The sequence below is a fragment of the Coregonus lavaretus genome (assembly GCF_964263955.1).
Source record: "Coregonus lavaretus genome assembly, chromosome: 11".
Taxonomy (NCBI): Eukaryota; Metazoa; Chordata; class Actinopteri; order Salmoniformes; family Salmonidae; genus Coregonus; species Coregonus lavaretus.
The window spans coordinates 24,350,418-24,494,596 of NC_139998.1; the positions used below are offsets into that span (position 1 = coordinate 24,350,418).

Sequence of the window (144,179 nt, forward strand, 5' to 3'; positions counted from 1 at the left end):
TATTACAGACAGAAACACTCCTCAGCACCGCCTCAGACGATCCCGCAGGTGAAGAAGCCGGATGTGGAGGTCCTGGGATGGCGTCGTTACACGTGGGCTGTGGTTGTGAGGCCGGTTGGACATACTGCCAAATTCTCTAAAACGACGTTGGAGGCAGCTTATGGTAGAGAAATGAAAATGACATTCTCTGGCAACAGCTCTGGTGGACAGTCCTGCAGTCAGCATGCCAAATGCACGCTCCCTCAAAACTTGAGACATCTGTGGCATTGTGTTGTGTGACAAAATGCACATTTTAGAGTGGCCTTTTATTATCCCCAGCACAAGGTGCACCTGTGTAATGATCGTGCTGTTTAATCAATTTCTTGATATGCCACACCTGTCAGGTGGGTGGATTATCTTGGCAAAGGAGACATTCTCACTAACAGTGATGTAAACAAAACATTTCAGAGAAATAAGCTTTTTGTGCGTTTTGAACATTTCTGGGATCTTTTATTTCAGCTCATGAAACATGGGACTAGCACTTTACATGTTGAGTTTATATTTTTGTTCAGTATACTTTAAAATGATTAAAACCAAATCGAAATGATAATGGACCTACAGTTTATTGACTGTGTCCAGTTCACTAATAATCACTGAAATGAAAGCTAGGCAATCAGCTAATTTCTTGGCACATTTTGGTGGCAAGGAAATAGAAAAAATGTTCAGTGCGGCCCTACGGACCTCATTCAAGAACGAATGCGGCCCCGGGCAAAATTAGTTTGACACCCCTATTGTACAGTAGCCTATAACTACGCCTAGAGGACAATGGAAGTGGAATAAATGCGTCTTTATTATTATTGACCTGATTTGAGAGAGATTGAAACACTGCAAGAGAGAGATAGAAAGTGAAAGGGAGAGACATTAACCCTAAAAGCGTAAACAGCCTAAAAAAAGGTCAATTCCAAAACATTTTTATTATTCATCCTTCCGAGATTTTAGGACTTTGTCAAGCAACTAGTTACCCAAAAAAACGGCATATTAATTTATTTTATTTTTTTACCATGAATTCTGTGGTAATATGGAAGAAAAATTATCTCTCGCGTCCAGTCAATGTCTCTATACCAAGTTGAGTGTCTTATCTTTACGATGCTATTGGAACTGAGTTTATAGCTCATAGCGATCTTAAATTGTACCGGTATGTCAGATTAGCTCAATCGCCAATTTCTCAGCCCATTTCTAAGCCTGAGTATCACAGAAACACAATACTTTGAATGAATAACAGAGTTTGGGAAACCCTGCTGTAACATATATTATCCCCAAGTCAACAGCCAACCCAACCTTATATTGACCCCACAGATTACATTTCTCTCCAAACAACGTGGTTCATGGGTCAAGAGAACATCTGGGATAATCTAATCAGGGTTTAGGGCTCCATCCGGATTTAGGAATTTATGCCTTTCCTACGCAAGCCTTTCCTATGCACTTCTCATTGTTTGGTATTCAGACGTATCTTTTTCAGTTGCGTAAAAGGCGCTGCATGGTCAATCCGTCATCTGCATTAGCAGTGCAGCATTTATGTTGATATGGGCTCTGCAGAAGTCAGGGCATTCATACTTCTTGTGCTTCACAGAGCAGCGTTGTGAAGGAAGTTCTCAAGGAAGTGAGTTTGTGTTTATACAGGACCTCCCGCCCCCACCTACCGTCAACCAATCATGTCAGTGCGGAGCTATATGGAGCCCTCCACACTGTTACAAAATCTGGGAGGCGCACGGCGATGCGGTACCGAGCTCAATTGGGCCTCTGCATGCCTCCGGAGGCTCCGCAATTGCATCACACCCTCCATACGGTGCCTCCAACCACATTTCGGACCAAGCATAAAGTGGCTTTTAATTGGCTTTAAGTCAAGGTCAGAATAAGGCATATCTGTAGACACACCTCCACCACACCTTCATTTATTCTAGCTCCACCTCAAACGAATAGTGGGTGAATAGCATGCTATTCTCATGCTTAAGTCAGAATAAGCATAGAGAAAAAGCACATAAAAAGGGAATTATGTTCAATATATGCATGCTTAACGCAGGTCGGAACTCCCCCCTTAGTGAGTAAGTTATGTGGTCTTGTCATATCTTGTCAATTAGAGCTCTTACTTACCCATCTGCATAGTTTCACTCTGAGGTGGGTCATTCCACGAAATGAGTACCTTTTGAATCCCTTTGGTATTTTAAGTAGACATTTTACACCAGTATTGGATTTTAAAAGCCTGTTATATTAAATTATGTGCCCTTTAATATAGACCACTTGAAAAATTATATAAATATTATTTTAATATGAATAAAGACTTTCTAAAGTGTCAAAATTCTGCATTTTGACATGTTCCTCAGTGCACTCTCTCTGACTTAGAAGATTTTATCCTACTTAAACCCAAACTTTCTCCAGGTTTTCACCATCATTGTTAAGCCCTAGTTATTTTGTTGCTTTGACAACATTATTCCTAATGATTGTTATTTATTTCATGTGTTTAGTGATTCTATTTAAGGGGGAACAAAACCTGTCCCTCATTTTAAGGTCAACACTGTAACGTGAACTGAACTCTCGTTTAATATGGTGAAATTATTCCTTTTTTCAAAAGAAACATTGAACATCTAATAGTCAATCATAGTGTAAAATCAGGTGAGCTGGTTCTACTCTTTTTGGACATTTTCTTTTGGAAAACTGAGTGGGTCAAGCATAACACAACACTGTTACCCATAGATAGACAGGCTAGAAATGTTTTAACAATTACATTTGTTTTTGTTTTTGTGAATCTTGCATTCAATTGCCCCTCCCTGTTGCACACTACAAGATTCAATTCCCCCTGTCACAAGGGGATTTATGACTGATGTAAGATTAAGTCATCAATCCTGTTACTTTATTTGGTACTTAAAAGGCACTTACTATACTGTAGTCTGTTTTTTATTTAACCTCTTGAGATGGGAAAACGTGATTTATTAAGTTGAATGTGCTGGTCTTGACAGAATTAAAATTAGGTGAACATTTTTGGGTCGCTCAGGTGGGTGTCTAGGATATAGGGTTGGGGATCGTTCCATCATGATAGGACAATACAAAAATAGATTAGATGTATACTTTATTTTAAAATGTATATCCCTCATCTGCACAAAATTGAAAGCTCTCTCTCACAACCCCTGCTCACAGACACACATTGGTTCTGGGATATGCAACCATTTCCTTTGTCACTCACTTAACGCCACACTTTTTCAAACACAAAAACGCACACCACACATTCCATCACAATACATCCACACATACCCACATACTGTGCCTTCTATGACTTCTGTTTGCTATGTTTTTATCTCCACAATGTTGATTGAGTACTTGTGTTCTAATTAGTTGTATTTGAAGATGTAGTATTTTGCTTGTTATCTTTTCTTGTAATACCGTGTTATCCCTTTATAAAATACTATAAATACTATAAATGTGCTTTATTATTACAATCCCTACCATGGCTAGTATTGTGTGTTCCATTATTCGACTCCTCTATTAGAACTTTCAGAATAGCCATGGAGTAGTCTTTGTGTCGCGGAACATTTGGTTGTCAATATACAGTTTATCAACAACGAGAGCAACACGCTTCCCTTTTAATCTATTTTCCTTGAAGATTGGGTACAGAAATTTGCGCCGTTCTGTAATCTCCCTCGGGAACTGATCATTCATGCCTATTTTCGTGCCAGCAAGTGTTTTACCTAGGCTTTTAACCATTACTTTATCCTTAAATAAAGCAAATTTGGCAACGATTGGACGCTCATATCTCTGTCCTCGTTGTCCGAAACGGTGTACACGTTCGAGTTGGGTTTTATCGACAGCCTTGCGTGGGATTTGAAGCACTGTAAGAAATTACATTTACATTTACATTTTAGTCATTTAGCAGACGCTCTTATCCAGAGCGACTTACATAGAAATAATATGCCATTTAGCAGATGCTTTTATCCAAAGCGACTTACAGTCATGTGTGCATGCATTTTTACGTATGGGTGGTCCCGGGGATCGAACCCACTACCCTGGCGTTACAAGCGCCATGCTCTACCAATTCAGCTACAGACGACCACCCAGAAAGAAGTCCTTCACAATATTTTCGGTAACCTCTCCTTCTTTTTCTTGGATACCCGTAAGTACTAGATTTTCTCTCATGAATCTAGTTTGTATGTCTAGTAAGGCTTCTATCAGAAAGTTGTTCTCCTTTTTAAGTTCCTTAACGTCCGTTTCTATCTTAGTGATTGTCCCTTTTAGTTTTTTTGTATCGTTCTCCATTATTGCAGCATTTTCGTCACTCATTTCAAGACTCGCCTTCAACTCTTTTACATCATTACTGACCAACTCTAGTATGCATAGTTTGTCATTTATCGACTTCAACAGATCGCTTTCCACACTTACCAGTCCCAGTGGTGAAAAGCATAAATCATCTGTATCAGTCCAGGAGTCGCGTTTTCTCTTGGAGATTGATTCTCCTCGTTTATCCTCCGTCATGTTTGAGTGTTGCTTGTTGTTGTAATATTTGTCGATACATTTCTCTAGCCTTATGATTTGTTTTGTGTTATTATCCAGATTGAATGTTACTACCCGCAAATATATTAAGTGCTAATATTTAGTCTAACTTACTGATATTGAATATTATGTTTTTATCTTGAGGTGAATCGTACCGCTGTCTATTCAATATGCCATCTTGTCTACCGGAAGTCCCCTGATTGCGCGCAAGCAGTTTGGATGAAATTATTTAATAAAATGTGTGTACATTTATTTTTGCAGCACTCGCTAACCCAACGTGGCCTGTTTAGTTAGTGTAAAATGTATTTATGTTTCACCATAGAGTAGCAGGCAGCACTCAAAACACCAAACACTGACCAAACACCAAAACACTGCTGCTTATGTGGAGCCTAGCTCAATAGCCTCTTAGCTCTCTCCCTCTCGCTAAGGAGAACAGTGGAAGAGTTTGTTTCCTCTCCCTCTCAAGCCTTCTAATCCTGCTCCATTGTCTGTGTTTGCTAGCGGGCTGCTCCCTCTGCCTTTGTTATGGGTGTCAAGACAGTTTCTCTCTCCCACCTCTGTGTGTCTCTCTTTCCGGCTGCCACTAAAGAACCAGGAAGTAAAGAGAGAAGGGGAGAGAAAATAAATACCCAGCAGTTGAGGAAAACAAGAAAGTGAATGCAGCCGGAGCTTGCGCTTCAGCTGTGAAGTGAAAGTAGAGCAGGCTAGAGCACAATAGACCAGGGCAGTTGTGATAAGGAAGTGCTAGCTAGCTAACATCAACATTGGCTCTGTTCTCCCCAGCAGAGAGAGAGAAACGAAGAGCGACAGAAAGAGAACGAGACTGCAGAGCCTGCCTCACAGAAATACCAGCAGTGAGTACACATTGGAACTGAGCTGCACACTGGTAGGCCCCACAGGGGAAAAGAGAGTGAGTGTGTGTGTGAATGAGTCAGAGAAATGGATATAGCAGAGGGGAGAAGAGAGGGGGATTTGTTTTTGTTTTTGCGAGGCCCGGTTTGGCTGGTTGTTTGTGTCAGAAAGGAGAGAGAATACCCAAGCAGTGCTCAGGAGGGGTAGGCCCCAACAGAGAGAAAGAGACAAAGAAAGAAAGAAGGAGAATGGAAGAGAGAGAAAGCAAAAGAGCGGGTTTGTATGAAGCTTAGGCCCTGCTGTGTGTAATATTAAAGATTACAACGGACCTACAGTATCAGCCTTTGTCTCATACACTATGACCATGTTCCAAAATGCATACTTGTGTTCTATCTAGAGCGTATAGCGAGTACGGCAGCAAACTGTCATTTTTCAAGTGCGACTCCAAACATAAGAACGCGAAAAGGCATGCATGTACTAAGTTTACCAGAAGTTCTATAAGCGTACTTGGGAGGTCTGGAAAACAAAGTATCATGTATCCAAGATGGCGTAGTAGTGCAGTTCTCTTTTTGTCGTGTGTCTGTAAATAGCCTGTAAATACCCTGTTTTCATACATATTTCCCTATCAGACTTTTCATCCTTCTACAAAATATACTTTCCTGCAACCCGCTTCACTCAATGTGGAACGGATTCTATTATTGACTTACCTTTTATCTAGAATCTCCAGTTGAAACTAGCTAGCCAGCTAACTAGCTACTTGCTATTAGCCACAGTTAGAGGTATTTCACCCAGAACATTGGATTTTTTTTCTGCGGGATTAATTTAATCACTGGACATTAATCACCGGATCGCAACTAGCTAGTCGCAACCGGATGGATGTTGCTGTCTGGCTAATCACCACTGCCCTCGATGCAAGCACCAGTTAGCCTCGAGCCAGGCTCATATCTACATCTAGGTCTACCGGACGGGAGTAGCCAGCTAACTAGCTACTTGCTATCAGCTACCGTTAGCGGTTTTTCACCATTGTCCGTGGCCTGCACCACTCACCAGCCAGCTCTAGTCTGGACTATTATTCGGCCAGTCTGCACAGCGCGTTATCGACCCAGAACATATCAGTTTTTCTGCCGGAATCACTGAATCACTGGACCTTTAACTCCAGATTCATCGCTACCAGCTAGCTGCAACAAAATGGACGCTGTGGTCTGGCTAATCATCCTGAGCTAGGCCCATCTCCCGGCTATCTACCTCTCTGTCAACCGGACGGGACCACCTAGTGTTGACACGGAGCCCCGCCAATCCTACACGACTGGTCTGCCGACGAAATCGTCTGATGTGGTTACGACGTCGACCACGAAGATTCCATCTGCTAGCCCCGGCCCGCTAGCACACGCTAGCCGTGGCCTCTTACTCGCTAGTGCTTTAGCAGCCTCCGAACTATCCTATTGCTGTTCACCGGACCTTATGATAACTCAGCTATACAGCTGATGTCTGCTGGACTGTTCCTTTTTACGGTACTACATCCTGTTTATGTTTAGCCTCAGCCCAAACATGGTTAGCTTATTGTTGTTTCGGTTATTTCTAATTGTACTATTTCACTGTAGATCCCCCAGCCCAACTAAACCTGCCTTAGATAGCTCCTTTGTCCCACCCCCCATACACGCGGAGACCGACTCAATTGGTGCCTCCAGTGATGCTATCTCTTTCATTGTTACCCAACGCTTAGGTTTACCTCCACTTTACTCATATCCTTCCATATCCTTGTCTGTACATAATGCCCTGAATGTTTTCTACAACACCCGGAAATCTGCCCCCTTTATTCTATGTACCCAACGTACTAGAAGACCAGTTCTTAAAGCCTTTAGCCGTATCCTTATTCTAGTCCTCCTCTGTTCCTCTGGTGATGTAGAGGCTAACCCAGGCCCTGCAGCCCTCAGTATCACTCCTACCCCCCAGGCGCTATCATTTGCTGACTTCTGTAATCGCAAAAGTCTTGGTTTCTTGCACGTAAATATCAGAAGTCTACTTCCTAAGTTTGAGTTATTCACTGCGTTAGCACACTCCGCCAACCCTGATGCTCTAGCAGTTTCTGAATCCTGGCTCAGGAAGGCCACCAAAAATTCTGAAATGTCCATCCCCAACTATAACATTTTCCGTCTAGATAGAACTGCCAAAGGGGGTGGAGTTGCAATCTACTGTAGAGATAGCCTGCAGAGCTCTATCATACTATCCAGGTCTGTGCCCAAACAGTTTGAGCTTCTACTTCTAAAAATCCACCTTTCCAGAAATAAGTCTCTCACTGTTGCCGCTTGCTACAGACCCCCCTCAGCCCCCAGCTGTGCCCTGGACACCATATGTGAATTGATTGCCCCCCATTTATCCTCAGAGTTCGTACTGCTTGGTGACCTAAATTGGGATATGCTTAATACCCCGGCCATCCTACAATCCAAACTAGATGCCCTCAATCTCACGCAAATTATCAACGAACCTACCAGGTACAACCCTAAATCCGTAAACATGGGTACCCTCATAGATATCATCCTGACTAACATACCCTCTAAATACACCTCAGCTGTCTTCAACCAGGATCTCAGCGATCACTGCCTTATTGCCTGCGTCCGTAACGGGTCCGCGGTCAAACGACCACCCCTCATCACTGTCAAACGCTCCCTAAAACACTTTAGCGAGCAGGCCTTCCTAATTGACCTGGCCCAGGTATCCTGGATGGATATAGATCTCATTCCGTCAGTAGAGGATGCCTGGTTGTTCCTTAAAAGTAATTTCCTCTCAATCTTAAATAAACATGCCCCATTCAAAAAATACAGAACTAAGAACCGATATAGCCCCTGGTTCTCCTCAGACTTGACTGCCCTTGACCAGCACAAAAACATCCTGTGGCGTACTGCATTAGCATCAAATAGCCCCCGCGATATGCAACTTTTCAGGGAAGTTAGGAACCAATATACACAAGCAGTCAGGAAAGCAAAGGCTAACTTTTTCAAACAGAAATTTGCATCCTGTAGCACTAACTCCAAAAAGTTTTGGGACACTGTAAAGTCCATGGAGAATAAGAGCACTTCCTCCCAGTTGCCCACTGCACTGAGGCTAGGAAACACTATCACCACCGATAAATCTACAATAATCGAGAATTTCAACAAGCATTTTGCTACGGCTGGCCATGCTTTCCATCTGGCTACCACTACCCCGGCCACCAACTCTGCACCCTCCGCTGCAACTTGCCCATGCCCCCCCCGCTTCTCCTTCACACAAATTCAGACAGCTGATGTTCTGAAAGAGCTGCAAAATCTGGACCCCTACAAATCAGCTGGGCTAGACAATCTGGACCCTTTCTTTCTAAAACTAGCCGCCGAAATTGTCGCAACCCCTATTACTAGTCTGTTCAACCTCTCTTTCATAACGTCTGAGATCCCCAGAGATTGGAAAGCTGCCGCGGTCATCCCCCTCTTCAAAGGGGGTGACACTCTAGATCCAAACTGCTACAGACCTATATCCATCCTGCCCTGCCTTTCGAAAGTATTTGAAAGCCAAGTTAACAAACAGATCACCGACCATTTCGAATACCACCGTACCTTCTCCGCTATGCAATCCGGTTTCCGAGCTGGTCATGGGTGCACTTCAGCCACGCTCAAGGTCCTAAACGATATTATAACCGCGATTGATAATGACAGTACTGTGCAGCCGTCTTCATCGACCTGGCCAAGGCTTTCGACTCTGTCAACCACCGCATTCTTATTGGCAGACTAAATAGCCTTGGTTTCTCAAATGACTGCCTCGCCTGGTTCACCAACTACTTCTCAGATAGAGTTCAGTGTGTCAAATCGGAGGGCCTGTTGTCTGGACCTATGGCAGTCTCTATGGGGGTGCCACAGGGTTCAATTCTTGGGCCGACACTTTTCTCCGTGTATATCAATGATGTCGCTCTTGCTGCTGGTGACTCTCAGATCCACCTCTACGCAGACAACACAATTTTTTATACATCTGGCCCTTCATTGGACACTGTGTTAACAAACCTCCAAACGAGCTTCAATGCCATACAACACTCCTTCAGTAGCCTCCAACTGCTCTTAAACACTAGTAAAACTAAATGCATGCTTTTCAATCGAACGCTGCTGGCACCCGCCCACCCGACTAGAATCACCACTCTCGACGGGTCTGACCTAGAGTATGTGGACAACTACAAATACCTAGGTGTCTGGTTAGACTGTAAACTCTCCTTCCAGACTCACATAAAGAATCTCCAATCCAAAGTTAAATCTAGAATCGGCTTCCTATTTCGCAACAAAGCCTCCTTCACTCATGCTGCCAAACATGCCCTCGTAAAACTGACTATCCTACCGATCCTTGACATCGGCGATGTCATTTACAAAATAGCCTCCAACACTCTACTCAGCAAATTGGATGTAGTCTATCACAGTGCCATCCGTTTTGTCTCCAAAGCCCCATACACTACCCAACACTGTGACCTGTACGCTCTTGTTGGCTGGTCCTCACTACATGTTCGTCGTCAAACCCACTGGCTCCAGGCCATCTATAAATCACTGCTAGGCAAATCCCCGCCTTATCTTAGCTCATTGGTCACCATAGCAGCACCCACCCGTAGTCTGCGCTCCAGCAGGTATATCTCACTGGTCATTCCCAAAGCCAACACCTCCTTTGGCCGCCATTCCTTCCAGTTCTCTGCTGCCAATGACTGGAACGAATTGCAAAAATCTCTGAAGCTGGAGACTCTTATCTCCCTCACTAACTTTAAGCATCAGTTGTCAGAGCACCTTACTGATCACTGCACCTGTACACAGCCCATCTGAAATTAGCCCACCCAACTACCTCATCCCTATATTGTTATTTATTTTGCTCTTTTGCACCCCAGTATCTCTATTTGCACATAATCTCTTGCACATCTAGCATTCCAGTGTTAATACTATTGTAATTATTTTGCACTATAGCCTATTTATTGCCTTACCTCCATAACTTGCTACATTTGCACACACTGTATATATATTTTCTGTTGTATTTTTGACTTTGTTTTTTTACCCCATATGTAACTCTGTGTTGTTTTTATCGCACTGCTTTGCTTTATCTTGGCCAGGTCGCAGTTGTAAATGAGAACTTGTTCTCAACTGGCTTACCTGGTTAAATAAAGGTGAAATAAAAAATTAAATAAAAAAAGCACGCATGGGATAATACTTTTTTGTTCCCTTTGCCGGGGAGGCTATCCAATAACACCTTGCGACACAGCGAAACTTCTGAATTAACAGCGGAAGGAGGTCCCTGCTTGGGAGAAAATGAACCAGAGGAATAAATAATATCTTTGTCAAATGTAAGTATTACGTTGATTTTATCACCAAATTTTGCTAAAATGTTGAACAAATTACTTTCATATGAACTTTGAATTCAAATCTTGAGTCACTGTGGTTTATCAGCCCACTAGCAAAGCTAAGTTAGTTTGTTGGACGCGATGGCTAGATATTAGGTAATCTATTCCTGGTTATCAGCTGTTTAGGGATGAACAACTAAAAAAACTAATCGTAAAATCAGCAGTGTCAATTGTGAAGACCGGGACAGTTTTTTAAAATCCTGAATTGATGAACATGCTAGCCAATTCAGGTAGCAACTGATGCGTTCATTTCACTCCATGGCATTGGCAGGACAAAATAGTAGCGCCCGACTGGTTTGGAAGCAAGACATTTTAACAACATCTGATTAAAAACGTAGCGGGAAATGCAGCTAACTGTGTTCTGTTCAATCTAGGCTTGCTAGCCAGCCAAGTATTTGTGCATTATTACATGATCAGTCAATACATGCATGCAGTGTCTGTTTATCTAACGTTAGCTAACTTTCTTCTTGTCACTTTCCCCTCCCCTCGTGTTTCACCATTGCATATAAAGAAAATGTTTTGAATAATGAAATGATAAATTAAAAGTAAATTGGTCAAGCCGATGAATATCCAAAACCATTGCACATTAGCAAAGGTAGTTGTGGTTCTCTCCAACTTGAACGAGCATTGAAATTTGAGCAATGAGGTTAATTTCTCCTCCCTTGGCCTTATGTTTCTGCTCTGTTTTCCTCAGGTTGAAGCACATCCCACCCCATCACCCAAACAGATGGAAAAAACTTGGGAACCTCCTGTCCACCAGGAACATCACCCTATCCAAGGAGTTTAGTCAGGAGTTTGTTCAGCAGTGTGCAACATCACTATGTTAGAAGTAGATCCAAAACGTTATTCTCTATCATGCAGAATTGTCAGCTCATTCTAAAATACAGACGTGGATGATTTCTGCCCCAGGGTACTGTACTGTGTGCACGTTTTTATTCCTGCCCAGCAAGCACCATGTTCAACTATTCGTCTACAATTTAGACCACAATTAGTTGAATGAGGTGTTGGTGAAAGGCTGGAACAAAAACCTGTAAACTCCTGTCCTGTCTCCTGTGTATAAAAAAACCTGTGGCTGTCATGACAAAATGTGCCCTTGTACTGAGCTTTTGAATGTTAACCTCCTTGATGTCCCTCACTTGGGGATGCTAAAATGTTTATTCTACTGAGCCATTTACTTTCTGTTTGTATTCTTATCTTTTATTATTTCTTATTATTGTTGCATTGTCAAGAAGGAACCTGCAAGTAAGCATTTCGTTGGACCATGTGTATCCTGTTGGATTCATACAGGATACATACAATAAAAGGGTTAATATTTATAAAAAATTACAAGTGTTGATGTCTCCCCACGATTCTGGTTTTGTGACTTGGGCATCTGGGGGCTGCAGTCCATCTGTCTAATCCCCTGCAAGGAGAGAGAAAGGCATTAATAATATTTCAATGGCGTATTCATTTAATCTAATATATATTCCTGTTTGATATGCATATAATGGAATTGGACATGTTCTCTTTTATAATATGGCAATGTTTGTTTTGTATCCAATGCATTTAGCTTACATTAGGATGAAGTAGTCTAGGCCTAATCTAGTTGTATTGCATCAAATTGCCTATCAATTAGTTATCAATGCATAAGGTGAATATAAAACGAAGCTATCTTGAACATCGGTGTCATTTAATAATATGCATGGGTGTTGTATGAATATATCAAAATGCAAGCATGCTCGTTGGAAATAAAACACCAGCAGTCCTAATGCAATGCAATATTAGCTTCACAGTGAAACACCACCATTCTGGCTATTAATCATTCTTAAACAGTAAGCAAAATAACTTATTTCGCTATTTCATTTTTTGTTGTTGCTTCAGCCGTGGTACAATGCATGAAAGCTTACCTGTCATACTTCAACAACGATGTAACAGCAGACCAAGCAATTCTGGTTGGTGTCATCTTAATTCAGTATCAGGTACTGAGAAAATCAATTCTGTTACTTGTTATTCGTGTTAAATATTTCCATTCTGCGATAGTTCTTCACTGAATTGGTAGCACTAGCGGCTAACACTGCTACATTGGCTATAATGTAAACAGACGTAGCTGTGATGTGATGCAAAATGTATAGCGCGTAGAATTAAAAAGGTATTGTCGGACATTATTCACTCTAACCAGACAGGTTTTTTACATGGACGATACATTGGAGATAATATAAGGCAAGTACTGGAAACAATAGAACATTATGAAAAATCTAGGAAACCAGGCCTGCTATTCATAGCAGACTTTGAAAAGGCATTTGATAAAGCACGACTGGAGTTTATATATAAATGTCTGGAGCATTTCAATTTTGGAGAATCTCTTATAAAATGGGTTAAAATCATGTATAGTAACCATAGGTGTAAAATAGTAAATAATGGCTAATCCCTCCATAGCCTCATAGAGGTTCTAGATATATTTTCTAACCTCTCTGGATTACAACCAAATTATGACAAATGTACTATATTACATACAGTGGGGAGAAAAAGTATTTAGTCAGCCACCAATTGTGCAAGTTCTCCCACTTAAAAAGATGAGAGAGGCCTGTAATTTTCATCATAGGTACACGTCAACTATGACAGACAAATTGAGATTTTTTTTCTCCAGAAAATCACATTGTAGGATTTTTAATGAATTTATTTGCAAATTATGATGGAAAATAAGTATTTGGTCACCTACAAACAAGCAAGATTTCTGGCTCTCACAGACCTGTAACTTTTTCTTTAAGAGGCTCCTCTGTCCTCCACTCGTTACCTGTATTAATGCCACCTGTTTGAACTTGTTATCAGTATAAAAGACACCTGTCCACAACCTCAAACAGTCACACTCCAAACTCCACTATGGCCAAGACCAAAGAGCTGTCAAAGGACACCAGAAACAAAATTGTAGACCTGCACCAGGCTGGGAAGACTGAATCTGCAATAGGTAAGCAGCTTGGTTTGAAGAAATCAACTGTGGGAGCAATTATTAGGAAATGGAAGACATACAAGACCACTGATAATCTTCCTCGATCAGGTGCTCCACGCAAGATCTCACCCCGTGGGGTCAAAATGATCACAAGAACGGTGAGCAAAAATCCCAGAACCACACGGGGGGACCTAGTGAATGACCTGCAGAGAGCTGGGACCAAAGTAACAAAGCCTACCATCAGTAACACACTACGCCGCCAGGGACTCAAATCCTGCAGTGCCAGACATGTCCCCCTGCTTAAGCCAGTACATGTCCAGGCCCGTCTGAAGTTTGCTAGAGTGCATTTGGATGATCCAGAAGAGGATTGGGAGAATGTCATATGGTCAGATGAAACCAAGATATAACTTTTTGGTAAACACTCAACTCGTCGTGTTTGGAGGACAAAGAATGCTGAGTTGCATCCAAAGAACACCATACCTACTGTGAATCATGGGGGTGGAAACATCATGCTTTGGGGCTGTTTTTCTGCAAAGGGACCAGGACGACTGATCCGTGTAAAGGAAAGAATGAATGGGGCCATGTATCGTGAGATTTTGAGTGAAAACCTCCTTCCATCAGCAAGGGCATTGAAGATGAAACGTGGCTGGGTCTTTCAGCATGACAATGATCCCAAACACACCGCCCAGGCAACGAAGGAGTGGCTTCGTAAGAAGCATTTCAAGGTCCTGGAGTGGCCTAGCCAGTGTCCAGATCTCAACCCCATAGAAAATATTTTGAGGGAGTTGAAAGTCCGTGTTGCCCAGCGACAGCCCCAAAACATCACTGCTCTAGAGGAGATCTGCATGGAGGAATGGGCCAAAATACCAGCAACAGTGTGTGAAAACCTTGTGAAGACTTACAGAAAACGTTTGACCTGTGTCACTGCCAACAAAGGGTATATAACAAAGTATTGAGAAACTTTTGTTATTGACCAAATACTTATTTTCCACCATAATTTGCAAATAAATTCAAAAAAAATCCTACAATGTGATTTTCTGGATATTTTTTTCTCATTTTGTCTGTCATAGTTGACGTGTACCTATGATGAAAATTACAGGCCTCTCATCTTTTTAAGTGGGAGAACATGCACAATTGGTGGCTGACTAAATATTTTTTTTCCCCACTGTACACCTTAGCCAAATACATTTAAACTCAGTTTTTCACAATTCCTGACATTTAATCCTAGTAAAAATTCCCTGTCTTAGGTCAGTTAGGATCACCACTTTATTTTAAGAATGTGAAATGTCAGAATAATCGTAGAGAGAATTATTTATTTCAGCTTTTATTTCTTTCATCACATTCCCAGTGGGTCAGACGTTTACATACACTCAATTAGTATTTCGTAGCATTACCTTTAAATTGTTTAACTTGGGTCAAACGTTTTGGGTAGCCTTCCACAAGCTTCCCACAATAAGTTGGGTGAATTTTGGTCCATTCCTCCTGACAGAGCTGGTGTAACTGAGTCAGGTTTGTAGGCCTCCTTGCTCGCACACGCTTTTTCAGTTCTGCCCACAAATTTTCTATAGGATTGCGGTCAGGGCTTTGTGATGGCCACTCCAATACCTTGACTTTGTTGTTCTTAAGCCATTTTGCCACAACTTTGGAAGAATGCTTGGGGTCATTGTCCATTTGGAAGACCCATTTGCGACAAAGCTTTAACTTCCTGACTGATGTCTTGAGATGTTGCTTCAATATATCCACATCATTTTCCTTCCTCATGCTGCCATCTATTTTGTGAAGTGCACCAGTCCCTCCTGCAGCAAAGCACCCCCACAGCATGATGCTGCCACCCCCGTGCTTCACGGTTGGGATGGTGTTCTTCAGCTTGCAAGCCTTCCCCTTTTTCCTCCAAACATAACGATGGTCATTATGGCCAAACAGGTCTATTTTTGTTTCATCAGACCAGAGGACATTTCTCCAAAAAGTACGATATTTGTCCCCATGTGCAGTTGCAAACCGTAGTCTGTCTTTTTCATGGCGGTTTTGGAGCAGTGGCTTCTTCCTTGCTGAGCGGCCTTTCAGGTTACGTCAATGCAGGACTCGTTTTACTGTGGATATAGATACTTTTGTACCTGTTTCCTCCAGCATCTTCAAAAGGTCCTGTGAAGGGATTGATTTGCACTTTTCGCACCAAAGTACGTTCATCTCTAGGAGACAGAACGCGTCTCCTTCCTGAGCGGTATGAAGGCTGCTTGGTCCCATGGTGTTTATTGTTTGTACAGATGAACGTGGTACCTTCAGGCATTTGGAAATTGCTCCCAAGGATGAACCAGACTTGTGGAGGTCTACCATTTTTTGTCTGAGGTCTTGGCTGATTTCTTTTGATTTTCCCATGATGTCAAGCAAAGAGGCACTGAGTTTGAAGGTAGACCTTGAAATACATCCACAGGTACACCTCCAATTGGCTCAAATGATGTCAATTAGCCTATCAGAAGCAATTTTAAAACAATGACATAATTTTCTGGAATTTTCCAAGCTGTTTGAAGGCACAGTCAACTTAGTGTATGTAAACTTCTGACCCACTGGCATTGTGATACAGTGAATTGTAAGTGAAATAATCTGTCTGTAAACAATTGTTGGAAAAATTACTTGTGTCATGCACAAAGTAGATGTCCTAACCGACTTGCCAAAACTATAGTTTGTTAACAAGAAATTTGTGGAGTGGTTGAAAAACAAGTTTTAATGACTCCAACCTAAGTGTATGTAAACTTCTGACTTCAACTGCATATATATTTGCAAGAAAAAAAAAACATATAGGAGATTGGAAGTGATGCAGACAATTACATTGATGGAAGTTACAATCTATCTGCAATATTATAGCTGATCTACCCCCCAAAAAATAAAATAAATAAAAATAAAACAGATGTTGCTAGCTACACAACATGACCAAAAGTATGTGGACACCTGCTCATCGAACATCTCATTCCAAAATCATGGGCATTAGTAAGGAGTTGGTCACACCTTTGCTGGTATAACAGCCTCCCCTCTTCTGGGATTTCTTTCCACTAGACTGTTGGAACATTGCTGCAGGGACTTGCTTCCATTCAGACACAAGAGCATTAGTGAGGTCGGGCACTGGTGTTAGGTGATTAGGCCTGGCTCGCAGTCGGCGGTCCAATTCATCCCAAAGGTGTTTGATGGGGTTGTCAGGGGTCTGTGCAGGCCAGTCAAGTTCTTCCATACCGATCTCAACAAACTATTTCTGTATGGACCTCACTTTGTGCATGGGGTCATTATCATGCTGAAACAGGAAAGGGCCTTCCCCAAACTGTTGCCACATAGTTGGAAGCACAGAATCGTCTAGAATGTCATTGTATGCTGTAGCGTTAAGATTTCCCTTCACTGGAACTAAGGGGCGTATCTCAAACCATGAAAAACAGCTCCAGACCATTATTCCTCCTCCACCAAACTTTACAGTTTGCACTATGGTAGCGTTCTCCCGGCATCCACCAAACTCAGATTCGTCTATCGGACTGTCAGATGGTGAAGCTTGATTCATCACTCCAGAGAATGCTTTTCCACTGCTCCAGAGTCCAATGGCGGCGAGCTTTACACCACTCCAGCCAACGCTTAGCATTGTGCTTGGTGATCTTAGGCTTGTGTGCGGCTGCTCGGCCATGGAAACCCATATCATGAAGATCCCGACGAACAGTTCTTGTGCTGACGTTGTTTCAAGAGACAATTTGGAACTCAGTAGTGAGTATTGCAACCAAGGACAGACTATTTTTACACCCTATGCACTTCAGCACTCGGCGGTCCCGTTCTGTGAGCTTGTGTGGCCTGAGTCTTCGCGGCTGTGCCTTTGTTGCTCCTAGACGTTTCCACTTCACAATAAGAGCACATACAGTTGACCGGGGCAGCTCTAGCAGGGCAGAAATTTGACAAAGTGACTTGTTGGAAAGGCGACATGCTATGACGCTCTTCAGTAAGACAGTGCTACTGCCAATGTTTGTGTATGGAGATTGCATGGCTGTGTGCTCGATTTTATACACCTGTCAGCAACGGGTGTGGCTGAAATAGCCAAATCCACTAATTTGAAGAGGGGTCCACATAGCTTTTATGCTACACAATATATACAAAGGTATCTTTGTTGACACCGACTGCGTGATGATGAAGTTTCCTGTTTAGGTTAGAGGTCACGTCGTGTCAATTTTTTAGGATTTTAAGCACTCTGCGTTCTTCCATACTAGACAGAATGCTCTCTCGGGTGTTCTTGGAAGATCACCCTTGAAAGAACGGGAGAACGCAGAACGCAAGTGGGCATTTTGGAACACATCCTATGTGAAGGAGGAGACGTGGAGTGTGAACTGTCTCACCGTGAAGGGGCAAGGCATTCTACCTCACGTTTATAGCTCATTTCTTGCTTTATACGTGTGGGTCGGCTGTAACTCAAGCCATGTTTACAGCTTATTTCTTGCTATATACGTGGGGGTTCAGGTTGGCAGGACTTAAGGGAAAGTGTGTTTATAATTGTGCTTAGTCCTGCAATGGTCACCTCTCGTTAAGCTAGCTACTTTGCGTAGCTTGTTCACCATGGAACACACAAGAGTCTAGGCAAGATGGCTGCACCCTGTGAGAGATATAAACATGTTGCGCCTCGCGACACCTAGCTTAGTCTCAGAGGAGAACTGCAAGTCCGCCGGAGCAAAACATATACAGTCTCCCGAGCTTGCGGGGTAGGCAGTCCCAGAACCAGAAACTAAAACTGTGAGGGTTCTGGTGGACAGACAAGTCACACAGACAACTAAGACAAACCGCCAGCGCCGCAATACTGGTCGACCAAACCGAGTATCGTTCAGGTTGGTACACTGTCACAAGTGATAAAAACAAGGTCAAAACCCAAACGAGATGGCACAAGCCAAACCGAGTGGGGGAACAGCAGAGCACCCAGATGGAGAGGTTAGCTAGCTGCTCCAAGCTATTGAATAGCTGCAGGTATACTTCTGCGCTTATACACTCTAACATAGAGCTCTTACCAAGCGAATCCTCTCTGGAATGAGCCGAGAAAAGGACGAGGTGGAAGTAGTGCAGCGGCAGCTATTTAAGAGGGTCAGCTGCAGCCTCAGCACTACCCGGTACATGGGACTAATCTGAAATCCTTACCCCGAATGTATCCTGCCGCGCAGAAGGATACCATATTGGAGTGATTCAATATAGTGCCACATAACGGGTTTGTATGAAGCTTAGGCCCTGCTGTGTGTGTCAGGCAGGCAGCGCGGGTAGCCTGCATTCTTATATGCTCTCCTGTAGAGTGAAATGAAAGCGAGAGGGAGAGGAGCAAAAGACAACAACGAGTGAAGCATTAAAAAAGGTCAAGGTCTGACGCTTGACAGAAGGAGGGAAGTGAAAGAGAGGGAGAGGAAAGAGCGGGCCAGTTCATTCTACATGGCCCGGTACCCCGGGTGGGCAGAGTTTGTACATTTTATACCATTCCATTGGTCCTTAAGTGAAATCTCCACCCACGCATGGCACCGGTCCATGGAAAACGAACTCACCCAGAGTGTGTGTATGTGTGTGTATGTATTTGCTAATGCTGTGGCTGGGTATGCATTCTCAGCAGTTTTGTGACTGTGTGTATGTATGTGGGGCAAAGTCTGAACAAAAAGAGTGTGTGTTTGCAGACCAAGGCAGTAAACTTTGGCAGGTACAGTCTCAGGGTTGGGGATTAACGGATTACAAAAAAACTGTAATCCGTTACGTTACCAGCAAAAATATTGTAATCAGATTACAGATACTTTAGAAAAACTAGATGATTACTTATAGGATTACTTTTAAATTAAGAAAATATGTTTGCGGAAAAAATCTTTGACATCTTTCTGTTTTCTCAATGACATTCAAATCAGCATTGAAAAAAGACGCAAGTTTAAATTTGTTCCACATGAGTCTGACCACAAGTCAGAGACCACTATGAGACACCAAATGCTTGATACATCACGGGAAAATAGTAGGAATAGGCTTTTATAGGCTATAGTCCAAGCTATGTCTTCCAATTGTGTGACTGCTGTCGGCATCCAAAGATTATCCAACTTGAATAAATGCTTGGAGGTAAGGACGACAGCAGTGGTGTAGCCTACGGGCAATACGGATATCACTTATTATTTATATAGATTTAGCTCATTGATGTGAATCACACTGCTGCTCTCTCATTCAGCCTCACAGATTGTGGTTGTTGTGGATGGCTGTTCACAAATGTATATGTGTATTTTAACCCAATAATGGTTGAATTGAAGATGTTTAAACTGCCTATCAATCAGCCAGTGAAAAGTTGCTCTTGCAACAGCTGCATAGTGCAGATCCAGGGCCTGATTAATACAGGGGCTGAAGCCCCTGGGCCCAAGCCATAAGGGGCCCTTGAGGCAGAATTTTTTTTATGTGTGTATGTATACTCCTGTGGTTGGCGGTTGCAGTACAAAAAACAAAAATAATAATACATTGTGTGTGTACAGTGGCTTGCGAAAGTATTCACCCCCCTTGGCATTTGTCCTATTTTGTTGCCTTACAGCCTGGAATTAAAATAGATTTTTGGGGGGTTTGGATCATTTGATTTACACAACATGCCTACCACTTTGAAGATGCAAAATCTTTTTTCTTGTGAAACAAACAAGAAATAAGACAAAAAAACAGAAAACGTAAGTGTGCATAACTAATCACCCCCCCCCTCCCCCAAAGTCAATACTTTGTAGAGCCACCTTTTGCAGCAATTACAGCTGCAAGTCTCTTGGGGTATGTCTCTATAAGCTTGGCACATCTAGCCACTGGGATTTTTGACCATTCTTCAAGGGAAAGCTGCTCCACCTCCTTCAAATTGGATTGGTTCCTCTGGTGTACAGCAATCTTTAAGTCATACCACAGATTCTCAATTGGATTGAGGTCTGGGATCTAGGCAAACACCAAACGTGTTAGCTTATTATTTTCTTTAAGCAATGGCTTTTTTCTGGCCACTCTTCCGTAAAGCCCAGCTCTGTGGTGTGTACGGCTTAAAGTGGTCCTATGGACAGATACTCCAATCTCCGCTGTGGAGGTTTGTTGCCTCTCTGATTAATGCCCTCCTTGCCTGGTCCGTGAGTTTTGGTGGGCGGCCTTCTCTTGGCAGGTTTGTTGTGGTGCCATTTTCTTTCCATTTTTTAATAATGGATTTAATGGTGCTCTGTTGGATTTTCAAAGTTTCTTGTTTTGAAACAAGTAATGTTTTTCATTCCACTTCCCCAATTTGGACTATTTTGTGTATGTCAATTACATGAAATGCTAATAAAAATCCATTTAAATTACAGGTTGTAATGCAACAAAATAGGAAAATCACCAAGAGGGATGAATACTTTTGCAAGGCACTGTATATATACAGTACCAGTCAAAAGTTTGGACACACCGTCTCATTCAAGGGTTTTTCTTTATTTTTACTATTTTCTACATTGTAGAATAATAGTGAAGACATCAACACTATGAAATAACACATATGGAATCATGTAGTAACCAGAAAAGTGTTAAACAAACCAAAATATATTTAAGCCACCCTTTGCATTCATGACAGCTTTGCAAATTCTTGGCATTCTCTCAACCAGCTTCATGAGGAATGCTTTTCCAACAGTCTTGAAGTACTTCCCACTTATGCTGAGCACTTCTTGGCTGCTTTTCCTTCACCCTGCAGTCCAACTCATCCCAAACCATCTCAATTGGGTTGAGGTCGGTGATTGTGGAGGCCAGGTCATCTGATGCAGCACCATCTCTCTCCTTCTTGGTTAAATAGCCCTTACACAGCCTGTAGGTGTGTTTTGGGTCATTGTACCTGTTGAAAAACCAATGACAGTCCCACTAAGCGCAAACCAGTTGGGATGGCGTATCGCTGCAGAATGCTGGTTAAGTGTGCCTTGAATTCTAAATAAATCACAGTGTCACCAGCAAAGCACCCCCACACCATCACACCTCCTCCTCCATGATTCATGGTGGGAACCACACATGCAGAATCATCCGTTCACCTACTCTGCGTCTCACAAAGACACGGCGGTTGAATCCCAAAATCTCAAATTTGAACTCATCAGACCAAAGGATAGATTTCCACCGGTCTTATGTCCATTGCTCATTTTTCTTGGCCCAAGCAAGTCTCTTCTTCTTATTGATGTCCTTTAGTAGTGGTTTCTTTGCAGCAATTCGACCACGAAGGCCTGATTCATGCGGTGTCCTCTGAATTGTTGATGTTGAGATGTGTCTGTTACTTGAATTCCGTGAAGCATTTATTTGGACTGCAATCTGAGGTGCAGTTAACTCTAATGAACTTATCTTCTGCAGCAAAGGTAACTCTGGGTATTCCTTTCCTGTGACGGTCCTCATGAGAGCCAGCTTCATCATAGCGCTTGTTGGTTTTTTCTACTACTCTTGAATAATTTTTCAAAGTTCTTGAAATGTTACAGATTGACTGACCTTCATGTCTTAAAGTAATGATGGACTGTCATTTTTCTTTGCTTATTTGAGCTGTTCTTGCCATAATATGGACTTATTATTTTACTAAATAAGGCTATCTTCTGTAGCTCAGTTGGTAGAGCATGGCGCTTGGCGCTTGCAACGCCAGGATTGTGGGTTCGTTTCCCACAGGGGGCCAGTATGAAAATGTATGCACTAACTGTATGTCGCTCTGGATAAGAGCGTCTGCTAAATGACTGTAATGTATACCACCCCTACCTTGTCACAACACAACTGATTGGCTCAAACGCATTAAGAAGGAAAGAAATTCCACAAATTTACTTTTAACAATGCACATTTGTTTATTGAAATGCATTCCAGGTGACTACCTCATGAAGCTGGCTGACAGAATGCCAAGAGTGTGCAAAGCTGTCATCAAGGCAAAGGGTGACTACTTTGAAGAATCTCAAATATAAAATATATTTTGATTGTTTAACACTTTTTTGGTTACTGCATGATTCCATATGTGTTATTTCATAGTTTTGATGTCTTCACTATTATTCTACAATGTAGAAAATAGTAAAAATAAAGAAAAACCCTTGAATGAGTTGGTGTGTCCACAGTTGTCCGCTCTGCTAATCATCAGATGGGAGGAGGAGAAGAGGTAGGGGGCCCACATTGGTAACTGGGGTGACCTGCCTTGGTTGGGTAAATGATTCAGGGCCGGCCCTAGCCTTTTGGAGGCCCTAAGCGAGCTTTGCATAGGGCCCCCCCACCTCTCGGGCAAAACACTTTAGTCACCACCCTGTTGACGGCAGAGAGAAAGTTCACTTGCTGCAATTCTACACATTTTGCCATGGGGCGTAGAGAAAATGTTGCAGTTTTAAAGCTAATTACCTGCAATTCTACACAATGATATTTGAGTGAGACTGACTAACAAAATCAATGGGGGCCCCCATTATATGTAACGATATAGCCTAATATTATTATCTGTAGAAAGCAATGAGTTAAATGAGGCCTACATAACCAACCCATAAAGTAACATGCAACATCGATTTATGGCCAGCTATGTAAATTATAACGTTGATTTATCCTGCAATAGATGTCATTCAATTGGTAATAAACATTTTTGTTGTCTTCTAAAGCCTCTTAAGGGGAAAGTAACTAAAAGTAATCAGATTTTGTTACTGAGTTTAGTTAATCCAAAAGTTACTTTGCTGATTACAATTTTGGACATGTAACGAGTAACTGTAACGGATTACATTTAGAAAGTAACCTATCCAACCCTGTACAGTACCTGTGGAAGAATTGTGTGGTGTTTTCCCTCTGACAGTAGTCCCTACAACTTGTTACTGTTTCTTAGGTAATGTACAGTAGGAAGATGTGTTTGTTAAAGATGTGGATTATTGTTGGATTCTTAGAGAGAGATTGTCTGTCCCTCCCAAAACCAATGTGATATGTTTAGAGGAGCTGACTGTGACATTCTGACTGCATAACCTTTCTGCTGAGCTTGGTGTGAGTATGTGTTCCCTCGTCACCACTATTTATATACCCTGTCCTGTACTACTGATCTCTCCTACAGGGTGTCCTGCTCTTACCCCCCCCTATTCAACCTACTCATAACCGCCACAATGACAGACCAAGGGGAACCCTGGAGAGGAAGTGGAGGACCTGAGGAGGAGGAGTTACCACAGATGGACGGGTCATGTGACGCATGCGAGCCTGACGAGGCCCAGCAGGCTACCCAGGTGTGTTACACCTGCAGCTTCGCCTTCTGCTCTACCCACGCTGAGAAACACGCCCACAGCACACGACACCCGCTGACGCCATACAGCCAGGAAGTGGTGCAGCCCCAGGCCCGGTCCCAACAGCCGGCCAGGGACAGAGACACAGGGGAGGGGGCAGGGGAGGAAAGGGTACGAGAGATTGGGCATAGGGCAGAGCAAGGGGTGGTGGAAAATGGGGCATGCGGTGGGACTGGGGTACAAGAGAACAAGACGTGTGGAGGAGAGAGAGTCCAGGGGGAGGGGAAAGTTGATGATGGTGATGAAGAGGCGAAGGCAGCCCCAGAGGGGGGTAGTAAGAGGGACACAGTGACAGTGGAGAGGCTGCGCTGTAAGGAGCATGGCCAGGAGGGTACTCTTTACTGCAAGACCAACGAGAAGGTCATTTGTGTGGTGTGTGCCGTGCAGGGGGAGCACCGCGAGCATGAGATCATCACCTTGCGCGAGGCCTACGTCTGGCAGAAGGTGAGTCACACTTATATGACATCATACCTGCAGGTGGACTCGAAATGTCTTCACATAAGAATGATCACTACCTGTCAACACATGTTTATTACATAGATATTACACTGTACCACCATTATTAACCTAGATATAAGCACAGTACCACATTTATAACATAGATATAAGCACAGTACCATGTTTTAACATAGATATAAGTACAGTCCCACCATTTTTAACAAACACTACATGACCAAAGGTATGTGGACACCTGAGTGCCGAGCATCTCATTCCAAAATCATGGGCATTAATATGGAGTTGGTCCCCCATTTGCTGCTGTAACAGTCTCCACTCTTCTGGGAAGGCTTTCCACTAGATGTCGGAACATTGCTGTGGGGACTTGCTTCCATTCAGCCACAAGAGAATCTACTAATTTGAAGGGGTGTCCATATACTTTTGTATATATAGTGTATAAAAACAGGCATGCAGACCCTTAACCAAGGGTAAGAAGAGTTCTAAACTTGCATTCCATTGTAAAGGGAGAAAGATATCCTTGCTACCTCTGTCCTTGATTAGATGACCTGCAAAGGTATTGTTCATGGAGAGAGAGCGTACAGCAGTGGCGTTCAGTGCCATTTTAAGATGAGGGAGGCCCATTTTTTTAAAGAGCATGGCCTTATTTATATTACAGCATATTGGATGACTGTCATTTATATTCCATTCACCCAGTTCAATGTAACAGCGATAGGTTTAGGCTACTACATGATACTCGAATTTAGGTGCAGACAGTTCAAGAGACAAATTTGAGGTGACAGACAGTGACACATGGACAGACAGTGACATTCAATACAGCCTTGCACACTCTTGCCTGCATCTAGCTGATATAGGGTGTAATCATTAGTCCAACAGTTGCAAACCAGAGTTTGCTTCCATTTAAGAAAAGTTTTTCATCAGAATCGGCGGAAGTTCACTTTCATAGCAGCCACGTTGTATTCCTTCTCGCATCTATGCACTCTCCTCCTCTCACCGATTCCCTTCACTTGTGGACTTCAATGCACAACACATCAGTTGTATTTGACCAGGCGAAAAATCCTTTCCAAGACAAAGCGCTACACACAGCCTACATTGTTGTCACCATATTAGCTAAAGTAACATCATAGTCAGCATAGCTAATAGAACTAACGTGTTAGTAAAATCATGCAGTAACGTTACAGTGTACAGTCAGTAAGCAGCTACACCGGCGGGCCCCGGTGGCAATACATTCGTAAAACCAAAAGCTTACCTTGACTTGGAAGAGTTCCAGTGTTGTGTTAGAAACTCATAGCCAGCTAGCTAACATAGCATCCCTCTGTTTGAGCAGAGTGTTTGAGTAGGCTAAACTAGCTAGATGCATTTGCTAGCTAAGTAAGTGAAACTGAAAGTGAAAAATAAATGTCTCTCTTGCTTTTCTTTCATTTTGGAAGAAATGAATATGTTCAAAACTGTTCAACTACTATCTTTCTCTCTCTTTGAGTCAACTACTCACCACATTTTATGCACTGCGGTGTTAGCTAGCTATAGCTTATGCTTTCAGTACTAGATTAATTCTCTGATCCTTTGATTGGGTGGACAACGTCACTTCATGCTGCAAGAGCTCTGATAGGTTGGAGGACGTCCTCCGGAAGTTCATAATTACGGTGTAAGTTTATGGAAGGGGGTGAGAACCATGAGCCTCCTAGGTTTTGTATTGAAGTCAATGTGTCCAGAGGAGGACGGAAGCTAGCTGTCCTCTGGCTACACCATGTTGCTACCCTACAGAGTGCTGTTGAGGCTACTGTAGACCTCCTTTGCAAAACAGTGTGTTTTAATAAATTATTTGGTGACGTGATTATATTTAGTATAGCTTTATCTAAAATGTATAACTTTTTTAATGTTTTACTATTTTTATTTTTATGAAATTCACTGAGGAGGATGCGCCTCCCCTTCCTCCTCTGAGGAGCCTCCACTGGCGTACAGTACAGTGACACAGCCTGTATGTAACTAATTCTATGCCCTCTACTGCACAATACATCCCCTATAGGAGAAACAATACTATCAATATTGTTTATGTAGTGTCTGCATCTGTAATATTATATGATATCAATGGACTAATAGCTCTCATGCACGGATACATTACCTCCAGTCAACACACTAGGGCTTTAGAAAAGTTGAGCAGAGTATCTCCATATGTTTAACACAATGATGTCATGTAAAAATAATACTAGTATGCATCATGTGACGGCTACAATGACCTCATGACAAATCCTCCCAGTTATCCAGCCCTATTAATAATCTGTATGGAAACAACATATATATTATTATTTTTTGAATTTGATTAACATATCCCAGTGTCTGTTTGACTAGGGATCAATTCCTTCCTGCATTGTGGCTTCACTTCCTTCCCATATGGCTTTTTACTGCAGGCGTTTTACAGCCCATCCCCTCCCGTCCCGTGACTCACTGACTAACTGACTAATATCATGGATAATGTGCAGGAGAGGGAATGACAACATCATCACTACGCAGGGAGGAGAGAGATTACATTATCACTGCCCCATTTACATTCAGTATCATTATAGTACCAATTAGTGATGAACCAAGTGGGATAATCATCATCATAATTTTGCCTCTGAGGAATATTTAGAATGATAAAAGATGAAGCCTAGGAGTAATGGAATTTTACAAACCAACTTCAAATTGTGTGACTGTCTCTGTCCTATGTCTTTGTTCTCCTCCAGAGCAGGGACGGTTATGACCTGCTGGGCTGCACACAGAACATGGCTGACCACATCAAGACCAAGTGGACCAATCCTGAGGTCAGTACAACCACACTATTACAACTAACATTCCAATATGGCCAACAGTGTTTCTATCTCGGAACACTACTTTGAACGAGAACGTCTGAAGATGATTCTCCTAATTCAAATTCTCTAAGAATAAAACCTAGCTGTGGAAGTATGACACACATCAGTCTAGTGTGAGCTAAAGATGGATTACACAGAGATTACATCCTAAATGAGACAGAGGAAGTATAAAAAGGAGCCAATTATTCCTATCTACTCACTGTGTTCCGTTCACTGTGAGGGCTTCCATTTGGCTTCTTGGAGCGACATACATGTCTAAAAATCAAGATATTTATGACATCACCATCTAAATCTGTCTTCATCTCCTCCCAGACAGACATCTATGACTCTGTTGAGCAGTACTGGAGTGACAGGGATAGTGTAAGTTGTTCATTTGGCAGTGGTCAGAGTGATATTAGCAGAGTTTCCCTCTGTGCTGTTGGTTCCTACAGTAGGCTATAGGATTGGCAGGTGGCTAAGTTGCTCTCCCTCTCACCAAGCTACCTCAGATACGCCCATTTTAAACACACAACAACTCAAATAGACTTTCTTTATCCCAGGTCAACCTTGGAAAGGATGGCTTTAATGCCAGCCTAAATAGCTTAGCGTGGGGACACATTCACTGGAAATAAAGCTGCGTGTGTTCGTGTGTGCGCACGTGTGTGTATGCGTGCACATCTGTGAGGTCAATGCTAATCAGCCAGGTATCAATTATTTAGCATAGAGAATGTTGAACCTGGCCCTCCAGCGAACCCTGCAGCCCTAACTCTGCTGTGTCGTTACATAACTCTGTCTCTCTCTGTGAGAGGAGCAGCGTAACGCCGCCCCCTCTGAGAGCTGATCCGCGGTCAAGCACCATAATGTAGCAGGTTAATTTGAACACCCTGTGAAAAGGTAATTCCCTTATTGGCAAGCAGTCACTGAGTACAGTTACATGCACACAATAATGTGATTATTGTGGATAGTCAGATTAGTATAATAGTTCAGTTAAAACGTTTACATGCTTTGCAAAAAAAATTACGATTTCCCTAATAGTTATATTTACATGGACACATCTGAAATCAGGCTACCTGATGGTAATCTTATAAAGACATATAACGTTTGTATGTGAAAACTATTTCTAAGACGCATACATTCAGTTGTTCCGAACTCACTTCACTTGTGCTAAAGAGGGACGCTAGCTCAGTTGGTGCTAGCACATGAGCAGATCAAATACACGGCTGGAACGCCAATTAAGGTATTTACATGTATTAATAATATGAAAGATTGCTCAGAAAACCAGGTGTTTTAATCGGCATATGCTTACTTCAATTTTGACCTTACACAGACTAAGATAAGCATAATAAGGTGTTTGCATGACTATTGCATAATCAGCCTACTGCCATAATCAGTTTAATATCGTACTCACTGGAATACCAGCCCCGGCACATTATCATACTGGAATACCAACGCTGCCCCCGGGCCTTCCTGGACCTTTTGTCTCCCGTCTTCCCACCAGAGAGGTGTGGCGTGTTCAGGAGAATCCACTTCCGTCCTCAATCACAGGCTAATGTGTCAGGAAAACATTAGGTGGATTTGTCGGTGTGTCCTCTCCATGCTCTCAAATGTCACAGCTTCTCATTATGCAAGACTGCTAGCTGCTACAGTTCAATGCTGGCAGACGGAAGGGTGTGTGTGAGAAGGGGAAGTTTGAAGAGATGAAACTTTAGCATGGTCCCAAGGGAGTGTATGTGTGTGCTATTCAGGGAGGTGAGTGGATAAAAAGGTTTAACCCATAGCTACTGTTTACTTATTAAATTCTCTCTACTTAATTATGTACTCTGCCTGAGGTATGGGGATTTTAATCTGCACGTCTCTTAACTCATATCTCCATGCTCTGCAGGGTGATGGAACACAAACACACACACACACACACACGCACACACACACACACACACACACACACACACACACACACACACACACACACACACACACACACACACACACACACACACACACACACACACACACACACACACACACACACTCTATACCTGCAGGGAGAATGGAATATTATACAAAAAGCACAGTAATGCTGTGACTCAGTCCATACATATTAATGGGTGACCAGGGGGTTAGGATAGCATGAGGGGTATGCCTGCCTGCTTACCTAACCACCTGCCTGCATGTCTTGCTGTCTGTGCGTCTCTCTGTGTGTGTCTATATGTCTGTCTCAGAGAGCAGGTAACATTGTGTGAAGCGGGGAGGTTCAGATCAAGGCAGCAGGTAGTCAGTAGTCTGTCTCTTATTTTATTTACTGTCTCCTCTGCATAATGCTGTCAGTGGTGCACTGCCTGCTGTGGTGCTGCTGGCTGCCTACTCAATCGCCTCAGACAAGGCCCATTGATTTGTGGGATGTCACAAAGTGTACTCAATAGAATAGTCTTTTGGAGGAAGAATTGTTGACATATATTTGACATTTTAATCTAAAACCATAATTGAGAAATAATTTATAAAAGTTGGCATATTTATTACATTTGGCCTTCCGCAGGCTTCCTTTAAGACTCCATAGTGTTTCATCTGTAGGTGCTACAAAGCGTACATTGGTGTCATATGAAGCTTTAATGTTTGCTCTGTAATATGAGCAGTGTTTTGATTTCACTATCTTTTAAAAAAACTTGATTTGGCTAATTTTTCAAGATATTGTTGAACATAATATACTTTATGGGCCTATCAAAGTTCCAAAGGGGGATCTCTGCTACTATTAGAGTTATGACCCAATTTGTAAGTATTACCAACAGCGTGAATGTGAAAATGGATTAAAAATGGTTGCCCTCTGCTGGTGATTTGCAGGATGTTTAATGATACAAGTAAAAGGAGGGCTGGGATTGGTTACATTGCCTACTATGCCAAATTCTCTGTATAAAATGGGCAATAACTTTAAAGGGGAACTTGCTCCTCAAGAAATGCTGGTGGCCATGACAGAAGCCAAGCGTGAGTTGGATTGGGGGTGTGGTTTGATGTGGTTGTTTCTTGGGTGTGTCCTTGCCAAACAACCTTTTACATAATACCACAGAAGCAGTGTTCTGCTGACATAACAATGTGCACCTTTCACCTTTCATTGTCATTCCCAGCCGATACAGATACTGTGCCTATCAACATTTTGTCTGGTGGTAATGGGGTAATTTCTGTTTTCAATTTTTTACAAATTTGCACACACAAAACAATTACGTTTTCACTTTGTCATTATGGGGTATTGTGTGTAGATTGATGAGGAAAAACATTTATTTTAACCATTTTAGATTAAGGCTGTAACGTAACAAAGTGGAAAAAGTCAAGGGGTCTGAATACTTTCCGAATACACTGTATAACCAACCCAATTATGGTCTCCCCATCAAACGACTGGGCTGGCGTCTGGTAAAAGCATCTACAGTCCATCTGTAGAAATAGGCAGAGTTCATCAGTGACATATGGAATGAAAAGGGTGTTGCAAATACTGGACATTTCTGCTGTACTGTATTATTAGAAATCACCTTCAGTCCCACACTGTTTATGTGTTGTGTGCCAGGTCTCTCTCCATTCATAGACGTTAGTATCAAGCCTGTCTGTCGGTAAGGATTCCATCACATCATCTTGCAAGTCTCCAAGTGCTGGCTCCATAGATGCATCTGTGAACACATACACAGTCACTGTTCTATTACCAAAGGAAGATAGGATAGGTGATACCTGACAAACAAACCTATACTATGTTGAAGTTTGAACAGGTCAGACTAAACCTACCCAATTCTGGTCTCCCCATTGATGACCGTTGGTGAGCAGGCAAGAGGTGAGGCTGGAGGTAAGGTCTTTGCCAGCGCCCCATTGATGGGCATGGCAGCATAAATCAGCTCAAAGATACAGGTCAGTCGGGCCTCTCGAGTGGTGCAGCGGTCTAAGGCAGTGCATCGCAGTGCTAAAGGCATCACTACAGACCCGAGTTCGATCCCAGGCTGTGTCGCAGCTGGCCGCGACCGGGAGACCCATGAGGCGGTGCACAATTGGCCCAGCGTCGTCCAGGTTAGGGGAGGATTTGGCCGGCCGGGATGTCCTTGTCTCAACGCGCTCTAGCGACTTCTTGTGGCGGGCCGGGCGCATGCATGCTGACTTCGGTCGCCAGCTGGACGGTGTTTCCTCAGACACATAGGTACGGCTGGCTCTAGGTTAAGCGAGCATTGTGTCAAGAAGCAGTGCGGCTTGGCAGGGTCATGTTTCAGAGGACGCATGGCTCTTGACCTTTGCCTCTCCCGAGTCCGTACGGGAGTTGTAGCGATGGGACAAGACTGTAACTACCAATTGGATATCACGAAAAAGGGGTAAAAAAATAATAAGATACAGGTCGGTCATACACAGAGCACTGATTACATCAGGGCTCTCCAACCCTATTCCTGGATAGCTACCGTCCTGTAGATTTTTGCTATGATATGTGAAGTGAAATAGAATGGTAAACGCCGCAATCTGGGTGGTTCCACCTGGCTAGGTTATGAAGGTGAATTGGGACCAAACTCGAAACTGTTTTGACCTTTCACCTGGTCAAATGTCACCAACCTGATTCAAGTGTCGTCCCTGTTCCATTTATAAGAATGTTCACAGCGAGGGCATGTCTGCGTGATTCTGAGGGTCCACTTGCTGGTCTTCTCTATGTTGCATCTTCGGCTGCAAACTGGAAATCTCTCAAACAACTGCAGCAGGCAATCCTCATAAACAATGCGCTTCCTTATCTTATGAGGTGGTGTTGATAGGGAGGGCTTGTGACATGGTGATACAATAGACAGCCAAGTGGTAAATTGCATTTTGTTATAACGAAAAGACAAAGCTTTTTGATAATGTACTTCACAACCAAAATAACTCTACTACTTGTATTTGCTTGGCTGGATAATTAAACTACTCGTTTATCAAACCAGGTATTTTTTAACACAGCTTTTCACATAACACACATTACCGTGGTTGACGAAGCCATCTGTGTCACCAGGTCAGTAACTCGGGTCACGCTAATTCTAGGTCGTCACTAGTTACCACAGCCACAGCCATGAATTTTTAAGCTATAGCCAATTTTGACTTTGTTGCTGTGGTAACTAGTGGAAACCCTCATTCTATGTTTTACATATGTAGACTGACTATAGCTCCAGATTGGATTAGATTCAGGCCGGTGATGCCATTACAGTTTATTGCGCCTAGTTCCCTGTATTAGTCAGACTCAGACATGAGTTAGCTACAACCATAGCTGAATCCATTATTTAGTTTTGCACTAGACAATACAGAATACACTTGTTTGAGCTACGAACTAACTTGCAAATCTGACTTGTAGGCTAACGCTAGCTAACATTAGCTAGCCTGTAGCTAGCTAGCTTGCCTCGCTAGCATTATCAAATTATAACGTTACATAACCAGCAGTATCTAGACAATACACAATAAAACTTGTATGAGCTACAACCTAACTAAGTTGAGGTAGCTAGCTAGCTACGCTAATGTTAGCTAAAACGTTAGCTAGCCTGCCTCACTAGCTAACATTAGCTAGCCTGCCTCACTTTATCAAAAGATAGCTACCTACATAACAAGCAATAACATAATCTAACGTCGTAAGCTAAGCTATACCAGAGAGTAAATTAGATTCCAGTATCTCTGGTTATACTCACAACCACCAGTCGTTGCACACCAAGCTAGTGTTACTGGTGCAGACTTGGGGGCCGGCGAACTTCAAGCACCTATTCCGCATACTAGGGTCCTTCGGCAGGGCATGCACACAATATAGGCATGATCAATCAGTATAGGGGTTTTCAGACTCAAATGGCAGTGATCCTTTGAACACGTTGGGGGAGATGAAACAATGGTGCCCCAATCATAAGGGAAGCAAAGTGGGTGGAGGGGTGATTTGCATGTGGAGCTTGGCAAAAGGGGGCATGATTTATTGTCATAATTGTTAATCCAAACCCAAACTTAATTTACTTGTTGTAACGCACTGAGGTTCCAACTCAGTTTTAGATGAGACCGACTTCATGACCAACATTTTGACACTAGAATAAATGTTTCTGACTCATATCGATGCCACATAGGCCATTTTCAAAGGGATTAGTTGCTTTTTAGGGGCAGTCACTCTTTAAAACTAGCAGAGATCCCACTTTGGAACTCTGATTTGCCCATAGAGCATAGTATGTTCAACAATATATTGAAAAATGTGCCTAATCAAAAATCTTACATCTTCAATATTCATGTTGATATTTTTCAATATCCATAACTTAATGTAACAATTATTTTATTTAAATAAAAATACTAATTGCATAGCAGGCGCTAAAGCTTCATATGACACCAATTTATGCTTTGTAGCATCTATAGATTAAACATTATAGACTCTTAAAGGAGGCCTGGGTAAGGCCAAAATGTCATAAATTTGCCACCTTTGATTAATTATTTCTCAATTATGCTTTTAGATACAAATGTCAAATATATGTCAACAATGCTTCCTCCAAATGACTATTCTATGGATTACGATTCGTGAAAATCCCCCAAATCATGTCTGTTTTTTTATCTGGGTTTTGTGAGGAATCACTCCATTTCAGGAGTGCCTAGTAACACATACAGTACATACACCATCTGACTCCATCTCTTTTCCCTGCTTCAGAAAATCTACAAGAGCAGTAGACATATTAAAGCTGTCACAGGGAGGCTATTTCCCTCTCTATCTGCCTCTCCCTCAATTTCTCCTTCTTTCTCTCCTTTCAAGCATTTTAATTAAATTACTGTTTGTATCATTAATCAGTAGCTCACTGTAGCTGACGTTCCTTCACAGCCAATGAAAGACGCAGGGCATTGAAACTCTTGCCATTTAAAATGTCACAGGCCCTCTCGCTACCTCTCTCTCTCTCTCTCTCTCTCTCTCTCTCTCTCTCACTCTCTCTCCCTCTCTTGCTTTCCCCATTTTACATTATTTTAGAGGGAAAAAAGGGAGAAAGTAAATATTTTTTTTAACTTCTCCTTTGTTGAGTTAGTGGGTAATTTGGAGAATCTGATTGCTTGCAGAGAAACGCCGATAACAGAGAGCGAGAGAGAAGAATGGGGCTTTGGATCTCCCTGGAAAGTGTTTGGAGCGGGGCCATTGTTGCCAGAGGGATGGACAGACAGTTCAAAGCCATTTACTCCTAATGTTCCATTAATGCTTTTTAGGCCTTTTAAAAACATTATGCAGAGCCTGGGACTGGGGATAAGCACCAGCAGGACCTACAGTATATAGGGAGAGAGGATCTGCACAGAAAGTTTTATAAGAAGTGTACAGGCCTTAGATCTTCATTGTCTACACCCATTCAGCATCGTTCACACCCTCTTAAGCCTTAGCCCCACCCATCTATTTAAGGATTCACATGTGTAGCCATGTGGTAAACACACACTACAGTGCCTTGCAAAAGTATTCATCCCCCTTGGCGTTTTTCATATTTTATTGCATTACTACCTGTCATTTAAATTGATTTTTATTTGGATTTCATGTCATGGACATACACAAAATAGTCCAAATTGGTGAAGTGAAATGAAAAAAATTACTTGTTTCAAAAAATTCGAAATAATAAATTACGGAAAAGTGGTGCGTGCATATGTATAAGATCTGGTGCAACCAATTACCTTCAGAAGTCACATAATTAGTTAAATAAAGTCCACCTGTGTGCAATCTAAGTGTTACATGATCTCAGTATATATACACCTGTTCTGAAAGGCCCCAGAGTCTAAGCAAGGGGCACCACCAAGCAAGCGGCACCATGAAGACCAAGGAGCTCTCCAAACAGGTCAGGGACAAAGGTGTGGAAGTACAGATCAGGGTTGGGTTATAAAAAAATATCCAAAACTTTGAACATCCCACGGAGTACCATTAAATCCATTATTAAAAAATTGAAAGAATATGGCACCACAACAAACCTGCCAAGAGAGGGCCGCCCACCAAAACTCACGGATCAGGCAAGGAGGGCATTAATCAGAGAGGCAACAAAAATACCAACGATAACCCTGAAGGAGCTGCAAAGCTCCACAGCGGAGATTGGAGTATCTGTCCATAGGATCACTTTAAGCCGTACACTCCACAGAGCCGGGCTTTATGCAAGAGTGGCCAGAAAAAAGCCATTGCTTGAAGAAAAAAATAGGCAAACATGTTTGGTGTTCACCAAAAGGCATGTGGGAGACTCCCCAAAAATATGGAAGAAGGTACTCTGGTCAGATGAGACTAAAATGGACCTTTTTGGCCATCAAGGAAAACGCTATGTCTGTCGCAAACCCAACACCACATCACCCCGAGAACACCATCCCCACAGTGAAGCATGGTGGTGGCAGCATTATTACATTTTAGCAGACGCTCTTATCCAGAGCGACTTAAAGTTAATGAGTGCAAACTTTTTTCATACTGGCCCACCGTGGGAATCGAACCCACAACCCTGGCGTTGCAAGCGCCATGCTCTACCAACTGAGCTACAGGAGGCCATCATGCGGTGGGGATGTTTTTCATCGGCAGGGACTGGGAAACTGGTCAGAATTGAAGGAATGATGAATTGGCATTAAATACAGGGAAATTCTTGAGGGAATCCTGTCTTCCAGAGATTTGAGACTGGGACGGAGGTTCACCTTCCAGCAGGACAATGACCCTAAGCATACTGCTAAAGCAACACTCAAGTGGTTTAAGGGGAAACATTTAAATGTCTTGGAATGGCCTAGTCAAAGCCCAGACCTCTATCCTATTGAGAATTGGCGGCAGGTAGCTTAGTGGTTAAGAGCGTTGTGCCAGTAACTGAAAGGTTGCTGGTTCTAATTCCTGAGCCGACTAGGTGAAAAATCTGTCGATGTGCCCTTGAGCAAGGCACTTAACCCTAATTGCTCCTGTAAGTCGCTCTGGATAAGAGCTTCTGCTAAATGACTAAAATGTAAACATGTAGAATCTGTGGTATGACTTAAAGATTACTGTACACCAGCGGAACCCATCCAACCTGAAGGAGCTGGAGCAGTTTTGCCTTGAAGAATGGGCAAAAATCCCAGTGCCAAGTTTATAGAGACATACCCTAAGAGACTTGCAGCTGTAATTGCTTCAAAAGGTGGCTGTACAAAGTATTGACTTTGGGGGGGGGGGGGGGGTGAATAGTAATGCACGCTCAAGTTTTCTGTTATTTTGCTTATTTCTTGTTTGTTTCACAAAAAAAAAAAATTCGCATCTTCAAAGTGGTAGGCATGTTGTGTAAATGAAATGATACAAACCCCAAAAAATCCATTTTATTTCCAGGTTGTAAGGCAACAAAATCAGAAAAATGCCAAGCGGGGTGAATACTTTTACAAGACACTATATATCAAATAAAATCTTTATTACGTTTATTGTCACATGCACAGGATACAGAAGGTGGAAACGGTACACTGAAATGGTGACTTGCATATCAAAAACAGAAAGTGTCCAGATAAAAATATTTTAGAAATATTTCATAATTATTAGATGACACCCAACACACTTGTCTAAATTGATGGGTCATGTGAAGGAAATGCTATAACCCCCTGCCCCCCCCCCCCCCACCATGTTTAGCTAAGTGGATGGGTCACTATTGTCTAGACATGTGCACATGTTCATGAAGTACAATAGATGGCCGTAATCACCCCCAGACACACCTGGCTAATTTGATGGGTCATGTAATAATCCGGCCAAAGGGAGTCTTTTGTTTAGATATGTAGCTAGCTAGGTAGGTAGCTAGCTAGCTAGCTAAACAATGAACCGGCATAATCCCAACTCATACTACTACCAATACAAACAATGTCATAGCTGTAGTATGAATCTGCAGTAAGCTAAAGCTAACCATCTAGGTTCAATGTTAGCTAGCTAATATTAGGCTAGAACTAGCAATGCAAATAGTTTCTGATTCAAATAATATTACTACACAGATCATACACGTAACATTAGCCAGTGAGCCAGCAAGCTAACGTTCGCTAGCTAACTAACAGTACGCTTTAATTTGCAATGGAAACGACTTTCTGACAAATTTTGAAACTTATATCTGAAAATGTATCTAGACTTTGACCCATATACATGGATGAATGCTTCACGGCAGAGTGGAATCATTCAACTCTGTTTTGTTTGTAGCTAGATCTTGTTTGGCCAGCGTTGTGTCAAGTCACTCCAGTTCACACTGACTGTGACGTGTTCAGAAAGTAGGCCATAACTTTTTCCAAATGATCTGTCGATAGCGCCTCCTAAATTCAGGGCATCAATGTTGTTGAGAAAAGTAGCAAAACTTTTGTAGTTCTCGATGGCTGACGTCATATCTTTCAAAATCAGCACATTCTGAACAGCTGACGTTACAGACAGAAGCATGCTACATGGCAGACTAATCCAAACTCATCTCCCGGCATGTCCAGCCCATCCATTATCTCAGGCAATCATGGCTAGTGGGAAGGTTCCTGTCTTTGTCCGTGGCTAAACCAACTAGGCTCGTAATTTAACCATTTTATTTGTATTTATGAATGGAATACAAGTTTGTTATAAAGGCACATGAAAGTTCACATGTTCCAGAAGGCATTTCTGCCAAAAAATGCATTTTGATAAAAATAAATGTTAACGTTCAAATGCCACTCCTGTGAAGTAGTGACGTGCGACATACGCCTAGTTTCCTGAAACGAGTCACACATTTGTTGCAGCAGGGGCAGGAAGGAATATAGGGGAAACACTGATGCTAAATATTTCTAAAGTCGTCAAGACTGAGTTCAAGTGATCGTTAAATACAATTGTAAACACATAAAGGGTTTAGCTGTCAGAGATGAGTATGTGATGTTTTGCTGGTCCCAAGAGTGTTGGCTCAATGTTAGCATTCTCTATCAGTACTATTTGGTAACACCTTCTGAATCTTTCATCCCAAAGGAGACACTGTCTGATTGTCATTTCATTTCATTGGAGTGTCTAGACTTCTGAAGTCATGTGCACAGCACTGAACTCTTCTCTGTAACATTTTGATACCTAACAGTCGTTCTCTGTCTTTGTGTAGCCTCGAATGCACAGTGGCCCAATGCCCACTCCCTTGCCAGTGTTTCTCTCTCTCTCTCTCTCTCTCTCTCTCTCTCTCTCTCTCTCTCTCTCTCTCTCTCTCTCTCTCTCTCTCTCTTCATTAAGTCCTGTACCCGCTCTCTCTGGTGGCTCCAGTTGGAGGTCTTTGTCTCTCTCTCCTTGTCTCTCTCTCCTTGTTTCGCTTTCTCTCTCTCTCTCTCTCTCTCTCTCTCTCTCTCTCTCTCTCTCTCTCTCTCTCTCTCTCTCTCTCTCTCTCTCTCTCTCTCTCTCTCTCTCTCTCTCCCCTCTCTCTCTCTCTCTCTCCCCCCCCTTTCCCTCTCTCTCTTCATTAAGTCCTGTACCCGCTCTCTCTGGTGGCTCCAGTTGGAGGCCTCGGTCTACTCCAGTGTAAATGAAGATTAGCACGGATGGCTGCCTCCCCTCTCACTATCAGGACAGACGCTCAGCTCCATCCCAGGGAGAGAGGTCCAAGGGCAGAGGGCCATGCTCCACAAACAGAGGGGCAGTGCTGGGAGCGTGTCCCCCATCTGGTGCAGGGGTCGTGGGGACCCAGCAGGAGAGGGTAGGGGGCTCAATCGAGGGCCTGGAGGATGGGAGAGGTGGTGAGAGAATGTGTCACTGTGACAGATGAATGACATGTTTTTGCATTGGGGACATGACCTAAGAACCTTGCTGCTTGCTATGCTGACTGAAATGCCCTTCCCTTTGAAATTCTTCTATGGATGATTTCATATCTCAGATTGATCTGTGTTAAAACTAATGGGATAGCTGGGACTGAAAAACCAACTTTTAAATTCGGTACACTGACCTCATGCCTACTAATTTGCTGTGATTCAATTTGCCTGGAATCTGAATGAGTTGTGGGCATGTTTCTATCCTCCCATACAAAAAAAAGTAAATTAAATGTTTTAAATCTCTCTGTTGAGTTAGGGGGTAATTTGGAGAATCTGATTTCTAGTGCAGAACTGCCAGTTACTGACAAGACTTTGGTCTCCAATGGCCTCAGCTATGCCAACTTCTGCTCCACTGCTCCACTGGAGCAGTTAGGGGGAGGGATGAAGGAACGGAGGTAAAGATAGGAGGCAATGTGAGGTGAGGGACGTTGAGGGCAGGTAACTTGACATGAGGCCATTCAGGGGCAGAGGGGGTGCCAGGAGACCTTGACAGGGGGCTGGGTGGCGCTCCTCGATGCATCACCGTCTATGTTGGCGTGTTGCGTTGGAGGTGGAGGCGTCCCAGCGAGATGCCTGCTAGTGAAGGTGTTGTATTCTAATGAGTCGTAGCTAAAGAGAGCCCGGCAGCCTGGGGAGCTGGGAAATTGATTAAAATGCAATCTCAGTTAGGAGTTAAATTGCGCTGAAAGCCAAACAGATGGCATGGCGGCGGTACAGAGGGGCTCTGAGGTCTCTATCTGCAGACTGGAGCCGTGGAGGAGGGCCTGGGGAGGAGATGCACCACTCAGAGAGATAGAGAGAAAGAAAGAAAGAAATAGAGAGAGACTGTTACTCACCCCATCCCTCTTTCATTCCTTTTCTTTATTTCGCTCTCTCTCTTTCATGGTCTTGATTTATTTTGCTATTTGTGTGTCGATCTCGCTCTCTCTCTCTCGCTCTATATATATACACTACTGTTCAAAAGTTTGGTGTCACTTAGAAATGTCCTTGTTTTCGAAAGAAAAGCAATTTTTTTGTCCATTAAAATAACATCAAATTTATCAGAAATACAGTGTAGACATTGTTAATGCTGTCAATGGCTATTGTAGCTGGAAACGACTGATCTTTAATGGAATATCAACATAGATGTACAGAGGCCCATTATCAGCAACCATCAGTCCTGTGTTCCAATGGCACGTTGTGTTTGCTAATCCAGAGTTGCAAAGAAAAAGCCATATCTCAGACTGGCCAATAAAAATAAAAGATTAAGATGGGCAGCCTGAGATATGGCTTTTTCTTTGCAACTCTGCCTAGAAGGTCAGCATCCCGGAGTCGCCTATTCACTGTTGACATTGAGACTGGTGTTTTGCGGGTACTATTTAATGAAGCTGCCAGTTGAGGACCTGTGAGGCGCCTGTTTCTCAAACTAGACACTCTAATGTATTTGTCCTCTTGCTCAGTTGTGCACCGGGGCCACACACTCCTCTTTCTATTCTGGTTAGAGTCAGTTTGCGCTGTTCTGTGAAGGGAGTAGTACACAGCGTTGTGCGAGATTTTCAGTTTCTTGGCAATTTCTCGCATGGAATAGCCTTCATTTCTCCGAATAAGAATAGACTGACGAGTTTCAAAAGAAAGTTATTTGTTTCTGGCCATTTTGAGCCTGTAATCCAACCCACAATTGCTGATGCTCCAGATACTGTCAGTGGCTGATGTGGATGTGGTGTAGGAGTGAGGCGCAGGACACAGAAGCTACTTCCAACAGACTTTACTAGAGGACACGACAATACAAAGAAAAGGGCCTCAACAAAACAAGGAGGCGAGCGATTACGCAACAGTGCGCAAAAATACTCCAATGCACAAGAATACGCAAAAGTGCGTCTGGACTCTAAACACAATAGAGCAAAATACCAGCACCTACGGACAGGCGGAACAATTACACACAACACACGACAAACAAAACGAGAAACTTATAGGGGACATAATGAACACTAAAAGGAAACAGGTGTACAAGGAAGACAAAACCAAACAAACATCGATAACATACAACGGTGGCAGCTAGTACTCCGGGGACGACGACCGCCGAAGCCTGCCCGAGCAAGGAGGAGGAGCAGCCTCGGCTGAAACCATGACAGTACCCCCCCCCTTGACCGGCCTCGGGGACGACCAGGAGGACGCGGAGCAGGGCGCGTGGGATGACCACGGTGGAACTCAGTCAGGAGAGATGGGTCTAAGATGTCCCTCCTCGGCACCCAGCACCGTTCCTCCGGGCCGTACCCCTCCCACTCCACGAGATACTGGAGACCCCCCATCCGACGTCTCGAATCCAAGATGGACCGAACTGTGTACGCCGGAGCCCCCTCGATGTCCAATGGGGGCGGAGGAGTCTCACTTATCTCACAGTCCTGGAGTGGACCAGCTACCACCGGCCTGAGAAGAGACACATGGAACGAGGGGTTAATGTGATAATCAATAGGCAGTTGTAACCTGTAACACACCTCGTTCAATCTCCTCAGGACTTTAAATGGCCCCACAAACCACCGACCCAGCTTCCGGCAGGGCAGGCGGAGGGGCAGGTTTCGAGTCGAGAGCCAGACTCGATCTCCAGGTGCGTACACCGGACCCTCACTGCGGTGGAGATCGGCGTTCGCCTTTTGTCGACGGATGGCCCGCTGCAGATGGACGTGTGCAGCATTCCACGTCTCCTCCGAGCGCCGCACCCACTCATCCACCGCAGGAGCCTCGATCTGGCTCTGATGCCATGGTGCCAGAACCGGCTGATACCCTAACACACATTGGAAAGGGGTTAGGTTGGTGGAGGAGTGGCGGAGAGAGTTCTGTGCCATCTCTGCCCAGGGGATATACCTCGCCCACTCCTCCGGCCGGCCCTGGCAATACGATCTCAGAAACCTACCCACATCCTGGTTCACTCTTTCTACCTGCCCATTGCTCTCTGGGTGGTACCCCGAGGTAAGGCTCACCGAGACCCCCAAGCGCTCCATGAACGCCCTCCAGACTCTGGAGGTGAACTGGGGACCTCGATCAGACACTATATCCTCGGGCACCCCGTAGTGCCGAAAGACGTGGGTGAACAGTGCCTCAGCGGTCTGTAGGGAAGTAGGGAGACCCGGCATTGGGAGGAGACGACAGGCCTTCGAGAACCGATCCACAACGATCAGTATAATGGTATTCCAGTGAGAGGGGGGAAGGTCTGTAACGAAATCCACCGAGAGGTGAGACCAGGGTCGTTGTGGAACGGGCAGGGGTTGTAACTTTCCCCTGGGCAGGTGTCTAGGCGCCTTACACTGGGCGCACACCGAGCAGGAGGAGACATAAACCCTCACATCCCTGGCTAACATTGGCCACCAGTACTTAGCGCTAAGGCAGTGCACTGTCCGGCCAATACCTGGATGTCCAGAGGAGGGGGATGTATGAGCCCAATAAATCAGACGATCCCGAACCTCGAGCATACGTACGTCCGACCCACAGGACACTTTGGGGGACTAGGGTCGGTACGCAACGCCCGCTCGATTTCCGCATCGACCTCCCACACTACCGGTGCCACCAGACAAGACTGCGGCAGGATGGGAGTGGGCTCAATGGACCTCTCCTCTGTGTGATACCGCCGGGACAGGGCATCTGGCTTACCGTTCTGGGACCCAGGGATGTACGTTATTTTAAACACGAACCGGGTTAGAAACATGTTCCACCGAGCCTGACGAGGGTTCAATCTCCTAGCTGCCCGGATGTACTCCAGGTTACGGTGGTCAGTCAAAATGAGAAAAGGGTGTTGAGCCCCCTCAAGCCAATGCCTCCACACCTTTAGGGCCTGTACAACGGCTAACAGCTCCCTGTCCCCTACGTCATAATTTCGCTCCGCTGGGCTGAGCTTCTTGGAATAAAAAGCACAGGGGCGGAGTTTAGGTGGCGTGCCGGACCGTTGCGATAGTACGGCCCCAATACCGGCCTCTGACGCGTCCACCTCTACCTGGAATGGTAAAGCGGGGTCCGGATGCGCCAGCACCGGAGCCGAAGTGAACAGGTCCTTCAGTCTCCCAAATGCCCTGTCCGCCTCAGCTGACCACTGCAAACGGACCGGGCCCCCCTTCAGCAGGGACGTTATGGGAGCTGCCACCTGTCCAAAACCCCAGATAAACCTCTGGTAGTAATTTGCAAAACCCAAGAACTGCTGCACCTCTTTAACCGTAGTTGGGGTTTGCCAATTACGCACGGCTGACACACGGTCAACCTCCATCCTCACCCCTGACGCGGACAACCGATAACCCAAAAAGGAGACCGACTCCTGGAAAAACAGACATTTCTCTGCCTTGACATACAAGTTGTGCTCCAACAGCCTCCCCAACACTCGGCGCACCAGGGCTACATGCTCGGCTCGGGTAGAAGAGTACACTAGAATGTCGTCAATGTACACGACCACACCTTGCCCCTGCATGTCCCGGAAGATCTCGTCCACAAAGGATTGGAAGACTGAAGGAGCATTCATCAACCCGTATGGCATGACGAGATACTCGTAATGACCCGAGGTGGTACTAAATGCTGTCTTCCATTCATCGCCCTCCCTAATGCGCACCAAGTTGTAGGCGCTCCTGAGATCTAGTTTTGTGATGAAACGCGCTCCGTGTAATGATTCCGTCATAGTCGCAATCAGAGGGAGTGGATAACTGTATTTCACAGTGATCTGATTGAGACTACGGTAATCAATACACGGGCGCAACCCTCCATCCTTCTTCTTCACAAAAAATAAGCTTGAGGACGCAGGGGAGGTGGAGGGCCGTATGTATCCCTGTCTCAGAGACTCGGCTATGTAAGTCTCCATAGCCCCCTTCTCCTCTTGAGACAGAGGATACACATGGCTCCGCGGAAGCGCTGCTCCTGCCTGGAGGTCTATCGCACAATCCCCCTGTCTATGAGGAGGCAACCGCGTCGCCCTCGTCTTGCTAAACACGAGTGCTACATCCTCATACTCAGGGGGAATGTGCATTGCGGGCACTTGGTTCGGACTCTCCACCGAGGTCGCCCCCACGGAAACACCTAGACATCGCCCTACACACTGGGCAGACCACTCCTTGAGGGCCCTCTGTTGCCACGAAATGGAGGGATTATGGGTAATCAACCAGGGAAGCCCCAGCACCACTGGATACGCAGGAGAGTCGATCAGATATAACTGAATAGTTTCCTCATGACCCCCCTGCGTACTCATCCTAAGTGGTGCTGTGACCTCTCTAATCAACCCCGATCCCAACGGGCGGCTATCTAGTGCATGGACAGGGAAGGGAGCATCAACAGGAAGGAGGGGAATCCCTAACTTTACACAAAAATTCCGATCAACAAAATTCCCAGCTGCGCCTGAATCTACTAGCGCCTTATGCTGGGAATGAGGTGCAACCTGTGGAAATCTTACAGGTATACATAAGTGAACAACAGAGAGCTCTGGGTAAGTGGGGCGCCTACTCACCTGGAAGGACTCCCCAGTGCGTGGCCTGTTGTCCCGTCCCCCTGGAGACCCTCCCCAGCACCTAGCCGCAATGTGCCCTCCACGGCCACAGTTGGTGCAGGGGACCGCCCCCCTCGGGCTCCTTCTCCTCCTCTCTCTAGCGCCAGCACCCCCGGGCTCGGAGGTGCTGGAGGATGGAATGGACGGCCCCCACTCGGGACGTCCGCGGGTGGCCAGCAGGGTGTCGAGACGGATGGACATGTCCACCAACTGGTCGAACGATAGGTTGGTGTCCCTGCAGGCCAGCTCTCTCCGAACGTCCTCCCGTAGACTGCATCGATAGTGGTTGATGAGGGCCCGCTCATTCCACCCCGCATCCGCCGCTAGAGTCCGGAATTCCAGGGCGAACTCCTGTGCGCTCCTCTTACCCTGTCGGAGGTGGAATAGACGCTCCCCCGCCGCTTTCCCCTCAGGTGGATGGTCGAACACTGCCCATAAGCGGCGGGAGAACTCCGCGTAGGTGATGGTGGCGGCGTCTATTCTCCACCATTCAGCGTTGGCCCACTCCAACGCCTTGCCGGAGAGACAGGAGATGAGGGCGGAAACGCTCTCGTATCCCGAGGGCGCCGGGTGTATGGTGGCCAGGTAGAGTTCCACCTGCAGGAGGAACCCCTGACACCCGGCTGTGGCGCCATCATACGCCCTCGGGAGCGAGAGCCGAATCCCACTGGATTCTGGAGCTTGGATGGGAGGACTGACCGATGGTGGTGGTAAGGTCGGAGGAGGTGTGGGCACTCCTCTGGTCTCCCATCGGTGCAGAGTGTTGATCACGTCCTGCAGGGCGGACCCGAGTTGAAGGATCCGGTCGTCTTGCCCGCTGACGCGCTCCTCCAGCGACTCGGGTGCTGCTGCTGCTCCTGCTGACTCCATGAGGGTGTGTAATTCTGTCAGTGGCTGATGTGGATGTGGTGTAGGAGTCAGGCGCAGGACACAGAAGCTACTTCCAACAGACTTTACTAGAGGACACGACAATACAAAGAAAAGGGCCTCAACAAAACAAGGAGGCAAGCGATTACGCAACAGTGCGCAAAAATACTCCAATGCACAAGAATACACAAAAGTGCGTCTGGACTCTAAACACAATAGAGCAAAATACCAGCACCTACAGACAGGCGGAACAATTACACACAACACACGACAAACAAAACGAGAAACTTATAGGGGACATAATGAACACTAAAAGGAAACAGGTGTACAAGGAAGACAAAACCAAACAAACATCGATAACATACAACGGTGGCAGCTAGTACTCCGGGGACGACGACCGCCGAAGCCTGCCCGAGCAATGAGGAGGAGCAGTCTCGGCTGAAACCGTGACAGATACTCAACTAGTCTCAAGAAGGCCAGTTTTATTGCTTCTTTAATCAGCACAAGAGTTTTCAGCTGTGCTAATCTAATGGCAAAAGGGTTTTCTAATGATCAATTAGCCTTTTAAAATGACAAACTTGGATTAGCAAACACAACGTGCCATTGGAACACAGGACTGATGGTTGCTGATAATGGGCCTCTGTACGCCTATGTAGATATTCCATTAAAAATCAGCCATTTCCAGCTACAATAGCCATTTAAAACATTAACAATGTCTACACTGTATTTCTGATCAAGTTTATGTTATTTTAATGGCCCGAAAAATTGCTTTTCTTTCAAAAACAAGGACATTTATGACCAAGCTTTAACTTCCTGACTGATGTCTTGAGATTCAATATATCCACATCATTTTCCTTCCTCGTGATGCCATCTATTTTGTGAAGTAAACCAGTCCCTCCTGTAGCAAAGCACCCCCACAGCATGATGCTGCCACCCTCGCGCTTCACAGTTGGGATGGTGTTCTTCGGCTTGCAAGCGTTCCCCTTTTTCCTCCAAACATAACGATGGTCATTATGGCAAAACAGTTCTATTTTTGTTTCATCAGACTAGAGGACATTTCTCCAAAAGTACGATCTTTGTCCCCATGTGCAGTTGCAAACCGTAGTCTAGCTTTTTTATGGCGGTTTTGGAGCAGTGGCTTCTTCCTTGCTGAGCGGCCTTTCAGGTTATGTCGATATAGGACTCGTTTCACTGTGGATATAGATACTTTTGTACCTGTTTCCTCCAGCATCTTCACAAGGTCCTTTGCTGTTGTTCTGGAATTGATTTGCACTTTTCGCACCAAAGTACGTTCATCTCTAGGAGACAGAACGCGTCTCCTTCCTGAGCGGTATGACAGCTGCGTGGTCCCATGGTGTTTATACTTGTGTACTACTGTTTGTACAGATGAACGTGGTACCTTTAGGCATTTGGAAATTGTTCCCAAGGGTGAACCAGGCTTGTGGAGGTGTACAAAAAAAAATCTGAGATCTTGGCTGATTTCTTTTGATTTTCCCATGATATGCACTGAGTTTGAAGGTAGGCCTTGAAATACATCCACAGGTACACCTCCAATTGACTCAAATTATGTCAATTAGCCTATCAGAAGCTTCTAAAGCCATGACATCATTTTCTGGAATTTTCCAAGCTGTTTAAAGGCACCGTCAACTTAGTGTATGTAAACTTCTGACCCACTGGAATTGTGATACAGTGAATTATAAGTGAAATAATCTGTCTGTAAACAATTGTTGGAAAAATTAGTTTGTTAACAATACATTTGTGGAGTGGGGCGGCAGGTAGCTTAGTGGTTAAGAGCGTTGTGCCAGTAACTGAAAGGTCGCTGGTTCTAATCCCTGAGACAACTAGGTGAAAAATCTGTCGATGTGCCCTTGAGCAAGGCACTTAACCCTAATTGCTCCTGTAAGTCGCTCTGGATAAGAGTGTCTGCTAAATGAGTGGTTGAAAAACGACCTAAGTGTGTCAACTGTGTATTGAAAAAATTATCAGACCCTTTACTTTGTTGAAGCACCTTTGGCAGCAATTACAGCCTCGATTCTTCTTGGGTATGAAGCTCCAAGCTTGGCACACCTGTATTTTGGGAGTTTCTCCCATTCTTCTCTGCAGATACTCTGAAGCGCTGTCAGGTTGGATGGGGAGCATGTCCGCACAGCAATTTTCAGGTCTCTCCAGAGATGTTCGATCGGGTTCAAGTCTGGGTCTGGCTGGGCCACTCAAGGACATTCATAGACTTGTCCCGAAGCCACTCCTGCGTTGTCTTGGCTCTGTGCTTAGGGTCGTTGTCCTGTTGGAAGGTGAACCTTCACCCCAGTCTGAGGTCCTGAGTGCTCTGGAGCAGGTTTTCATCAAGGATCTCTGTGTACTTAGCTCCGTTTATCTTTCCCTCGATCCTGACTTGTCTCCCAGTCCCTGCCACTGAAAAACATCCCCACAGCATTATGCTGCCACCACCATGCTTCTCTGTAGGGATGGCACCAGGTTTTCCCCAGACGTGACGCTTGGCATTCAGGCCAAATAGTTCAATCTTGGTTTCATCAGACCAGAGAACCTTGTTTCTCATGGTCTGAGAGTCCTTTGGGTGTCTTTTGGCAAACTCCAAGCGGGCTGTCATGTGCCTTCTACTGAGGAGTGGCTTTCGTCTGGCCACTCTACCATAAAGGCCAGATTGGTGGAGTGCTGCAGAGATGGCCTTCTGGAAGGTTCTCTCATCTCCACAGAGGAACTCTGGAGCTCTGTCAGAGTGACCATCGGGTTCTTCGTCCCCTCCCTGACGAAGGCCCTTCTCCCCCGAATGATCAGTTTGGCCGGCGGCCAGCTCTAGGAAGATTCTTGGTGGTTCCAAACTTCTTCCATTTAAGAATGATGGAGGCCACTGTGTTCTTGGGGACCTTCAATGCTGCAGACATTTTTTGGTACCCTTCCCCAGATCTGTGCCCACACAATATTGTCTCTGAGCTCTACGGACAATTCCTTCGATCTCATGGCTTGGTTTTTGATCTGACATGCACTGTCAACTGTGGGACTTTATCTGTGGACTGTGTCCAATCAATTGAATTTACAACAAGTGAACTCCAATCAAGTTGTAGAACTATTGTGAGGTCACTTCTGGTGGACATTCTACTCCAAAATCTATGAAAATTCAACTATGTTGACACCATCCAAAGTATAATTTTCCCTTTAAAAGCCTTAGAACCTGTAGCCCAACTAATGCAGCATTGCGGCTTTAAATAAATAGGCTTCCCATATGCATTCACCTAATTGAAACCCCCCAAAAGACACTGAATGCATCAGATGTTACAAATATACTTTTATACTTGCCACTTCAGGGGTTTTTCTGGATCAAAATGGGGCTAAGGTGGTGGGTGTGGTAGTGGGCGTGGTCAATGATGCAGTCTCCGACCTAAAATTGTGGAGGCCCTCCTCTTGGCCGCAGAGACAACATTCTACTCTTTTAAAGATCATTTCCTGCTATTCTACACGTTTGCCATGGGGCGGAAATAACATTTTACAGATTTAAAGCTCATTTCCTGCAATTTTATACATTTTGTCATGGGACTGAGATAATTATTTTTTACTTTTAAAGCTAATTTCCTGCAATTCTACACATTTTGCCATGGCTTGTGCCGTGTTCTTAAGCTATCTGAATAAATTAAACATTATAACAAAATCAATGGGGATTGCCATGACATTTTTTTGTTTATTATTCTGCCTGACTGTCTAGTTTTTATTTTGGTGATCATTAGTTCTCAAACGTGATCTTATTTAAAGGGACAGTGCAGTCAAAACCTGATTTACCTGTTTTTTTAAAACAATATTTCCACTCTGAGGTCAAAATAACACTGAAATTGAGAAAAGTCATGTTTTTCATGAAATTTGATTATATTTGGATGAAACCAGATCAAAGTATGATGACCAAAGTATGAAAAATGACGGTTGCTTCTACATTGATAAAGTTTGATCATAAAGTTACTTGTCCCCTCCCCCGTGTCAAACACTTGGATTCAGGAGGCAGGATTATTAAAGGGATAGGGTGACATCACACTAACTCTCTCATTTTAATACACCAATGGTAATATGATATTATTTTACCTCATTTAAATAAGTACCGCCTTGTAACCAACATCAGAGGAGTGTTTGCAGAGGGACGTGGTTTAAATAGCTAGATAGCTACTCTTCTGGTGCCAACATTTGACTGTAGGGTGTCAGTAAATATAAATACAAGTTTACCATATTCATCTATGGCAAAGATACTCATGTTTCCCCTTTCATCTGTGTCTGGTGTTAGCTAGTTACTGGCTAGCTAGGTCTTCAGCCAGCATGGAACAAAAGGGGGGGAAGGGTCGTTCAAAACACTGACACAGTTGTCATGTCAACACACCCGTTAGTGCTGCTGTGAACCACATCGCAAGAGACAGTTCTGGTTGTTTAAGTTTACACAGATTTTTTTTAAACATCAATTTTTTACAGATTTTTTTTATATTAAAAAAAACATTGGCCCACTGCTGCAAAATTAAAATAGCGGAAACACTGACTCAGGCCGTCTGTCTGTAGGTCGTCAATGCGACTGTCACACTTTTTCATACTAATCCTCTTCCTCACATCTCTTCAACTTCTCTCAAATCCTTCCTTCGTTCCATCTCTCTCTCTCTCTCTCTCGCTCTCTCTCTATCTCTCTCTCTCTCTCTCTCTCTCTCTCTCTCTCTCTCTCTCTCTCTCTCTCTCTCTCTCTCTCTTCTCTCTCTCTCTCTCTATCCTCTCTAGATGTCTACAGAGCAGTTGGAGGCGTATGTCAACTGTCAGTTTGATGAGCTCCACCGGCTGGTTCGTCTGGAGGAGAAGAGGACCCTCCACCTGGTGGACCTGAAGGAAGCCTTCCTGACCGCCGCCGCCGCCGAGAAGATCGCTGAGATCACCGTCCACACCGAGCGGCTCCAGGAGGAGATGGCCTGCATCACGCAGCAGCTGGGCCAGCTAGACCAGGCCGAGGCACAGCCTGGGACCGGAGTAGCTGCCCTAGCCCAGGGAGGACCCAGCCCCAGCCCCAGACCAGCGGTGAGGCACCTCTCCCTTATACACCACCATTGTCAGGGTAGATGTTACCACTGTAGGCACTGATCTTGGATCAGTGCATCATTGGGTGGGTAACGCAGCAATGACCCTATATAAATGTCTAGGGGTAATTTCATCCTAACTCACCATCACACTAGGATATCTGAAAAGGCATAGCAGGCATCTGCATGTTGATTGGTATGAAGTGTAAAGGGATAAAATCAGTTTATACAACCTTTTTTATTCAGCCTGGTCTCAGAGACTAGACATACCATAGTAAATGTAAATCCGGGTCACTCAAATTAGTATGATATGTTACGTTTGGTATGGTTACATAAGACAGATGGTTACTTACGGCAAAAAACGTAAGTAGGGTGGTTGCTCTTGGTGGATGGGTAGGCTTATAACGCGAATGTCTAGCAACCCAAAGGTTTCAATTTCAGATCTCATCATGGACAACTTTAGCATTTTAGCTAATTAGCAACTACTTAGCATGTTAGCTAACCCTTCCCCTTTCCCTAACCTTAACCATTTTAGCAAACCCTTCCCCTAATCCTAACCTTAACCCTTCTCCTGACCCTAACCTTAACCCTTTAGCCTAATCCTAGTTAACGTTAGCCAGCTAGCTAAAGTTAGCCACCTAGCTAGATTTTGCAACATATCATACGTTTTTCCAATTCGTAACATATCAAATTTGTATAATATTCTATGTTTTGGAAATACGTAACATATAATACGAATTGTAATTCATAACATATCATATGAAATGGGTGATGGTTATCCACAAATTAAAACAAACTACACGAAAAGTAACATATCATACTAAATGGATTTCCCGGATTTACGTACAGAATAATATGAAATGCTCTGAGACCAGGTTGTTTTATTAGGAAGCTGCTTGTGTAATACTATGGTGGGTTCTTAGATGTAAACATGTTTAGCACTGCATAGCTGGGGGCTTAAGTGTAACTATGTATGTCCTCTGGCTGCATGTAAGGTACACACACACACACAGAGACACACACACACACACAGAGACGCCAGCTGAATATACTGCACCTCCTCTTCTACATACCAATCCCTGCCAAGGTTACTTTCTCATACACCCACACCATTATTCGCTCACTCATACAATGACACATTGACATTTACATAAACATTTACACACATATACACAGATATGTATTCTCACTCACTAACTCACTCACATGTACACACACCCTCCCCTTTCTGACCAGTTTCCCAGTCCCTGCTGATGAGAAACATCCCCACAGCATGATGCTGCCACCACCATGCTTCACTGTGGGGATGGTGTTCTCGGGGTGATGAGAGGTGTTGGGTTTGCACCAGACATAGCGTTTTCCTTGATGGCCAAAAAGATGACCAGAGTACCTTCTTCCATATGTTTGGGGAGTCTCCCACATGCCTTTTGGCAAACACCAAACATGTTTGCTTATTTTTTTCTTTAAGTAATGGCTTTTTTCTGCCCACTCTTCCGTAAAGCCCAGCTCTGTGGAGTATATGGCTCAAAGTGGTCCTATGGACAGATACTCCAATCTCCGCTGTGGAGCTTTGCAGTTTCTTCAGGGTTATCTTTGGTATCTTTGTTGTCTCTATCTGATTAATGCCCTCCTTGCCTGGTCCATGAGTTTTGGTGGGCGGCCCTCTCTTGGCAGGTTTGTTGTGGTGCCAATTTCTTTCCATTTTTTAAATAATGGATTTAATGGTGCTCCGTGGGATGTTCAAAGTTTCTGATAAAACATTTTTATAACCCAACCTTGATCTGTACTTCTCAACAACTTTGTCCCTGACCTATTTGGAGAGCTCCTTGGTCTTCATGGTGCCGCTTGCTTGGTGGTGCCCCTTGCTTAGTGGTGTTGCAGACTCTGGGGCCTTTCAGAACAGGTGTATATATACTGAGATCATGTGACAAATCATGTGACACTTAGATTGCACACAGGTGGACTTTATTTAACTAATTATGTGACTTCTGAAGATAATTGGTTGCACCAGATCTTATTTAGGGGCTTCATAGCAAAGGGGGTGAATACATATGCACGCACCAGTTTTCCGTTATTTATTTTTATTTTTTAGAAGTTCTTTTTTTCCATTACATGAAATCCAAATAAAAATCTATTTAAATTACAGGTTGTAATGCAACAAAATAGGAAAAACACCAAGGGGGATGAAATACTTTTGCAAGGCACTGTAAATTAGAAGATCCTCCTGGCCCATTACTCAACTGCTATAGTTTAACTGCTGCAGACTGGACTGTTCTCTCCCCTGGTGGAGCCTCCCAGGCAGGAGCCAGGCAGGGGGGCTGGCAGTCAGGGAGAGACGGAGGGCTGTAGTAATGGCTGTGGCCAGCCTGCAGATTGCTTGCCTGGGTGAAAAATCAGCTTATGGTGGGCCGAGTTCATTAAGGGCCTAATTGAATGGTGATGGTTGCCCTGTTTGTTCTCTCCTGTAAGTCATTGCTGGCATTGAGTAATGCCTGCTGTGACTTAGAGACGTCTATGAGAGGAGAGAGGAGAGAGAGAGAGAGAGAGGAGAGAGAGAGAGAGAGAGAGAGAGAGAGAGAGAGAGAGAGAGAGAGAGAGAGAGAGAGAGAGAGAGAGAGAGATGAGAGAGAGAGAGAGAGAGAGGAGAGAGAGAGAGAGAGAGAGGAGAGAGAGAGAGAGAGAGAGAGGAGAGAGAGAGAGGAGAGAGAGAGAGAGAGAGAGAGAGAGAGAGAGAGAGAGAGAGAGAGAGAGAGAGAGAGAGAGAGAGAGAGAGAGAGAGAGAGAGAGAGAGAGAGAGAGAGAGAGAGAGAGAGAGAGAGAGAGAGAGAGAGAGAGAGAGAGAGAGAGAGAGGGGTACAGTGTCTGAGGTGCCTTAGGGATGTCTGTGTGTATGATGAGGTACAAATAGAAACATTTGCGTGTGTGCGTGCATTTGTGTCTGTGTGTGTGTGCAAGAGATACAAGATAGCGAACGAGTTAGAGAGAAGCCCCTAATACCAATTGATACACACAATCTAATCACATTCCCGAGCGCGTTTCAGTTCTAGCCATTTGTACTCTGATGTAGTGGCCCCACTATCTACTTACAAGATGGAAAAGATGCAAACTGCAGATCTGAGAGAGGAAAGCAACAGAAACACACAGTATGAATACCAACAGTCCAGCAACCACAAACCACATCTGAAAGATGGAAATAATTTAGGATGGAATTATCTCATCCCTATCATTAGCCTTCCTCAAACCCCTCTCTAAAGCATACATCTCATAATTGAGGTGAGTCCGCTTGCTTTAGGTCAGGCAAACATAGGGTTGCAAAGGTAGGTTATATTACTGGAAACATTCAAAGTATTTTATGTAATCTATCAGACATCTACTGGCCCTTTTGGGTCATTCAGATTATCACAGGTGTCTGTAATTATCTGTGGCCCTCTGTTTGGCCTTATCACATGTAAAATATATAAAATAAGATGATTTTAAAATAAAAAATTGAATGACAAAGCTGTAAAACATTATCCTAAATATATACCATCAATTTAGTGACTGCCATTGGTGTTTAATATGAGGGTTTCAGCATGAATTGTACTATGTCAATGTGACTTTGTTGTTAATGTTTTGTCGCCAAACTGGTGGCAGTTGTGAAAAAAGTTAATAGTTGGAAAAGTTGCAGAGTTAATAAAAAATAATGCCATTGTTTATTAGATGCTTTTTTCATTAGTTAGGCTATTTTCTCTTGAACCATACAGCAGAACGTTCTCCACGGCGTCTCCAGACTCTGTCACGTCTGTCACGTGCTCAGTGTGAACCTGCTTTCATCTGTGAAGAGCACAGGGCGCCAGTGGCGAATTTGCCAATCTTGGTGTTCTCTGGCAAATGCCAAACGTCCTGCACGGTGTTGGGCTGTAAGCACAACCCCCACCTGTGGACGTCAGGCCCTCACACCACCCTCATGGAGTCTGTTTCTGACCGTTTGAGCAGACACATGCACATTTGTGGCCTGCTGGAGGTCATTTTGCAGGGCTCTGGCAGTGCTCCTCCTGCTCCTCCTTGCACAAAGGCGGAGGTAGCGGTCCTGCTGCTGGGTTGTTGCCCTCCTACGGCCTCCTCCACGTCTCCTGATGTACTGGCCTGTATCCTGGTAGCGCCTCCATGCTCTGGACACTACGCTGACAGACACAGCAAACCTTCTTGCCACAGCTCGCATTGATGTGCCATCCTAGATGAGCTGCACTACCTGAGCCACTTGTGTGGGTTGTAGACTCCATCTCATGCTACCACTAGAGTGAAAGCACCGCCAGCATTCAAAAGTGACCAAAACATCAGTCAGGAAGCATAGGAACTGAGAAGTGGTCTGTGGTCACCACCTGCAGAACCACTTCTTTATTGGGGGTGTCTTGCTAATTGCCTATAATTTCCACCTGTAGTCTATACCATTTGCACAACAGCATGTGACATTTATTGTCAATCAGTGTTGCTTCCTAAGTGGACAGTTTGATTTCACAGAAGTGTGATTGACTTGGAGTTACATTGTGTTGTTTAAGTGTTCCCTTTATTTTTTTGAGCAGTGTATTTCAAGGCCTACCTTCAAACTCAGTGCCTCTTTGCTTGACATCATGGGAAAATCAAAAGAAATCAGCCAAGACCTCAGAAAAAAATGTGTAGACCTTCACAAGTCTGGTTCATCCTTGGGAACAATTTCCAAACGCCTGAAGGTACCACGTTCATCTGTACAAACAATAGTACACAAGTATAAACACCATGGGACCACGCAGCCGTCATACCGCTCAGGAAGGAGACACGTTCTGTCTCCTAGAGACTAACGTACTTTGGTGCGAAAAGTGCAAATCAATCCCAGAACAACAGCAAAGGACCTTGTGAAGATGGTGGAGTAAACAGGGACAAAAGTATCTACAGTAAAATGAGTCCTATATCGACATTACCTGAAAGGCCACTCAGCAAGGAAGAAGCCACTGCTCCAAAACTGCCATAAAAAAGCCAGACTACGGTTTGTAACTGCACATGGGGACAAAGATCGTACTTTTTGGAGAAATGTCCTCTGGTCTGATGAAACAAAAATAGAACTCTTTGACCATAATGACCATCGTTATGTTTGGAGGAAAAAGGGGAAGGCTTGCAAGCCAAAGAACACCATCCCAACCGTGAAGCACGGGGGTGGCAGCATCATGCTGTGGGGGTGCTTTGCTGCAGGAGGGACTGGTGCACTTCACAAAATAGATGGCATCATGAGGAAGGAAAATGATGTGGATATATTGAAGCAACATCTCAAGACATCAGTCAGGAAGTTAAAGCTTGGTCTCAAATGGGTCTTCCAAATGGACAATGACCCCAAGCATACTTCCAAAGTTGTGGCAAAATGGCTTAAGGACAACAAAGTCAAGGTATTGGAGTTGCCATCACAAAGCCCTGACCTCAATCCTATAGAAAATGTGTGGGCAGAACTGAAAAAGCGTGTGCGAGCAAGGAGGCCTACACACTTGACTCAGTTACACCAGCTCTGTCAGGAGGAATGGGCCAAAATTCACCCAACTTATTGTGGGAAGCTTGTGGAAGGCTACCCAAAACGTTTGACCCAAGTTAAAGAATTTAAAGGCAATGCTACCAAATACTAATTGAGTGTATGTAAACTTCTGACAAACTGGGAATGTGATGAAAGAAATAAAAGCTGAAATAAAAAATTCTCTCTACTATTATTCTGAGATTTCACATTCTTAAAATAAAGTGGTGATCCTAATTGACCTAAGACAGGGAAGTTTTACTACGATTAAATGTCAGGAATTGTGAAAAACTGAGTTTAAATGTATTTGGCTAAGGTGTATGTAAACTTCCGACTTCAGCTGTATACAAAAATGAATACTATACACAAATTAATTTTCGAAAAGTTATTAATGTATAAATTACCAAAGTTACCATAGATTGCCATACATTACTTGTTAATTACCAAAATTACCTGTAGTTTTGCAACCTTAGGCAAATACTCCTATAAGACACATACTAAGTTTGAGAAGTCCAGTGCTTAAATGGAGAATGATGCGTGTGTGCTTGTGCCTGTGTGTGTTTGTGTGTGCATGTGTTCATGCTCGCTAAGCAGTTAGTCTAAATGGAGGCAAAGCTGATAAAGAATGGGCCAGCTGTTATGGCAGTTGCTGTGTCCATTTATTACAGAATTAATGGGCTCCTGTTTTGCAGTGTAATCTACAGATCTGTCATTAAATCAATAGAGAGCGGTGCGGGCGGTAGGTAGGTAGGTAAGCAGCTCTGCAGACATATGCCTGCTGTGTTTACCCTCCAATCACCACCCACCATGATTGCTGAGCACTGATCTGTCACCCCGGAGGAAATCATCCCTCAACCTGTCTCACAGAACACACACACAACGTCTCACATAGCATACACACACAACCACACACACACACATAGTCAGAGAACGCACACACACACACACTACAGAACACACACACACACAACTAAGCATACAGACAAATACACACTGCAGAGCATAAACACACACACACACAGCAGAGTGCACATGAACAGTGACACAGACCGGATTGATACCCATACAGATAGGCAATCATGCACACTGACCCTCTCACATGCCGCAGTGCACCAATACACAGAGTCACATGTTCCAATGAATTGTGTGAGGTGTGTTTGCAACCGTATGCATCTGTGTTAGTGTGCATACTAGAATGAGTGTGGCTGTTTGTGCGAGCAAGTTACAGTAGTTTCCTCATTTGTACATGCATGCCTGTGTGTGAGCAAGTGTGTGTTTGACAGTGGAGAGTAGAGGCACTGGGTTCAATCATGTGTAAGGCCTCCTGGCCTCAGAATGGCCTCAGACAGGGTCCAATCAGCCTTTAGCTAGTCATTAGATGCCCAGTGTGCTGACCGAGTTGACCCAGGCCTCAACCTGACCTGCTCCTGAACCAGAACAATCACATCAGATCTTTTCACATCAGATCTTTTTCAGAGTTGATGTGATTGGTCAAAAGTAAAAAAAGATCAGAATTGAATCAAATGTATTTATAAAGCCTTTTTTACATCAGCAGATGTCACAAAGTGCTTATACAGAAACGCAGCCTAAAACCCCAAAGCAATGCAGATGTAGAAGCACGGGAATTGGGCTGCCTGTCTAAACGCAGCCATAGAGACAGAATAATTACTGCCATCACTGTAGACATAACTCATTCGACATTTCACCACTCAATCAGACCTGGGTTACTATAGTAAACTAGACCCCACCCATCTGGCCCACCCTGCCTCACAATATGTTCCTATTTTTACCTTCACCTTTTCAATTCATTTTAATTCTACACCTATTCAAATTAGATTTTAATATCCAATCGTCTACTCTTAACTAAGTGGGAAGAAAGAGGGTAGTTCTCTCTTCAATGTGTCTTGTTTTAATGAAAAGGAGCAGAGAGATGGAGTTAGCAGGGCCCTCCAGGGGAAGCTACAGTATAGTACTGTATTGTTAGTCTCTGTGGTTCTCCTCTATAGCTGGTGGCTGCATTGTGACTGAGGTGGTGGCGTGTGGCTGCTAATTAAAGTGTGAACAGTGTATACAGATCCACCACTGGGCTCATTTACTCTCCTCTCATGTGACACACTGATGTCTTTTGAGAATAGCTTTTGATATGTGAAATGTGATGTTGTTAGCTTTGTGAAGTCTTGCCATCTGTATAGATGTGTGTTGATGTGTCATTGTGTCAGTGTCAACCACAGCACTGTGTTATGGTCTCCTGTATTAAAACTGCTGTTTCTCTTGTCTTTTTCAGCAGCGTGACATTGAGGCCAGCCCAAGGTAAGACTGATCATAACAACCTCTTTTATAGCATCTGGCAGAATTGGGAGAAAAAATACCCTTTTAAATTCCCACACTCAGGCGGTTTTACAGTGGGCTAACAGGGAGAGGGGATCAGTATGCGACACACACCTCCATGCTCACACGCACACATACAGTAAACTCACACATGCACACACTCTCTCCCTCTCTCACACTCACACACTCACACACTCTCTCTCACACACACACACGTTTGTTTTACTATCCTTGTGGGGATCAAACAATTGATTCCTATTCAAAATCCTATTTTCCCTAACCTTAACTCCTAACCTTAATAATAACCCAAATTGTAACCCTAAACCTAATGGACGTTTCTTTTACTATCCTTGTGAGGACCAGAAGTCCTCACAAGGATAGTAAAACAAAGAAAGTGGGGATATTTCGCTGGTCCCCACAAGGAAAAAGGCAATAGCCGAAATATCCCCACTTTCCTTGTTTTACAGTCGTTGTTAGGACTTCTGGTCCCCAAAAGCATAGTGAAACCAAAAACACACACACACTTCTCTCTCCAGCCCTTGCACAGTGTGTCCCCACTCCTCTCCTCTCCTCCTCCCCTGTAGTACTGTATGTGTGTCACGTCCGTGGCCCAGCCAGGCAATTAGCTGCTCTAATCTCTGTGCCCGCTGGAATTAAACGCTCGGAAAGGTGACGACTTGCCCTCTCTAATCACATGGCCACACAGAGTGACCTGCCCCTGTTCGCTTCATTGGACACTGGGCCGAACCGGGCCGGGCTGGGTGCTGGAGAGACACACTGTCCACTAGTGTGTGGTCAAGCTGTAGTCTGATTATTGGGGTCAACTCAAGCCTTCAGGTGGATCAACCCTGCTTAGGCAGCATGGTCTGTGTTGTAGTAAGCTTGTCTGGTAGGTAGTTGTGTAGGGAGTGTGTGTGTGTCTTGTTTGTCTGCCTGCCTACCTGCCTGCCTATTTGTCTGTATCTCTGTCTATCTGTAAGTCTGTCTGTTCATCCTCTCGTCCATCTGTCCACCTGTCTCTCTCTGTCTGTCTGACTTGTAAAGGTGTGTAGGTTAGTGTGGGAGACAGTGTTTGTAGGTTAGTGTGTGAGACAGTGTGTATAGGTTAGTGTGTGAGACAGTGTGTGTAGGTTAGTGTGTGAGACAGTAGGTGTAACAGATAGCCTTTACCCAGTCACACACGTATTGATTCCCTGACACTGACATGGCTCTCAGAGAGGAGCTGCTCGCTCGGAGCAGCTGCCTTCCCATCACCCCCTGCTGTGTCCTGTCCCTTTGGTGTGTGTCTCTCCAGGCCTTGATGTCAGACTGCCTCCCCACCTCTCTCTCTCACACATACACACACACACACACACACACACACACACACACACACACACACACATACACACACTCACGCTCACTCAGTAAAGGTCTGAGACACAGACAGTGCCTCCATGTCTGCCTGTCTGAAATGTGCAAATGTCAGCCTCAGTATATCCGGTGGGAAATAAATGCTTTATCTGAAAGGGACTATGTGGTTGAATAAAGGTTAAAGACGACAGTGTCTTCTAAGACTGACACCAACAAGCTTTGAACTAAAAGCTTTGGAGAAAGACAGACAGCTCTGTGTTTTATCTTTGGAATGTTGTTGGATTTTCAGAACAGATAAGTGATAACACAAATAACCAAATAGCAGGGAAACTGAATAAACACATCAATCAGCATTGCCTTGTTTTGTCACACACCTGCAGAATATGGAGCAAGTACACAGAGGAGTTTGAGTATTTGTTTTGGCGAAATGTACAGTATTTGTAGATATTTTCATATTGTAGTGTTTTGTTTTTAATGGCCCTGACCCAGCCATGGAGAGGCCCAGTATAACTGCCAGCTCAGGGGCTGTAACTGATGGGCCTGCCAATGGCAATGCTCAGACCCAAGCACAATCCACTACTCTCTATCCAGACCAGATGGCTGCGAGTTGGGACCCCAGGGTGAGATAACGCTTCTGCAATGCCCTTGGACAAGGTTAACACACATATATACACACACACATACATACACATATAAGTATGCACACATGAACACACTACTCTTTTCCATCTTCATAAAATGCTGTGGGTGCAGAATTTAGCCCAGCTCCCTGCCTGGATAAAGGCATCAGATACCAACACGTATAAAACATAATGAAGTCATAATGCAAGAAGGACTGGGACTAAAGGGACAAGAGAGGGAGAGAGGGAGGAATGTGACTGGGAAAGAGGAGAGAATACATGTATTTATATTTTCTGTAGGGTTATAGCTTACAAGCTCGGGGAGATGGGGAAAGAGAGGCGGGGGAGAGGAAAAAAATGAATTGAAGGAATGGACGAGGGAAAGAGAGAGAAGGAGAGGCATGATTTAGAAAAGTGTGGGTGATGAATGGGGTGAAGGAGAGCGAGACAAAGAGGGAAAGACAAATAGGGAGAGAGAGAGAATGATTATAGTACAATTATAGTAATGCCTATCCCCACCCTGTTTTCCTGATATGGTCCCCCCTCTCCCCCTCTCCCCAAATCACCAAAATCCTCCTTTCCCCCTCAACATCTCTCAGCATGTACTCTTCTCTCCCTAGCTTCCTCTCCCCTGTGTTAGTGAGGAGCCTCTCTCGCTAGCCCCTTCTCCCCAGTGTTAGTGAGGAGACTCTCCCTAGCCCCCTCTCCCCAGTGTTAGTGAGGAGCCTCTCGCCCTAGCCCCCTCTCCCCAGTGTTAGTGAGGAGCCTCTCGCCCTAGCCCACTCTCCCCAATGTTAGTGAGGAGCCTCTATCCCTAGACCCCTCTACCAAGTGTTAGTGAGGAGCTTCTCTCCCTAGCCCCCTCTCCCCAGTGTTAGTGAGGAGCCTCTCTCCCTAGCCACCTCTCCCCAGTGTTAGTGAGGAGCCTCTCTCCCTAGTCCCCTCTCCCCAGTGTTAGTGAGGAGCCTCTCTCCCTAGTCACCTCTCCCCAGTGTTAGTGAGGAGCCTCTCTCCCTAGTCACCTCTCCCCAGTGTTAGTGAGGAGCCTCTCTCCCTTTCCCCCTCTCCCCAGTGTTAGTGAGGAGCCTCTCTCCCTAGTCCCCTCTCCCCAGTGTTAGTGAGGAGCCTCTCTCCCTAGTCCCCTCTCCCCAGTGTTAGTGAGTAGCCTCTCTATCTAGCCCCCTTTCCCAAGTGTTAGTGAGGAGCTCTACATAAACACAGCTCATGACCATACTTATCATCTGGATCTAATCACACAATTTCAGCCTCTCTGTGTGTGTGTGTTAATGATGTAATATGAGATTCAGTCTTTTATTGCATCAAATTATATCCTACCCAGAGGTCCCCTTGCCCCCCTTGCACATCTCTCACATAATACACACACACACAAACATTGATTTGGTTAATTGTTTCTCATCAACCTCCCTGAGCCCCCTTGAAATGACTCTTCCCTGATCAGAGAGCGGTGTTGGTTTGGGAGATGGTAGGGCCACTGATCAATAGTTTGTGTGTGTGTGCATGGGTGTGTGTTAGTTTGTTCTGATTGATGGAGGAGGATTTGAGAGAAAGAGTAGAGGGGGTCAGGGGAGAGGGACAGCAAGAGAGGGAGATGGAGGGGGGAGTGCATGAGAGGGAGAGCTATACAGAAGTCAGAGAGAGCGAGAGAGAGATATATTGTGCAACTTTGCAAGAGAGAAGGGTGAGTTTTACTAAAGAAAGCAAATGAAACATCCCAATCGATGGAGTCTTTCTATGTCTCTAAAAGTTGATAATTGCTTGCATTCTTAGATTATTTTTCACCCTGTGTGAGTTGCTAGTGATGCTAGACAGGTGGTCCTTAAGGGATGAAGATTAGGAGGGTTTCTGTTAGTTTTCTGATAAAGAGAGAGGTGGGACATTCACTGAGGCCTATGCCACTTGGAACTCTCTGTTTCTTTGGATGACTCTATCGAGAAGTTGAGACTAGGGTTGTAAAGCTACCGGTAACTTACCAAAGTTACCGGAATCTTCAGTAATTTTGGTAATTAACAGAAAATCTATGGCAGTCTATCATACCTTTGGTAATTTTATACTTGAATAACTTTTTAAAAATGCATTCATATATAATATTCATTTTTTATATCTGTGTACAAATTGTCCATTAGTTTCCAGGAGATAGACCATATGGTTTAAGAGAAAATAGCCTAATTAATTAAAAAAGCATCTAATCAACAATGGCATTATTTTCAATTGCCTCTGCAACTCGTCCAAGTATTGATTTTTTTTCACAACTGCCACCAGTTTGACGCCAAAACATTGGCAACAAATAGATATTGACATAGTCAAATAAATGTGTGTAAATTTCATACGGAAACCCTCATATTAAACACCAATGGTATTTACTAAGTTGATGGTTTATATTTAGAATAATGTTTTACATCTTTGTTATTCTAGTTTGTATTTTAAAATCATCTTATTTAATAATTTCATATGTTTTTTTGATAAGGTCACACAGAGGGCCAGGGATAATTACAGACACCTGTGATAATCTGAAGTACCCAAAAGGGCCACTTACATGTCTTGTGATAAATTACATAAAATCCTTGAAAGATACCAAAATTCTGGTAGTTTACTGGTAAACTTCAAAAGCTTCCTGTAATATACCATCACTTTACAACCCCAGTTGAGACTAAAATATGTGTGTCAGAAAGAGTTACGGGACTGTGATGTGCAGAAAGTCTGCTTAGCAAGGGAGGCTTGGCAAGCATATAAATCATGCAGTGTAATCACACTAATATGATAAGACACTCTGGGGAGTCTGGCACTTATAAGGATGATAGGAGGTCACTCCACTTATTCCTCCACTCTGTCACATCGCTCTGCTCTGTCTCTTGAGCCATGCAACGCACCCTGACTTCCAGTCCTGCTTTATCATGCATGGGACCTGTGCGCACACACACACACACACTTCCTCTGTTTTATCATGAATAGGACCTGAGCAGAAGTAACGTTACCTCAGAGACAAGCGAATGCAGGGCTTAAGGCTAGTGCTCTCACCAGAGCCTTTATGTAAACACACACACTCTTCTCTCTCTCACTCCTTTTCTCCATCTCTTGCTCTCTCTCCCCCCGGCTATCTCCCTCGCCCCCCACCCGCTCTCTCTTTCTTTTTCTCTCTCTTGTTCTTACTCGCTCTCTTGTTTTCACTCGCTCTCACACACACACTAACACCAAGAGATGTATGTAAAAACACAGTCTGAGCTCACACACAGTCTAAAATCAGTTGCCTATTTTGTTGTTGTTGTGATCTTTCTCTCCTTGAATGGATGGCTAGTTAGTAGTGTTCTGGTTGTGCTGTTAAGGCTGTACAGGAAGAGGAAGTGGGAGCTCTCTGGCGTTGCCCTCCTGATGTTCAGTTCAGTCAACATGTCCAGGATTAGGAGAGGGAAGGGCGTGGTGTTGAGATGATTTGGCTCAGCTTTAGCCACTATGTTGAGCCCTTTGCCCTTCAGAGGGTCAACAGATGGGCGGAGGAAAGGAGGAAAGAGAGGAGTTAAGTGGTAGAGGTCAGGGGAAAGACCCCTGAGATGGAAACACAGAGCTGGGTTTCCGCTAATGAAATATTTACAATCCCCAGAGAGAACAAAGGCACTGCAGCCCCCCCCCCCCCACATTATCCCTCCATTCCCCCATCTCGTCGTGTCTGTGTGTGTGTCTGTGTGCGTGCGTGCGTGTGTGTGTGCGAGCGCGCGCAGGCAGGCACTTGCACGCATGCGTGTGTGTCTTACTGTGTGTAACTGTATGCCACGGTTTAATCAACATGCCCTCACTTAATAATTTAAGTGGCTATAGTTGGAAACTTCAGCTAGCAGGGTTCAAGTGACTGCTGCTGCTGGTGTGTGTGTGTGTGTGTGTGTGTGTGTGTGTGTGTGTGTGTGTGTGTGTGTGTGCGCATGCCTGCTGCCTGGATGAGTAACAAGGCCCAGCTGGCTGCTGTGGATGATGATGGAGGATCCCACTCTTCTCCTCTCACATTCACACTCCAATGGGACTGTGGATCTCACATTTCATTTCATCCCATACTTCACCCTCTGCACTATCTTGCTACACACGCACTGGCATGTGTGCACTAACACACACACTGGCATTGTTCTCTGTGCAAGCACCAATATACACACCACTCACTGAATGTCACACCACAAATAAATATGCATTATTAATTGAAAGAGTCACAGACTTCTTTAGGTTCATGTCAATGGTACTCACTTTGAGGTCCACCATCGAATGACATCGACAACCACAGCAGCACTAATCTTATACCCGTGTGTGTGTGTGTGTGTGTGTGTGTGTGTGTGTGTGTGTGTGATCTTTCATGTGCTCCTCTACATGACTTATGGTCTTTTTTTTATTTATCTCAGGGTTAACTGGAATACAAAAAAGGTAATTTTACCATAACAAAGCTTCTGATAACCATCACAATTTAACGTTGGGAGTTGCCATAGCAACTCGTACATTATGGTTTTGTATTTCGTTCCCCTCTTCAGCCATTCTGAAGAGATGTGGACCTAAATGGAAAGGCTAGTGCTGCTTAAAGTGGATTGGAAAATAGCTTTTTAGATTAATAGAGTTTCTGAAATGGCAGAATCTGAATCATAAGATTGTGTTCTCGCACATCAAGAAAATGGTGCAGTCGACAATAATGTATTTTCATAAAGGATGTGACTGAAAGTGTCTGGTTTTATAATGGATGTGGCTGTGGAGGAGCAGCCTGATAACACATATTTTGTTGAGTTGTAGAGAGGTAGACTTTAAACAACCTTAGCTAGACGTAACCCGTGGAGTTAAGTTTTGAATCCTGGAGTAAATACTGGACACTGGTCATGTGTGTTGTCCTGTGTTCTGTGTTTACCATCATCCCCAGTAAGAAGAAGGAAGGTGTAAAATACCAATCTCAGACTAGTATAGTGCCTGGACTTTGATCCCAGAACTCCTAAGAAAACAGTGGCAAGTGTTACTGAGTGGACTATCCTGGCTCAATAAAATTACATGAAATAATGTTAGAATTAAGGGATACCTTGGGATTTTGGCAATTAAATAGTTAAAGTGCATTCTCTTCTGGCTCCTTTTAAATGTCAGCAGAAAACTCTGAGCATAACTGCTTTGAAATGAATGAGTAGGCAAACACGCTGTTTAGATATACTTAACTGACAAACCGACACACACGCACTAACACACACAGAAATACTGTAGACAATCCATTCTTTACAGGCACTATAGGCTTGAAACGTTAAAGGGATACTTCGAAATGTTGGCAATGAAGGCCTTTATCTACTTCCCCAGAGTCAGATGAACTCGTGGATACCATTTCTATGTCTCTGCGTCGAGTATGAAGGAAGTTAGAGGTAGGTTTACAAGCCAATGCTAACTAGCATTAGCGCAATGACTGGAAGTCTATGGGAACAGCTAGCATTCTAGCTGTTCCTGTAGACTTCCAGTCATTGCGCTAACACTAGTTAGCAATTGTGCTAAAGCTAGTTAGCAACTTCCTTTAAAACTGCACACAGAGACATAAAAATGGTATTCACGAGTTCATCTGTCTCAGGGTTAAAAGGCTTCATTGCCAAAATCCTGAAGTATCCCTTTAATGTTTCAAGCCTATAGTGCTTATAAATAATGGATTGTCTACAGTATTTCTGTGTGTGTTAGTGCGTGTTTGTCGGTTCGTCAGTTAAGTATATCTAAACAGTGTGTTTGCATACTAATTCATTTGAAGCAGTTATCCTCAGAGTTTTCTGCTGACAAAAGGAGCCAGAAGAGGAGGCACTATTTAACAAGGGAATCAAGAGGGTAACTTAAAATATGAATATATACCCCCCAGTTACCACTTTAAGTATTCAAGAAAGGAGAGATCATGTTTAACTCAGAATAGAGAAGGGAAAGAGGGGAGATGGTAAAATGGGGGGAAGTAAGATTTCTGGGCACGGGGTAATATAAATGGACAGGGCATGAAAAATGGGAGCAAGCCTGGTGAATCATATCTCATAGGGCTCCAGTGCACAAGACAACAACAATAAGTTAGTCTGACAGCCAACTTCGCCATGTGCGGTGGTATAAACAGTTTGCTATCTTCTCCTGTGTTGCACATTGAGTTATATCTGCCTCCAGTGATACCCTTGCTGATAAGCTTGTGGTATCCAATATGTTTTCCAAGTATTACACTTCCTACCAAGTCCATGTACTGTTTATGAATACCACATGAGCTAAGTACCACTGTTTGACCCTATCAAACTCAAAATGTATTACCGGATTGTTTATGTGTTTTGTCATTTGCATGTATAGATTTATATCAAATATCCAATATGTTTAAACCAATCATTTTGATTTCATGGACCGTTAGTCCTTACATTCGTAGCTCTATCAATTAAATTGAGTGGTTGTATGTTTAGCTTGTTCTGTTCCGAACCAAGTGCCGGGCTGCTTTTGGCCTGAAACACAGACTCCAGATTGTGGCTTCAATACAGTATATCTGAATATTTATTTGTTTGGTTGCTTGTTAATCACAACGTTGATGGTTTGTTTTTGTGAAACACTCCTCCTCTCTTCATCCTTTCTCATTTGTTTGTTCTTTGTCTCTTTCTCTCTGCACCTGCTCATTAAAAGAGTCTGCTCTCCTCTTTTACTCAGCTCTCCTTTCCTGGGAAGTAATCACGCCGCTCGTTGTCAGCACTAGCTTGAAAGACTGGGCTATTGAAGAGGGAGGGAGGAAGGGAGGGAGAGAAATAAAGAGTGAGCTTAAGACAGACTGAAGAAGGAGAGTGCGTGTCAGAGAGAGAGACTATATGAGAGATGTAGACAGCAGGAGAAGGTGGGAGCAGTGTATAGTAGAACACAGATGTGTTGTGTTTCTGTGTCTATAGTGTGACTCCATCAAACACTAGTCATCATCTGTAGGGAAGCATTCTGATACAGCGTGACGAGACCAGGCAGCGTCGCCATCGGTAAGGAGCTGACGCAGGAGCAATGGAGAACATTTAATGGTTCGTAATGGGCTATGATGGCTAACTGAACACTGGCCACATATGGCAACCACTCCAACTAGCAGATGCCTGTCAGTCTTTGGCTTCCCCAAAGCAGACCGTCACCCTGTATCTCTGTTAAGGGTAATCCCACACGCACCATGCTAGAAGTTACAGAACACACAAACATTATTCATGCAAAAAAATCCCAAGTACTAAATACAACACGCACACATACTTCTTGAGCCTGATGTAAAATATTCCTTCCTTCAGCCACATGAAGACTGTACTCACTGTGCCCCTCTCTCTCTCTCACATACAAACACACACACAGCCCGACACCCCGGGGTAGTGTTCCAGGTCTGGTGTCAGCTCAGTGGAGATGTTGGCGGGGTGATAGTGGTGAGCTGAACAAAGGCTGATGAATCCTGCCCCTCGCCATGACCTGTCAACACGGCAGCAGCAGAGCCACATCACACCGCCTCTTCTCCCAGCCCCGCTCCCGGCCCACTACACGACCAATATAATGTTAACACTGTTACATGCAGGCAGGGGCCCGCCGAATCGTGTGACATCACAACACACGGTTCACGGCCCCCAGGCTCAGCAGGGTGGAAAGGCCGAAGATGTCTGTCCCTTCTCTCCTTCTCTACTCCTTTCCTGCCTCCATCCCTCTGCCGGAGAGAGAGCAAAGAGAGAGCGGGAGAGCATGAAGGTTGTCATGGCCATGTTTAATTCAGCAGCCTCTCGACAGGCGCTGTCACTGTGGCGATTTATGTGTTGCCGTGGTGTTAAGTTGCCTCCCACATCAGTATCAGTATTCGGCGGCGGCAGGAGAAGGCAACCTTGAGTGGAATGTAGAGGAAGGGAGGAGTGGAGGAGTGTGAAGGGAGCCAGTTCTTAATTACCCTGCTATAGAGGAGTGTTAGTATGCACACCACATAGCACACCTCTTCTCACTAGTCACATGTCAAGACAGCTTTTTTTTCTCTTTTACTATTTGCACTTCGTTTTTTTCTCTTTTGCTTTGGATGGTGCGGGGGGTGTTGAGGGAGATTGCTTATCGGATTTTCTTTGTTTGAATGACATTTTAGAGTTTTTTCTTCATTTTTCTGGTGGTAGTAGGTGAGAAAGAGGTTATCTTTTTTAAATATATATATATATATATGTGAAGGTTTGGTGGTTGCTGCGGGCTTGGTCCTGATTTAAATGACAGTGTATAGTGTTGTTTCCCTCCTAGCCTTCACTGAAGGTGTTTATGTGGGTGTGTCTGGGGAGGAGGGTTGTATTTTAACTAACAGGCATGGATGGACAGGCCACTGGATTTCCCAAAACACTGAAATTGCCTTCTGTCTTGTGCTATGATAAAATATCATGGGGGGAATATTAGCTCCAGGAGCTGTCAGGCTTTTATGACAGATGTTTTACAAGATGCATTAGCACCCATAAAAGTGTATTAGTCATCCACCTAGCACTGTGGAGCTGTCAGGGCCCAGTGAAATTCTCTCTGCCTGTTTCTCTTTCTGTTCCTGTCCCAGCTCAGTGTCTAGTCTACTGCTGCTACTACAGGAACAGACAGCCACAGGGCCCTGTCAACACAGCTCTATTCTATTGTATTTACTTCTATTCTCTTCTTTCTATCTTGTTCATCATGAGGGCAGGATTGTATGCTCAAACATTAAACGTTTTGTTATGAATGATATCCCCAGTGGTAAGTATTCTGGGCAAATGTTCTAATACTGTGTTTGTATTTATGAGAGGACATGTGGAACAGGGAACTTTTATCAGGAGAAAATAGTTGTGACAGCAGCACGCAGGCAGGCAGCAGGCAGAGAGGATGCTATAGGATTCCTGTGTGTCCTTCAGACTTGGGCTATGTACGTGTGGATGACAGGACTTGGATGGGGGAGCGTTCACATGACAGAAGGCTTAGCCTAATAGCCAGGCTGTCTCTTCTCCGCCACACTCTCTTTTTCTCTCTCTTTTAATCTCTCCCTCTCCTCCTCCTCTGCTCCCATCTCTGATGAAGGGAGAGAAGGGGAGAAAGTGATTTCCATAAAGTCGCTCCGAGAAACAGCACACACAGACACAGCATTCTGAAGCATTCCCGGACAGCTTGCCTCAGTATCTGGGCGATTTTCCCATGGTGGCGGCGACAGTAGTCCACCATAATGGAAGGGAAATGAGGGAGGGAAGCAGCTGTGCCAGTCTGCCAAGTGTGTGCGCGTGAGAGCGTGGGCGCCATGACCAGTCACTATTCATAATGGCCTGGAACGACGCCCATACATCACATCACATGTATCACATGGGACAGATATGCAAATGATACCAGGGGGAGTACACATCTAGCAGAGCCCTCTTCTAGTAGAGCAGGATTGATGGCTCCGGGAGGAGGGGAGGGAGGGAGAGAGGGGAGAGGGAGGGAGGGAGGGGTGGGGGAAGAGTGTGGGGATAGGGGAGGGTTTCACTGTTATTTATCCCCTGTTAGCTATTGATATGGCTTCTCAGCACAATGGAGGTGTTGTTCAATAGAGGGATAGATCAAAGTTTATCTCCCTCTAAATTGTTTTTCTCTCTGCTGGCCTTGACTCTCCAACTTTTCGGAGGGAAGTTTAAGATATATTTAGAGCAGTGGTGAAGAAAGAGGCTTTGTAAACTGAGAGGAGGAAAATAAACTGTGTTTAAAGTTCCTTGTCAAAAAGCTGGAGAGAAATGACAAAGGTTCCTCCAAGCTCTGCTCTCCTCTGTAGAAATGTCAGAGTATACCGCAGAAAGATCAAAATACCTTATTTTACTTCCCGATTGGGATAACACTTTTTGCCACCCATTTCAGGAGTGCGGCCCACACAAACTCAAATTCAGGGGTGGCCAACCCTCCTCCTGGAGCACTACTGGGTACAAAGGATCAAGGTCCATCCCTGCTCTAATTCAATGGTTAATGTTGTGATCAAATTATATGGTTACACTCTACCACCCCCTCGTCACTCCAAAGGACTTTTTCTCCATTCAACCACATGCTAGAGCTTATCATTTTACCAATGTTCCGGAACGCAGTGTGACCGCAGTGTGACCTCTCAGCAGCTCCATATGAGAGGCTTGTCCAAGATGATTAGAGCCTCTGCTCTGTTACCCTCTGACACATGGTGGGACTCCACAATCTACAGTCACCAACTGCGCCCCAAATGTCACCCTATTCCCTACATAGTGCACCACTTTTGACCAGAGCCCTTTCAAAAGTAGTGCACTATATAGGGAATAGGCTGCAATTTGGGACACAGCCTATACCGTCATCATCTGGGATCTAGTTAGTGGTACAGTACCATACCGCTCCAGGCCTTGTTCTTATATGCAGTCCCAATGAAACCCAGGACCAAATGGCATTGCAGCACTCTAAGAACAGTTTTTATAGTGCATCGTAAACAGAGAGGGCTTCAGCACCAAGACCTTGGTTGTTATGGATCCTTCCTTCACTTCCCCATTTCCGGCCTGTCTGGTTTGTTCTGCAGGTTGCTTGCTGGGGGGATCCCGGCACATTGTCCTACATTATACTACAGCATTACTGGAGGCAGTGATATGCTCCATTTCTCCATCTGGCCCCAAATAGAATGATGGTGGAGAATGAAACGAATCTCATCTGCCTTTCAGGCCTGATCCATCACTTCCAATAGAGATCACTTCCAACTGTTCTCTCTATCTCTCTCTCTCTCTCTCTCTCTCTCTCTCTCTCGCGACAAGGAAAGGCAATCGGCAAGTTCGGCATGGTGGCAGCACTTTTACTTTACTCTATATGAAAGAACGGTAAATTCTTAGAAACTTCTCAGTCATGCCAACACTTCTGATGGCATCCAGCACTTCGTATTTGGAAGGAATGTTATATAGCTCTGGTATGTTTGGAATGCGCACAGTGGATTCATCTAAAATGCAGTGATCCTAGCTTTGGGGTTAATTAAACTTACCTTTGCTGTCAGTGTGCTGTACCCACCAGGGTATGTGAAACAGTGCAAAGTACAATTTACTTAATATTGGTGTCTGATAAATCCAAAATATCACATAGTGGAGTAATAGTCAATGGAATCAGTGATCATTTAATTACATTTTGCACAAGGAGGGTTTTTTAAGTTATCTTTAAGTGTCACAAAACTGTTTGAATCAGAGGACTCAAAAAGTACTGTATTGAAATGTTTAGGGCGCAAGTGGGTAAAATTGATTGGTCATCTGTGCTGGATAGTGTAGGGGTAGACAGTGCCTGGGAAGCCTTTAAATGTAGATTCCTTGAGGTGGTGAATGTGATGGCTCCCATTAGACGGGTCAGAGTAATGCAGAGATCTAGCTCTTGGTTTAATCATGAGATTCTAGAATATATTAAAGCAAGGAATAAGGCCTTTAAGACATTTTAGAACTCTCAAGAGCATCCTGATTTTCTCGTATATAAACGTAAGAGAAATTAAGCACAGATTAGGATGGATGAAGCTAAGAGGGGTTACTTTGCTGATAAAATAATTGAGAACAAAAATTACCCTAAAAAGTTTTGGAAATCATTTAAAGAACTAGGCTGTAGTAGTACTACCAAAAACAAGCTAAACAGTATTGGACTGGACATCAGGAGGGAGATGGTATATGAAAAAGCAGTTGCCAATGAATTCAACTCTTTCTTTACTTCTGTTGCCAGCAAGTTGGTTAGCAAGCTGCCCACCAATTCTGGTTTCTATGGAAACAACCAAGTCAAGAAGTATTCTGCCGAGTTAGGGGTTCAGCTAAACTATTTTTCTTTTGCAAAGGTAGGAACAGCCAAAGTAGCCAGTATGCTAGCAGAGCTAAAATACACCAAAGCCACAGGCCTGGATAATATTCCTGCAAGGATTCTTAGAGATTCTGCTGAGCAAATTGCCCCTTGTATTACGCATATCGTTAACCTCTCTCTTGAACAAGGCATCTTTCCCAGGGACATGAAACAAGCTAAAGTTATACCTCTGTATAAGAAGGGGATCAAATCTGACCCTGGGAATTATAGGCCTGTATCTATTCTCAGTGTAACATGAAAGATCCTGGAGAGAGTTGTACATGAGCAAATGTATGAATATGTCAACAAACAAAGTCTAATGTATGATTTTCAGTCTGGGTTTATAAAAACCTACTCCACTGATTAATAAAAAAAAAAACATTTTAGTCATTTAGCAGACGCTCTTATCCAGAGCGACTTACAGTTAGTGAGTGCATACATTTTTCATACTGGCCCCCCGTGGGAAACGAACCCACAACCCTGGAGTTGCAAGCGCCATGCTCTAACAACTGAGCTACAGGGGACCTTATTCATGTCTACTTTACTTGACTGACTTCATCAGCAAAGAGACTGATGAGGGAAAACTCTGTGGAATGGTACTGCTTGACCTACAGAAGGCCTTTGATGTAGTTAACCACTGTCTACTAATTTCCAAACTGGAGGCACTGGGGTTAAGCAGTATCCCTCTAGGCTGGGTAAAGTCCTAGTTGTCAGGTAGCGAGCAAGTGGTAGAGGTTAATGGTTCACTGTCTCAGGCAAAACCAATGAGTTGTGGCGTTCCGCAGGGGAGCGTGCTTGGGCCTCTACTGTTTTTACTGTATATAAACGATTTGAAAGATGCTTGTTCTTGCCGTCTTTTCCTTTATGCGGATGACTCCACACTTCTGGTGTCTCATAAAAGTAAAACTTTGTTGGAGAGCATACTAAGCACAGAGCTTACTAACATTAGCAAATGGCTTGGAGATAATAAGCTATGTCTGCACTTAGGTAAAACTGAGACCCAATTCTTTTTGGGTCCAGACCTAAATTGTGCAGGTCCTCTGAAATCAGAGTGGAGATAGGGGGTGAGGTGCTGACTACTAAAACCTATGTTAGCTACCTGGGATGCATCCTTGATGGAAACTTGGGAGGTGAAAGCATTGCCACTAAATTGGTTGGGAATGTTAATGCCTGGACTAAGTTTGTGGCTAGAAAGTCCAAGCTGCTTGATAAGGACTCCGTGAGAGTGCTATCCACTGCCCTCATTCAATGCCATGTTGACTACGCTAGTACTTCCTGGTTTGGGGGCTTATCTAAGCTTCTGAAGGGGAAGCTCCAGATTGCCCAGAATAAGCTGATCATGGTAGTATTCAAGTTGAGTCCACATACTCACATACAGTGGGGGGAAAAAGTATTTAGTCAGCCACCAATTGTGCAAGTTCTCCCACTTAAAAAGATGAGAGAGGCCTGTAATTTTCATCATAGGTACACGTCAACTATGACAGACAAAATGAGAATGTTTTTCTCCAGAAAATCACATTGTAGGATTTTTAATGAATTTATCTGCAAATTATGGTGGAAAATAAGTATCTGGTCAATAACAAAAGTTTCTCAATACTTTGTTATATACCATTTGTTGGCAATGACACAGGTCAAACATTTTCTGTAAGTCTTCACAAGGTTTTCACACACTGTTGCTGGTATTTTGGCCCATTCCTCCATGCAGATCTCCTCTAGAGCAGTGATGTTTTGGAACTGTCGCTGGGCAACACAGACTTTCAACTCCCTCCAAAGATTTCCTATGGGGTTGAGATCTGGAGACTGGCTAGGCCACTCCAGGACCTTGAATTGCTTCTTACGAAGCCACTCCTTCGTTGCCCGGGCGGTGTGTTTGGGATCATTGTCATGCTGAAAGACCCAGCCACGTTTCATCTTCAATGCCCTTGCTGATGGAAGGAGGTTTTCACTCAAAATCTCACGATACATGGCCCCATTCATTCTTTCCTTTACACGGATCAGTCGTCCTGGTCCCTTTGCAGAAAAACAGCCCCAAAGCATGATGTTTCCACCCCCATGCTTCACAGTAGGTATGGTGTTCTTTGGATGCAACTCAGCATTCTTTGTCCTCCAAACACGACGAGTTGAGTTTTTACCAAAAAGTTATATCTTGGTTTCATCTGACCATATGACATTCTCCCAATCCTCTTCTGGATCATCCAAATGCACTCTAGCAAACTTCAGACGGGCCTGGACATGTACTGGCTTAAGCAGGGGGACACGTCTGGCACTGCAGGATTTGAGTCCCTGGCGGCGTAGTGTGTTACTGATGGTAGGCTTTGTTACTTTGGTCCCAGCTCTCTGCAGGTCATTCACTAGGTCCCCCCGTGTGGTTCTGGGATTTTTGCTCACCGTTCTTGTGATCATTTTGACCCCACGGGGTGAGATCTTGCGTGGAGCCCCAGATTGAGGGAGATTATCAGTGGTCTTGTATGTCTTCCATTTCCTAATAATTGCTCCCACAGTTGATTTCTTCAAACCAAGCTGCTTACCTATTGCAGATTCAGTCTTCCTAGCCTGGTGCAGGTCTACAATTTTGTTTCTGGTGTCCTTTGACAGCTCTTTGGTCTTGGCCATAGTGGAGTTTGGAGTGTGACTGTTTGAGGTTGTGGACAGGTGTCTTTTATACTGATAACACATTCAAACAGGTGCCATTAATACAGGTAACGAGTGGAGGACAGAGGAGCCTCTTAAAGAAGAAGTTACAGGTCTGTGAGAGCCAGAAATCTTGGTTGTTTGTAGGTGACCAAATACTTATTTTCCACCATAATTTGCAAATAAATTCATAAAAAATCCTACAATGTGATTTTCTGGATTTTTTTTCTCAATTTGTCTGTCATAGTTGACGTGTACATATGATGAAAATTACAGGCCTCTCTCATCTTTTTAAGTGGGAGAACTTGCACAATTGGTGGCTGACCAAATACTTTTTTTCCCCACTGTAGGCAGGAGCTGTTTTCAGGAACTCAACTAGCTGTCTTTTGAGGCTAGGGTGTCCCAGATTGCGTTTGGTTTATTTATGGTTCTGCGCCCAGATATGTAACTGATTATTTTCCCCATGTTAGGGATGCACACAGCACCAGATCAGATGTTGCAAATGTGTGCTTATACAGGTTCAGGAGTAATGCTGGGAAAGGTACTTTCTTGTATACCGGAGCCTCAGAGTGGAATGTGTTGCTTCTGCCCATAAAAATGACGTCCTCTCTGGGCAAAACTTACGATGCAACTGCAATGATGAGATAGATGTTCTTCTACTTTGTTTTTATGTTTTATTATCTCGCTGTCATACTGTGCGCAACTGTGTTGGATCTTGCCTAGCCATCTTGTCTCAAGAGGACCACAATGGAAATAAGTCCCAGACTGTGTTATCCTCGATGATTTTACTCATGTGCATGTATGGCTTATCAAGTTTTCTGTGTGCTTGTTTTTTTTAAATGGTAGAATTAATAAACTAAACTAAACTAAAACTCTCTCTCTCTCTCTTTCTCTCTCTCTCTCCCTCCTCCTCCTCTTTCTATACCTGCCCTCCACTTTTAAATTAGTTATTTTCTCTCCTCCTCTCTTCTATAGGATGCTCTTTAAGAAATTAATAAGGCTGACTAATAGGACTTTAACGACTCTGAAGGAGGTATAGGAGGCAGGAGCAGGCTGATCCAGGATGTGCTGAATGCACTCTAATTGTTTATCAATCTATTTACATCTCTGTGAAAATTGGCTTTATGGGGGAATTATCAGCCACGTGACGCCGTGCTACACAAACAGCGCTCCCCGGAGCACAGAGCCGCCAAATTTAATTTCACACTAGTAATTAATGAGAGATTTTATTTCTGCGGCCTACACAGGCGGCGGAGACGGAGTTACTCAATGCAACTCCCCTCAATTAGGCTAATTCCCCAATTTTCCCTGTGGCAACAGCGATTGTAAAAGCACAAAATGAGCCTGTGTCAGATTGACTCTTTACAATAGTTAATGCTCTTATCAGAATGGCTCTTTGTTAATTCCTGTAAACGATTAAGGCAGGTCCGTACGTTGTCGGACACGCACAGGAAATTGGCTCTGGGTGGATAACAGTGTTCATACCGGCTGCAACACTGCTACTAACACACATAACTTATCTCCTCAATGATTATTCAGATTGGATGAACATCACCAACACTTGTTTTAATTCCACATCACTGACCTTGTGTGTTCCAGAGTTGTGGTTCAGAGCCAGTAAGACACAGAGGCATTTGCAGGCTACACTTCACATGGTGGGTGGATTGCATGGATTTCTTCTGGCGAGTGAGTGGTAGTATTCAGTGAATTTTATAATGTACATTTTTACATAATGGCATATATATGAAGATGAGCTGGAATCAGAGTGGCTGGAAGCTATGGATCAGTAAGCAAATGAGATGGATTCATATCCTACTGTACTGAGCAGCATTTTGCTCACATCAATCACATACAATGTAAACTAAAGGTCATATCATATGCTCCTCTGCCGGTAGCATCACACATCTCCCATTGGTGTACACTATCGCTGTACCCTTGACAGTACAGTACTGTATAAATATATGTATGGATACGGATGAGAGGGAATGCAGTTCCTATCTGGCTGTGGGCTGAGATTACAGAATGGCTAGTAAATAGAATGGTATATGTGTGCATCACATGACAGGCTTCCCTGTAGACTCAGGACATGATTGGTGGCTAGACAGCTTTTGTGTTTTCTCTTTCTCTCTACTGCAACTTAGGTTTGAGGTAGCTCTATCAAAGGAATTGTTTTCAAGAATGTTCTAGGAATTCTGTCATGCAACGCTCTGAATAGTTTGCGATGCTATCTCTTTTCTCATGGAAAAGTAGTCCCTCAACTCTTGTCATTTTTCTCCCGGCGGCTTTGTTTCACAGCTTTATTAGCCCGTCTGTTCTCTCTTTGTCTCTTGCGTGCTTGTGTGCGTGCGTGCGTGCGTGCTTGTGTGTGGTCTGGTGTGAAGTGAAGAGGAGTGAGATGATGAGTGGTTGAATGGGCGTGAAGGCGTTCACTCCCTCTCAGGCCGGGGTAGGTTGCATCACCAAGCCGCTACAGTTTATAATAGACACTCCAAAATCAATAACAGCTGTTTATAGAAAGAATATCTACTCTCATCCAGCGTACTGAACAGCTATTGACAGCTCTTATCTAGAGACGCTGTGGTGAAAGCATACATTTACAAAATCCTCTCTTCCATTTCAACCTATGAAACACTATGCGCTGACACACACACACAATCTCCAATTTACATAATAGCAGTTCCTCCTGCTTCCTCTGAATCACTCTGACAGAGAATCAATTTCCTCCTCGGGCTTCATGTGAAGCACTGATACAGTATGTCTTTCTCTTCCTCCTTGCCTTTCCATCTCTCTCTTTCCCTCATTCCCTACCCTCCCTCCAACCCCTCCTTCCACTCTGTATTTCCCCTCATCACACTCCATCCCCAGCTCAGGTTCTCTGTGGCAGGATGATTGCAGTACAAAGTGCTGGGGGATGGCACAGGGTCTCCCAGGGACAGGTGGATGAGCAGGGGCCATTTCTAAATTACACATTTCACACAGAGCAGATGTCAGATAAAAGGGAGGAGGACAGATCTACTGACATTAGGCCTCCTGTAGCTCAATTGGTAAAGCATGGCGCTTGCAACGCCAGGCTTGTGAGTTTGATTCCCACGGAGGGCCAGTATGAAAAATGTATGCACTCACTAACTGTAAGTCGCTCTGGATAAGAGCGTCTGCTAAATTACTAAAATGTAAAATTAACCTCTACGGGATCAGTGTCCCGTATACGGGACGGTGGAACTAATGTGATTAGCATGACTGTTGTAAGTAACAGCAAACTTTCCAGGATGTAGACATGTCTTATATGGCCAGAAAGCTTACATTCTTGTTAATCTAACTGCACTGTCCAATTTACAGTAGCTATTACAGTGAAAAAATACCATGCTATTGTTTGAGGAAAGTGCACATCAACAAATAACTTATCACGGCAACTGGTTTGATACATTCAACTCTGAAGGTAAATAATGTACTTACATTTAGTAATCTTACCCTAATTTGACATCCTAAGGGTCCCAGAGATAAAATGTAGCATCATTTTATTTGATAAAATCAATTTTTATATTCAAATGTAGGAACTGGGTTCTACAGTTTGAACCGCTGCTGTCTCTGGCTCCACACCCACCCCGCCCGGCCATCTAGGCCATTTAGGTTAAACTTAGTGTATAAGCTAATGATCCATCATGTATGACATTCCTGGGAGTGTGTAAACTTACATTTTGTATTACCATATACTTTTTTATATGTTCTCTATAGTTATGTACTTGAAAATGTATCAATTGACCAATTCGGCACATTTGGGCAGACATGATACAAAATAGTCCAGTATTGCAATGCTTCACTGGATCAATCTGAAACTTTGAACACACACTGCTAAATTTCCCCTAAACTACAATATTATATTGTGGTCTTTCTCTTGTATTTCAAAGATGATGTTTGTATTATCTTTTACCAGATCTAATGTGTTATATTCTCCTACATTAATTTCACATTTCCACAAACTTCAAAGTGTTTCCTTTCAAATGGTATCAATAATATATGCATATCCTTGCTTCAGGTCCTGAGCTACAGGCAGTTAGATTTGGGTATGTCATTTTAGGCGAAAATTGAAAAAAAGGGTCCGATCCTTAAGAGGTTAACCATGAGACAGAGAGAGTGGGATGGAGAGATGGGGATAGAGAGAGGGGGCTGGGGAGAGAGAGAGCGAGCGAGGCAGACAGAGAGACGGAGAGAGGATGGAGAGAGGTTAAGGGAGAGAGGGAAAGATTGAGAGAGGAAGAGAGCTAAAGAAAGAGGATGAGGAAGAGAGAGGAAGAGAGAGTAGGAAAGGGGTGCAGTGCCTCGCAGGACAATGGCCAATTAGGCCCAGTGGAGTGTTCGCTCTGCTATGTCAAATTACCATCATACCCCTGGTTCCGTTTTCCACAACGGACCACCATCTGGACTATCTCTCTATCACTTTCTCTTTTGTTCTCTCGCTCACTAACTTTCTCTCTATTTTTTCTCTCGTTCTCTTGCTAATAACCCTCAACTCAATCTTCATCACTCATACTCCCTCTCATCCTCTCTTTCTCTCTCCTTCCCTCTATCACTCCCCGTCTACTTCTCGATCGGCCCATGTCTCAGAGCTGTGTGCGATGTTAAATCATCCCGGAGAAGATTCAAGTTTTACTTCATTAAGTAGCGGCAGAGTGCAGTGCTTACTGGAGAGCCAGGGTAAGAGGCTGTCCTGGAGGCCCTATCGATAACCATTAAGGATCCTCTCTCATTACAGCCCCCTTCCCTCGCAGGCCCCTGGGGGTCATGAGAAATGGGCCTCTCTCTCCCTAGCTAATGTGATTGAGTAGTAGGTCCAGGCGGCGTTACCGCTGTTTGGAAATGCAAATGGGGGATATTTATTTACCACTGGCATGAGTGTCTCTACTCTGGTGCTCTGGTGAAGTGTTCCCTCCGACAACCTCTATGCTTAACCAGGAAAGACCTTAGTTACTTCCCTGGCCCCTCCTCGTCTGCCTCTCCTCTTCATCTCTCCATTCCTCCCGCTTTTCCCCAGTCGCCTTCAGCACTAAAGTACTGCTAAATCAGTAGGGACCTCACCCCCCCACCCCCCCTCCCCCTGCCACCCCTGTTTCCCCCCCTCACATTGAGCCCATCCAGAGTACCGCAGTCTGATTATGCACGGAGCAGTAAGGCTAGATTGACGGGCGAGGCAGGAGCGTGATGACCAAATTTTATGGATGATGACTTAGAAGCCCTGTGATTTCTCTGCCAAAAGCAGGGAATTAAACTCAATCAGGCCACAGCTCGCTCCCCTCCTCCCTCTCTCCATATCTCCTTCCCTCTCTGTCTGTCTCGATAGGCCTCAGCAACGAGGCCCCCAAAAAAAGAAAGAACAAAGTCAGCAACACCGTGCTTGATCCTACCCTGTGTTCTTCGCGGGAAGACCAACGTTTTCCAAAATGAGCGATAGGTTAATTTTAAGGGGGACTGGTGAGACATTTCCAGTTTACCCAGTCAGCGGACATTAGTAAGATTCTGAGACTTTTTCAAAACTTTCAGCACCTTTTTCCCCCAGAGCATGCTCTTTTTCTCACACACACACTTTTCTCTCGCACACATACACATCCGATCCCATCCACTGAGACCCCACCTATCCATCCATCACCCAGGGGTCTCAGAACTCTCCCAACCCCAGACAGTGAGCCCCGCAGTGGGCTTTTCAGCTCAGCGTGCCCCCTATCCATGGGCCACGATCACAGGCAAAGGGAGGAGAAACGTATTGGTGCTAATCAATAATGCATGGACTACATTAGTCCTCAGTAAGACAGCACTTCTCCACAACCCCACTGGTCTAACCAGGGCAGAGCGTAGGGAGAGGGAGGTGGTGGTGAAAGGAAAGATAGAAAGAGAGAGATAAAGAGAGGTGACGGGGAAGAGGTGTTGGAGGAGAGGTATGTACAAGCTTGTGCGCGTGCGCGTTTACAGAAAGAGAGAGAGGTTAAAGCAGAGAGAGGGATTCTAACCTTGTAGGGAATATTTCTCCCCTCATCCTGACATTTGTTCCGTGCTAACGTTATCCCTGCTCTCTCTCTAGACGTACTGGCCTGTCTCCTGTGGGTGAAATAAATAGGTTATTACGTCCAAGGGCTGAGCCAGGACTATTGCAATAGAAATAGTTAATTTCCCATCGTAGGGGAGCCATGTGAATATATGTATAATTACATTTTCATATCAAATAGCAGGGAGACTTTTTGGTTGACTGGAGATTAAAGATGAAATTGCCTTACACAAATAAGACTTTCTGAGTTACTCCCAAAACACGGCTTCTCCCCCTCATGTCAGGCATGGGGGAACAGTATCAGTGTGTGCATTCGCAAACCTCTCTCTCCTCTCTCTCTCTCTCACTCTCTCTCTCTCACTCTCTCTCTGAGACAGGGCGTTTACGGTATAACAGCCATCAGAGGTGTGTACTTTCTCACTGACTTTGTTGAAGAAAAAGAAAAAGAGAACAGCCTGGCCTCAAAGACGTAACATAGTAAACGGTTACATTAGACAGAAGGTTACTCAAGCAAAAACGAAAGGAAGGAGGCTGGTTGGGGAGGATGGGTGGACGTATAACACGAACGTCTAGCAACCCAAAGGTTGAATGTTCGAATCACATTAACGACAACATTAGCATTCTGGCTAATTAGCTACTTTGCAATTATTTAGCATGTTAGCTAACCCTAACCTTAACCCCTAACACTTACTCCTAACCTTTAACTTAACCCTAACCTTAACACCTAACCCCTAGCCTAGCTAATGTTAGCCATCTAGCTAACGTTAGCCACAACAAATTGCAAATTTGTAACATATTGTATGAATTGCAATTCGTAACATATCATACGAAATGAGTGATGGACATCCAAAAATTTGGTTGAAGAGCTGTATACTTTGGTGGGTGAGTGTATTGGGTGTTTGCAGGTGTGTCTGACCTTTGAGGTGCCCTGATAGCTGCCTGCCTGCTTCCGATTAATGGATGTGCTGCTCTGCTGCCTGAGACCGCACCACAGTCTGAGGCTGGGGGGGAGCAGGAGAGGGAGGAGGAGAGGGAGAAAGGCCAAAGATATGGGTTGTTGGGGTTGTTAAAGGAGGAGAGAACAGAGTAATAGCCTCTGAGGAGGTCCTAGAGGCAGGAGAGGGATGTTGGGATTCAGACAGAGTGAGATCCAGCAGAGATGTGGTCTTTGGGAGGGGATCAGGGGGTGAGTAGAGAGAGAGGGGAGAGGGAAGAATGGTTAGAAGTACAGAGAAAGTTCAGTTTGCATAGTGGGGAGTTTGAGGAGTGAGAGTAGGAAGTGGGGAGAAGGATGAGAGGGAACGATGTAGAGGGAAAAAGAGGAGGATGAGTGTGCAGACATGAGGAGGAAGAAATGAGGAGACAGTCTGTTTCTTGGCTTCGCTCTCTCTGTGAAGACAAGGAGAGGAAAGAGGAGGAATGAGAGGAGGAGGATGAGAGGAGGAGGGAGGAGAAGTCTGTCTTTTTCCTCTGCCTTCCTTTCTCTCTCTGGGAGGAGGGCTGGTCTGTCATTCTGTCACCCTCAGAAGGTTGTCCAATTAGGGGATATGATTAGTGCAGCCTGTCCCCAGTGGAATGGAATCTATCATACTGCCTATGATTGCTACAGGCTCCACCAATTTGGCAATCACTTTATCTGCGTCACTCGACAGCCACTAAGTACAATAAAGCATTTCTACTTATAATCTCAAAATGATACAAGCTAAGACTTTTGATTGGTGACATGTACTGTAGTGTTTCTGCGTGCGCCTGCACATGTGTGTATTTTCGGTTTCACTATCCTTGTGGGGACCAGAATTCCTCACAAGGATAGTAAAACAAGACAAATTCAGACAAGTGGGGACATTTTGCTGGTCCCCACAAGGAAAAAGGCTATTTTAGGCTTAATGGTTAGGGTTACAATTATACTTAAGGTTAGGGTTAGAGGTTAAGGGTTAGGGGTTAGGGAAAATAGGATTTTGAATGGGAGTCAGTTGTTTGGTCCCCACAAGGATAGTAAAACAAACGTGTGTGTACGTGTCTAGTGTGCGTGTCTAGTGTACGTGTCGTTTGTGTGTGTGTGTGTGTGTGTATGTGTGTGTGTGTGTGTGTGTGTGTGGCAGAGAGAGTGAGAGAAAGAAAGAAAGACAGAAAGAAAGAAAGAAAGAAAGAAAGAAAGAAAGAAAGAAAGAAAGAAAGAAAGAAAGAAAGAAAGAAAGAGATGTTCCTCTCACCAGATCTTCTTGTGTTTCTCGTTCCTTCAGACTCCCAGAGCCGAGACAAGACCCTCAGGACCCCAGGGACTATGGAGAGGGTGGGTCCAGATCCTCAATGGGACACACCCCCTGACACCAGCTGCCCAATCACAGATCACTTCCCACTCCTCTCTCTCCTCCTACCTCTGTCCAGGAGACCAACAACACCAGAGAGATTCTCCTCTCCTCTCCTCTCCATGTCTGACGACAATGGAGTGAGCTTGAAGAAGACTGCTGGTGGTGTAACAAAATGGATGCCTCTGTCTTTCTACTTTCAGAACTTTTAAAACTCTACTAAGTCTCTTTTTTAATTGAGGTTCATGAGTGCAATCTATTACCGTCAGGTTAAATTTTCACACCCAATCATATCCTTGTCTGGTGAGCTGGGCTCAGTTAGGTGTGTGGGTAGAAAAGCTGAGAGCCTGCTAAAACCCAGCAGATGTCAGGAATGGAACATGAAATCCTGAATGTGACACGCTGTGCTTTACATTAATTTCTTCTGTATATTTGGTTTTGACAAGCAGCCTTGACCAAAAAAAAGAAAAGCAAGATAAGTTGACAGGTGACAGAACACCTTAGATCAGAGGAGGAATATAGAATGCACAGGACAAGGTGGGTGTTCCTGTTTTATACTCTAAGGGGAAATGTATGTGTCTTGAAAATCTGCCTTGACGTATAAACACAACCTAGCACTTACAACTGCTCTCCTCCCCTCTTCTCTTCTTATTTTTCCTCACCTTCAAATTCTCCCCCCTCCTTCCTCTTGTGTGTGTGTTTGTCAGATCCATCATCAGATGATGCGTTGACAGATATTGATTTGTGAGAGCTGCAGAGTACATGTTACGGGAAATTGAAGTGTATTTTGTCTGTATGTAATAGCTCTCTGTGCAGTGTCAGCGTTCTCTGTAATACTACGCCTAATTACCAGAGGCAATCTGCAGTGTACAACAGACAGTACAGTCCTCACTCCTAACGACTGACTGCACACAGTACTTTGTCTTATCCATCATGTCTTTTAATTATCACATACAGAAGGTATGTTTTTGTTTTTGATGTGATCTATTTTATTGTCTTAAAGTAAAAAGGAGAACGTGACCTTTAACCTAATCAATATGATTTGAGTTGTGACCAGGACCAAGCCCTACCCAATGGATCATGTTATTTTGTAGCAGTCATGAAATGATTAATAGAAAGATATATACACTACATGACCAAAAGTATGTGGACAACTGCTCGTCAAACATCTCATTCCAAAATCATGGGTATTAAAATGGAGTTGGTCCCCCCTTTGCTGCTATAACAGCCTCCACTCTTCTGGGAAGGCTTTCCACTAGATGTTGGAGCATTGATGCGGGGACTTGCTTCCATTCAGCCACAAGAGCATTAGTGAGGTTCGGTGCTGATGTAGGGTGATTAGACCAGGCTCGCAGTCGGCGTTCCAATTCATCCCAAAGGTGTTCGATGGGGTTGAGGTCAGGGCTCTGTGCAGGCCAGTCAAGTTCTTCCACACCAATCTCGTCAAACCATTTCTGTATGGACCTCGCTTTGTGCATGGGGGCATTGTCATGCTGAAACAGGAAAGGGCCTTCCCCAAACTGTTGCCACAAAGTTGGAAGCACAGAATCGTCTAGAATGTCATTGTATGCTGTAGCGTTAAGATTTCCCTTCCCTGGAACTAAGGGGCCTAGCCCGAACCATGGAAAAACAGCCCCAGACCATGATTCCTCCTCCACCAAACTTTACAGTTGGCACTATGCAATGGGGCAGGTAGCGTTCTCCTGGTATCCGCCAAACGCAGATTCATCCGTCGGACCGCCAGATGGTGAAGAGTGATTCATCACTCCAGAGAACGCGTTTCCACTGCTCCAGAGTCCAATGGCGGCGACCTTTACACCACTCCAGCCGACGCTTGGCATTGTGCATGGTGATCTTAGGCTTATGTGCGGCTGCTTGGCAATGGAAACCCATTTCATGAAGCTCCCGACAAACAGTTATTGTGCTGACATTGCTTCCAGGGGCAGTTTGGTACTCAGTAGTGACTGTTGCAACCGAGGACAGACAATTTTTTACACGCTACGCGCTTCAGCACTCGGCTGTCCCGTTCTATAAGCTTGTGTGGCCTATCACTTCGCGGTTGAGCCGTTGTTGCTCCTAGACGTTTCCAATTCACAATAACAGCACTTACAGTTGACCGGGGCAGCTCTATGAGGGCAGAAATTTGACCAACTGACTTGTTGGAAAGGTTGCATCCTATGACAGTGCCACGTTGAAAGTCACTGAGCTCTTCAGTAAGGCCATTCTACTGCCAATGTTTGTCTATGGAGATTGCATGGCTGTGTCCTTGATTTTATACACCTGTCAGCAATGGGTGTCGCTGCATGAGCCGAATCCACTAATTTGAAGCGGTGTCCACATACTTTTGTATATATAGTGTATATATATTGATTTGTTTTGATTCAGCAATCATGGTAAGAGTAAAGAGGGTAAAAGGTAAATAGTCAGGACATGATGTTGTTTATTTTTGCTGTTGCCTATAATAAATTAATAAATGAAATGGCAGATAATGGTTTCACAAGCATATTGTCTCCGTTAGTAATAATTTATTAGACAAGCTGAGTTCTGTGGTGTTTTCCACCTCCATCTGTGAGGGCCATTTCTCAAACCATCTGCCATCACCCGTCCTTCTCGGCACCTCAACAGCACTTCTTTGTAGGGGAGGCAGGGAGGGGTAGATGAGCTGGGTAAGCAGTGGTGTAAAGTACTTTAAGTAAAAATACTTTAAAGTAAAACTTAAGTAGTTTTTTCTGTACTTTACTTTACTATTTATATTTTTGACAACTTTTACTTTAACTTCACTACATTCCTAAAGAAAATAATGGACTTTTTACTCCATACAGTTTCCCTGACACCCAAAAGTACTCAAATCAAATTTGCGCCGAATACAACAGGTGTAGACCTTACAGTGAAATGCTTACTTACAAGCCCTTAACCAACAATGCAGTTTTAAGAAAGAATACCAAAAACAATCACAAAAAATACAATATAAAATAATACGAAATAAAAGTAACAAATAATTAAAGAGCAGCAGTAAAAAGCGAGGCTATATACAGGGGGTACCGGTACCGAGTCAATGTGCGGGGGCACCGGTTAGTCAAGGTAATTGAGGTAATATGTACATGTAGGTAGAGTTATTAAAGTGACTATGCATAGATAGGGGGGGTTGGGCAATGCAAATAGTCTGGGTAGCCATTTGATTAGATGTTCAGGAGTCTTATGGCTTGGGGGTAGAAGCTGTTTAGAAGCCTCTTGGACCTAGACTTGGCTCTCCAGTACCGCTTGCCATGCGGTGGCAGAGAGAACAGTCTTAGGGCCTTGCTCTGACACCGCCTGGTATAGAGGTCCTGGATGGCAGGAAGCTTGGACCCAGTGATGTACTGGGCCGTACGCACTACCCTCTGTAGTGCCTTGTGGTCGGAGGCCGAGCAGTTGATATACCAGGCAGTGATGCAACCAGTCAGGATGCTCTCGATGGTGCAGCTGTAGAACCTTTTGAGGATCTGAGGACCCATGCCAAATCTTTTCAGTCTCCTTAGGGGGAATAGGTTTTATCGTGCCCTCTTCACGACTGTCTTGGTGTGCTTGGACCATGTTAGTTTGTTGGTGATGTGGACACCAAGGAACTTGAAGCTCTCAACCTGCTCCACTACAGCCCCATCGATGAGAATGGGGGTGTGCTCGGTCCTCTTCTTTTTCCTGTAGTCCACAATTATCTCCTTTGTCTTGATCACATTGAGGGAGAGGTTGTTGTCCTGGCACCACACGGCCAGGTCTCTGAGCTCCTCCCTATAGGCTGTCTCGTCGTTGTCGGTGATCAGGCCTACCACTGTTGTGTCATCGGCAAACTTAATGATGGTGTTGGAGTCGTAACTGGCCATGCAGTCATGAGTGAACAGGGAGTACAGGAGGGGACTGAGCACGCACCCCTGAGGGGCCCCTGTGTTGAGGATCAGCGTGGCGGATGTGTTGTTACCTACCCTTACCACCTGGGGGCGGCCTGTCAGGAAGTCCAGGATCCAGTTGCAGAGGGAGTTGTTTAGTCCTAGGGTCCGTAGGTTAGTGATGAGCTTTGAGGGCACTATGGTGTTGAGCGCAGAGCTGTAGTCAATGAATAGTATTCTCACATAGGTGTTCCTTTTCTCCAGGTGTGAAAGGGCAGTGTGGAGCGCAATAGAGATTGCATCATCTGTGGATCTGTTGGGGCGGAATGCAAATTGGAGTGTGTCAAGGGTTTCTGGGATAATGGTGTTGATGTGAGCCATGACCAGCCTTTCAAAGCACTTCGTGGCTACAGATGTGAGTGCTACGGGTTGGTAGTCATTTAGGCAGGTTACCTTAATGTTCTTGGGCACAGGGACTATGATGGTCTGCTTGAAACATGTTGGTATTACAGACTCAGACAGGGAGAGGTTGAAAATGTCAGTGAAGACACTTGCCAGTTGGACAGCGCATGCTCGGAGTACACGTCGTGGTAATCCGGCCTTGTGAATGTTGACCTGTTTTAAAGGTCTTACTCACATCGGCTACGAAGAGCATGATCACACAGTCGTCCGGAACAGCTGATGCTCTCATGCATGTTTCAGTGTTACTTGCCTCGAAGCGAGCATAGAAGTAATTTTGCTCGTCTGGTAGGCTCGTGTCACTGGGCAGCTTGCGGTTGTGCTTCCCTTTATAGTCTGCAATAGTTTGTAAGCCCTGCCACATCCGACGAGCGTTGGAGCCGGTGTAGTACGATTTGATCTTAGTTCTGTATTGACGTTTTGCCTGTTTGATGGTTTGTTGGAGGGCATAGCGAGATTTCTTATAGGCTTCCGGGTTAGAGTCCCGCTCCTTGAAAGCGGCAGCTCTACCCTTTAGCTCAGTGCAGATGTTTCCTGTAATCCATGGCTTCTGGTTGGTGTGTGTACGTACAGTCACTGTGGGGAAGACGTCATCAATGCACTTATTGATGAAGCCAGTGACTGATGTGGTGTACTCCTCAATGCCATCGGAAGAATCCCGGAACATATTCCAGTCTGTGCTAGCAAAACTGTCCTGTAGCTTAGCATCTGCTTCATCTGACCACTTATTTATTGACCGAGTCACTGGTGCTTCCTGGTTTAGTGCCAGCATTGGTTTGTGGTGGTAAATAGACAGCTACGAAGAATATAGATGAAAACTCTCTTGGTAGATAGTGTGGTCTACAGCTTATCATGAGATACTCTACCTCAGGCGAGCAAAACCTTGAGACTTCCTTAGATATCGTGCACCAGCTGTTGTTTACAAATATACATAGACTGCCACCCCTTATCTTACCAGAGGCTGTCGTTCTATCCTGCCGATACAGTGTATAACCCGCCAGCTGTATGTTATTCATGTCTTCATTCAGCCACGACTCGGTGAAACATAAGATATTACAGTTTTTAATGTCCCGTTGGTAGGATATTCGTGCCTGTAGTTTGTCCACTTTATTATCAAGCGATTGTAAATGGGCCAATAGTATCGATGGTGAAGGCAGATTAGCCACTTGTCACCGGCTCCTTACCAAGCACCCCTATCTCCAACCGCAATATCTCCTTTTATTTCTACTGCGAATGACGGGGATGGAGGGCCCTGTCAGGTGTCTGGAGCAAATCACTCTCGTCCGACTCATTAAAGAAAAATTATTCGTCCAGTTCAAGGTGAGTAATCACTCTTCTGATGTCCAGAAGCTATTTTAGGTCATTAGAGATGGTAGCAGCAACATTATGTACAAAATAAGTTACAAACAATGCAAAAAAACACACAAAATAGCACGGTTGGTTAAGAGTCCATAAAACGGCAGCCATCCCTACCGGCGCCATCTTTACAGTCCGTTACATTTTGAATGCTCAGCAGGACATAAAATGGTTCAATTCACACACTTACAGTTGAAGTCGGAAGTTTACATACACTTAGTTTGGAGTCATTAAAACTTGTTTTTCAAGCACTCCACACATTTCTTGTTAACAAACTATAGTTTTGGCAAGTTCGTTAGGACATCTACTTTGTGCATGACACAAGAAGTTTTTCCAACAATTGTTTACAGACAGATTATTTCACATATAATTCACTGTATCACAATTCCAGTGGGTCAGAAGTTTACACACACTAAGTTGACTGTGCCTTTAAACAGCTTGGAAAATTCCAGAAAATTATGTCATGGCTTTAGAAGCTTCTGATAGGCTAATTGACATCATTTGAGTCAATTGGAGGTGTACCTGTGGATGTATTTCAAGGCCTATCTTCAAACTCAGTGCCTCTTTGCTTGACATCTTGGGAAAATCAAAAGAAATCAGCCAAGACCTCAGGAAAAAAAATTGTAGACCTCCACAAGTCTGGTTCATCCTTGGGAGCAATTTCCAAATGCCTGAAGGTACCACGTTTATCTGTACAAACAATAGTACGCAAGTATAAACACCATGGGACCACGCAGCCGTCATACCGCTCAGGAAGGAGACACGTTCTGTCTCCTAGAGATGAATGTACCTTGGTGCGAAAAGTGCAAATCAATCCCAGAACAACAGCAAAGGACCTTGTGAAGATGCTGGAGGAAACAGGTACAAAAGTATCTATATCCACAGTAAAACGAGTCCTATATCGACATAACCTGAAAGGCCGCTCAGCAAGGAAGAAGCCACAGCTCCAAAACCGCCATAAAAAAGCCAGACTACGGTTTGCAATTGCACATGGGGACAAAGATCGTACTTTTTGGAGAAATGTCCTCTGGTCTGATGAAACAAAAAAATAACTATTTGGCCATAATGACCATCGTTATGTTTGGAGGAAGAAGGGGGTGCTTGCAAGCCGAAGAACACCATCCCAACCGTGAAGCACGGGGGTGGCAGCATCATGCTGTGGGGGTGCTTTGCTGCAGGAGGTACTGGTGCACTTCACAAAACGGATGGCATCATCAGTCAGGATGTCAAAGCTTGGTCAAAATTGGGTCTTCCAAATGGACAATGACTCCAAGCATGCTTTCAAAGTTGTGGCAAAATGGCTTAAGGACAACAAAGTCAAGGTATTGGAGTGGCCATCACAAAGCCCTGACCTCAATCCTATAGAACATTTGTGGGCAGAACTAAAAAAGCGTGTGTGAGCAAGGAGGCCTACAAACCTGACTCAGTTACACCAGCTTTGTCAGGAGGAATGGGCCAAAATACACCCAACTTATTGTGGCAAACGTGTGGAAGGCTACCCAAAACGTTTGACCCAAGTTAAACAATTTAAAGGCAATGCTACCAAATTCTAATTGAGTGTATGTAAACGTCTGACCCACTGGGAATATGATGAAAGAAATAAAAGCTGAAATAAACCATTCTCTCTACTATTATTCTGACATTTCACATTCTTAAAATAAAGTGGTGATCCTAACTGACCTAAGACAGGTAGTTTTTACTAGGATTAAATGTCAGGAATTGTGAAAAACTGAGTTTAAATGTATTTGGCTAAGGTGTATGTAAACTTCCGACTTCAACTGTATCAAGAGAACATCCCTGGTCATCCCTACTGCCTCTGATCTGGCGGACTCACTAAACACAAATACTTTGTTTGTAAATTATGTCTGAGTATTGGAGTGTGCCCCTGGCTATCCGTAAATTTAAAAAAAACAGAAAATTGTGATCTCTGGTTTTCTTAATATAAGGAATTTTTTGTTATTCGTACTTTCACTTTTGATATTTTGATATTTAAAGCCAAATACTTTTACACTTTTACTGAAGTAGCATTTTACTGGGTGACTTTCACTTTTACTTGAGTCATTTTCTATTAAGGTATCTTTACTTTTACTCAAGTATGACAATTGGGTACTTTTTTCACCACTGTGGGTAAGGGAGGGAGGAAGGGAGTATTTTTCTGTCTTTCCTTTATCAAGATTCATGGCACCCTTTCATTCAGACAGGACTGGGGGTTGGGGAAGTAGAGGAATGGAGGGAAAGGGGAGAAGGAGAGCTGCTCTTAAATGATATATTCTAACAGCTAGCACCATTTAATTGCAGTCAACAGCCAGCGAGAGATTCCCCGTACACCCCGCCAAGCTAGAACAACTTTCTCTCTCTCTCTCAGCCACAGTCGAAAACTCTTTGTCTCATCTTCCACTCCCCCACTTCCCTTTTTACGTATTTAACAGAATCCTGACGCAGCGCACACTGTGGCTTCACACCTGCTTTCAAATGTATATGGAACGCTCCGTCAAGTGTGGAGCTGCAGTCTCAGCAGACCTGCCAATGTCTTTGCATTGAGATCTCAACGGCTATAAACGACTGGCCATGGTCAGCTGAAGCCTAGTATGCAGTTCTTCATTTTCCCTTTATAGACATGGGTCTTAATGACTTACTATAGGAGGCATTGATCCCCATGCAGGCCTGGCTAAGCCACTGCTTAGTGTCAGCGGACTAAAGCACTCAAACCCTTTTAGTGGGGCATTGTTTTCCTCTTTGTGCGGCTAAATGTATTTTGTCCAGAGAATACGTATAGAGGGAGAGGGGCTTTTATGCTATCAAAGGAGGGCTGGTTTCAACATGTTATCATTAGCCTGTCATCTATGTCACCTCGATCGTTGATTCCAACGTCATCAAAGCAATAATAACAGACCTGAGGGGGAACAATGCACCCCGTTGTCTGCGGAGGAAATGGAGAGGAGAAGATTGTTTGATCTAATTGAGCGAGAGAGACCACAAGGTTCCCTTTTTTCCACATCCAATTACACCTGTTCTCCGAGGCTGAGTTCACCTCGCTGAGCATGCACGCCTGCACACACACACATCTGTTAGACCTCCGTCTTCCCGATGGGCAAAAGAGACAATATGTTTGTTTGTATTGACAGGAATTAATTGCTTTGTGGGTTGTGAGATGAAATTAGTTACGTGATAGGGATGCTAGTGGCGGTGGCTTTGATTAGTGTGTTTTAATAATTTTTCTCCCTCCGTCATTTAAAACACGTCTGTAGGCTGTGGTTTCAGAGTAGCAGAGCAGCTCAGACGCCCACCTTCCCACTATGACATGCTTTAATTATTCTGCTTATTGGCATGCAAGTCTGGAGTAGCAGGGAGAAATTGTACCACACACTGCAAGGGGCTCAAACCTGGTTGTACGGCTGCCCTTTTCAATATGTGGCTATACTTTCTTGTGTGTGTGCGTGGACGTGTTTAATTATTCTTGTGGGGACAAAAAGAATAGTAAACAAACAAAGATTTGACCAACTGGGGACATTTTGTTGGTCCTCACAAGGTCAAATGCTATTTCTAGGGGGTTAAGGTTAGGGTTAGGAGCTAGGGTTAGTTTTAGGGTTAGGGTTAGGTTAGGTTTAGGGTTAAGGTTAGGTTTTTGGGTTAGGGTTAAGGTTAAGGTTAGGGTTAGGGTAAGAGTACGGGTTAGGGTTAGGTTTAGGGTTAGGGAAAATTGTGTGTCCCCAAAACGTTAGCTGTACAAGACTGTGTATAGGTGCGTGTTGGTGTGTACGTGAGTCGGTGTGTGCGTGCATGATAGCCTTTCTAAGATGGCATCCAATTATTTGAAGAGACCCACCCCTCCCTAGGGCTGTTAGGGTGACCGTATCACCGTCACACCGGCTGTCATGAGTCATGACAGCAGTCAAATTCCAAGGGCTTCTCCAAGCTCTAATTCTGCTGATGGTCATTAGTAGCCTACCAAACTTGCTAACTGCCTGGTACTCAGCACTCTATTCTCCCACTAATCACTCTGACATCAATGAAAATCTAATCGAAAATCTAATCAAACACTTTGTGAGAGCCAATGAGCTCATGTTGCGCAACATTTCTATAGGCTATGCAATTGCATGAGAAAACAGAGTGATGGCCTCTATTAAAAAGAGGAGGATCCCATCAGCTTTTATTATTTCTCAACTTTCCTAATATTAAGCACATTACTTCTCTTTACAACAGAATTATAGCCTACCTGGCTGGCATGAAAATGAACCACGGAAAAAACTTCCTCCATTCGTTATTTAAGTGCATAGATGACATGTATTTGGTTCCCCTGCCCCTCTTTCGAGACAGGTGCATGATAATTGTCGATTCTTAATCAAAACAAATTTCACACATACAGTGCATTTGGAAAGTATTTAGACCCCTTCCCCTTTTCCACATTTTGTTACGCTACAGCCTTATTCTAAAATTGATTAAATAAAAAACATTCCTCATCAATACACACACAATACCTCATAATGACAAAGCGAAAACAGGTTTTTAGACATTTTTGCAAATGTATTAAAAATAAAAAACAGAAATACCTTAAGTATTCAGACCCAATGCTATGAGACTCGAAATTGAGCTCAGGTGCATCCTGTTTCCATTGATCATCCTTGAGATGTTTCTACAACTTGATTGGAGTCCACCTGTGGTAAATTAAGTTGATTGGACATGATTTGGAAAGGCACACACCTGTCTATATAAGGTCCCACAGTTGATAGTGCATGTCAGAGCAAAAACCAAGCCATGAGGTCAAAGGAATTGTCTTTAGAGCTATGAGACAGGATTGTGTCGAGGCACATATCTGGGGAAGGGTACTAAAACATGTCTGCAGCATTGAAGGTCCCCAAGAACACAGTGGCCTCTATCATTCTTCAATGGAAGAAGTTTGGAACCAACAAGACTCTTCCTAGAGCTGGCCGCCCGGCCAAACTGAGCAATCGGGGGAGAAGGGCCTTGGTCAGGGAGGTGACCAAGAACGCGGTGGTCACTCTGACAGAGTTCCAGAGTTCTTCTGTGGAGATGGGAGAACCTTCCAGAAGGACAACTATCTCTGCAACACTCCACCAATCAGGCCTTTATGGTAGAGTGGCCAGATGGAAGCCACTCCTCAGTAAAAGGCACATGATAGCCCGCTTGGAGTTTGCAAAAAAGCACCTAAAGGACTCTCAGACCATGAGAAACAAAATTCTCTGGTCTGATGAAACCAAGAATGAACTCCCTGGCCTTAATTCAAAGCGTCATGTCTGGAGGAAACCTGGCACCATCCCTACGATGAAGCATGGTGGTGGCAGCATCATGTTGTGGGGATGTTTTTCAGCGGCAGGGACTGGGAGACTAGTCAGGATAGAGGGAAAGATGAACGGAGCAAAATACAGAGAGATCCTTGATGAAAACCTGCTCAGGACCTCAGACTGGGGCGAAGGTTTACCTTCCAACAGGACAATGACCCTAAGCACACAGCCAAGACAACGCAGGAGTTGCTTCGGGACAAGTCTCTGAATGTCCTTGAATGGCCCAGCCAGAGCCCGGACTTGAACCCGATCAAACATCTCTGGAGAGACCTGAAAATAGCTGGGCAGCAATGCTCCCCATCCAACCTGACAGAGCTTGAGAGGATCTACAGAGAAGGATGGGAGAAACTCCCCAAATACAGGTGTGCCAAGTTTGTAGCTTCAAACCCAAGAAGACTGGAGGCTGTGATTGCTGCCAAAGGTGCTTCAAGAAATTACTGAGCAAATGGTCTGAAAACTTACAGTGAATTCGGAAAGTATTCAGACCCCTCAACTTTTTCCACATTTTGTTACGTTACAGCCTTATTCTAACATTTTCCCATAATCAATCTACACACAATACCACATAATTACAAAGCAAAAACAGGTTTTTAGATTTTTTTGCAAAAACATAATAAATATTGAAATATCACATTTACATGTATTAAGACCCTTTACTCAGTACTCTGTTGAAGCACCTTTGGCAGTGATTACAGCCTCGAGTCTTCTTGGGTATGACGCTACATGCTTGGCACACCTGTATATCCTGTCTTGATTTTTGCTCTGACATGCACTGTCAACTGTGGGACCTTATATAGACAGGTGTGTGCCTTTTCCAAATCATGTCCAATCAATTGAATTTACGACAGGTGGACTCCAATCAAGTCGTAGAAGCATCTCAAGGCTGATCAATGGAAACAGGATGCACCTGAGCTTAATTTCGAGTCTCATGGCAAAGGTTCTGAATACTTCTGTAAATAAGGTATTTATTTTTATACATTTGCTAAAATTTCAAAAAACCTGTTTTCGCTTTGTCATTATGGGGTATTGTGTGTAGATTGATGAGAAACATTTTATTGAATCTATTTTAGAATAAGGGTGTAACGTATCAAAATGTGGAAAAAGTCAAGGGGTCTGAATACTTTCTGAATGCACTGTATGTAAACATGATATTTCAATTTGTTTATTTTTTATACATTTAAACCTGTTTTTGGCTTGTCATTATGGGGTATTGTGTGTAGATTTATGAGGGGGAAAAAAACGATTTAATCAATTTTAGAATAAGGCTGTAATGTAACAAAATGTGGAAAAAGTCAAGGGGTCTTAATTCTTTCCGAATGCACTGTTTACAGTATATGCAGCGTATGAGTTTCAAGTTTGGGGAAGATATTTGTCACCATAAAAATGCACCTTGATAATAAAAGCATTACATGCATAATCGCATTTGCGGGCACTTTTGAGAATGGTGTTTTCCCGATAATTGATTGCATTTTGGAACATTCGCTCTTATCGTCTACTGCCATGTGCACATTAATGCGCTTATGATGTGAAGAAATTGCCTAATAGTTTATCAACATTTAAAGCTAAACGTTCTGATCTGTTGTGTCAGTTTCATTGCTTAAAGTAATTGTTCATGCCAGGAGATGCTAAATGTGTTTATGTTAATTAACGGTCAATTACCGTGAGACGGCAATTATTTGCTTGACAATCACCGGCTGACAAAATTTCATGACCACCACAGCCATACCCCTGCCTAGATTGCATGTTGCCTCAGAGGTAAAGAAAATGTATTGCCAGTCTCAGGGAAAATGCACTTTCCGATTCATCTTCCTCATCACCCTCGAGCAGACACACACACTTCTCGGAAGATAAGCATCTTGACTGGCTGCATCATCGTTTGGTACAGCAACTACAAGGCACCCGACCGCAAGGCGCTACAGAGGGTGTTGAGTATGACTTAGTACATCACTGGGGCCAAGCTCCCTGCATCAAGGACCTCTATATCAGGCGGTGGCAGAGGAAGGCCCCAAAAAATGGCAAAGACTCCAGCCACCCAAGCCATAGACTTTTCTCTCTGCTACCGCATGGCAAGCGGTACCAGGGCACCATGTTTGGAACCAAGAGGACCCTGAACAGCTTCTACCCCCAAGCCATAAGACTTCTAAACAAGACTGCTAAATACTGTAGCTAATCAAATGGGTACCCGGACTACCTGCATTGACCACATATGGGCGGCAGGTAGCTTAGTGGTTAAGAGCATTGTGCCAGTAACCGAAAGGTCGCTGGTTCTAATCCCCGAGCCGACTAGGTGAAAAATCTGTCGATGTGCCCTTGAGCAAGGCACTTAACCCTAATTGCTCCTGTAAGTCGCTCTGGATAAGAACGTCTGCTAAATGACAAAAATGTAAATGAATTTCATTTTTTTTAAATGGTAAAACATAGAAAAAGTTATCAATTTTAGATAGAACTACACTAAATATATTCACGTCACCAAATAATTGATTAAAACACACTGTTTTGCAATGAAATTAATTTCTTCAAAAATGAAGGAGAAGCAATAGAGAGAGAGATTTCGTCATTTATTTTCACTTTCAGTTTCACTTACTTACATTTACATTTAAGTCATTTAGCAGAAGCTCTTATCCAGAGCGACTTACAAATTGGTGCATTTAACTTAGGATAGCCAGTGGGACAACCACTTTTTTATTTATTTATTTTTTATGGGGGGGGGGGGGGGGGGGGGGGGGGGGGAAGGATTACTGTTATACTATTCCAGGTATTCCTTAAAGAGGTGGGGTTTCAAGTGTCTCCGGAAGGTGGTCAGTGACTCCGCTGTCCTGGCGTCGTGGGGGAGCTTGTTCCACCATTGGGGTTCCAGAGCAGCGAATAGCTTTGACTGGGCTGAGCGGGAACTGTGCTTCCATAGAGGTAGTGGGGCTAGCAGGCCAGAGGTGGATGAACGTAGTGCCCTCGTTTTGGTGTAGGGTCTGATCAGAGCCTGAAGGTAAGGAGGTGCCGTTCCCCTCACAGCTCTGTAGGCAAGCACCATGGTTTTGTAGTAGATGCGAGCTTCAACTGGAAGCCAGTGGATTTTGTGGAGGAGCGGAGTGACATGAGAGAACTTGGGAAGGTTGAACACCAGACTGGCTGCAGCGTTCTGGATAAGTGTTAGGGGTTTAATGGTACAGGCAGGAAGCCCAGCTAACAGCGAGTTGCAGTAATCCAGACGGGAGATGACAAGTGCCTGGATTAGGACCTGTGCCGTCTTCTGTGTAAGGTAGGGTCGTACTCTGCGAATGTTGTAGAGCATGAACCCGCAGGATCGGGTCACCGCTTTGATGTTAGCGGAGAACGACAGGGTGTTGTCCAGGGTCACGCCAAGGTTCTTTGCACTCTGGGAGGAGGACACAATGGATTTGTCAACAGTGATGGCGAGATCATGGAGCAGGCAGTCCTTCCCCGGGAGGAAGAGCAGCTCCGTCTTGCCGAGGTTCAGCTTGAGGTGGTGATCCGACATACACACTGATATGTCTGCCAGACATGCAGAGATGCGATTTGCCACCTGGTTATCAGAAGGGGGAAAGGAGAAAATGAATTGTGTGTCGTCTGCGTAGCAATGATAGGAGAGACCATGTGAGGATATGACAGAGCCAAGTGACTTGGTGTATAGAGAGAATAGGAGAGGGCCTAGGACTGAGCCCTGGGGGACACCAGTGGTGAGAGCACGTGGTGCGGAGACAGATTCTCGCCACGCCACCTGGTAGGAGCGACCTGTCAGGTAGGACGCAATCCAAGAGTGAGCAGGGCCGGAGATGCCCATCTTGGAGAGGGTGGAGAGGAGGATCTGATGGTTCACAGTATCAAAGACAGCAGATAGGTCTAGAAGGATAAGAGCAGAGGAGAGAGAGTTTGCTTTAGCAATGCGGAGAGCCTCCGTGACACAGAGAAGAGCAGTCTCAGTTGAATGACCAGTCTTGAAACCTGACTGGTTTGGATCAAGAAGGTCATTCTGAGAGTGATAGCAGGAGAGTTGGCTAGAGACGGCACACTCAAGAGTTTTGGAGAGAAAATAAAAAAGGGATACTGGTCTGTAGTTGTTGACATCGGAGGGATCGAGTGTAGGTTTTTTGAGGAGGGGTGCAAGTCTCGCTCTCTTGAAGACGGAAGGGACATAGCCAGCGGTCAAGGAAGAGTTGATGAGCGAGGTGAGGTAAGGGAGAAGGTCTCCGGAAATGGTCTGGAGAAGATAGGGTCAAGCAGGCAGGTTGTTGGGCGGCCGGCGTCACAAGTCGCAAGATTTCATCTGGAGAGAGAGGGGAGAAAGAAGTCAAAGCATAGGGTAGGGCAGTGTGAGCAGGACCAGCGGTGTCATTTTACTTAATAAATGAGGATCGGATCAATACACCCAGTCACTACAAAGATACAGGCGTCTCAGTTGCCGGAGAGGAAGGAAACCGCTCTCAATTGTGACTTTAAAACAGTTACAGAGTTTAATGGCTGTGATAGGAGAAAACTTGAGGATGGATCAATAACATTGTAGTTACTCCACAATACTAACCTAATTGACAGAGTGAAAAGAAGGAAGACTGTACAGAATATAAATATTCCAAAACATGCATCCTGTTTGGAACAAGGCACTAAAGTAATACTGAAAGAAAATGTGGCAAAGCAATTAGCACTTTGTATTCAGGACAAAAAGTTATGTTTGGGGCAAATCCAATACAACACATTACTGAGTACCACTCTCCAAATTTTCAAGAAGGGTGGTTGCTGCGGTATTCTTGTAATCGTTAAGGACTGGGGAGTTTTTCAGGATAAAAAATTAACTACCGGAGAGCTCTTCTTTATCTACACCCATTCAGCATCCTTCACACCCTCTTAAGCCTTAGCCCCACCCATCTCTGTAACCTCTTCATCACTAGGCACCTGGCTAAAGCGCCTGCCTCGAAAATGCATGCCCAAATTGAATAGAGTATATCTCCAAAACGACAAGGGCTATAAACATGATATTGGTAGCAAAAGAAAGGTAACACATGTGAGATGTATCTTGAAGTGTATGAATGTGGGTATTACTGTGCTAGAACACAGCATAAATTGGGAGGTTTTGATTCCGCCTGAAAGTAACTTCAGGTTTTATAGGGAATGCTTTATTGGACTTATGCAGCTGCAGCCCCTAAACACTATGGGACCATAGCCCAATATCTGATGAGTACTTATGTGAAGTTTGATGCCAATAAAGTAAAGTAAACCAAAATTGTAGGGGTTTACTATAAACAATGATATGTTGTCCATGGGTGGGTTGTCACACAAAATGTAGACCCTTTTTACCCTAAAACTTGCTGTCGTGCCAATCCTTGAAACAGTTACGCTTTGATGTAATGCACAAAGGGACTTGACACTTCCTGCAGTACACAGGTGTTTTCATTTTGGGGATGCCAACATCCAGACATCCACAGTTCTTCCTGTCTTTGCTGGCATCATCACCATAGTATTCTGGCATGCAGGATGTTGGTGGTGGTCGTGGTGGAGGTTGTAGTTCAGACTGTTTAGCAAAGCTCACCATTTCTGTGAGTAGCTTTTCCCTGAACTTCTTCTGTGTGTAAGGCTTAGTGGGGTTGTTCTTATGGAGTTCTTTGTGAAGTAGGAAACTATTCACAACAGCAATATCAACAAAATGAAAAAGAAAAGTCTTATACCATTTCATCATCTTGTGGTGAACACTGTAGTATCCAATCAATGCGTCGGATAAAGGAAAGGGGAGAACATTACGCAGTGGTGTCGATTGTGGGACCTGGGACTCTGGTGGGCATAAACCGGATTGGGTCTGGTCGTTCATCATTCTCTTCTCTATTATGCCACCTATCTTCTTCTTCCTCTTTGACTCTTGGAGTGGCAGGCCTACCACCACCATGCTTACTTGGATGTGCTGACTTTGAGAAAGCTTTCCCTTTTCTTTTGGGTTGAGGGCTCTTTACAGGGGACTCAGTGTCCGATGAAGACTGTGGCCGAGGGAGGGCAGCAGAAGTGCGTTGTCTAGACAAGAGGCCAGGCTGAGGAAGAGGAGGCTCTGCCTGAGGAAGGGGAAGCTGTGGCTGAGGAGGCAGATGCTCTGGCTGTGGCTCATCACCCCTATAGTCATCTTCACTGTGCAAACAAGACAAAAGAGAAAAGAAAATCATGACTAAAACACACTTGTATTCATTCATTGACAAATCTGACTCAAAACAGTCAGATATATAAAATAAATAGTTAGAACTATGAGAATGTTAACTAAAGTGATAATTCAGTGACAATAAATAATACACATAGCATTCTATTGTAAGTAAACTTGCCTGTGGGCCTCTAAGCTATGCTAGCGCTAACTTACGTTGAGCTTCAGTTACTCAAATAGATATTTTAGAATGTATGTTTTGTACTCATACAATAAATTAGTAATAGTAGTATTAGAAGTAATAAATAACAATGGGATTACTCTTCTGATGCTTGAGTAGGGCCCTGGACACGATAACCTTCGTTCTCGTCGTTGGGGTCTGGTTCGTCCGGTCTAAGCAGGTCCTCATCGTCTGATTCAGAGTCAATGGGGATACATGGAGTCCAACTTTCATCTGTTACAATTAATAACGCCTCTGTAACTGTATATTTGTTACTAGAGCCTGCCATATTTTTATAAACTTTACGTTTTTCCTCCGAAATTCAAGTGCTGTTGTGCGCTCTGCGTAACCGTGCGTAATGCAGCAAGTCAACTAATATGAGACAATGAGGCGCGCACTTGGATATTTCACAACCGGTTGGTCGATTTTGACATGTGACCCCTCTAACGAAAGCTCTGGATCAGTTGAATTAAATTAGCACAATTGTAAGCCAATGTGATTGCATAATATATCCAGAATATGGCGACAAAACAGTGCCTGTTGTGATTGAAACAAACTACTGACTTCATCTTCAAACACATTCTTGGCCATGTAAAACGATGGAAACTCATTGAATCTTTTCAAGTGGTTTTATTCGATCAGACGCTACTTTTGGTAACAAAAACAACAAAGGTAAGACGCAGTTTGTTGTTGTGATAAAATAAATGGAAGTTTGTTATTGACGCTCTTTGATTAATAGTTTAGTGAGTGTTGGTCATAGAGGAACATGGCTATCACTGTTGGAATCTGTGAGGTAGCAGCTTTCGAATGGGGTATCGTTTGTGTAGATAGGTTGAGAAAAATAAGTTATCTGTCTACTAATATACGGGCATGCACGGTTTCAAAATACAGTACTGGTTTTGCTATATGCTTATATATTTGCTTGGAGTCTGAATATTTATTTCATTTGGGCAACAACAGTTTAGCTAGATTCACAGTTGAGACGTGTCTCATTCCAGTAGTGTATAACATTCAGGTATTCACACATGTTTAAAAACCGTACTACGTCATTGTTTGAGATTGTGGGAGGAGTACCCCGGATATGGGGAACCTCGTGATGAAGAGGTTAAGGATTCAAATGTGAGGCCATGTGCTAAACAGAGAGAGTAGTTTATTAAACAACCAAAGATTTCAAGACTAAAAGTGGTAAAAGTAGTAGCCTACAATAAGAAAAAACTCCAGGTAAAAATACACTTTATCTAGTCCTTGGCCTATATCCTAATCTGAATTTGGTGAAGATCATGTTGTTCTTTATAATACCGTCTCTGGTAAACACACACTATATACAATAAAATCTAAGTTTATTTGTCACATGCACATGAAACAAGAAGTTGTAAATGGTACATTGAAATTGTTACTTGCAATATTAAAAACAGAAAGTGTCCAGATAAAAATATTGTATAATTATTAGATGTCGCTTACCCGACACACTTGTCTAAATTGATGGGCCATGTGAAGGAAATGCTATAACCAACAACAGACACACCTGGCTAACTTGATGGGTCATGCAATCATTGTCCCATCTTTTGTTTAGACATTACATTTTTAGTCATTTAGCAGACACTCTTATCCAGAGCGACTTACAGTGCATACATAAAAAATAAAATAATAATCATACTGGCCCCCCGTGGGAATCAAACCCACAACCCTGGCGTTGCAAACGCCATGCTCTACCAACTGAGCTACATCCCTGCCGGCCATTCCCTTCCCTACCCTGGACGACGCTGGGCCAATTGTGCGTCGCCCATGGGTCTCCCGGTCGCGGCCGGCTATGGCAGAGCCTGGATTCGAACCAGGATCTCTAATGGCACAGCGATGCAGTGCCTTAGACCACTGCACCACTCGGGAGGTGTTGTAGCTACTGTAAGGTTCTGTATTTGTTTCTTTGTGTTCTTGAACGTAGCACTGTCTTTCATTTTTGTTAATTGATTTCACCTGTGTTAGTTACCCACCTGGTCTCATCAGCTCCTTATTTACTTCAGTTACATTTATATTTACGTCATTTAGCAGACGCTCTTATCCAGAGCGACTTACAGTTAGTGCATACATTATTATTTTTTATTTTTTCATACTGGCCCCCCGTGGGAAACGAACCCACAACCCTGGCGTTGCAAACACCATGCTCTACCAACTGAGCTACCTCCCTGCCGGCCATTCCCTCCCCTACCCTGGATGACGCTGGGCCAATTGTGCGCCGCCCCATTGGTCTCCCAGTTGCGGCCGGCTACAGCAGAGCCTGGATTCGAACCAGGATCTCTAGTGGCACAGCTAGCACTGCGATGCAGTGCCTTAGACCACTGCGCCACTCGGGAGACCAGTTCTTTCTGTTTGTGCCTTGTGAGGTATTGTTTGTTTTTACTCTACTAAGCCTTTTTATAGCTTGTTTGTAAGAACCAGTTATAGCCTCCAGTCCTAGTTTTGATTATCCTGCCTGTTTGCCTACCTGTGTATGACCATGGCCTGCCTGTGACCACGATTCCTGCCTTTTGCGAAGGCTAAATAAACACCTGCTGCGCTCTGCGTGTGAATCTACACCTTTTTCTCCCTGAGTATTCATTACAGCTACTAGCTAGCTAGCTAGCTAAACAATGAACTGGCATAATCCCAACTCATACTACTACCAATGGGCGGCAGGTAGCTTAGTGGGTAAGAGCGTTGTGCCAGTAACCGAAAGGTCGCTGGTTCTAATCCCCGAGCCGACTAGGTGAAAAATCTGTCGATGTGCCCTTAAGCAAGGCACTTAACCCTAATTGCTCATGTAAGTCGCTCTGGATAAGAGCGTCTGCTAAATGACTAAAATGTAAATGTAAATGTAATACAAACATTGTCATAGCTGTAGTATGAATCTGCATGTAGCTAAAGCTAACAAACTAGGTTAAATGTTAGCAAGCTAACATTAGGCTATAACTAGCAATGCAAATGGATTTCTGATTCGAATAATATAACTACACAGATCATACACGTAACATTAGCTAGCAAGCCAGCAAGCTAACGTTCGCTAGCTAGCTAACAGTATGCTTTAACTTGCAATGAAAATTAGAAACGTATAATATCTGAACATTTTGTTAGACTCTTACCTGTCTACATGGATGAACTCTTCACGGCAGACTGGAACCATTTAACTCTGTTTTGTTTGTAGCTACGTCTTGTTTTTGCCAACGTTGTGTCAAGTCACTCCGGTTCACACTGACCGTGGCTTGTGCAGAAAGTAGCCCATACATTTTTCCAACTGATCTGTCGATTACACCTGCTAAATTCAGGGCATCAATGTTGTTGAGAAAAGTATCAAAACTTTTGTAGTTCTCGATGGCTAACGTTATATCTTTCAAAATGCCTCTCCTATGAAGTAGTGATGTGCGACATACGCCTAGTTTCCTGAAAGGAGTCACAAGTGGAATAAGTCAAGGGGTATGAATACATGCTGAAGGCACTGTATACTACCATTCATTTTTAAAATTGGTACCGGGCTACCTTCAGAAGAGTGCTGTGAGGCTTGTGGCATCCTAGAGAAAAACGGACATGTACGTGTTCATGAGAGACTCACCTTTCCATAGAGGGGTCATATTAGTGTGTAGCCCAAACTGTTTGGACACTACAGACAGAAGTTGGTAGATCGGCAGTACCGACTTCAGACGAGTCCCATGACGCTTGTGGGGGTCATAGAGCAAACCGTATAACACCATTGAGTCTCAACTTTCTATAGAGGGGTCATATTAGTTTGCAAAACCGTTCAGACGCTACAGACGTTTTCGCGAGAAGACCGATTTTTGGGATGTCTCCTGGTCTGACAAACACCGCTGTAGCTCTGCCACTTTCCACTGCAGATGTGGAAGGCTGACAACGGCGGATGCGGTGGCTTGAGATGCAGCCCCCCCCCCCCCCCCCCCCCCCAAAAAAAAAAAAGATATCTCTCGCTTATACAGACAGATTTTGATGGGGATTATTTTATTATGCTAATTAGATATTTGCAGGGGCGCGGACATCGACTCTAGGGGAAAGGCAATGTTCCCTAATGCTGCGTTTTTCTAAGTGAACCTGAAAGAGGACAGCTTCAATAGATTGATTAGTTATGTGTCTGTCTGGGCTAGTTGAAAACACAGCGGACTAAAATGCCAATTCCTGGAGCTCTGAATCGGAGAGTGACTGTTTGGTCCGGGGTTTGGCTCATCATCGTCATCATCTGGTCTTCTGGAGCCGAAGGTATGAAAAGTGGAACTTCCACAACTGCCTGTTCTCCATTGCAGATGGAGGCTCATACCTGAATCAGAAACCGCTGTGACCAAAGCTCTGCCCTAAGTGTGTGTGTGTGTGTGTGTGTCCTTAAAGCTGGAATCCTTAAACTGTCACTTCCGTTTGCGATATTATAACAACATAGAAGTTACTGCAAACAACGAACACTGTCTTTCTTTCACTTGGACATCATTGCACGCACGATAGAACAGCAGCATATGTACGGCAAATGTGCTTTTTTTACCTTGATGCGCTATGCTCCCCACCTCTGCTTCGTCATCAAAACTAAAACGATACCAACAGCCGTGGGGTGGACAGTGGCACTGTTTCCCCTAATGTGGATCCATCTTTAAGTTTGTCTGTGTGTGTGTGAGTGAGACAGACAACGGTGTCCAAGGCTTTGGCCCATCCCAGACTGAGTGACAGGAGGCATCTGTCAGGTGTGACAGGGACAGACCAGTGTCTGGCAACACACAGTTGAACGATGACTGTGTGGAAATGATAGGGTCCAGAGATCCATCTCTCACTGACAGTCTACATCGCTCTTCTCTGTCACTAGGTCTGCCAACATGACCTCCTGTCCATCCATCTGTCTGTAGGTCTTTCTGGTTATCACTGGCTCTAGATCAGTTTGTGTGTCTGGAACTGTCTGTCTGTCCTTGTTTGCGTTCTCTCTGTCTGCTGCCAGGTCTGGTAGCCCATTTAATATGTATGTCTCTGGGTGTATGTCTGTGTGTGTAAAAATGGATGTTTCCTTCTCAGTCGGTGAAAACTGAACGTGTGTTTGAATAAAATGTGAGCCTGCGGCAGATACCCATCCTCTTGGTGTTCCATCTGGGAGCCGTAGCGAATCACTCTCTCTCTCTCACTTGCTCTCTCTCTCTCCATCCCCCCCCATCTCACTCCCTCTGTCTCCCTCTCTCCCAGGTGCAGCATTTCATCAACACACATGATGAATCATGTTCACAACTCTGGGTGTGAGAGAAAAAAGCAGAATGGTTTCCAGGTGTATATTATCCAAACTCTCTGTTCTCCCACAGGTACAGGTAACAACAAAACAATGGAACCCTGGATTGCATCATCAAAGCGGAGCATGAAAAGACTCACCCCAAAAACAGTTTCATCATGTTTGTGTCGAGGAAGAAAGGTGCGCATCCAACTCTCAGAATTTGAAGCATTCTTCTCATTTTTCTACTCAGTAAAAGGACAGCATTGGTTGTTGTGATGATTCTGCCACCCGCCTACAGCAGCTGTTCACTACAACCTGGCAACCGGGCATGTCCACCCTCTTGCGTGGGTTTTCTTTCCATTCTCCCTTCACCCTACCTCTCACATCCCTCCCTCTCTCCTTCCCCCTTCCTCTCATCGCTCACGCTGTGTGTGCAGTCTGTCGCTCTGTTGTGGTCCAGGCTCCTCCGGAGCTTGGTAATTGCGGTGGCGACACAGTACAGTGTATAAGGCAGCAGGTCTAATTGATCTGTCCAGGAGTGTGGCGGGCAGCGTGGCAGCACAGGGTGATGCCATATGTGACAGACCGCGTCAATTCGGTCTTGTATAGCAACATTTGAAATTGTGTTTTTTACATTGGATAAAAGTAGAGACTCAAAGCTAGAAATTGTATATCATACACTACAGTTGAGGAACAATGGGAAAGTTATTCTGCTTTGAAAGTTGATAAACTTGTAACCTCACTTTTGAAAAAATGCCTTTGAATGTTTTGGTACACCTATTGGAGAGCTCTTCTTTGTCTACACCCATTCAGCATCATTCACACCCTCTTAATCTTTATCCCCACCCATCTCTTTAAGGGTTGATCTGAGCATTCTGTCCTAACAACAGCAGTCAAGCACCCAAGCTAACTGGCTAACGTTGGTTAGCTTGCTAGCTACTTCCAGACAAAAATGAGAGAACAGCTCACTCTGACCATTTTACTCGCAATAGCAGAGCTGGTTAGGCTGTTTTTATGTTATCCAGAGCATTGGTGACTGCAACTGTGCTGCTAGCAAGAATTTAATTACGCTTTTTTGACATGCCAAGAGTGAGCAAAGCTGTCATCAAGGCAAAGGGTGGCTATTTGAAGAATCTCAAATATAACATATATTTTGATTTGTTTAACACTTTTTTGGTTACTACATGATTCCATATGTGTTATTTCATAGTATTGATGTCTTCACTATTATTCTACAATGTAGAAAATAGTAAAAATAAAGAAAAACCCTTGAATGAGTAGGTGTTCTAAAACTTTTGACAGGTAGTGTATGTCTGTCAACAGCTGTAACAGTGACATCATGAGCATTCTGTTGAAATTGATACTTGGGTAGTGGAGTCTTTTGTTAAGACATGTAGCTAGCTAGCTAAACAATGAACCATAATCCCAACTGATGACATTACTACCCTGCATGAATCTGCAGGTAGCTAACCAACTAGGTTCAATGTTAGATAGCTAACTAACAGTACACTTTAACTTGAAATGAAAATGACTTTCTGACAAAATTAGAAACGTGTAATATCTGAAAATTTAGCTAGCTAGACTATATTACCTGTATACATGGATGGACCCTTCTCCCTTTCTGTCACAGATACCTTGGTTGCCCTTAGTTTGAAGATGTAATCCGGAGACAGGTGTTTTCTCCATCTCCTTAGCTATCATACTCTAATTCCACTGATTTCAAAACTCGGTCCTCCAGAAAGTGGAGAGCAACACTTATGCAGTTCTACTACGCAATATATATATTTTCAAAGCCGCGTTAGACAGGATTACCTACACATACTGACCAGCTCAAATAGACAGAAGCGTGCTACATGGCAGACCAATCCGAACTCATCTCTCGGCCAATCATGGCTAGCAGGATGGTTGCTGTCTTTTTCTGTGGCTAAACCAACTAGGCTCGTAATTTAACAATTTTATTCATATTTACAGATGGCATACAAGTTTGTTATTAAGGCACATGAAAGTTCACATGTTCCAGAAGGCATTTCTGCCCAAAAACACATTTTGATTAAAAACAAGTTTACATTCAAATTGCTCTCCTGTGAAGTAGTGACGTGCGACATGCGCCTACTTTCCTGAAACGAGTCACATATGGCCTATGTCCTGCCCCAGGCCCTGCCCTCCTCTGGCACATCACATAGCTGCTTTCTGTTTGATGACAGGTCATTCTTTCTTCCTTTTCAGGGACAGTTAAAGGATACAGACACCTTGTTAGGAGTGTCAGCTCAAGGTATGCCAATTTGTTACTGTTACACGCCTCGGACTGAGACGTGGTCAGCAGATAATAGACCTAAATTAATAGGGTGTAATGATGAAACTGAGAAAAGTTAGTAGTGTTCAGTATTAGGCATTCTCCAAGATTGAAGAAGAAACATCCAAGACCTCACGATCCCACTAACGCTCCCCATTAACGTCACAGCTCCCCCTAGCGGCGGCAATCATATACATTACTTGAAATGCGAAAATGATACAAGGGATGGCTCTATAAGTAAAAAACTACACTGAACAAAAATATACACGCATCATGCATCAATTTAAAATATTGTGCTGAGTTACACTTCATGTAAGGAAATACATTCATTGGGCCCTAATCTATGGATTTCACATGACTGGGAATACAGATATGCATCTGTTGGTCACAGATACCTTAAAAAAAAAAATAGGGGCGTGGATCAGAAAACCAGTCAGTATCTGGTGTGACCACCATTTGCCTCATGCAGCGCAACACATCTCCTTCACATAGAGTTGATCAGGCTATTGATTGTAGCCTGTGAAATTTTGTCTGGCTGTGCGAATTTCCTGGACATTGGCAGGAACTGGAACACGCTGTCGTACAAATTGATCCAGAGCATCCCGAACATGCTCAATGGGTGACATGTCTGGTGAGTATGCAGGCAATGAAAGAACTGGGACATTTTCAGCTTCCAGGAATTGTGTACAGATTCTTGCGACATGGGGTCGTGCATTATAATGCTGAAACTTGAGATGATGGCAGCGGATGAATGGCACGACAATGGGCCTCAAGATCTCGTCACGGTATCTCTCTGCATTCAAATTGCCATTGATAAAATTCAATTGTGTTCGTTGTCCGTAGCTTATGCCTGCCCATACCATAACCCCACTCTGTTCACAACATTGACATCAGCAAACCGCTCGCCCACACAACGCCATACACGCTGTCTGCCATCTGCGCGGTACAGTTGAAACCGGGATTCATCCGTCAAGACCACACTTCTCCAGCATGCCAGTGGCCATCGAAGGTGAGCATTTGCCCACTGAAGTCGGTTACGACACCGAACTGCAGTCAGGTCAAGACCCTGGTGAGGACGACAAGCGCGATGATGAGCTTCCCTGAGACGGTTTCTGACAGTTTGTGCAGAAGTTCTTCATTTGTACAAACCAACAGTTTCATCAGCTGTCCGAGTGGCTCGTCCCAGACCATCCTGCAGGTGAAGAAGCCGGATCTGGAGGTCCTGGGCTGGCGTGATTACACATGGTTTGCAGTTGTGAGGCCGGCTGGATGTACTGCCAAATTCTCTAAAACGACGTTGGAGGCGGCTTATGGTAGATCAATTAAATTCTCTGGCAACAGCTCTGGTGGACATTTCTGCAGTCAGCATGCCAATTACACACTCCCTCAAAACCTGAGACATCTGTGGCATTGTGTTGTGTGACAAAACTGCACATTTTAGAGTGGCCTTTTATTGTCCCCAGCACAAGGTGCACCTGTGTAATGATCATGCTGTTTAATCAGCTTCTTGATATACCACACCTGTCAGGTGGATGGATTTTCTTGGCTAATGAGAAATGCTCACTAACAGGGATGTCAACAAATTTGTGCACAACATGTTAGAGAAATATCTGTGTGCGTATGGAACATTTCTGGGATCTTTTAATTCAGCTCATGTCAAGCCTACTCCCGCTCTGCCGCTCCGGCACTCGACGTCGCCGGTTTACTAACCACCGGTCCTGGCAACCCATCATTACGCACACCTGCGCCCCATCGTTATGCACACCTGGACTTCATCGCTACCTTGATTACTCCCCGTTGATCTAGCACTCTGTAGCCTCACTCATCAGGCAGTACTGGTTCTGTTTTCTTGTCACGCTGCTCTTGTTTTGTATCTCTTCATGTTCGTTATTATTAAACTCACCAACTGCACCTGCTTCCTGACTCCCTGCGTCTCCGTTACAGCTCATGAAACATGGGACCAACACTTTACATGTTGCATTTATATTTTTTGTTCAGTGTAACATAAATAAAACTTTTAAAATATGACATACATATTTGTGTACGTCACATTACCTCTCCTTATTATTATCACTCAAACAATTCTGCTCTTACTTGAGATTCAGGATGAGGGGGATGTAATTATATTTAGTCACTCTGGTAAAGAGCATCCGTTAAATGGACAAACATTTAGTGGTTTTAAGGTGACTTCAAAGCCATAATGACCCTTTTAAGACTTAAAAGCAGTCTCACAGTTGAAATTATGCAGTCATTTTTGTTCCATAACGAGTGATTCCAATTGGCTTTAAGTCCTTAAGTCTCTCCACCCACTCACTGCTGCATCATCCTGGTACTCTGCTCTCTCTCTCTGACTCTCCCCATGGCAATCGGTTAATCAAGATGACAGGCGGATTAAAAAGTGGATCCTAATTGGATTTGGGTGATGATGATAAGACGTTTACTATATGTTGTGTACTGATATGACGTCACCACGTCAGTAAAGAATAGGACAGTTTACATGTAGATGTCTGTAGATGTCCTTATGATAATCACTGCTGATTCTCTGCAGTATTTTAAAATTAAAATAAATTGGTCATTTAGCAGACGCTCTTATCCAGAGCGACTTACAGGAGCAATTAGGGTTAAGTGCCTTGCTCAAGGGCACATCGACAGGTTTTTCACCTAGTCGGCTCGGGGATTAGAACCAGCGACCTTTCGGTTACTGGCACAACGCTCTAAACCACTAAGCTACCTGAGCTAAGAGCAGCAGCAGTGATGTGCTGATGACTGAGGAAGAGACTCTGGTAAACAAACCACTGATGGGTAAGCATTCACTCACTGAGCCGAGCAATCTGCATCTGGCTTGATGAATCCATCCCCCCTACTAAACACAGCTGCATGCAGGCAGGAAATACTGTATTCTGTATACAGAGTCTGGCTATAGTTGTGTGTTCCTCACAAATTATTCCTGATACAGAGCAATACTTTTGACCAGTCTCATATAGTGCACTACTTTTGACCGGAGCCCCACATAGTCCAGAAGAAAGGTCTAGTTATCTGGTCTAGTTCTTACATTTTAAGGAGTGTCCAGCCCTCAGACTCTTTATCATGGCACCTGTATTAGACATACTGTCAGGCTTCAGCTTATCTTTGTGAAAAATATCCTAAACAATCCCATGTATTACTCACAAAAGTTAATCAATAGTCCACTCTACTACATGGAGATACATGCTCAGGCCTGTATCGGAGACTTTCTTTTTGCAAGGAAAGGGAGAAAGTGTGAGAAAACGAGAGGGAACAGAAATAAACAAGTGTGATGTGTGAGTGAGAGAGAGGGGCAAGCAGGGTGTAAGGAGCTGGAAGAATGACAGAGGTAACAAACAGTCTGGACACAGGATGAGTCATTCTGGGAGGAGTGAGAGAGATTGGAGGGGGACAGGGAGAGAGAGACGGGCAGATGAGAGGAAAATATACTTCGAAAGGGTTTGCCAGTGTGGGGAGTGAAAGTAATTAATGAGAGGGCACTATAAGGGGGAAGCTATAGGTAACTGCCAAAATAAAGGAAAGCAACATAACATGTCTTAATAGGGCGTTGGACCACCACGAGCCGCCAGAGCAGCTTCAATATGCCTTGGCATAGATTCTACAGGTGTCTGGAACTGTATTGGACGGATGCGACAACATTCTTCCTTGAGAAATTCCATAATTTGGTGTTTTGTTGATGGTGGTGGAAAAATGCTGTCACAGGCGCCGCTCCAGAATCTCCCGTAAGTGTTCAGTTGGGTTGAGATCAGGTGACTGAGACACACACACACACAAACACACACACACACAGTATGCTCCTTTGAGACCCCTCTTTAAAAGTGACTGAGATCACTTCTTCTAGCTATGGTAATCAAAATAATGGGCAACTGGGTATTTTTATACATTAACCTAAGCACAATGGGATGTTAGTTGCCTGTGTGGAGGCACCTGCTTTCAATATACTTTGTATCCCTCATTTACTCAAGTGTTTCCTTTATTTTGGCAGTTACCTGAATATGTGACAGTAGTGCTGGATGATATGGACAAGGTCAGTCGGGAAATTGAAGCCAGATTTTGCTCATCAAGGCTGTATCCTCAATACAAACATATAGATCATACATGCAATGTCAGATGGGCCACATGTTTCCACTCTTTCGTATTAGTTGACATACCACATAATCCTCTCTGCTTTATTTTCGATATGTCTCTGCCAGTGAAATAGAGGCCCATGAGGGTTGCTATGGGGAATGGAATGAATCTGTTTCTATTTCGTGACAGCCCTCTGAGAGTGCTGGAGGCCTGAGGTGAGAGTTTGACTGAGGGAGTGTGTGAATGTAATGTGTATCCCAGGGCTCCAGCACTCTCAGAGTCTCCTTTCAGGCTCTGCCTTGGGGTGGCATAGACACACACACACACACACACTCACTGAAAACATATACACATATTCTCAAAAACACATACACCCTTCCAACAGCAAGCACCTCTTTTGCAAAGGCCACTCTGTAACAATGTATCTAATGAGCCTGGTGCTGGACTACTTTGCCTGAACAGAGTCCTGGGTGGCTGATAGCGTAGCAGGAAAACAGATGGTGGAGAAATGCATGCAGATGCACTCATCTCATCTGGCCCACTGAGGAGAGGAAGAACAGCTCGGCCCTAAGAAATACTGAAGAGAGACTATTTATTGACATTACGCTTCAATTGAGTCCTCACTGTATTCAGAGCACTGTTGCAAAAAGTACTTCTGGGAAGTTAAGAGCATCAATAAGGGAGTGCATCTCTGAGTGTAACAAACCATTCTCTTCTTCTTCCTGTCTTTCTGTTTGTCGTTTTAATGGTGCTCTGTATTCATGTGTTGCACCGTCACTCGGTTGCGTCATGCCATTGTTATTAACGTTCTCAAGCCACTCTCTGCCATAGTGGTGCCCAAAAGTCGAGCGATGCCCAGTCATTCTGCAGAGGGCTAATGACTGTTTCGTATAAATTACACTATAGTGGCCTGGAAATAAAATGACATTGCTAAAGTAGGCAAAGTTATAGAAAAGTTTGGGCAAAGTTCGTCAAAAATAGCTAGCAATGCTAACGTGAGCTAGCAAAATCCAGTCCTGTCCCCTCAAGCTTAGCTAGCTGCATCTAAAGTCAATCTGGCTACAGTGATGACAAAAGGTTTTCCTACTAATTATTTACCTCCTTTTAAAAATGTCATTGTAATTCCAAGCTACTCTAATGCACTTTTGAGGAAATCTTCATCAGCGCCAATTGACAATACATGGGGTAGAACGCTCAGTCTGGCGTCAGTCCTAAAACTGAGCCAAAACGTGCAACCCATGAATAGGGCCAGGAGTTTTTCCTGACCACATGACCCTCCAGATATCCATGGTCAGGAGTAACTCAGGGCCCTAGTTATTTGATGAGAAGTGTTTTGGTTCTTAGATCACAGATCAGAGTGCTGCATTTCCTATGCGCTCGCCTCGGTACCCTAGCAACCACATTAAGGGAAACTAACAGGCTCTGACTGTAACCATGATATATGGGTTCCCATAAAGATAAAGATAACAAAATGCCCTTCTGATTAAACGAGTGCCCAGTCATGTTAATTATTCTTCTGATGAAAGGTCAGCCTCAGCATGTGTCTGTGCACTTTCCGCCACTGGCAATGCTATTTAATGAGACTTTCTGAATTAAATTATCAGCAGGGAAACAGAGAGAGAGGCCAGCTTCCTCTGCCATCGGCTGACATTTATGAGATATACTGAGTGGTGGTCTTTAAGATGTCGTGGCTGGCAGTTTGTGGCCCAATGAAACGTTCTGGTGGAGGAGTTTGATACACCTCTTTACCCTCTACCCCTCTCTTTTCCTCTCATCCGCTCCAGAATCCTAAATACAGCCTGATTATTATTGTACTGTGGTGGCAGTTTGTAGACACATTAAATGTTGGAGCAGATTCCTCCTACGCACACACACACACCCACACACACACACCCATCAGTGGAGGATGCTGAGGGGAGGACGGCTCATAATAATGGCTTCAATGGAGTCAATGGAATGATATCAACCACATGGAAACCACGTGTTTGATGTGTTTGATACCATTCCATTGACTCCATGCCAGTCATTTTTATGAGCCGTCTTCCACTCAGCAGCCTCCACTGACACACACACACACCCTCTCTCCGCTCAGTGTGCTGAGGTAGGCCTCTGAGGATTTGGGCATATCAAAGACCGGCTAATTTTATCCTCAAATTTACTGTACTTCCCCTGCAACAGGCGGCCGGGAGGGAGGGAGGGAAGGAATGAAGGGAGGGAGGGAGTAGCAACCCGCATGCCCAAAGTGGATTTCTATTTTCTCACTGAAAAAGTGTTTATTGTTCTCTTGGCCTTCGTCAGAGCTTTTAAACTAAATACTAAACCATCTTTTGATTTCTGAATGTGTCATCACCAGGGACTGTGTTATTGTGGCTGCTTTATTAATCTCATGTTAATCTGGCCTTTTGGTCTGAACGGATTGTTTTAGTTTTGTAGGCTAGGCTACCTGTTTAATTATTGAATTTATGGATCAAGTCTTAGCAGTCATTCTGATCTCGTTCCCAATGATCAGTGCTTTAGTTTATTATGTTGCTTTCCAGTGGTTCTGAATTATGATGCACCCAACTGTCCGTGTTTTTGTGTGCAATAACCTTTTGATTTGAACATTTGAAAAGTTTTAGTGTGTTTACTAGGCTATTTAATTTAATTTATATACACACCGTTCAAAAGTTTGGGGTCACTTAGAAATGTCCTTGTTTTCGAAAGAAAAGCAATTATTTTGTCCGTTAACGTAACATCAAATTGATCAGAAATACAGTGTAGACATTGTTAATGTTGTAAATGGCTATTGTAGCTGGAAACGGCCGATTGTCAATGAAATATCTACATAGCCGTACAGAGGCCCATTATCAGCAACCATCAGTCCTGTGTTCCATTGGCACGTTGTGTTTGATAATCCAAGTTTATCATTTTAAAAGGCTAATTGATCCTTAGAAAACCCTTTTGCAATTATGTTAGCACAGCTGAAAACTGTTGTGCTGATTAAAGAAGCAATAAAACTGGCCTTCTTGAGACTAGTTGAGTATCTGGAGCATCAGCAATTGTGGGTTCGATTACAGGCTCAAAATCGCCAGAAACAAATAACTTTCTTCTGAAACTAGTCAGTCTATTCTTGTTCTGAGAAATGAAGGCTATTCCATGTGAGAAATTGCCAAGAAACTGAAGATCTCGTACAACACTGTGTACTACTCCCTTCACAGAACAGCGCAAACTGGCTCTAACCAGAACAGAAAGAGGAGTGGGAGGCCCAGGTGCACAACTGAGCAAGATGACAAATACATTAGTGTTTAGTTTGAGAAACAGGCGCCTCACAGGCCCTCAACTGGCAGCTTTATTAAATAGTACCCGCAAAACACCAGTCTCAACGTCAACAGTGAAGAGGCAACTCTGGGATGCTGACCTTCTAGGCAGAGTTGCAAAGAAAAAGCCATATCTCAGACTGCCCATCTTAATCTTTTATTTTTATTGGCCAGTCTGAGAAATTGCTTTTTCTATGCAACTCCGCCTAAAAGGTCTACATCCCGGAGTCGCCTCTTCACTGTTGACGTTGAGACTGGTGTTTTGAGAAATTGCTTTTCTTTCGAAAATAAGGACATCTCTAAGTGACCCCAAACTTGTGCAGGGTAGTGTATGTTACAGCACTTTGGTTTCACTAATAAATATGTTAAAATGGGACAAAATGATCTATTTCTGTCTGCAGTCCTTTTTAAATAGGATAGATGGGCTATATGGTCTTCTAGGGTGTAGGTGGAATGTGATAGTCTGCCTATACCCAGCACGAGTAGGCCTAGAACTCAATGGCTATTCTTTTCAAAGTTTAGAGAAATTAATCAAATTGGAAATTAGCTATTATCAGGCTGGTTAATGCTATGCATGTCCCGGCTTCGCTGGTCTGCTGAGGCTGACAGGGCCTTCAGTAACATGAGGGTCCTGTTCACCTCAGCCCCGGTACTGGCCCATCCCGATCCATCACTACCATTCGTAGTGGAGGTGGATGCGTCCGAGGTAGGGATAGGCGCTGTTTAATCTCAACGCTCAGGCACGCCACCCAAGTTCCGCCCCTATGCCTTCTTCTCCAAGAAGCTCAGCCGGCGGAGCAGAACTACGACGTTGGTGATCGGGAGCTGTTGGCTGTTGTCCGAGCCCTGACCGTGTGGAGGCACTGGCTCGAGGGGGTGAAACAACCTTTCCTTGTCTGGACGGACCACCGTAACCTGGAGTAAATCCGGGCAGCGAGGAGGCTGAACCCTCGCCAGGCCAGGTGGGCCCGCTTCTTCAACCGGTTTGATTAAAACCCTATCGTACATCATCCCGGGTACGAAGAACGTGAAAGCAGACACACTGTCACGGCTGTACGACCCAGAAGAGAGGCCCATAGACAACAATCCCATACTCCCGGCCTCCTGCATTGTGGCGCCGGTAGTATGGGCGATGGACGCGGACATAAAGTGGGCGTTACGCACAGAGCCATCTCCACCTCAGTTTCCAGCTGGGCTGCAGTACGTGCCTGCACTTGTCCGTGACCGTCTGATCTATTGGGCACACACATCCCCCTCCTCTGGTCACCCAGGTATCGGTCGTACAGTGCGCTGCCTGACCGGAAAGTATTGGTGGCCTACCTTGGCTAAGGACGTGAGGGTGTATGTCTCCTCCTGCTCAGTGTGCGCCCAGAGTAAGGCACCTAGGCACCTCCCAGCGGGTAAGATACAGCCCTTACCAGTTCCACAACGGCCATGGTCCCACTTGAGTATTGACTTCCTTACTGGTCTTCCCCTCTCTCAAGGTAACACCACCATCCTGGTCATTATGGACCGCTTTTCCAAAGCCTGCCACCTCCTTCCTCTGCCCGGTCTCCCCATGGACCTGCAGACTGCGGAGGCCCTGTTTACACATGTCTTCCGGCACTACGGGGTGCCAGAGGACATAGTGTCTGACCGGAGTCCCCAGTTCACATCCAGGGTCTAGAAGGCGTTCATGGAACGTCTCGGGGTCTCGGTCAGCCTGACCTCTGGTTTACACCCCGAGTCTAATGGGCAGATGGAACGGGTGAATCAGGATGTGGGTAGGTTCCTGCGGTCCTACTGCCAGGACTGGCCGGGGGAGTGGTCAGTGTTCTTGTCATGTGCCGAATATGCCCAGAACTCTCTCCACCACTCCTCCACTAACCTAACGCCATTTCAATGTGTTTTAGGTTATCAGCCGGTTCTGGCACCATGGCATCAGCGGTGGATTACTGGTTTCGGCGTGCGGAGGAGACGTGGAACGCTACTCACGTCCACCTCCGACGCGCCGTGCGTCGCCAGAAGGCCAACGCTGACCGCCAGGGCAGTGAGGCCCCGGTCTTTGTACCAGGTGATAGGGTCTGGCTCTCGACCCGGAATCTGCCCCTCCGCCTGCCCTGCCGGAAGCTGAGCCCGCGGTTTGTGGGGCCGTTCAAAGTCCTGAGGAGAATAAACAAGGTTACCTATAGGTTACTACTCCCTTCAGATTACCGTATTAACCCCTCATTTCATGTGTCTCTCCTCAGGCCGGTGGTGGCTGGTCCGCTCCAGGAGTCTGAGGTGCGGGAGGTTCTTCCGCCCCCTCTGGACACCGAGGGGGTCCCAGCATACTCCGTCCATTCCATCCTGGATTCGAGGCGTCGGGTGGGGGGCCTTCAGTACCTCGTGGATTGGGAGGGGTACAGTCCGGTGGAGCAGTGCTGGGTCCCTGTGAGGGATATCCTCGATCCCTCCCTGTTGTGGGATTTCCACTGTTGCCATCCGGCTCGCCCTGCTCTGCGTCCTCCTTGCAGTCCCCAAGGCCGGTGTAGGCGCGCTGCTGGAGCTGCGTGTCAAGGGGGGGTACTGTCAGGACTTCCTCCGAAGCTGCCTCCTCTCCTTGTCCAGGCAGGCTTTGGCGATCGTCGTCACTGGCCTTCTAGCCACTGCCGCTCCTCATCTCATCATTCAATTTGTTTTGTCTTGTTTATTACACACACCTGGTTCATACAGTGGGGAAAAAAAGTATTTAGTCAGCCACCAATTGTGCAAGTTCTCCCACTTAAAAAGATGAGAGAGGCCAGTAATTTTCATCATAGGTACACGTCAACCATGACAGACAAATTGAGAAAAAAAATCCAGAAAATCACATTGTAGGATATTTAATGAATTTATTTGCAAATTATGGTGGAAAATAAGTATTTGGGCACCTACAAACAAGCAAGATTTCTGGCTCTCACAGACCTGTAACTTCTTCTTTAAGAGGATCCTCTGTCCTCCACTCGTTACCTGTATTAATGGCACCTGTTTGAACTTGTTATCAGTATAAAAGACACCTGTCCACAACCTCAAACAGTCACACTCCAAACTCCACTATGGCCAAGACCAAAGAGCTGTCAAGGGACACCAGAAACAAAATTGTAGACCTGCACCAGGCTGGGAAGACTGAATCTGCAATAGGTAAGCAGCTTGGTTTGAAGAAATCAACTGCGGGAGCAATTATTAGGAAATGGAAGACATACAAGACCACTGATAATCTCCCTCGATCTGGGGCTCCACGCAAGATCTCACCCCGTGGGGTCAAAATGATCACAAGAACGGTGAGCAAAAATCCCAGAACCACACGGTGAATGACCTGCAGAGAGCTGGGACCAAAGTAACAAAGCCTACCATCAGTAACACACTACGCCGCCAGGGACTCAAATCCTGCAGTGCCAGACGTGTCCCCCTGCTTAAGCCAGTACATGTCCAGGCCCGTCTGAAGTTTGCTAGAGTGCATTTGGATGATCCAGAAGAGGATTGGGAGAATGTCATATGGTCAGATGAAACCAAAATAGAACTTTTTGGTAAAAACTCAACTTGTCGTGTTTGGAGGACAAAGAATGCTGAGTTGCATCCAAAGAACACCATACCTACTGTGAAGCATGGGGGTGGAAACATCATGCTTTGGGGCTGTTTTTCTGCAAAGTGACCAGGACGACTGATCCGTGTAAAGGAAAGAATGAATGGGGCCATGTATCGTGAGATTTTGAGTCAAAACCTCTTCCATCAGCAAGGGCATTGAAGATGAAACGTGGCTGGGTCTTTCAGCATGACAATGATCCCAAACACACCGCCCGGGCAACGAAGGAGTGGCTTCGTAAGAAGCATTTCAAGGTCCTGGAGTGGCCTAGCCAGTCTCCAGATCTCAACCCCATAGAAAATCTTTGGAGGGAGTTGAAAGTCCATGTTACCCAGCGACAGCCCCAAAACATCACTGTTCTAGAGGAGATCTGCATGGAGGAATGGGCCAAAATACCAGCAACAGTGTGTGAAAACCTTGTGAAGACTTACAGAAAACGTTTGACCTGTGTCATTGCCAACAAAGGGTATATAACAAAGTATTGAGAAACTTTTGTTATTGACCAAATACTTATTTTCCACCATAATTTGCAAATAAATTCATTAAAAATCCTACAATGTGATTTTCTGGATTTTCTTTTCTCATTTTGTCTGTCATAGTTGACGTGTAACTATGATGAAAATTACAGGCCTCTCTCATCTTTTTAAGTGGGAGAACTTGCACAATTGGTGGCTGACTAAATACTTTTTTCCCCCACTGTATCACCTCATTAGTACCTGTAGAAGTGTTCCCTCTGCCCCCTTGTCTTTGTGTGTGATTGTTTATTGTGGAGGATACCGAAGCTCGGTGGAGCTCCGTGTATTTTGTATCGCTGGGATATTTTCGTGTGTGCCTTGTATTTCAAATCAAATCAAAACAAATCAAATTTTATTGGTCACATGCGCCGAATACAACAGGTGCAGACATTACAGTGAAATGCTTACTTACAGCCCTTAACCAACAGTGCATTTATTTAAAAAAAAAAAAAGTTAAAAACTAAAAACAAACAAAAAAAAGTGTTGAGAAAAAAAAGAGCAGAAGTAAAATAAAGTGACAGTAGGGAGGCTATATATACAGGGGGGTACTGTTGCAGAGTCAATGTGCGGGGGCACCGGCTAGTTGAGGTAGTTGAGGTAATATGTACATGTGGGTAGAGTTAAAGTGACTATGCATAAATACTTAACAGAGTAGCAGCAGCGTAAAAAGGATGGGGTGGGGGGGCAGTGCAAATAGTCCGGGTAGCCATGATTAGCTGTTCAGGAGTCTTATGGCTTGGGGGTAGAAGCTGTTGAGAAGTCTTTTGGACCTAGACTTTCCAGTGTGCCTATTTTGTGCACTGGAGTGTTTTTGATGCGTTACTGCGTAACTCTGTATTTGCGGCATTAAGCCTGTTATTCTGTGATTTACCCTCCTGCGCCTGACTCCTTCAACATCACCTCATCACAGGCAATTACAGCTGCAAGTCTCTTGGGGTATGTGTCCATAAGCTTGGCACATCTAGCCACTGGGATTTTTGCCCATTCTTTAAGTCAAAACTGCTCCAGCTCCTTCAAGTTGGATGGGTTCCGGTGGTGTACAGCAATCTTTAAGTCATACAACAGATCCTCAATGGGCTTTGACTAGGCCATTCCAAGACATTTAAAAACATACAAAAAACATGGATAGCATAGGAACATAGATACAACTTGACTACATAGGCCCACAAACATTTACAATGAATAGCAAAATCCCAATAATCACAAGAATGGCTTCAAATCAAAGTCGAAGTTGAGACCGAAGGGAGCAAGGGTCTTTAAATTAAAGATCCAGGCAGCCTCTCGTTTTAACAATGATCGTATGCTATCCATGTTTTTTGTATGTTCTGTTTATCTGTGAATTAACCAATGCTATTAGGCCACACCCGGCCATGATTACAGACACCTGCGTGACACTATATAAACTAGTGACCCGCAGTGTTTGTCATTATACCCTGATGAAGACAGCTTGTCTGTCGAAACCTTGGTTATTAGTTTATTAAATTATTGCATCTGAGCTACTAGAGTGTGCGGCTTTCCTTTTCTTTTTCAGGTGAATACATATGCACCACCACTTTTACGTAATTTATTTTTTAGATTTTTTTTTAACATGTTATTTTTTTCATTTCACTTCACCAATTTTGACTATTTTGTGTATGTCCATTACATGAAATCCAAATAAAAATCCATTAAAATTACAGGTTGTAATGCAACAAAATAGGAAAAACACCAAGGTGGATGAATACTTTTGCAAGGCGCTGTATAAGAACGTTAAAGCTTCGTCTGGGATTTAACGCATCGTCTCGACAATTACATTTACAAGAAAGAGAAGAAAGATCATTTTATTTTTCTGGGTGTTAATTTTATGTGGAATTAAAAAATGTTGTCATTTAATATATTTTAAATGTTTACAAATTAGATGCGTGAAATGAAAGCAACTTCCGAAAATGAACACTCAGATTATATTGATAGTATGTCTGATATCGCAAACAATATAAAGTATGTATCAGGCGTTGGAACCGGTTCAGGGAACAGAACAGAAAACTTGAAAATAACTGCATTTTTCAAAGAACAGAATCAAAAATAGGAACGAAAGTGGTCTATACTGTTCCAGAACTGAACCGTTATTTTTAAAGCATGGGAACTGATTATTAACATTATTTTACATTCCGGGCATTTTTTTCAGTCCCACAAAAATGCAACAACGCGCCTATGCCAAAGTCCTCACTCTGTCACTCAAACTTATTCCAGTGTCTGCCTGGCATCTGAACATCTTTGCCAGTGTGAGTGTGTAGACTACCTGCCCCTCCCCCTCAGAAGCATAGTTTACTGTAACCTACTGACGTTACAAGCATGATTCAGAAATTAGGGAGAGATTTTTTTTAGAGAAGAATGGATTAACTTATTCAATTCTAGTTACAGACACTATAGTTATTATGTTTCACATTGGATTTATTAACTACAAAAAGGTAAGACGTGTTTTTAATTCTGGTGCCATTCTGCACACACAAGCTTGGAAAATAATTTTTGTTCCAACCCCTGGTATGTATAGATATGTGTAATATAGAGCCAAATGTGTTGAGGGAATCCTGCTATTGACACACTGGTTTATGACTTTTGGCAAATTCATATTCAAGATAATTTACTGATTTAATTACTGAAATAATTAATTGAATGATTAATTTGATTACATTTATCCTATCCAAATTAATCTGAGGGCACCATTAAGAGTTGTATACAGAGAAACACTTGAATTAACTCTATCAGTAGTTATCATTAACTGTTATACCATTAATCACTATATCAACAATAGTCTAATCAACAGTCAATTTACTATATTCTCAGTCTGAATAGCCATTACTTCTGGAACTGCAAAAACCCAGTCACTCACAAATGACTTAGCTACTGTCTATTCCCAGAAGCAATACAAAAGCTGGCTGCATGCCAAGAAGTGCTCTTTAAGGCGGTGCATGACACAGAGAGAGTTAACCAGTCACAGAGCAAACCTAAAAGACCACCACTGAAGGACAATGACAAACGGTTCATCTGCTACATGTGTGGGCAGCCAGGCCATACTAGTTGATGATGGTGACAGCAGAACAAAGGGGCAGAGCAGAGAACTGTGCCAACCAAGCCAAACTCGGATGAAGATGGCGCTCCAGCAGAAGATCCTGGTGTGCAGAGGGGTCTTGGCCCATCTATGGTGGGCAGTAGAAAAGCAGAGTGGGCTGAAGGAGACGAGACCCCGTCTCTAAGGAGTAAAGCATTTGGAGACTGCTTGACCATTGAAGTAACGATTGGTGGTGTTAAACCAAACTGCTTACTAAACACCGGATCAGAGGTGACAACCATCACTGAATCTTACTACAGGAGGCACTTTGAAGGCCAGGAGTAGGCTCTCACCTCCGCCAAGTGGATGCCACTCACTGCCGAAAGTGGCATCAACATCCTCATCGTAGAGTGCCTAGACGCTGATGTGGAATGCATGGGAAAGACCTTCACCGGAAGTGTGTGTTGTGCTGACAGACACCGGCCCTGGGGTAAAGGAGATGGAGCTAGTTCCGGGTATAATAGGCATGAACATCATCAGTGAGTTGTAGGATCTGCTCATTCAGGTGAAAGGAGTGAAAAGGATGGATCGGGAGAGGCCAACCTGAGCCGTGTTTTGGCACAGCTGGAGAAAGAGTCAAAGTTTGTCGGCCCGAGTGGAAAGATTGGATACGTCAAGGTAGCGAGAAAACAAGCAGTCACTATTTCCCCATTCAGCGAAAAGGTACCCCCCCAAGACAACATGCCAGGTCCTTGTGGAAGCCTGCCAGGAAACAAACTTGCCCAGAGGACTCCTTGTTGCCAACGTCCTAGCTAAAGCAGCTGATAGAATGGTCCCTGTGAAGATATTCAACACAAGCAGGAAGGCCATAAAGCTACCTCCCAGAGCCAGGTTAGCAGAGCTATATAAGCCACAAGAAGTGTTTAACAAAGAGCTGGTGGTAATCAAGGAAAAAGAGGGGGCACTCTTTTTTAGAGCTATGAAGCAAGATGTGAGCCAGACTGCTGAAGGGTTGCCAGGGCTGTTGGCAGTTCCTGTCCAAGTAGATCTTCAAGATCTCACCCAAGCACAACTCCAAGAACTCAACAAGCTGCTTGAGAAGTACCGAGACGTTTTCCAAGGACGGTAATGATTTTGGTTACACCACCACTGTGACACACATCATCCTGACTGGAGAGGCAGACCCCATCAAGCAGAAACATCGGAGGGGCCCTCCCCAAGTGTTCCAGGAGTTTAAGAGGCATGTACAGGACCTTGTTGCCCAAGGTGTCCTCAAAGGGAGTAGTAGTCCCTGGACGTCACCAGCCACCATAGTCTTTAAGAAGGATGGCAGTGTACGTTTTTGTTGTGATTATAGGAGCCTGAACAAAGTTACATCCAAGGATGCCTATCCGCTCCCACGAGTTGAGGAGTCGCTTGATGCGCTGTGGAAGGCGAAACTCGTCTTGACTTTAGACTTGACTGCTGGGTACTTTCATGTCGCAGTCAGTGAACAGGATCAATAGAAGACAGCTGTTACTACTCCATTTGGCCTTTTCAAGTGGACCCACATGCCTTTTGGGCTGTGTAATGCACCGGCCACCTTTCAGCGCCTAATGGAGATGGTGCTTTGTGATCTTGCCTTTGATGTCCTGCTCATATATTTGGACAATATCATACTCTTCTCTGAGGACTTTGAGAGTCACCTCAAGAAGCTGGATCTTGTGCTGAACCGTTTGAAGCAACATGGGATTGAAGTTCAAACCAAGTAAGTGTTTCCTGACTGAGATCAAGTTCTTAGGCCACGTAGTATTGGTAGACGGTATCCAAGTCAATGGAGAGAAAGACAAGGCCCTGGAAACCTGGCATGTCCCCAAAACCCCAAAAGAAGTAAGGCAAGTGCTAGGGTTTATGTGTTATTATCTCTGCTTTGACCATGAAAAAAAATACGAAACAACGTGAGTTTAGCTGTAAAGCAGTTGCGATCAAAGGTAGACTGCAAAGAGACATTGTTGTGTCCTAATATATCAGTTTAAATTAAAACTGTTAAAGACTTATTGAGACTGAGAATTGTTCGCAAGCTTCAAAGAACTACTGCTGCTCCCCTCGTTAGCTCTTGATACGAGGGTGGGGGAGGAGCAGGCTGTGTTTGTGGGGAGGGAGAGAGGAACTCTGCCTGTCAAGAGAAGGTCGTTCATGAGGAGCCGTTGAGAACTGCTACGCCTGTCAAGATGGAGGAGTGGGCTGAGGACGTTGTGTCTGAAGGTGTGCGCATGTGTGAGTGGGACTGCTCCATTGCTTCGCCTGTCAAGAGGGAAGAAGATGGAGGGGATCAGTGTTGCGGTCGGCGCACTGTGAACAGTTTCAGCGCGTGCCACCTTGAGGCATGGTCAGTCAGTATTTGAGTTACGGAACAGAGAGAGAACGTTTCCCTGGCAACCAGTGACAATCCTCCAACACGTCCGGTTCCTGTAAATAGATCCTAAGGGGATACAGTACCATTCATATGTCGATAGGAATATGGTTATTAAACTGAGTTTTATCGATATGGTTATGGAGACTGAATTTATTGATACATTTACTGAGACTGAATTTTACTGATAAGTTCATTGAAACTGAATCTATTGAAATTTGAAGGTTGCAAGTTTTACAAAATAAAAGGTCTAACTAAAAGGGGTGTTAAGGTGCATATTTTGTCAAAAAGAGGATTTGGTGAATAAATATAACCTTTGGTTAATTAGACATTCTGATTTATGCATGACAATTTGGTATTTGGTATTTTATTAGGATCCCCATTAGCTGTTGCAAAAGCAGCAAAACATGAAACATGACATAATACAGAATATTAATAGAAAAGAACAGCTCAAGGACAGAACTACATACTTTTTTTTTAAGGCACACGTAGCCTACATATCAATACATACACACAAACTATGTAGGTCAAATAGGGGAGAGGCATTGTGACGTCAGGTGTTGCTTTATCTGTTTTTTTAAACCAGGTTTGCTGTTTATTTGAGCAATATGAGAGGGAACGGAGTTCCATGCAATAATGGCTCTATATAATACTGCACGCATTCTTGAATTTGTTCTGGATTTGGGGACTGTGAAAAGACCCCTGGTGGCATATCTGGTGGGGTAAGTGTGTGTATCAGAGCTATGTGTAAGTTGACTATGCAAACAATTTGGGATTTTCAACACATTAATGTTTCTCATAAAAAGAAGAAGTGATGCAGTCAGTCTCTCCTCAACTCTTAGCCAAGAGAGACTGGCATGCATAGTATTTATATCAGCCCTCTGATTACAATGAAGAGCAAGACGTGCTGCTCTGTTTTGGGCCAGCTGCAGCTTAACTAGGTATTTCCTTGCAGCACTGGACCACATGACTGGACAATAATCAAGATTAGACAAAACTAGAGCCTGCAGAACATGCTTTTTGGAGTGTGGTGTCAAAAAAGCAGAGCATCTCTTTATTACGGACAGACCTCTCCCCATCTTTACAACCATTGAATCTATATGTTTTGACCATGATAGTTTACAATCTAAGGTAACGCCAATTAATTTAGTCTCCTCATCTAGTTCAACAACCACACCATTCATTACCAGATTCAGCTGAGGTCTAGAACTTAGGGAATGATTTGTACCAAATACAATGCTCTTAGTTTTAGAGATGTTCAGGACCAGTAGTGGCCACCCATTCCAAAACAGACTGCAACTCTTTGTTAAGGGCTTTGGTGACTTCATTAGCTGTGGTTGCTGATGCGTATATGGTTGAATCATCAGCATACATGGACACACATGCTTTGTTTAATGCCAGTGGCAGGTCATTGGTAAAAATAGAAAATAGTAGAGGGCCTAGAGAGCTGCCCTGTGTTACACCACACTTTACATGTTTGACATTAGAGAAGCTTCCATTAAAGAAAACTCTTTCAGTTCTTTTCGATAGCTAGCTCTGAATCCATGATATGGCAGAGGTTGAAAAGCCATAACACATACGTTTTTTCAACAACGGGTTATGGTCAATAATATCAAAGGCTGCACTGAAATCTAACAGTACAGCTCCAACAATCTTCTTATTATCAATTTCTTTCAACCAATCATCAGTCATTTGTCTCAGTGCAGTACATGTTGAGTGCCCTTCCCTATAAGCATGTTGAAAGTTTATTGTTCATTTGTTTACAGAGAAATAGCATTGTATTTGGTCAAACACAATTCTTTCCAACAGTTTGCTAAGAGCTGGCAGCAAGCTTATAGGTCTACTGTTAGAACCAGTAATGGCCGCTTTACCATTCTTGGGTAACGGAATTACTTTGGCTTCCCTCCAGGCCTGAGGACAAAGACTTCCCTCTAGGCTCAGATTAAAGATGTGACAGATAGGAGTGGCTATAGAGTCAGCTACCATCCTCAGTAGCTTTCCATCTACCCTGTAGTAGGGGCGTCTCACCTTTTCTCTATGTCATATTAGGGAGGGGTTACTAGGTTGGGTTTATAATCTTGATAGTACACACACTGTTACACTTCCGGTCTTCACCGTGATAGTAAAACATCCTGAAGCTCACCTCACTGCATCCAGTCAAATAATACAGAATAGGAGCAGAGGTGAATTGTGTTGGGGACAAGGACCAAGATCTTTCTATTTGCTCAGCCATCCAAGGCAATAGAGTATTGAGTAGGACCCCTACTAAGGCAGGCTAGTCTACCCGTCGTCACACATGCATTTCCACTGTCTGGGCCGATGATTTCAATCTACCTGTTCTAGTTCTTTAGTCTCAGGCATGCAGTCTGAGAGAGATAAGAAATGAGCATTCCAACCATTTAGCCTTATTGTTTATTCTTAAAGACCTGTCCTTGCTCTACAGTCCGTGTAGATTTAGGCGTGCTGACTAGAGGGGAATTTTGCAGCCATCTACGGTATCTAAGCTATTTGTTCAGAAATACATATTCTGACCTCCTTGTTTATATTCCTCCAGCCACTTGTCCTTGGTGCTCAGTCACTGTACACTTAGGCATGCATGGGGAGTTCTGCAGCCAGCTACAGCATCTAAACTATTAACTTTTGACTTCACAAAGAAAGATTAGACATCTTTTGAATTCCACTATTTCCCACTATAGAGATATTTTGTTTAGGTCCAATAATACCTGTTCTTGTGGTTGAGGCCTACAGACTAGGGGAATAGTTTTGCTGCCTGAAAAACATTGTATTCTTCACAACGAAAGGTTATGAATGTGCATTTAAACTATTAAATGTCCTGATCCTACTAACGACATGGCTCTGTTGCTCTGTCACTGTGTCTCTGTGTCTGTAGGCTCTGTGATGAGTGTGTGTGAATGGAGTCTGGCATTGCCTCTTGTCTCTGTTTGACTCTGTATTTCTCTGTGTGTCACGGCCCACATAGTTCCTCACTGTTGACTCTAATGAGAGTTGCCCAAGTCAGGGTGAGGAAACAAAGACATATAGTAGTGTGTGTGAGTGTGTGTGTGTACTTGGGACATAGAGAGTAGGGGGTTAGTTAGAGTCTGTGTATTGTACCCTAAGCCACCCAAAACCGGTTCCCAGGATGCTTTGCGGAGCTGGGGCCCAGGAGCTGTAGGTAATGAGCTGGTAATTCCTCTCTGGGTGATCAAAGGCCTTCTTCACCCTCCCTCTCCGTTGCTCCTCCCTTCCTCCCCTCCCACCCACCCTCCGTCTCCTCTCCTCTCCTCTCCTCTCCTCTCCTCTCCTCTCCTCTCCTCTCCTCTCCTCTCCTCTCCTCTCCTCTCCTCTCCTCTCCTCTCCTCTCCTCTCCTCTCCTCCCTACCCTTCCTCCCAAACAAGGCCCTTAATGTAGCCCCCTTCCTCTAATCCCTCTCTTCTCTCCCTCCCTGTCCTCTCTACCTTTCTACTCCCCCTCTCTCCTCTCCTCTCCTCTCCGTCTTCTAGTGAGGGTTGAGGTAAGTCAGGCATGAACACTAAGCCTGCAGCGACAGCCTTCATTATCCCAGAGCCCAGGAGACCTCCGGTGCCACCGCCTGGCCATTACCCCCTGCCCGCTTCAAATCTTATCCCCTGCTCTCTTCAACTCTTACCCCCTATATGCTTCACCACCATTTTTCACCTTTGACCCCTTAAGTCCTAGCTACTCACTTCATCAGTTAGTTCATGCCACCCTAAACTGTTGGACAGAACAATTTCCCCTTGCCCCCACTGTACTTTCTACTGTCTTTATCAGTTAGCCTACTTCACGGTGTCTGAAACAGCCTTACACCCCTTCACATGCTGCTTCCTGTATTTCCTGGATCCTGCAGGGACAATCCCTTGCCTCCATACATAGTCACATGTTCCTCTTTAGCTATACTGTTATCCACTGCCTCCTTTACCAGATCACGACCCCCTCCTCCCGATCGACACCTCAAATCAAATCAAATTGTATTTGTCAAAAGGTTCATAAACAACAGGTGTATACTAACAGTGAAATGCTTACTAGAAATAATAGAAAAATAATAACACAAGGAATAAATACAGAATGAGTAACGATAACTTGGCTATGTACACGAAGTACCAGTACCGAGTCGATGTGCAGGGGTACGAAGTAATTGAGGTAGATATGTACATACAGTTGAAGTCGGAAGTTTACATACACATTAGCCAAATACATTTAAACTCAGTTTTTCACAATTCCTGACATTTAATCCTAGTAAACATTCCCTGTTTTAGGTCAGTTAGGATCACCACTTTATTTTAAGAATGTGAAATGTCAGAATAATAGTAGAGAGAATGATTTATTTCAGCTTTTATTTCTTTCATCACATTCCCAGTAGGTCAGAAGTCAATTAGTATTTGGTAGCAATGCCTTTAATGCTACCGCCATAGGGCAGCGCAAAATTGGCCCAGCGTCGTCCAGGTTTGGCCGGGGTAGGCCGTCATTGTAAATAAGAATTTGTTCTTAACTGACTTGCCTAGTTAAATAAAGGTTAAAACATTTTTTTAATTGCCTTTAAATTGTTTAACTTGGGTCAAACGTTTCGGGTAGCCTTCCACAAGCTTCTCACAATAAGTTGAGTGAATTTTGGCCCATTCCTCCTGACAGAGCTGGTGTAACTGAGTCAGGTTTGTAGGCCTCCTTGCTCACACATGCTTTTTCAGGTCTGCCCACAAATGTTCTATAGGATTGAGTCAGGGCTTTGTGATGGCCACTCCAATACCTTTACTTTGTTGTCCTTAAGCCATTTTGCCACAACTTTGGAAGTATGCCAAACAGTTCTATTTTTGTTTCATCAGACCAGAGGACATTTCTCCAAAAAGTACGATCTTTGTCTCCATGTGCAGTTGCAAACCGTAGTCTGGCTTTTTTATGGCGGTTTTGGAGCAGTGGCTTCTTCCTTGATGAGCGGCCTTTCAGGTTATGTCGATATAGGACTTGTTTTACTGTGGATATAGATACTTTTGTACCTGTTTCCTCCAGCATCTTCACAAGGTAATTTGCTGTTGTTCTAGGATTGATTTGCACGTTTCGCACCAAAGTATGTTCATCTCTAGGAGACAGAATGCGTCTCCTTCCTGAGCGGTATGACACCTGCGTGGTCCCATGGTGTTTATACTTGCGTACTATTGTTTGTACAGATGAACGTGGTACCTTCAGGCGTTTGGAAATTGCTCCCAAGGATGAACCAGACTTATGGAGGTCTTGGCTGATTTCTTTTGATTTTCCCATGATGTCAAGCAAAGAGGCACTGAGTTTGAAGGTTGGCCTTGAAATACATTGTCACGCCCTGGCTCTGGGGACTCTTAAAAGTTGAGCCAGGGTGTGTAGTGTCTATGTTGTATGTTCAATGTTCATGTTCTAGTTCATGTGTTTCTATGTTGGCCGGGGTGGTTCCCAATCAGAGGCAGCTGTTGCTTGTTGTCTCTGATTGGGAACCATACTTAGGCAGCCTGTTTTGCACTTGTCATTTGTGGGATCTTGTTCCGGAGAGGTTTGTGTTTTGTTAACCTTAGGACTTCACGTATCGTTTTGTTGTTTTGTTATTGTTATTAAGTACTCATTAAAAGATGTACGCATATCACGCTGCGCCTTGGTCTGCTTCTTCTAACGATCGTGACATACATCCACAGGTACACCTCCAATTAACTAAAATTATGTCAATTAGCCTATCAGAAGCTTCTAAAACCATGACATCATTTTCTGGAATTTCCCAAGCTGTTTAAAGGCACAGTCAACTTAATGTATGTAAACTTCTGACCTACTGGAATTGTGATACAGTGAATTATAAGTGAAATAATCTGTCTGTAAACAATTGTTGCATGCACAAAGTAGATGTCCTAACCAATTTGCCAAAAGTATAGTTTGTTAACAAGAAATTTGTGGAGTGGTTGAAAAATGAGTTTTAATGACTCCAACCTAAGTGTATGTAAACTTCTGACTTCAACTGTAGGTAGGGATAAAGTGACTAGGCAACAGGATATACAGTTAGGGAAAAAAGTATTTGATCCCCTGCTGATTTTGTACGTTTGCCCACTGACAAAGAAATGATCAGTCTATAATTTTAATGGTAGGTTTATTTGAACAGTGAGAGACAGAATAACAACAACAAAATTCAGAAAAATCGCATGTCAAAAATGTTATAAATTGATTTGCATTTTAATGAGGGAAATAAGTATTTGACCCCCTCTCAATCAGAAAGATTTCTGGCTCCCAGATGTCTTTTATACAGGTAACGAGCTGAGATTAGGAGCACACTCTTAAAGGGAGTGCTCCTAATCTCAGTTTGTTACCTGTATAAAAGACACCTGTCCACAGAAGCAATCAAACAATCAGATTCCAAACTCTCCACCATGGCCAAGACCAAAGAGCTCTCCAAGGATGTCAGGGACAAGATTGTAGACCTACACAAGGCTGGAATGGGCTACAAGACCATCGCCAAGCAGCTTGGTGAGAAGGTGACAACAGTTGGTGCGATTATTCGCAAATGGAAGAAACACAAAATAACTGTCAATCTCCCCCGGCCTGGGGCTCCATGCAAGAAATCACCTCGTGGAGTTGCAATGATCATGAGAACGGTGAGGAATCAGCCCAGAACTACACGGAGGATCTTGTCAATGATCTCAAGGCAGCTGGGACCATAGTCACCAAGAAAACAATTGGTAGCACACTACACCGTGAAGGACTGAAATCCTGCAGCGCCCACAAGATCCCCCTGCTCAAGAAAGCACATATACATGCCTGTCTGAAGTTTGCTAATGAACATCTGAATGATTCATAGGAGACCTGGGTGAAAGTGTTGTGGTCAGATGAGACCAAAATCGAGCTCTTTGGCATCAACTCAACTCACCGTGTTTGGAGGAGGAGGAATGCTGCCAATGACCCCAAGAACACCATCCCCACCGTCAAACATGGAGGTGGAAACATTATGCTTTGGGGGTGTTTTTCTGCTAAGGGGACAGGACAACTTCACCGCATCAAAGTGATGATGGACGGGGCCATGTACCATCAAATCTTGGGTGAGAATCTCCCTCCCTCAGCCAGGGCATTGAAAATGGGTAATGGATGGGTATTCCAGTATGACAATGACCCAAAACACACGGCCAAGGCAACAAAGGAGTGGCTCAAGAAGAGCACATTAAGGTCCTGGAGTGGCCTAGCCAGTCTCCAGACCTTAATCCCATAGAAAATCTGTGGAGGGAGCTGAAGATTCGAAGCTCGAAACCTTAATGACTTGGCGAAGATCTGCAAAGAGGAGTGGGACAAAATCCCTCCTGAGATGTGTGCAAACCTGGTGGCCAACTACAAGAAACGTCTGACCTCTGTGATTGCAAACAAGGGTTTTGCCACCAAGTACTAAATCATGTTTTGCAGAGGGGTCAAATACTTATTTCCCTCATTAAAACGCAAATCAATTTATAACATTTTTGACATGCGTTTTTCTCTCACTGTTCAAATAAACCTACCATTAAAATTATAGACTGATCATTTCTTTGTCAGTGGGCAAACGTCCAAAATCAGCAGGGGATCAAATACTTTTTTCCCTCACTGTATAATAAACAGTAGCAGCAGCATATGTGATAAGTAAAAAGAGTTAATGCAAAAAGGGTCAATGCAGAAATGTAGCAATATTGGTTAACTTACTATTTAGCAGTCTTATGGCTTGGGGTTAGAAGCTGTTCAGGTCCTGTTGGTTCCAGACTTGCTGCATCGGTACCGCTTGCCTTGCGGTAGCAGAGAGCACAGTCTATGACTTGAGTGGCTGGAGTCTTTGATAATGTTTAGGGCCTTCTTCTGACACCACCTGGTATAGAGGTCCTAGACGGCAGGGAGTTCGGCCCCAGTGATGTACTGGGCCGTACGCACTACCCTCTGTAGAGCCTTGCAGTCGGATGCCAAGCATTTGCAATACCAAGCGGTGATGCAGCTAGTCAAGGTGCTCTCAATGGTGCAGCTGTATAACTTTTTGAGGATCTGAGGGCCCATACCGATTCTTTTCAGCCTCCTGAGGGTGATGAGGTGGTGTCGTGCATTTTTCACGACTGTATTGGTGTGTGTGGACCATGATAATTCCTTAGTGATGTGGACACCAAGGAACTTGAAGCTCTCGTCCCGCTCCACTACAGCCCTGTCTAAATGGATGGAGGTGTGCTCTGTCCTCCATTTCCTGTAGTCCACTATCAGCTTGTTTGTCTTGCTGACGTTGAATGAGAGGTTGTTGTCCTGGCACCACACTGACAGGTCACTGACCTCCTGCCTATAGACTTTCTCATTGTCATCGGTGATCACGCCAACCACCGTCGTGTCATTAGCAAACTTAATGACAGTGTTGGAGTCGTCCACTGCCATGCAGTCATGAGTGAACAGGGAGTACAGGAGGGGACTGAACACGCACCCCTGAGGGGCCCCCGTGTTGTTACCTACCCTTACCACCTGGGGGCGGCCCATCAGGAAGTCCAGGATCCTGTTGCAGAGGGAGGGGTTTAGTCCCAAGGTCCTGAGCTTAGTGATGAACTTGGAGGGCACTATGGTGTTGAACGCTGAGCTATAGTCAATGAACAGCATTCTCATATAGCTGTTCCTCTTGTCAAGGTGGGAGAGGGCAGTGTGGAGTGCAATAGAGATTGTGTCATCTATGGATCTGTTGGGGCTGTATGCGAATTGGAGTGGGTCTAGGGTGTCTGGGATGATGGTGTTGATGTGAGCCATGACCAGTCTTTCAAAGCAGTTCATGGCTACAGATGTGAGTGCTACGGGGCGATAGTCATTTAGACAGGTTACCTTGGTGTTCTTGGATACAGGGACTATGGTGGTCTGCTTGAAACATGTAAGTATTACAGACTCGGTCAGGGAGAGGTTGAAAATGTCAGTGAAGACACTTGACAGCTGGTCAGCACATGCTCTGTGTACGCATCCTGGTAATCCGTCTGGCCCCACGGCCTTGTGAATGTTAACCTGTTTAAAGGTCTTAATAACATTGTCTATGGAGAGCGAGATCACACAGCCGTCCGGAACAGCTGGTGCTCTCATACATGGTTCAGTGTTGCTTGCCTCGAAGCGAGCATAGAAGGAATTAAGCTCATCTGGTAGGCTCGTGTCACTGGGCAGCTCGCGGCTGGGTTTCCCTTTGTGGGTTACCTCTACACTCTCTTCCCCTTTCCTTGATGTCACAAACCTTGTTCTCTTACTCATAATAATTATGTAACTCAAACACTATCCAGTCCAATCACTCTCTCACTGAAATCTTGCAGTTTCCATTCATGTCAACCTTTTTTATATTTGAGCTGTTTTAATCAGCCCAAGGTTATACTCAACATTACTCTTTCACATGGCTGAAGTTTTTTATCTAATGGATATACAAATACAGCACAGAGCAGGCTTCTGAAATATGCAGGAGTGGGGGCATTGAAAGGAGGCAGGGAATGAGTGTCCCACTTTGACCCATAAAAAACCACCTGCAGCAGACAGTTGGTGGGCCACTAAAGCAAGCCGCGGGGCTGAGGCAGGACCAGCCAAGCCAAGCTGTCGGCAGTAAAACAGGCGATGCCTGCTGGTAAGACTGGTGACGGGGCCTCTCGTCCCCCTGCCCTTGACGGTCTCTCTCTCTTTCTCGCACAGTTTCTATATTTATCTCTCCCTCTATAAATTTTTACATTTCAGTCATTTAGCAGACGCTCTTATCCAGAGCGACTTACAGTTAGTGAGTGCATACATTTGTATTTATTTTCATACTGGTCCCCCGTGGGAAACAAACCCACAACCCTGGTGTTGCAAACGCCATGCTCTACCAACTGAGCTACACGGGACTATATCTCTGGCAGCCTCTCTCTCTACCTATTCCCACCTTCCTTTCTCTTTTTATATATTTTTATTTGACTTACATTATATACCCACTGGTCTTACAATGGTTGAATTCCACGTCATTTAAATGAAATTACGTTGAGTCAACGTGGAATAGAATTTGAATTGACGTCTGTGCCCAGTGGGTACTGACTTCTACGTCACACAGAATGAAAATAGAATGAATAATTGTTGTAATCCCAAACTGATTGAAATCTTGTCCTTGATAAGCAGGATTAATGACTTAACGGGAACATCCTTGATGAGGTGGCAGTCAATTCCCTGGAAGGTGGCTACTGATGGAGTGGAGGGAGGGATAGAGGGAGAGAGGAATAGAGCAATGGGGACAGAAGGAGGGAGGAATGGAGGGAGGGAGTGAAATAAAGGTTGGACACAACACCCACTGGATATAACTATAAAGTAAAGGATGTGTCAATGACAGGTGTGTCTTAGGCTGCCTCAAGGTAAGGAGAGACATCACTTTGAAGAATGACACACACACCACCCTTTCCCTCACCTCCTAATTTAATTGGCATCGCCTATCTGGTGTTTCTCTGCATCGGCACCTGACAAGATGTCTGCCATACTAACTACCCATATCAGAGGAGAGAGAGAAAATTATTAGTTAATTGATTGATTAATCAATTAATGCATTTAAAGAAGCATGAAAGAGACTGGGGTGTGCATATTTGCATAAGAGTGTGTGTGTCTGTGTGTTTACCCTTGCGTGAGTGTGTGTGCGCACGGCACATGCATGTGTGTTGTCCATGGAGCTGGATATTTGCCACCAGAGTGGATGTGCTAATGAGCTAGCAGACAGATTCCTGCTGAAATCATCAGGGGCATGTCCGCTGAAGTGTCCTCTGTTCTGTCAGACACACAAACACACACAGAGCTGTCCTTCACATCACACCACTCCTCACGTACTGTACACTAGGGTGGTTATTAAGTCTGTGACAAGTGTTGAGGAAGGTACACACACACATTCTCCTATCAGCCAGTCCTTTAGGAACCTTGGCATTTTCCAGCTGCTGTGACAGCAGTCCAACATGACAAGGGCATGTCATCCTGAAGCCTCTGTGACTATTATTATTACTCTCCTTCAGATGCAGTAGTAAAGTTTGATGGATTTAAAGTCATGCATTAAGGATGACCTCACAGTGGAGCACTTGACAACTGGCAAAGTTAAATCAACATCCCAGACTGCCTTGGGGTCAGGGCCGTGCACAGACCTTTCAGGGGGTAGGTGCTCAAAATGGGAAAAAAGGGCACCCATCGGTACATTTTTTAGCATATTTATTTCTGCAATGTTACACTCACTCATCACAAATTGTAAGCAAGCTAGTTAAAGTGCCTCTTAAAGACATGATTGACTTTGGGTAAAGAGGGTGGGCTATCAGCTGATCAGTGATGTTGATGATTGATGTAAATCTGCTAGTTAGCTAGCTCGATTCCTTTTTTACTGATTGTATATAATAACTTCATAATATTTAAGCAATAAGGCATGAGAACCCTGGGATTATCATGTGATAACTCCTGACTAAGGGCTATTATTAGGCCCGAGACGAAGACAAGGGCAGGGAAAACAGCCCTTAGGAGGGAGTTATCACCCGATAATTCCTGGGTTCCAGGACCTTATTGCTTTTATATAACGGTTGGCAACATATTTAAAAAAAGATTAACAATATGTTTTTCATGAAAAACTTTAGTTGAATTAGTCAATTCTTTTTTTTAAAATCCTTCCACCATTCGACATAGTCAAGGTAAAAGCCAATTGTTATTTCTGAGGTTCTGAAGTTGCTAACCAAACAGGCTGGTCATTAATTCTATTCCACACCTGGATTGTGCAACATTTGCCCATTATTATTTTCAAAATTCTTCAAGCTCAGTCAAACTGGATGTTGATCATTGCTAGATCATTTTCAAGTCTTGCCATAGATTTTCAAGTAGATTTAAATCAAAACTGTAACTCTGCCACTCAGGAACATACACTGTCTTCTTGGTAAGCAACTCCAGTGTAGATTTGACCTTGTGTTATAGGTTATTGTCCTGCTGAAACGTGACTTCATCTCTGGTGGAAAGCAGATTACCAGATTTTCCTCTCGGATTTTGCCTCTGCTTAGCTCCATTCAGTTTCTTTTTTATCCTGAAAAACTCCCCAGTCATTAACGATTACAAGCATATCCATAACATGATGCAGCCACCACTATGCTTGAAAATATGGATGGTGGTACTCAGTAATGTGTTGTATTGGATTGACCCCAAATATAACACTTTGTATTCAAAGGACAAACAGTTAATTGCTTTGCCACATTTGTTGCAGTATTACTTTAGTGCCTTGTTGCAAACAGGATGCATATTTGTACAGGTTTCCTTCATTTCACTCTGTCAATTAGGTTAGTATTGTGGAGTAACTACAGTGTTGTTGATCCATCCTCAGTTTTCTCCTATCACAGCCATTAAACTCTGTAACTGTTTTAAAGTCACCATTGGCCTCATGGTGAAATCCCTGAGCGGTTACCTTCCTTTCCAGTAACTGAGTTAGGAAGGACGCCTGTATCTTTGGGTGTATTGATACAGCATCCAAAGTGTAATCAAAGGGATATTCAATGTCTGCTTTTTTTTACCCATCTACCAATAGGTGCCCTTCTTTTTGCGAGGCATTGGAAAACCTCCCTGGTCTTTGTGGTTGAATCTGTGCTTGAAATTCATTGCTTGACTAGGGGACCTTACAGATAATTGTATGTGTGGGAGTAAAGAGATGAGGTAGTCATTCCAAAATCATGTTAAACACTATTATTGCACACAGAGTGAGTCCATGCAACTTATTATGTGACTTGTTACGCACATTTTTACTCCTGAACTTATTTAGGGTTGCCATAACAAAGGGGTTGAATACTTATTGACTCAAGACATTTCAGCTTTCATTTTTAATTAATTTGTAAAAATTTCAAAAACATAATTCAATTTTGACATTATGGGGTATTGTGTGTAGGCCAGTGACCACAATTCTCAATTTTATCCATTTTAAATTCAGGCTGTAACACAACAAAATGTGTAAAAAGTCAAAGGGTGTGGATACTTTCTGAAGGCACTGTATAAATAGGCAACAAGAACTTCAGAAGATATTGTTTTGATAAATAATTTATAAATAGGCAACAACCAGCTGATTGTCGAGTCAATAAGATAGTTATGGAGGATAGCTAGGCTAATGTTACTTATCTTTTGCTAGCTAGCTAGTAAACTAAAACTAACACACAATCACATCAAGCAGCTGAAATGACAGCAAACTATGTGCATTTTCATTTGTTTTACCTTTGTTTCTATTGCCAATTCTTTGGATACTGTATATCCATTATAATGATCCTGATAAATTAATTCGCCTGGATCGGAAAAGCTGTCAATCTCGTCACATTCATATGCATGGCACGGTGGAGATCGCAAAAAAAATTAAACTGCAAGATGTTGCACAGGTTTATATTGACCTCCACTGTGCCAAACCAAATGCTGGGCAAGAAGCATGGGGAAATAATGTCTAGATGGGTTATTTTGGGGGAGATTACGTTAATGAATGCCTGGCTGGACTGCAGGACAGTGGATGAGCATTGATACTTGAAATGTAATTATGGCATTATGGCATCATGGCATTTTCCTTTAATAATTGTGAACCAATCAGCATCCATGATCCAAATGTACAGTTTTATAAAATATTCATAATCTTCTAATTTATAGTAGGCCTATATGGCTGGCTGGCTAGTGGCTTGTGTGGATATTTTAGTATACGGTGGTTAGCTAGAGTCTAGACTATCTGTGTTGATGCTTCCCTGACACACGTGCAACTTCCGACTGAAGAAGGGATGGAGTTGGGTTGGAAGGTTGTAGATGCAGCCTCTCCCCTGTCTTTCTGCTGCGCGTAGGCTATGAAATCAAATCAAATCACATCACATTTTATTTGTCACATGCGCCGAATACAACAGGTGTAGACATTACAGTGAAATGCTTACTTACAGCCCTTAACCAACAATGCAGTTTTTTAAAAGAAAAATGTAAAATTAAAAAAGTGTTAATTATGAAAAATAAAAGCAAATAGCTAAAGAGCAGCAGTAAAATAAAATAGCAGTAGGGAGGCTATATACAGGAGGGTACCGGTACAGAGTCAATGTGCGGGGGCAAAGGCTAGTTGAGGTAGTTGAGGTAATATGTACATGTGGTTAGAGTTAAAGTGACTATGCATAAATAATTAACAGAGTAGCAGCAGCGTAAAAAGATGGGGTGGGGGTGGGGGGGCAGTGCAAATAGATTGGATAGCCAAGATTAGCTGTTCAGGAGTATTATGGCTTGGGGGTAGAAGCTGTTGAGAAGTCTTTTGGACCTAGACTTGGCACTCTGGTACCGCTTGCCGTGCGGTAGCAGAGAGAAGAGTCTATGACTAGGGTGGCTGCAGTCTTTCACAATTTTGAGGGCCTTCCTCTGACACCGCCTGGTATAGAGGTCCTGGATGGCAGGAAGCTAGGCCCCAGTGATGTACTGGGCCGTACGCACTACCCTCTGTAGTGCCTTGCGGTCGGAGGCCGAGCAGTTGCCATACCAGGCAGTGATGCAACCAGTCAGGATACTCTCGATGGTGCAGCTGTATAATTTTTTGAGGATCTGAGGACCCATGCCAAATCTTTTCAGTCTCCTGAGGGGGAATAGACTTTGTCATGCCCTCTTCACGACTGTCTTGGTGTGTTTGGACCATGATAGTTTGTTGGTGATGTGGACACCAAGGAACTTGAAGCTCTCAACCTGTTCCACTACAGCCCCGTCGATGAGAATGGGGGCGTGCTCAGTCCTCTTTTTTTCCCTGTAGTCCACAATCATCTCCTTTGTCTTGGTCACGTTGAGGGAGAGGTTGTTATCCTGGCACCACACGGCCTCTGTCCTCCTCCCTATAGGCTGTCTCACCGTTGTCTGTGATCAGGCCTACCACAGTTGTGTCGTCGGCAAACTTAATGATGGTGTTGGAATCGTGCCTGGCCATGCAGTCATGGGTGAACAGGGAGTACAGGAGGGGACTGAGCACGCACCCCTGAGGGGCCCCCGTGTTGAGGATCAGTGTGGCAGATGTGTTGTTACCTACCCTTACCACCTGGGGGCGGCCTGTCAGGAAGTCCAGGATCCAGTTGCAAAGGGAGGTGTTTAGTCCCAGGATCCTTAGCTTAGTGATGAGCTTTGAGGGCACTATGGTGTTGAATGCTGAGCTGTAGTCAATGAATAGCATTCTCACATAGGTGTTCCTCTTGTCCAGGTGGGAAAGGGCAGTGTGGAGTGCAATAGAAATTGCATCATCTGTGGATCTGTTGGGGCGGTATGCAAATTGGAGTGGGTCTAGGGTTTCTGGGATAATGGTGTTGATGTGAGCCATGACCAGCCTTTCAAAGCACTTCATGGCTACAGACGTCAGTGCTATGGGTCGGTAGTCATTTAGGTAGGTTATCTTAGTGTCCTTGGGCACGGGGACTATGGTGGTCTGCTTGAAACATGTTGGTATTACAGACTCAGACAGGGACATGTTGAAAATGTCAGTGAAGACACTTGCCAGTTGGTCAGCACATGCTTGGAGTACACGTCCTGGTAATCCGTCTGGCCCTGTGGCCTTGTGAATGTTGACCTGCTTAAAAGTCTTACTCACATTGCCTACGGAGAGCGTGATCACATAGTCATCCGGAACAGCTGCTGCTCTCATGCATGCTTCAGTGTTGCTTGCCTCAAAGCGAGCATAGAAGTGGTTTAGCTTCTATGGAAGTCTGGAAGTCTTGTGTCACTGAGTAGCTCGCGGCTGTGCTTCCCTTTGTAGTCTGTAATAGTTTTCAAGCCCTGCCACATCCGACGAGCATCAGAGCCGGTGTAGTAAGATTCAATCTTAGTCCTGTACTGACTCTTTGCCTGTTTGATGGTTCGTCGGAGGGCATAGCGGGGTATGTACGTACAGTCACTGTGGGGACGACGTCATCGATGCACTTATTGATGAAGCCAGTGACTGATGTGGTGTACTCCTCAATGCTATCTGAAGAATCCCGGAACATGTTCCAGTCTGTGGTAGCAAAACAGTCCTGTAGCTTAGCATCTGCGTCATCTGACCACTTTTTTATTAACCGAGTCACTGGTGCTTCCTGCTTTAGTTTTTGCTTATAAGCAGGAATCAGGAGGATAGAGTTAAGGTCAGATTTGCCAAATGGAGGGCGAGGGAGAGCTTTGTATGCATCTCTGTGTGTGGAGTAAAGGTGGTCTAGAGTTATTTTTCCTCTGGTTGCACATTTCACATGCTGGTAGAAATTAGGTAGAACTGATTTAAGTTTCCCTGAATTAAAGTCCCCGGCCACTAGGAGCGCTGCCTCTGGATGAGCGTTTTCCTGTTCACTTATGGCCTTATACAGCTCATTCAGTGCAATCTTAATGCCAGCATTGGTTTGTGGTGGTAAATAGACAGCTATGAAAAATATAGATGAAAACTCTCTTGGTAAATAGTGTGGTCTACAGCTTATCATAAGATACTCTACCTCAGGCGAGCAAAACCTCGAGACTTCCTTAGTATTTGATTTTGTGCACCAGCTGTTGTTTACAAATATACACAGACCGCCAGCCTTTGTCTTACCGGAGTCAGCCATTCTATCCTGCCGATATAGCGTATAGCCCGCTAGCTGTATGTTGTCCATGTCGTCGTTCAGCCACGACTCGTGAAACATAATATATTACCGTTTTTAATGTCCCGTTGGTAGGATAACCGTAATCTTAGGTCACCTAATTTATTTTCAAATGATTGAACATTGGCTAATAGGAGAAGAGGCAGTTTACTCGCTCGCCGTCGGATCCTTACGAGGCACCCCGACCTACGTCCACGATATCTCTGTCTCTTTCTCATGCGAATGATGGGGATTTGGGCCTTGTCGGGTGTCTGTAGGATCAGCCAACCAGACTGAATATTGATGATGATGTAAATCAAGTGTTAATCAAATGTTATGCTGCAGCTGCTGTGTCAATACTGTTGATATTTAAACTAGGTAGCTTGCTACACACACTCAACCGGTGACCATATCTCAAGCCATGCATGTTTGGATACCGGACGTGCGCCTACAGGGCAGACTAGAAAACATGCGCAACAGGGCTGCATTCGATTTCCGTACAGGGCAGACCAACAGGTGCAACCAACCAATGGACAGGGTGGGGGTGGGGGGTGGCAAACTTGACAATGACTTGCGGGTAGTGGGTTTAGAACAACAACAACAACAACTGTATACCCCTAAAAATTATACCACCACCCAAATGGGCACTTCGCGAGTGGGAGGGCAAAGGGGCAGGTGGGAGGGCATAGGTAGACCCCTATCTGCCTGCTTGGTGCTTCCTCTGTTCTTCATTCTGCCGCTCTCTCCTCTATTTCTATTTCCCTCTCTCCTCTCTCCTCTTTCACACCCCCTCTTTCACACCTCCTCTCCTCTTTCACACCTCCTCTCCTATCCTACCCAGCCTCTCCTCTTTCACACCATCTCTCCTCTTTCACACCTCCGCCCCCTTTCACACCTCCGCCCCTCTTTCACACCTCCTCTCCTCTTTCACACCCTCTCTCCTCTTTCACACCTCTCCTACTCTCTCACACCTCCTCTCCTCTTTCACACCTCACCCCCTCTCTCACACCTCCTCTCCTCTCTCACACCTCCGCTCCTCTTTCACACCTCATCTCTCACACCTCCTCTCCTCTTTCACTGTCCTCTCCTCTTTCACACCCCCTCTCCTCTCTCACCCCTCCTCTCCTCTCTCACACCTCTCCTTTTTCACACCTCCTCTCCTCTCTCACACCTCCTGTCCTCTCTCACACCTCCTCTCCTCTCTCACACCACCTCTCCTCTTTCACCCCCCTCTCCTCTCTCACACCTCCTCTCCTCTCTCACACCTCCTCTCCTTTTTTACATCTCCTCTCCTCTTTCACACCTCTTCTCCCCTCTCACACAGACTATCCTCTCTTGCCTCCTCTCCCTGCCCCTCTCTCACTTTCTCTATCACATTACCATCTTACGCGTCTCCTCTCCGGCTTTGCCTCTACTGCTTTCTCTCCACTTCTACCCCACTCAATCCCTCCTCTCTGTCTGTCTCTCTCTTCCTCTCTGACACTCTTTCCCTACCACAGCCTAGTCTCTCTCCAACACTCTCTCACATTCTAAGCCTCACAATACCCCACATCTCTCTCATCTCCCTACACTCCTTACCACTCTCTCTCTTTCTCTCCCTCTAAATATCCACTCTCTCCCTCTAACTAGCCTCTCCCTACATTACCTCTTTCTCTCCCTCTCTCCACCATTTTCCCTCCCTCCCTTTATCAATGCCACCTTTCCCCCGCAGGCTAAGTCATCTCAGGTTGAACTGCTCTGTCCCCTCCTTCCTTCCCTGCCTCCACCAATCACATCGTTTCTCTCTAACCCAGAATAATTTCCCCAACCTGCCATCTTTCTCCTGTGATTAAGCCAATAACAACCTTCATAGTAGAGTTTAATGTTCCCTAATGAGGCTGGTGGTTGCCAGTGGTTACACTAAAGGCATTTGTCACTCGTCAACAGGCTAATTAGGTCCTGCAGGCCTGCTGTTTATAGATAGCTTCAGCTAATTGATGGGATATTACTGAGAGCTCTACATGTCAATCAATGGTGAGGGGAACGTTTCCTTGTTCTGACGTTCCCACTGCAGGGACCAGGGAGGGACCACAGGCCTCAAACTGTTTACTCTGCTCTGTGCTCCTCATTCATTATAGATGTTTTTGTTTAGCAATTCGGTATTGGTATTGTTATGGTGTATTATCATCAGCAACTCAAGGGCTCCTCTCGCTTATGAATCCATTTGCTATTAACTGACTGGAACATTTGTGTTTCGTCTCTCAATCTCTGCTCGTCATAATACATTATTTGATTGATTTCAGTGTTGTATGGAAAACTATTTAGTACACATGAGTGAGAAAGAAAGTGGTGCATCTTGATAGCATTGATATATTGCCATAATAATCGATATAGATCAAACTGAGATTGATGACAATGGCCTCATGCATTACACTGACCCCCTGTGCTGCCTGTTTGCCTGCCTGCTCCAGGCCCAGCTGCCTTGATAAGCAATGTGCTGATGAATTCTTTCAGGGCTGGAGGTTGTTTGATAGTGGGGGCTTTTCCAGATCATATGCCTGCAGGTTAGGGTGTTATCAAAAGCTGGCTTTTGTTTGGGTCTGTCTTTGACTTCACACAGCTGCATTGAACGATAAAGAGGATAGGTCTGCTCTGGTGAAAGCTCATCACTCCTCTTCTCTTCTATCTGCTCCCTCCGTTTTCGGAATTTACACACTATTCATAACACTGACACTGTGACAGCCAGACTGTGTATGTGTGTGTGTGTGTGTGAGGGGATTTTTTTTAGAAACTGATGTTTTCATTTCTGTTGTTTTTTGTTAGAGAGCAAACAAGGAGCTGTAGCCTATTTAAACTGCTCCGTGCACCTTCCACATAGCTTTTCCCAGGTCTCTAAAGTCTAAAGTCTACAGAGATTTAATCTCACAAACCAAAAGTCTAAAATTACTGAGATTTAATCTCACAAACCAATAAATTATGTATAAAGGACGAATAATTAACTATTTTCAAACTTTTGGGATAAACAG

At 44.2% G+C, this 144,179-nt stretch overlaps 1 protein-coding gene across 5 annotated transcripts; it reads left to right on the forward strand.

Moving 5' to 3' along the window:
• Positions 1-5,100: 5,100 nt before the first annotated feature.
• LOC311137410 (tripartite motif-containing protein 44-like) lies at positions 5,101-105,596 on the forward strand. Of its 5 annotated transcripts, none has more exons than XM_084171883.1 (6): positions 5,101-5,404; positions 23,707-24,373; positions 27,106-27,183; positions 50,027-50,317; positions 58,113-58,138; positions 82,813-85,380. In XM_084171883.1, the coding sequence occupies exons 2-6, from the start codon at positions 23,756-23,758 to the stop codon at positions 82,895-82,897; spliced, it is 1,098 nt and encodes a 365-aa protein (XP_084028009.1). In that variant the 5' UTR covers positions 5,101-5,404; positions 23,707-23,755; the 3' UTR covers positions 82,898-85,380. The 5 variants fall into 5 exon arrangements, with proteins under 5 accessions (XP_084028009.1, XP_084028010.1, XP_084028013.1 ...); XM_084171884.1 differs by having other exon boundaries at positions 5,105-5,372; XM_084171887.1 differs by lacking the exon at positions 82,813-85,380 and adding an exon at positions 105,519-105,596 and having other exon boundaries at positions 5,143-5,372.
• Positions 105,597-144,179: the final 38,583 nt, after the last annotated feature.

Coding starts and splice junctions, on each gene's coding strand:
- LOC311137410 (XM_084171883.1), top strand. CDS start 23,756: ATGACAGACCAAGGGGAACCCTGGAGAGGAAGTGGAGGACCTGAGGAG. Junction 27,184..50,026: donor CCAAGTGGACCAATCCTGAG/GTCAGTACAACC, acceptor TATCCTCTCTAG/ATGTCTACAGAGCAGTTGGA. Junction 58,139..82,812: donor GACATTGAGGCCAGCCCAAG/GTAAGACTGATC, acceptor TCGTTCCTTCAG/ACTCCCAGAGCCGAGACAAG.